This window comes from Taudactylus pleione, unplaced genomic scaffold (assembly GCF_031769625.1).
Source record: "Taudactylus pleione unplaced genomic scaffold, aTauple2 ptg000497l, whole genome shotgun sequence".
Classification (NCBI taxonomy): domain Eukaryota; kingdom Metazoa; phylum Chordata; class Amphibia; order Anura; family Myobatrachidae; genus Taudactylus; species Taudactylus pleione.
In genome coordinates, this window is record NW_028284899.1 from 3,092,922 (window position 1) to 3,214,817 (window position 121,896).

The 121,896-nt window shown below is 50.1% G+C and overlaps 1 protein-coding gene across 1 annotated transcript; it reads left to right on the forward strand.

The window, feature by feature from the left end:
• The first annotated feature begins 28,557 nt into the window (after positions 1–28,557).
• On the forward strand, positions 28,558–121,644 carry LOC148502448 (uncharacterized). The gene is made up of 15 exons (XM_088449886.1): positions 28,558–28,621; positions 64,682–64,781; positions 66,449–66,643; positions 70,433–70,511; positions 71,794–71,891; positions 75,647–75,755; positions 81,108–82,195; positions 100,815–100,900; positions 102,834–103,155; positions 111,387–111,482; positions 111,594–111,782; positions 112,520–112,643; positions 112,723–112,820; positions 112,979–113,120; positions 118,721–121,644. Exons 2-15 carry the CDS (start codon positions 64,704–64,706, stop codon positions 119,845–119,847), a joined length of 3,831 nt encoding a protein of 1,276 aa, XP_088306012.1. The 5' UTR covers positions 28,558–28,621; positions 64,682–64,703; the 3' UTR covers positions 119,848–121,644.
• Positions 121,645–121,896: the final 252 nt, after the last annotated feature.

The following is a 121,896-nucleotide window of genomic DNA, read 5'->3' on the forward strand; positions in this document are numbered from 1 at the left end:
GTGGTGGTTACCGTAGCAGGTAACTTTCAATGTCTTGGTGGTGGGCCAGGACCCTTCTTGGGGGGCAATCCTGCTGCTCTCTTAGCCAATGTAGACACCCATGTGTCCGCGTGTTCCTCACTGTGTGCTGGTGACAGGCTGGGAACGTGATGTTCAGCGTTCCTCTTAGCCCTACCTTCCAGCTCCAGAGGCAGGCGGGTTTGGCTTTCACGTTGTTGGCTCTGGTTTCAGTTGGAGATTGGTGTGCCAAGTAGGTGGGTAGCATCAATGTGTGAAAGTTGGTGTAGCTCAGAGTCGGATTTAGTCCTCATGGGGCCCTAGGGAAGATACAAGTTTTGGGGACCCCCTCCTTCAAACAATCCATAGCACTATATTTTAATTTCTGATTCATGCCCCCTTACAGCACCTAAAGAAAAGCTCTGCTCTGGGCTTGAAACGTAGGCTATGTATGTATGGGTTGGGTACAGGATGCCGGCGCTCAGAATCTCGACACCAGCATCCCAACAAGGTTAGGTTACCGATACCTGCCGGTAAGTATCCTAAGCCTACCCCTCCCTCCCCGCAGTCTAAACCTAACCCTCCCCCTTGCTGCCTAACCCTAACCTTCCACCCTCAGCAGCTTAACCCTAACCCCTCTCAGCACAGACCCTCCCCCCCTCATAGCACAGGCCCTATCTTTCCTCACATCACTGACCCCTCTCCTGTCTCAGCAGAGACCCCCTTCCCTCTCAGCACAGACCCCCTATTTCCACACATCACTGACCCCTCTCAGCACAGACCCCCTATTTCCACACATCACTGACCCCTCTCAGCACAGACCCCCTTCCCTCATAATAGAAAACCCCTCTCCCTTCTCAGCACAGACCCCCATTCCCTCATAATAGAAAACCCCTCTCCCCTCTCAGCACAGACCCCCTATTTTCACACATCACTGACCACTCGCAGCACAGACCCCCTATCTCCGCACATCACTGACCTCTCTCCACTCTCAGCACAGACCCACTATTTCTGCCCATCACTGACCCCTCTCAGCACAGACCCCCTATTTCCACACATCACTGACCCCTTTCCCCTCTCAGCATAGACCACCTGTTTCCGCACATCACTGACCCCTTCCCCCTCTCAGCACAGACCCCCTATTTCCGCACATCACTGACCCCTCTCCCCTCTCAGCACAGACCCCCTATTTCCACACATCACTGACCCCTCTCCCCTTTCAGCACAGACCCCCTATTTCCGCACATCACTGACCCCTCTCAGCAGACCCCATATTTCCTCACATCACTGACCTCTCTCAGCACAGTACCCCCTCCCCTCTCAACACAGACCCCCTGTTTCTTCACATTACTGACCCCTCCCCTCTCAGCACAGACCCCTACCCCACTGGCACTTTTCTCACATCACAGACCCCTCCTCCCCTCTCAGTACAGACCCCCCCTACTCTCACATCAATGACCATTCTCAGCACAGACCCCCTTTTACCTCACATAACTGACCTCTCTCCCCTCAGCACAGACCGCTCCCACCCCTCACAGCACAGACCCCCTTTCCTCACATTACTGACCCCCCCACCCCTAACAGCACAAACATCCTTTTTCCTCACATCACTAACCCCTCTCCCCTCACTACAGACCCCTCTCCTCTCACATCACTGACCCCTCTCAGCACAGACCCCCCCCTCTTTCCTCACATTACTGACCCCTCTCTCCTCTGTCAGCACAGCTCAATCACAGTTCAGACCGCTCTACCCTCCCCTTCCCTCACCTCTCACAGCACATTTCTTCCCTCCCCGCTAGCTCCAGCAAACTTACCTGCTGGCCGGGTCCGGGGACATTTGCACAGCGGACCTGTCCTCGTGCTCTGCTGCCTCCCAGTGAGTATAATTGTGACGTGACTTGTTGACGTCACGTCGCACTGACGGAGCAGTGCTCCTGAATAGAGATAGGTGTGTTGTCAGCCGACCGCATACCCTGCCTAATAGGCCGTCCCTGTCCTGAAACTCCGCCTCCTCTAGCCATACCCTGTCCCCAACTCTTAGGAGAGGAACAGCTAGACGTTTCCTGTCTGCAAACCTCTTATAGTTATGGGAGGTTCGTTTCAACAAACAATGCACCTCCTTCCATAACTCTGAGATTGATTTCATCAAATCAGTAACTGCAGGATCTTCCACACTAGGCAGGTCTAGAAAGTCCGGCACTCGAGGGTGTCTACCATACACCATGAAGAATGGGGTTGAATCTGAAGAGGAATGATATCCAAAATTATGGGCAAACTCTGCCCAAGGCAAAAGGTTGACCCAATCATCCTGTGAGGAGCCTACAAAGAGTCTGATAAATGTCTCTAATTCCTGATTTACCCTTTCCGTCTGGCCGTTAGTCTGAGGATGATAGGCTGACGAAAACTTCAGCTTGATCCCACAGGAAGTACAAAGAGCCCTCCAGAATCTTGCGACGAACTGTACTCCATGGTCAGACACAATTTCCTTCGGCAACCCATGGAGTCTGAAGTTCTGCACAATGAATATTTTAGCCAACTGTGGAGGGGGAAAACCGGTTAGAGGGATGAAGTGGGCCATTTTTGAAAAGCGGTTGACCACCACCTAAACTGTATTATAACCTTTTGAAGATGGCAATTCAGAGATAAAATCCATCGAGATGTGAGTCCAAGGAGCATCAGGCACCAGTAGTGGATGAAGAGGGCAAACAATTTTACTTCTAGTGGACTTATGTTGGGCACATTTAGTACAGGCTACAATGAAGTTATGAATGTCCGCAAGCATGGAAAGCCACCAGTAAGACCGCTGCAGGATCTTATATGTCTTGTGAATGCCGGAATGCCAAGCAAATAAAGAATCGTGGGCCCAAGTCAACAATTTTCTTCTCAAACAAGGATCCACAAAAATTTTGCCTGGTGGAGGAGTTAGTACCTGTGTAGGAGCTAGGACAAGAGGGTTTAAAACTGTTTGTTCCTGTGAGAGCTCTTCCTCAAAGGGAGATAGAAAAGACCGGGATAAAGCATCTGCTTCTTTGTTCAAGATTCCATGCCGGAATTGTAATTTGAAATTGAAGCATGCGAAGAAGAGTGACCAACGTGCCTGCCTGGCATTCAAGCGGTGAGCTGTTTGAAGATAAAGCAGATTTTTGTGGTCCGTGATGACGGTAAATGGGAACCTCGCCCCCTTCAGCAGATTCTAGATCACCAATTGTGTAGTTCTGTTCGGCTGGGCAGAACCTCCGGGAGAAAAATAGACAAGGATGAGACTTCCCATTGTCTCCTGGCTGCGAAAGTACTGCCCCTACTCCAACAGAGGATGCATCTACCTCCAGAACAAAGTGTTTCCCTAGGTGTGGTTGACGGAGAATTGGGGCAGTGGAAAATGTGGAATTTAATTCTTCAAAGGCCGAAAGGGCTGAGGGAGACAAGCGGGAAGGGTTAGAGCCTTTCTTGGTGAGGGCCATGATAGGTGCTACTACTGTGGAGAAATTTAAAATAAACCTTCTGTAGTAGTTTCAGAACCCCAGAAAACCTTGTATGGCCTTCAAAGTGGTTGGTTGAGGCCAGTCTCGAATGGCTTTCAACTTTTTGGGGTCTATTCTTAAAGAGTTGCCAGAAATAATATGTCCCAGGAAGAGCACAGAAGATTGTTCAAAGAGACACATAGAAAGTTTCCCATACAAACAGTGTTTTCGAAGGTGGGCCAGGACTTCCTTGATATGACATTGGTGAGACTGTAAGTCTTGGGAGAATATCAATATATCATCCAAATATACTACAACATATTAATAAAGCACATCTCTGAATACGTCATTAATATAATCTTGGAAGATCGCAGAAGCATTGCATAATCCAAATGGCATTACAAGATACTCAAAGTGTCCATCCCGCGTGTTAAACGCACTCTTCCACTCATCCCCTGGTTTGAAGTGAATTAAGTTGTATGCTCCGCGTAAATCCAACTTGGAATAAACACGGGCCCCCTGCACTCTATCAAATAGTTCTGAAATGAGGGACAACGGTTCTTAACTGTACTTGTATTGAGCCCCCTATAGTCGATGCAAGGTCGAAGTCCTCCGTTTTTTTTCTCTACAAGGAAAAACCTGGCACCAGCAGGAGAAGAAGAAGGTCTTATGAAACGTTTGGCCAGATTTTCCTTGATATATTCTGCCATTGCTGCAGATTCTGGTATGGACAGAGGATAGACACGACCCCTAGGACGCACCATCTCCTGTAGTAGATCAATGTTGCAGTCCCAGGGGTGATGAGGAGGTAGCTTATGGTTCATTAAAAATGTCTGCAAGCTCCTCATAAGCACTCGGCAGGCGTGGGTCAGAAGGCTCTTTACTATGTTGAGACACCTGAGGAGACTGTGTGGAGAGAGAGTGAGTGTGGACTGGTACTACCTGGGAAAGGCACTGATGGCCACAGTTTGACCCCCAAGCTAAAACTTGCACCGTGGACTAATCCAGAGTAGGTTGTGCTTCCTGAACCAGGGTAATCCTAACACCATCTCATATGAAGTCCTAGAGAGAACGAGGAATTCTAGTGTCTCCTTATGAAGGCAGCCCACTTGAATGAGTAATGGAAGAGATGGGATTACCCAAGATTATGCTCCCATCCACACCTGAGAGGTCCAGTTTAGTAGCGAGGGGTGTCACAGGAATACCCAAGGAAAGCGTCAAGGCCTCAGATATAAAATTCCCCGCTGCTCCCGAATCTATCAAAGCCTTCAGGTCCTTCATCTTCTCCTTATAGGAAAGCGTAACATGTAAATAACTATCCATGATATGGGTGGGTTTAGTCAAAACCCCCAACTGGATACACCCAAAGCCAGTTAGGGTCTTGCGTTTCCCGTAAGGAGAGGATAGTTCTTCAAGAAATGTTCTGAAGCAGCACAATATAAGCAGAGCTTGTTTTGAAAGTGACGGGTTCGCTCTGCGGAAGACAATCGAGAGCGGTTAACCTACAAGGGCTCCTCTCTGCTGGAGCCAGGAGTAGGAGAGGAACACACTGTGGAGAGGTGACGAACTTGGGGTACGATCCCATCGACCTCTGCTGGCTGTACGCTCCTGGTGGCATAGATCATTTTGATACAGAGGGAAATTACGTCCGCAAATGACTCTGGTAGGTCCCGGGAGGCAAGCTCATCCTTCATCCTCTCTGATGAAAGTCCATGAAAGAAGGCTGCTTTCAGTGCTTCCTCATTCCATTTTAACTCTGAGGAGATAGTTTGAAACTGGACCTGTTTCTTCACATTACTGACCCCTCCCCTCTCAGTACAGACCCCTACCCCACTGGCACTTTTCTCACATCACAGACCCCTCCTCCCCTCTCAGTACAGACCCCCCCTACTCTCACATCAATGACCATTCTCAGCACAGACCCCCTTTTACCTCACATAACTGACCTCTCTCCCCTCAGCACAGACCGCTCCCACCCCTCACAGCACAGACCCCCTTTCCTCACATTACTGACCCCTCTCAGCACAGACCCCCCCTCCCCTAACAGCACAAACATCCTTTTTCCTCACATCACTAACCCCTCTCCCCTCACTACAGACCCCTCTCCTCTCACATCACTGACCCCTCTCAGCACAGACCCCCCCCTCTTTCCTCACATTACTGACCCCTCTCTCCTCTGTCAGCACAGCTCAATCACAGTTCAGACCGCTCTACCCTCCCCTTCCCTCACCTCTCACAGCACATTTCTTCCCTCCCCGCTAGCTCCAGCAAACTTACCTGCTGGCCGGGTCCGGGGACATTTGCACAGCGGACCTGTCCTCGTGCTCTGCTGCCTCCCAGTGAGTATAATTGTGACGTGACTTGTTGACGTCACGTCGCACTGACGGAGCAGTGCTCCTGAATAGAGATAGGTGTGTTGTCAGCCGACCGCATACCCTGCCTTATAGGCCGTCCCTGTCCTGAAACTCCGCCTCCTCTGGTAGGGGCAGGGCTCTGGACGTGCTGCTGCTGTGTATCCTCTCACCAGACGGTGCCAGCAGCAACCGCTTCAAATGCAGGTTCTCTCCAGGGCCGGATTCCGGGGGGCCCAACTACAGGCCCCTTGGACCCAACGTGTCCTAGGCGTCTGCCTAGGTTTCCTAGCGGTAAATTGGGCCCTGGTGTAGCTTGGTCCCGGTAGGTCTAACGCGTTTCAGCACAGTGTGCCTTTGTCCTTATATAGTCTATACAGATATTGTCGTATAAAGATACCGTTATACGAATTTCTGCTGGAACACTAATGTAAGTGTGATTCCACCAAGTGTGAAGGAAAAAAGAAAACATCCCTAAAACAAAGAGGAAAAGTAGCATCTAGTGCTGGTTACTTTTATTTTTATTGCATTACTATTTATAGAGTGTCAGGTATACTCACACAGGAGTGGGTGCAGCGGCTGGTTTTATGCAAATTGAGGCGCAGAGTTTGACATCCTATTTGTTCCCTTCTGTTACAGTCAAATATTTGAAATTTTTACTCATCAGTCCAGAGCATCTGCTGCTATTTTCTGCACCCCAGTTCCTATGTTTTCGTGCAGTGTTAAGTCGCTTGGCCTTGTTTCCACATCAAAAGTATAGCTTTTTGCCCACAATTCTTCCATGAAGACCACTTCTGGCCAGACTTCTCCGAACAGTAGATGGGTGTACCTAGGTCCCACTGGTTTCTGCCAGTTCTGAGCGGATGGCACTGCTGGACAGCTTCCGATTTTGAAGGGAAGTAAGCATTATGTGTCTCTCATCTGATGCACTAAGTTTCCTTGGCCGACCACTGCGTCTACGGCCCTCAACATTGCTCGTTTCTTTGTGTTTCTTCAAAAGAGCTTGACAAGCATATCTTGAGTCTGCTTTGACATTTTTTCCTGGGAGAGACCTTGATGCAGTATAACTACCTTGTGTCTTGTTTATGTGCTCAGTCTTGCCATGGTGTATCACCTGTGACATGAAACTGTCTTCCACAACCTCACCTTTGTAGCAGAGTTTGACTGTTCCTCACCCAGTTTTAAGCCTCCTACACAGCTGTTTCTGTTTCAGTTAATGACTGTGGGTCAGATTTACTACGGATCGCAATTCTGTTTATACGCATGTACCGCAGCTGCTAATATCAGCGGTGCTAATGAAATGTTTGCATTCACATTGAGATCTGCTTGCTTCAGGATCTAGCTACCATTGTTTACCTCCTTGTGCAGCAGTGCTTCTCCTGGCTCTCGCCCCCAGTTGGGATCCCTGCTAAAGTCCACAACATCAACATCTCCACTGGCTATCCAGTTACCTACAGTCGGTACCCACGTGCCTTTCTGGGTAAACGGCCGTCTGAGGACACTCACTATCTAACGGGCCACTCATGAACAGTACTCCTCTCAAGCTAGCATCCTTCCAGTATCAGAAGACTGTTCTTAAACCCACTCCTGATTCCACTCCGGGTCCAAGTCCACAACCATCTGTGACACAATGGTTGCACCACATGCCGGTATCTAGATACAGGTGACATATTCACGCATCCAAGATCTGGCAAAAAATACAAGATAAGAGTTCCTCTTAAATTTGTTTCTCGCTTTGTGGTATACTAGATCAATTGCCCCAGTGGACAGTTGTACGTGGGTAAGACTTCCAGAATGTTTAAAGAAAGGATGGCCCTTAATCGATCCTCCATAAGACAAGCCCTAGATGAGAGAATTTAGATTTGCCAGTGGCAAGACACTTTAAAGAAAATCGACACAATCTGGCTAGTCTTAAATATAAATGATCGACTGGGTAGCTCCAAACCAGAGGGGCAGCAATAGAGACAAAACCCTGTTACAGAAAGAAGCCTTTTGGATCCATGAGTTAGGTCTTAATGAACAACTGTCACTTGCTTGTTGCCTATAGGAATTATTCCTTTGTCCTTCTTTGACTAACCCTCCAACACTGTTTTCTTTCCTGTTTTTTCCTGTTTTATTTCAACATGTGGTACTGTAGCTTAACATTGATTTTTTTTTTCTATGCTAGCTGTTTTTTTCAGCTTATAGTAGAAGTTTTGGATAGTAAGCCTTGAGCAGTTATAGTTTGTTCATACCTAGTTTACCTGGTCTTAATATATTGTACCGATAGCAGCACTTGCCGGTTTATTGACTAAATATGTACAAATTTATTTTTTGAATATTATATGTTTATGATTCATTATGGTTTTTCCACAGTGATGTAGTTTGTTTACACTTGGACCCCTCCCCTTTTTCTATTGTGATGGTGTACATATTCTTTCAGTTATGCCCCACGGAGGCCGTCTGCTCATGGTGTGCGCCTTGATGATGGCTACGTTTGAATGTACGGTTGTTGCTAGATCCAAGTTGGAGAAAGGACCTCTGGCGTCACAACCACGTGACCGCTATGATAGGAGCAGTCCACTACCAGTGTTATGTTATTATCCACGTGGGCATAGAGTGGGAATATAAACCTGTGGCGAGCAAAATGAACCACCGAGTATGAAGCATGGTGAGCAAAGCGAGCCTGCAAGTGGCCACTTTTATCCCCCCGTTCTGAACCTTGCCCCTCCCCCTTTTGTTGCAGGTCACGTGGTTCTGACTTCAGAGGTCCAGTACACCACCTTGTTCTAGACCTAACCGTGTGTCACAGACTTGGAGGAGGTTTCCCCAGTTGCTGTGGTGAAAGCTGGGGTACCGGGTTGGGGAAAGAACCAGAGGTGTGGGGCCTGTATATAAGACTTCCTCATCCACAAATACCAGACGTTGGTGAGATCAGTACAAAGGTGCGGAGTCTAACCAGCCGGGAGGTGTTCACCAGTGACCCCACCAATCGGGATATGGGTTTAGCTGCACCCAACTGACAGGTTGCTGTGTTTTGCTCTGATACTGTGGGAATGGAGTACAATATATAACGGCCCAAGGAGATATACTTCAAAGAGAAGTATGGCACAGGAGGAGGACAGGAACCCTGGGATGCCGGAATGCCAATAGAAATCCTCGAGGGAGATTCTCCCAGAGAGAGAGTCCTGGATGCTAATTTGCATCAAATGTAGCACTAGGAAGTGAGGGTTGCCAAGGAGGGGTACTGGATACAACCTTGTGACAGGGGACGCTGGGGGGTAAGTGCTCACAGGTTAGATGTTAGGATGCACAATAGCACTGTAGATTGGCACTTGGTGCACACAGGCTTGGTGTTTGGATGCACTGTGGCACTGTAGTAGGTACTCGATGCACACAGGTCAGGTGTTAAGCGCACTGTTGCAGAGTGGGGTGTTACTGCATCTGGCACACAGGTTAGATGGTAAGAACACTATTGCACTGTAGTGGGTACTCGATGCTCACAGGTCTCATGTAAAAACACTGTTGCAGAGTGAGAGTTTGGTATGGACTTGCACACAGGCTAGATGTAGATTGCTCTGTTGCAGAAAAGGTCAGTACTTAGTCACCAGTAACTCAAGGGAACCTGGAACGGGATAGTAGCAAAACACACAGGTAGCGACAACGTTGCACAGGCAAATTCCTGTGGTCCGGAGTCTGGCTTTATCCCTTGCAGTAGCAGATCATTGGTGCACAGTGTCAGCTGACCAGCACCGTGCTACCATTGGGTATGAAGTCGTCAGGTGATGCAAACTGTCATGGCTGCATCCATGCCAGAAACCACAGAAACCAGGCACGGGAGCAAACCAAGGCAGTACACATGGTACTAAGCAGAATAATCAGCGCGTTACCCTCCGCCGCACCTGATATCTGACCACATGGGAGATCAGGGGAAGCCGGCACAGAGGTGAGCAATGGCCGATCCTAGGCCGCAACCTGACAGTACCTCCCCCTTTCAGGGTGGACTCCGGACGCCCAGAAGGCTTCTCAGGGAATCTTCTATGAAAGGCTCGTATCAATTGAGGAGCATGTACGTCAGTTGCCTTGATCCAGGCTCGCTCTTCAGGACCATAACCTCTCCAGCACAACAAAAATAAGCACAACAAAAAATACCTAGCGCTAATCAGGCAGGGGTATCAAACACCAGTGCAGCAGTACTGTCTTGTCAACCTCACTGATATAAACAACACAATAAGAAAAAACTGCGCTCTAATGTAAATGTAGGGACATATGGTACAAACAATAAATGGATGTAGAATAATTGAATAATCTAAAAATAGGACACAAAGCGTATAGCATATAAAGAATACAATAAAAAACACATATAATTGTGAATACATAAACATAAACAAATAGAAAACTATTCTATCATGAATACTGTGTAGAGCATACAGATATAGCATAAAAGTATCAAAGCACATGTGGAGTTGATCAGACTCCTAAAAAATTGTATCCCAATGGCCAGATACAAGCTGCAACATAGAAACTAATTGCAAACACAATACAGCTGTTTAGTATCAAAAATAGAATAGAGGTTTAAAAATATGTAGTTGAAAAAATAGGATTCCTGGGTGAATTAATTCAGGTGACTGTAGTTGATACCAGTATTCTCTGTATATGTATAATATAGTAAGGTGCCCGTCACAATGATGAATAATGCACTGTGAAATAGGTCAAGGACTCAATCAATAGTGCTCCAGCCATAATGATAAAACAGTCCAGTTGTAGTATTAGACATTTATATCTCTTAGGTACATGGCAGTCCTGAAGTAAACTCCAATACGTGCAAAAAATGTATCAAGTATAATGCTGGCTGTCTGTGGGCAATAAAGTCTGAGAATATCCCGACAGTAACCTTGAGTACTGTGTATATATGAATGACACTCACGGTCGGCTTCTGTTTCTTAGCAGCCGATATGGCAGACAATGATGGGAGCAGCCCGGCAATAGACAGCGGCTGGTGGCAGCTCCGTGACAGAAGCTGATCCCCGTCCCCGTGTTGTACCAACAGGATGGCTGGAGACCGTTGATGTGATGCACCACTCTTGCCTCCGTGAGAGGGCCGGCAGAGGGTAACTCACAGGCTGGGATCACATGTGCTCACTCTGTGGGCGGTCTGTCTCAGTCTCAACAGTGAGAGATCCCGGCAATGGAAGAATGCGATCAGCAGCTTAATGTGAAGGGCACCATATAGGTACAGAGATAGTCCCCAGGAAACCTAAACTAGGAAAGCAGCAACGCGTTTCGGCTACACTGTAGCCTTTTTCAAGCTAGAATGCTCTCCTTGAATTTACTGACCATATAAATAGCATCAGCATGAAGGTTATCGGATAATTGAATAATGGCTATTAACCATTACTAATCTGTCTAGGTGCTTTAGAATGACTGTACACATAGTAAATATTTACATAGTGAAATAGTTATCCATAATTCATATAAAAAACCTCATATACATCTTAAAACAATGAATTACTAATAAGTGGCATCAGATAAAGAATAAAACACACACACATATATATATATATATATATATATATGTAAAATATATAACTACATCCAAATATCGTTGTCCAAAGAGGTCCCAACATAAATATAGCAGAATTATAAGACAATACATCATAATTCACATAAACAAATATAGATCTTATCATAAAATTCTAATATTCATAACTAAATCATTTTCATACCATAATTTTAGAATGTATTTCATATATACCTATATCAATCTAGTTAGGTTTTTAAAAAAAAAATATATATATATATATATATATATATGAAAAAATATAGAGATCAATCAATAAGGTACTGAAGAGTATTGCACCGGTGACGGGAATCAAAGATATTCTCTACCTCGAACTCAATTCCCCGATAAGTCTGAACCTGAGGAGTCCTGGGAGGAGACTGCTGGATCTGATTCAGTGCCAACGAGCGTAACAATGATACATGAAAGGTATTAGAAATCCTGACTTGGGGAAGAAGTTCTAGCTTGTATACTACAGGATTGACTACCTTAAAGATACGGTAAGGACTGATAAAGCGGGGTGCCAACTTCATGCTTGGGACTCTCAGATGAATGTTCTTTGAAGGGAATTGGTATGAAATACCGCCAGCCGCATGGCCGGCGGTTCGATTCCCGTCACCGGCAGCCCGACAGGAGCAGAGTGCGACGCAGCGGAAGCCCAACAGCGCTGGAAATCCCGATCGTGGATAGGTAAGTATCCACTAACCTAACCTAACCCCCCTAACCCTAACCCTCCTTAGGGATGCCTAACCCTAACTTCCCCCCCAAGTGCCTAACCCTAATCCCCCCTCTAAGTGCCTAACCCTAACCACCCCCTTCCCCGCTGCCTAAACCTGTGTCCCCCGGGGGGGTGCCTATCCCTAAGTCCCCCCCGGGGGTGCCTAACCCTAACCCTCCCTTCCCCTAGCCTAACCCTAACCCTCCCTTCCCCTAGCCTAACCCTAAGTCCCCCCCAGGAGCCCTAAACCTAACCCTCCCCCATTCCTGCTGTCCGCTCGCGGCACCCGGCATCACTACGATCGTGATGCCGGGCGCCGGTCTCCCGGCGTCGGGGAAATGCGGGCGTCTGCATGTAGACGCCCGGCATTTCACCCTTGCCGGGATAAGACAGTCGGGAAGCCGGCTGCCGGTATTTAGGCAGTCGGCTTCCCAATTGCCTCCCCTTTGAAGATAGCCATACCCTGTCCCCAACTCTTAGGAGAAGAACAGCTAGACGTTTCCTGTCTGCAAACCTCTTATAGTTATGGGAAGTTCGTTTCAACAAACAATGCACCTCCTTCCATAACTCTGAGAATGATTTCATCAAATCAGTAACTGCAGGATCTTCCACACTAGGCAGGTCTAGAAAGTCCGGCACTCGAGGGTGTCTACCATACACCATGAAGAATGGGGTTGAATCTGAAGAGGAATGATATCCAAAATTATGGGCAAACTCTGCCCAAGGCAAAAGGTTGACCCAATCATCCTGTGAGGAGCCTACAAAGAGTCTAATAAATGTCTCTAATTCCTGATTTACCCTTTCCGTCTGGCCGTTAGTCTGAGGATGATAGGCTGACGAAAACTTCAGCTTGATCCCACAGGAAGTACAAAGAGCCCTCCAGAATCTTGCGACGAACTGTACTCCATGGTCAGACACAATTTCCTTCAGCAACCCATGGAGTCTGAAGTTCTGCAGAATGAATATTTTAGCCAACTGTGGAGGGGGAAAACCGGTTAGAGGGATGAAGTGGGCCATTTTTGAAAAGCGGTTGACCACCACCCAAACTGTATTATAACCTTTTGAAGATGGCAATTCAGAGATAAAATCCATCGAGATGTGAGTCCAAGGAGCATCAGGCACCAGTAGTGGATGAAGAGGGCAAACAATTTTACTTCTAGTGGACTTATGTTGGGCACATTTAGTACAGGCTACAATGAAGTTATGAATGTCCCCAAGCATGGAAAGCCACCAGTAAGACCGCTGCAGGATCTTATATGTCTTGTGAATGCCGGAATGCCAAGCAAATAAAGAATCGTGGGCCCAAGTCAACAATTTTCTTCTCAAACAAGGATCCACAAAAATTTTGCCTGGTGGAGGAGTTAGTACCTGTGTAGGAGCTAGGACAAGAGGGTTTAAAACTGTTTGTTCCTGTGAGAGCTCTTCCTCCAAGGGAGATAGAAAAGACCGGGATAAAGCATCTGCTTCTTTGTTCAAGATTCCATGCCGGAATTGTAATTTGAAATTGAAGCATGCGAAGAAGAGTGACCAACGTGCCTGCCTGGCATTCAAGCGGTGAGCTGTTTGAAGATAAAGCAGATTTTTGTGGTCCATGATGACGGTAAATGGGAACCTCGCCCCCTTCGGCAGATTCTAGATCACCAATTGTGTAGTTCTGTTCGGCTGGGCAGAACCTCCGGGAGAAAAATAGACAAGGATGAGACTTCCCATCGTCTCCTGGCTGCGAAAGTACTGCCCCTACTCCAACAGAGGATGCATCTACCTCCAGATCAAAGTGTTTCCCTAGGTGTGGTTGACGGAGAATTGGGGCAGGGAAAATGTGGAATTTAATTCTTCAAAGGCCGAAAGGGCTGAGGGAGACAAGCGGGAAGGGTTAGAGCCTTTCTTGGTGAGGGCCATGATAGGTGCTACTACTGTGGAGAAATTTAAAATAAACCTTCTGTAGTAGTTTCAGAACCCCAGAAAACCTTGTATGGCCTTCAAAGTGGTTGGTTGAGGCCAGTCTCGAATGGCTTTCAACTTTTTGGGGTCCATTCTTAAAGAGTTGCCAGAAATAATATGTCCCAGGAAAAGCACAGAAGATTGTTCAAAGAGACACATAGAAAGTTTCCCATACAAACAGTGTTTTCGAAGGTGGGCCAGGACTTCCTTGATATGACATTGGTGAGACTGTAAGTCTTGGGAGAATATCAATATATCATCCAAGTATACTACAACATATTAATAAAGCACATCTCTGAATACTTCATTAATATAATCTTGGAAGATCGCAGAAGCATTGCATAATCCAAATGGCATTACAAGATACTCAAAGTGTCCATCCCGCATGTTAAACACACTCTTCCACTCATCCCCTGGTTTGAAGTGAATTAAGTTGTATGCTCCGCGTAAATCCAACATGGAATAAACACGTCCCCCCTGCACTCTATCAAATAGTTCTGAAATGAGGGGCAACGGTTCTTAACTGTACTTGTATTGAGCCCCCTATAGTCGATGCAAGGTCGAAGTCCTCCGTTTTTTTTCTCTACAAGGAAAAACCTGGCACCAGCAGGAGAAGAAGAAGGTCTTATGAAACGTTTGGCCAGATTTTCCTTGATATATTCTGCCATTGCTGCAGATTCTGGTATGGACAGAGGATAGACACGACCCCTAGGACGCACCATCTCCTGTAGTAGATCAATGTTGCAGTCCCAGGGGTGATGAGGAGGTAGCTTATGGTTCATTAAAAATGTCTGCAACTCCTCATAAGCACTCGGCAGGCGTGGGTCAGAAGGCTCTTTACTATGTTGAGACACCTGAGGAGACTGTGTGGAGAGAGAGTGAGTGTGGACTGGTACTACCTGGGAAAGGCACTGATGGCCACAGTTTGACCCCCAAGCTAAAACTTGCACCGTGGACCAATCCAGAGTAGGTTGTGCTTCCTGAACCAGGGTAATCCTAACACCATCTCATATGAAGTCCTAGAGAGAATGAGGAATTCTAGTGTCTCCTTATGAAGGCAGCCCACTTGAATGAGTAATGGAAGAGATGGGATTACCCAAGATTATGCTCCCATCCACACCTGAGAGGTCCAGTTTAGTAGCGAGGGGTGTCACAGGAATACCCAAGGAAAGCGTCAAGGCCTCAGATATAAAATTCCCCGCTGCTCCCGAATCTATCAAAGCCTTCAGGTCCTTCATCTTCTCCTTATAGGAAAGCGTAACATGTAAATAACTATCCATGATATGGGTGGGTTTAGTCAAAACCCCCAACTGGATACACCCAAAGCCAGTTAGGGTCTTGCGTTTCCCGTAAGGAGAGGATAGTTCTTCAAGAAATGTTCTGAAGTGGCACAATATAAGCAGAGTTTGTTTTGGAAGTGACGGGTTCGCTCTGCGGAAGACAATCGAGAGCGGTTAACCTACAAGGGCTCCTCTCTGCTGGAGCCAGGAGTAGGAGAGGAACACACTGTGGAGAGGTGACGAACTTGGGGTACGATCTCATCGACCTCTCCTGGCTGTACGCTCCTGGTGGCATAGATCATTTTGATACAGAGGGAAATTACGTCCGCAAATGACTCTGGTAGGTCCCGGGAGGCAAGCTCATCCTTCATCCTCTCTGATGAAAGTCCATGAAAGAAGGACGCTTTCAGTGCTTCCTCATTCCATTTTAACTCTGAGGAGATAGTTTGAAACTGGACCTGTTTCTTCACATTACTGACCCCTCCCCTCTCAGTACAGACCCCCCCTACTCTCACATCAATGACCATTCTCAGCACAGACCCCCTTTTACCTCACATAACTGACCTCTCTCCCCTCAGCACAGACCGCTCCCACCCCTCACAGCACAGACCCCTTTCCTCACATTACTGACCCCTCTCAGCACAGACCCCCCCTCCCCTAACAGCACAAACATCCTTTTTCCTCACATCACTAACCCCTCTCCCGTCACTACAGACCCCTCTCCTCTCACATCACTGACCCCTCTCAGCACAGACCCCCCCTCTTTCCTCACATTACTGACCCCTCTCTCCTCTGTCAGCACAGCTCAATCACAGTTCAGACCGCACTACCCTCCCCTTCCCTCACCTCTCACAGCACATTTCTTCCCTCCCCGCTAGCTCCAGCAAACTTACCTGCTGGCCAGGTCCGGGGACATTTGCACAGCGGACCTGTCCTCGTGCTCTGCTGCCTCCCAGTGAGTATAATTGTGACGTGACTTGTTGACGTCACGTCGCACTGACGGAGCAGTGCTCCTGAATAGAGATAGGTGTGTTGTCAGCCGACCGCATACCCTGCCTAATAGGCCGTCCCTGTCCTGAAACTCCGCCTCCTCTGGTAGGGGCAGGGCTCTGGATGTGCTGCTGCTGTGTATCCTCTCACCAGACGGTGCCAGCAGCAACCGCTCCAAATGCAGGTTCTCTCCAGGGCCGGATTTCGGGGGGCCCAACTACAGGCCCCTTGGACCCAACGTGTCCTAGGCGTCTGCCTAGGTTGCCTAGCGGTAAATCGGGCCCTGGTGTAGCTTGGTCCTGGTAGGTCTAACGCGTTTCAGCACAGTGTGCCTTTGTCCTTATATAGTCTATACAGATATTGTCGTATAAAGATACCGTTATACGAATTTCTGCTGGAACACTAATGTAAGTGTGATTCCACCAAGTGTGAAGGAAAAGAGAAAACATCCCTAAAACAAAGAGGAAAAGTAGCATCTAGTGCTGGTTACTTTTATTTTTATTGCATTACTATTTATAGAGTATCAGGTATACTCACACAGGAGTGGGTGCAGCGGCTGGTTTTATGCAAATTGAGGCGCAGAGTTTGACATCCTATTTGTTCCCTTCTGTTACAGTCAAATATTTGAAATTTTTACTCATCAGTCCAGAGCATCTGCTGCTATTTTCTGCACCCCAGTTCCTATGTTTTCGTGCAGTGTTAAGTCGCTTGGCCTTGTTTCCACGTCAAAAGTATAGCTTTTTGCCCACAATTCTTCCATGAAGACCACTTCTGGCCAGACTTCTCCGAACAGTAGATGGGTGTACCTAGGTCCCACTGGTTTCTGCCAGTTCTGAGCGGATGGCACTGCTGGACAGCTTCCGATTTTGAAGGGAAGTAAGCATTATGTGTCTCTCATCTGATGCACTAAGTTTCCTTGGCCGACCACTGCGTCTACGGCCCTCAACATTGCTCGTTTCTTTGTGTTTCTTCAAAAGAGCTTGACAAGCATATCTTGAGTCTGCTTTGACATTTTTTCCTGGGAGAGACCTTGATGCAGTATAACTACCTTGTGTCTTGTTTATGTGCTCAGTCTTGCCATGGTGTATCACCTGTGACATGAAACTGTCTTCCACAACCTCACCTTTGTAGCAGAGTTTGACTGTTCCTCACCCAGTTTTAAGCCTCCTACACAGCTGTTTCTGTTTCAGTTAATGACTGTGGGTCAGATTTACTACGGATCGCAATTCTGTTTATACGCATGTACCGCAGCTGCTAATATCAGCGGTGCTAATGAAATGTTTGCATTCACATTGAGATCTGCTTGCTTCAGGATCTAGCTACCATTGTTTACCCTCTTGTGCAGCAGTGCTTCTCCTGGCTCTCGCCCCCAGTTGGGATCCCTGCTAAAGTCCACAACATCAACATCTCCACTGGCTATCCAGTTACCTACAGTCGGTACCCACGTGCCTTTCTGGGTAAACGGCCGTCTGAGGACACTCACTATCTAACGGGCCACTCATGAACAGTACTCCTCTCAAGCTAGCATCCTTCCAGTATCAGAAGACTGTTCTTAAACCCACTCCTGATTCCACTCCGGGTCCAAGTCCACAACCATCTGTGACACAATGGTTGCACCACATGCCGGTATCTAGATACAGGTGACATATTCACGCATCCAAGATCTGGCAAAAAATACAAGATAAGAGTTCCTCTTAAATTTGTTTCTCGCTTTGTGGTATACTAGATCAATTGCCCCAGTGGACAGTTGTACGTGGGCAAGACTTCCAGAATGTTTAAAGAAAGGATGGCCCTTAATCGATCCTCCATAAGACAAGCCCTAGATGAGAGAATTTAGATTTGCCAGTGGCAAGACACTTTAAAGAAAATCGACACAATCTGGCTAGTCTTAAATATAAATGATCGACTGGGTAGCTCCAAACCAGAGGGGCAGCAATAGAGACAAAACCCTGTTACAGAAAGAAGCCTTTTGGATCCATGAGTTAGGTCTTAATGAACAACTGTCACTTGCTTGTTGCCTATAGGAATTATTCCTTTGTCCTTCTTTGACTAACCCTCCAACACTGTTTTCTTTCCTGTTTTTTCCTGTTTTATTTCAACATGTGGTACTGTAGCTTAACATTGATTTTTTTTTTCTATGCTAGCTGTTTTTTTCAGCTTATAGTAGAAGTTTTGGATAGTAAGCCTTGAGCAGTTATAGTTTGTTCATACCTAGTTTACCTGGTCTTAATATATTGTACCGATAGCAGCACTTGCCGGTTTATTGACTAAATATGTACAAATTTATTTTTTGAATATTATATGTTTATGATTCATTATGGTTTTTCCACAGTGACGTAGTTTGTTTACACTTGGACCCCTCCTCTTTTTCTATTGTGATGGTGTACATATTCTTTCAGTTATGCCCCACGGAGGCCGTCTGCTCATGGTGTGCGCCTTGATGATGGCTACGTTTGAATGTACGGTTGTTGCTAGATCCAAGTTGGAGAAAGGACCTCTGGCGTCACAACCACGTGACCGCTATGATAGGAGCAGTCCACTACCAGTGTTATGTTATTATCCACGTGGGCATAGAGTGGGAATATAAACCTGTGGCGAGCAAAATGAACCACCGAGTATGAAGCATGGTGAGCAAAGCGAGCCCGCAAGTGGCCACTTTTGTCCCCCCGTTCTGAACCTTGCCCCTCCCCCTTTTGTTGCAGGTCACGTGGTTCTGACTTCAGAGGTCCAGTACACCACCTTGTTCTAGACCTAACCGTGTGTCACAGACTTGGAGGAGGTTTCCCCAGTTGCTGTGGTGAAAGCTGGGGTACCGGGTTGGGGAAAGAACCAGAGGTGTGGGGCCTGTATATAAGACTTCCTCATCCACAAATACCAGACGTTGGTGAGATCAGTACAAAGGTGCGGAGTCTAACCAGCCGGGAGGTGTTCACCAGTGACCCCACCAATCGGGATATGGGTTTAGCTGCACCCAACTGACAGGTTGCGGTGTTTTGCTCTGATACTGTGGGAATGAAGTACAATATATAACGGCCCAAGGAGATATACTTCAAAGAGAAGTATGGCACAGGAGGAGGACAGGAACCCTGGGATGCCGGAATGCCAATAGAAATCCTCGAGGGAGATGCTTCCAGAGAGAGAGTCCTGGACGCTAATTTGCATCAAATGTAGCACTAGGAAGTGAGGGTTGCCAAGGAGGGGTACTGGATACAACCTTGTGTCAGGGGACGCTGGGGGGTAAGTGCTCACAGGTTAGATGTTAGGATGCACAATAGCACTGTAGATTGGCACTTGGTGCACACAGGCTTGGTGTTTGGATGCACTGTGGCACTGTAGTAGGTACTCGATGCACACAGGTCAGGTGTTAAGCGCACTGTTGCAGAGTGGGGTGTTACTGCATCTGGCACACAGGTTAGATGGTAAGAACACTATTGCACTGTAGTGGGTACTCGATGCTCACAGGTCTCATGTAAAAACACTGTTGCAGAGTGAGAGTTTGGTATGGACTTGCACACAGGCTAGATGTAGATTGCTCTGTTGCAGAAAAGGTCAGTACTTAGTCACCAGTAACTCAAGGGAACCTGGAACGGGATAGTAGCAAAACACACAGGTAGCGACAACGTTGCACAGGCAAATTCCTGTGGTCCGGAGTCTGGCTTTATCCCTTGCAGTAGCAGATCATTGGTGCACAGTGTCAGCTGACCAGCACCGTGCTACCATTGGGTATGGAGTCGTCAGGTGATGCAAACTGTCATGGCTGCATCCATGCCAGAAACCACAGAAACCAGGCACGGGAGCAAACCAAGGCAGTACACATGGTACTAAGCAGAATAATCAGCGCGTTACCCTCCGCCGCACCTGATATCTGACCACATGGGAGATCAGGGGAAGCCGGCACAGAGGTGAGCAATGGCCGATCCTAGGCCGCAACCTGACAGTACCTCCCCCTTTCAGGGTGGACTCCGGATGCCCAGAAGGCTTCTCAGGGAATCTTCTATGAAAGGCTCGTATCAATTGAGGAGCATCTACGTCAGTTGCCTTGATCCAGGCTCGCTCTTCAGGACCATAACCTCTCCAGCACAACAAAAAAAAGCACAACAAAAAATACCTAGCGCTAATCAGGCAGGGGTATCAAACACCAGTGCAGCAGTACTGTCTTGTCAACCTCACTGATATAAACAACACAATAAGAAAAAACTGCGCTCTAATGTAAATGTAGGGACATATGGTACAAACAATAAATGGATGTAGAATAATTGAATAATCTAAAAATAGGACACAAAGCGTATAGCATATAAAGAATACAATAAAAAACACATATAATTGTGAATACATAAACATAAACAAATAGAAAACTATTCTATCATGAATACTGTGTAGAGCATACAGATATAGCATAAAAGTATCAAAGCACATGTGGAGTTGATCAGACTCCTAAAAAATTGTATCCCAATGGCCAGATACAAGCTGCAACATAGAAACTAATTGCAAACACAATACAGCTGTTTAGTATCAAAAATAGAATAGAGGTTTAAAAATATGTAGTTGAAAAAATAGGATTCCTGGGTGAATTAATTCAGGTGACTGTAGTTGATACCAGTATTCTCTGTATATGTATAATATAGTAAGGTGCCCGTCACAATGATGAATAATGCACTGTGAAATAGGTCAAGGACTCAATCAATAGTGCTCCAGCCATAATGATAAAACAGTCCAGTTGTAGTATTAGACATTTATATCTCTTAGGTACATGGCAGTCCTGAAGTAAACTCCAATACGTGCAAAAAATGTATCAAGTATAATGCTGGCTGTCTGTGGGCAATAAAGTCTGAGAATATCCCGACAGTAACCTTGAGTACTGTGTATATATGAATGACACTCACGGTCGGCTTCTGTTTCTTAGCAGCCGATATGGCAGACAATGATGGGAGCAGCCCGGCAATAGACAGCGGCTGGTGGCAGCTCCGTGACAGAAGCTGATCCCCGTCCCCGTGTTGTACCAACAGGATGGCTGGAGACCGTTGATGTGATGCACCACTCTTGCCTCCGTGAGAGGGCCGGCAGAGGGTAACTCACAGGCTGGGATCACATGTGCTCACTCTGTGGGCGGTCTGTCTCAGTCTCAACAGTGAGAGATCCTGGCAATGGAAGAATGCGATCAGCAGCTTAATGTGAAGGGCACCATATAGGTACAGAGATAGTCCCCAGGAAACCTAAACTAGGAAAGCAGCAACGCGTTTCGGCTACACTGTAGTCTTTTTCAAGCTAGAATGCTCTCCTTGAATTTACTGACCATATAAATAGCATCAGCATGAAGGTTATCGGATAATTGAATAATGGCTATTAACCATTACTAATCTGTCTAGGTGCTTTAGAATGACTGTACACATAGTAAATATTTACACAGTGAAATAGTTATCCATAATTCATATAAAAAACCTCATATACATCTTAAAACAATGAATTACTAATAAGTGACATCAGATAAAGAATAAAACATATATATATATATATGTGTGTGTAAAATATATAACTACATCCAAATATAGTTGTCCAAAGAGGTCACAACATAAATATAACAGAATTATAAGACAAAACATCATAGTTCACATAAACAAATATAGATATTATCATAAAATTCTAATATTCAAAAAAAAAAAAAATATATATATATATATATATATATATATATGAAAAAATATAGAGATCAATCAATAAGGTACTGAAGAGTATTGCACCGGTAACGGGAATCCAAGATCTTCTCTACCTCGAACTCAATTCCCCGATGAGTCTGAACCTGAGGAGTCCTGGGAGGAGACTGCTGGATCTGATTCAGTACCAACAGGCGTAACAATGATACATGAAATTATTAGAAATCCTGAGTTGGAGAAGAAGTTCTAGCTTGTTCACTACAGGATTGACTACCTTAAAGATATGGTAAGGACCGATAAAGTGGGGTGCCAACTTCATGCTTGGGACTCTCTGAAGATAGCCATACCCTGTCCCCAACTTTTAGGAGAGGAACAGCTAGACGTTTCCTGTCTGCAAACCTCTTATAGTTATGGGAGGTTCGTTTCAATGAACAATGCACCTCCTTCCATAACTCTGAGAATGATTTCATCAAATCAGTAACTGCAGGAACTTCCACACTAGGCAGGTCTAGAAAGTCCGGCACTCGAGGGTGTCTACCATACACCATGAATGGGGTTGAATCCGAAGAGGAATGATATCCGAAATTATGGGCAAACTCTGCCCAAGGCAAAAGGTTGACCCAATCATCCTGTGAGGAGCCTACAAAGAGTCTGATAAATGTCTCTAATTCCTGGTTTACCCTTTCCATCTGGCCGTTAGTCTGAGGATGATAGGCTGACGAAAACTTCAGCTTGATCCCACAGGAAGTACAAAGAGCCCTCCAGAATCTTGCTACGAATTGTACTTCATGGTCAGACACAATTTCCTTCAGCAACCCATGGAGTCTGAAGTTCTGCAGAATGAATATTTTAGCCAACTGTGGAGGGGGAAAACCGGTTAGAGGGATGAAGTGGGCCATTTTTGAAAAGTGGTTGACCACCACCCAAACTGTATTATAACCTTTTGAAGATGGCAATTCAGAGATAAAATCCATTGAGATGTGAGTCCAAGGAGCATCAGGCACCGGTAGTGGACGAAGAGGGCCAACAATTTTACTTCTACTGGACTTATGTTGGGCACATTTAGTACAGGCTACAACGAAGTTATGAATGTCCCCAAGCTTGGAAAGCCACCAGTAAGACCACTGCAGGATCTTATATGACTTGTGAATGCCGGAATGCCCAGCAAATAAAGAATCGTGGGCCCAAGTCAACAATTTTCTTCTCAAACAAGGATCCACAAAAATTTTGCCTCGTAGAGGAGTTAGTACCTGTGTAGGAGCTAGGACAAGAGGGTTTAAAACGGTTTGTTCCTGTGAGAGCTCTTCCTCCAAGGGAGATAGAAAAGACCAGGATAAAGCATCTGCTTTTTTGTTCAAGATTCCAGGCCAGAATTGTAATTTGAAATTGAAGCGTGCGAAGAAGAGTGACCAAAGTGCCAGCCTGGCATTCAAGCGTTGAGCAGTTTGAAGATAAAGCAGATTTTTGTGGTCCGTGATGAAGGTAAATGGGAACCTCGCCCCCTCCAGCAGATGCCTCCACTCTTCTAAAGATAGGCGCATGGCCAGTAATTCTAGATCACCAATTGTGTAGTTCTGTTCGGCTGGGGAGAACCTCCAGGAGAAAAACAGACAAGGATGAGACTTCCCATCGACTCCTGGCTGCGAAAGTACTGCCCCTACTCCAACAGTGGATGCATCGACCTCCAGAACAAAGGGTTTCCCCAGGTGTGGTTGACGGAGAATTGGGGCAGTGGAAAATGTGGAATTTAATTCGTCAAAGGCCGAAAGGGCTGAGGGAGACCAGCGGGAAGGGTTAGAGTCTTTCTTGGTGAGGGGCGTGATAGGTGCTACTACTGTGGAGAAATTTAAAACAAACCTTCTGTAGTAGTTTGAGAACCCCAGAAAACCGTGTATGGCCTTCAAAGTGGTTGGTTGAGGCCAGTCTCGAATGGCTTTCAACTTTTCGGGGTCCATTCTTAAAGAGTTGCCAGAAATAATATGTCCCAGGAAGGGCACAGAAGATTGTTCGAAGAGACACTTAGAAAGTTTCCCATACAAACAGTGTTTTCAAAGGTGGGCCAGGACTTCCTTGATATGACATCGGTGAGACTAAGGACCTCATTCAGAGTCGGTCATTGCGGCCGCACGGTCGTAAGGTAAAAGGGGCCGGATATGCAAATGATGCACTCGCAAGTTGCGTCGTTAAGATGGGATCGTTAGGTGGACGATCAAGGGGAGGATGCGGCCGTAAGACTAAAAAAACACCCCCTGCTCGTTCACATTACACATCATCTCCGGGGTTATAAGGATTAATCGAGACCATCGGAAACCATCGGAGCTGGTCGTAGAGCTTAAGGTTGACCATATCCTCTCTTAAGCACTACAATCATGTCAGTGTAAAAACCTCCCATGTCACGTGTGCTATGACACTACTTTGTTAATTATGCACTCCCATAAAACGCCATTTGCATAGTCAGGCACGCCTGCGTTCGGATCTCCACTCCCTGTTCACAAGCACCTTCCCCTGCTACCACCCACAAACGCCTCATCCTGTCACTCAAACTAACGACCTGGCCAAGTTCAAGGAGAGAGATATTTCCGATCATAACAGCTAGTTTGCGCACGCGCATTGCGAATTTTACGCATGCGCAGTTTAGCGAACATCGGTGGCATACGACCGTGCGGCCGCAATGACCGACTCTGAATGAGGTCCTAAGTCTTGGGAGAATATCAATATATCATCCAAGTATACTACAACAAATTAATAAAGCACATTTCTGAATACTTCATTAATATATCCTTGGAAGATCGCAGGAGCATTGCATAATCCAAATGGCATTACAAGATACTCAAAGTGTCTATCCTGCGTGTTAAATGCGGTCTTCTACTCATCCCCTGGTTTGATGCTAATTAAGTTGTATGCTCCGCGTAAATCCAACTTGGAAAAAACACGGGCCCCTTGCACTCTATCAAATAGTTCTGAAATGAGGGGTATACGGTTCTTAACTGTATCCGCGTTGAGCCCCCTATAGTCGATGCAAGGTCGAAGTCCTCCATCTTTTTTCTCTACAAAGAAAAACCTGGCACCAGCAGGAGAAGAAGAAGGTCTTATTAAACGTTTGGCCAGATTTTCCTTGATATATTCTGCCATTGCTGCAGATTCTGGTACGGACAGAGGATAGACACGACCCCTAGGAGGCACCTTCTCCTGTAGTAGATCAATGTTGCAGTCCCAGGGGCGATGAGGAGGTAGCTTATTGTTCATTAAAAATGTCTGCAAGCTCCTTATAAGCACTCGGCAAGCGTGGGTCAGAAGGCTCTTTACTAGGTTGAGACACCTGAGGAGACTGTGTGGAGAAAGAGTGAGCGTGGACTGGTACTACCTGGGAAAGGCACTGATGGTCACAGTTTGACCCCCAAGCTAAAACTTGCATCGTGGACCAATCCAGAGTAGGATTGTGCTTCCTGAGCCAGGGTAATCCTAACACCATTTTATATGAAGTCCTAGAGAGAACGAGGAATTCTAGTGTCTCCTTATAAAGGCAGCCCACTTGAAGGGTCACAGAATGAGTAATGGAAGAGATGGGATTACCCAAGATTATGCTCCCATCCACATGTGAGAGGTCCAGTTTAGTAGCGAGGGGTGTCACAGGAATACCCAGGGAAAGTGTCAAGGCCTCGGATATAAAATTCCCCGCTGCTTCCGAATCTATCAAAGCCTTCAGGTCCTTCATCTTCTCCTTATAGGAAAGCGTAACATGTAAATAACTATCCATGATATGGGTGTGTTTAGTCAAAACCCCCAACTGGATGCACCCAGAGCCAGTTAGGGTCTTGCGTTTCCCATAAGGAGAGGACAGTTCTGCAAGACATGGTCTGAAGCGGCACAATATAAGAAGAGCTTGTTTTGGAAGCAACGGGTTCGCTCTGCGGAAGACAATCGAGAGCGGTTAACCTGCATGGGCTCCTCTCTGCAGGAGCCAGGAGTAGGAGAGGAACACATTGTGAGAGGTGACGAACTTGGGGTACGATCCCATCGACCTCTGCTGGCTGTACACTCCTGGTGGCGTAGATCAATTTTGATACAGAGGGAAATTACGTCCGCAAATGACTCTGGTAGGTCCCGGGAGGCAAGCTCATCCTTCATCCTCTCTGATAGTCCATGGAAGAAGGCTGCTTTCACTGCTTCCTCATTCCATTTTAACTCTGAGGAGATAGTTTGAAACTGGACTACGTACTGTCCTACCGTACGGGTCCCTTTTCGCACTCGTAATAAATCTGCAGATGCTGAAGCCGTGCGACCAGGTTCATCGAAGATCCTCTTGAAGGTAGTAATGAACAAGTCATAATTGGACACGAGGGGGTCGGACCATTCCCAGAGGGTGGAGACCTTGTCCAAAGCCGACCCGGACAACAAAGAAATAATATAGGCCACTTTAGGCCGAGGTGTAGGAAAATTTTGTGGCAAACATTCGAAGTGTATTTCACAATGGACCCGCGACACCATTGTGGGTTCCCGTCAAACCGTTCTTGTGCGGCCAGCTGGAGATGGGACCTCGGACTACTGGACCCTGTAGATGGAGCTGGAGGATTGGGTGATGGTGCCGTAGCAGAGGACTGGAGGAGTTCTGCCAGAGATGCTTGTATAGACATCAGTTGCCAAGAGAGCTCTTGCAAGTATTGACCTACTCGGCATTGGGACGCCTCCTGGTTATCCATCCGAGTGGTTAAATCCTGTAGCGCACTAGCTGGCTGGGACCCGGAAGCTTCCATTTGGCCTGTGCAAACTGTCTCAAACTTGGAGGAGGTTGCTGGGGTGAAAGCTGGGGCAACCTTGTGTCAGGGGACGCTGCGGGGTAAGTGCTCACAGGCTAGATGTTAGGACGCACAATAGCGCTGTAGATTGGCACTTGGTGCACACAGGCTTGGTGTTTGGACGCACTGTTGCACTGTAGAAGGTACTCGATGCACACAGGTCAAGTGTTAAGCGCACTGTTGCAGAGTGGGGTGTTACTGCGTCTGGCACACAGGTTAGATGGTAAGAACACTGTTGCACTGTAGTGGGTACTCGATGCTCACAGGTCAGATGTAAAAACACTGTTGCAGAGTGAGAGTTTGGCATGGACTTGCACACAGGCTAGATGTAGATTGCTCTTTTGCAGAAAAGGTCAGTACTTAGTCACCAGTAACTCAAGGAAACCTGGAACGGGATAGTAGCAAAACACACAGGTAGCTACAATGTTGCACAGGCAACTTCCTGTGATCCAGAGTCTGGCTTTATCCCCTGCAGTAGCAGATCATTGGTGCACAGTGTCAGCTGACCAGCACCATGCTACCATTGGGTATGGAGTCGTCAGGTGATGAAAACTGTCATGGCTGCATCCATGCCGGCAACCGCAGAAACCAGGCACGGAGCAAGCCAAGGCAGTACACATGGCACTACGCAAAATACTCAGCGCGTTACCCTCCGCCGCACCTGACGTCTGACCACATGGGAGATCAGGGGAAGCCGGCGCAGAGGTGAGCAACGGACGATCCTAGGCCGCAACCTGACACTGTGAATGTACTGCTATAAAAGGTATGTAATGATTGTATTATATTGTTCCTGATTAAATTAAATAAATCATGGAATGTTGAACTCGGTGTCCGAGTTTTCTCTATATGAGTGCCATCCGTCTGTGTTCCTATATAACTTGGAGAGGCACCCAGAGTGAATGGGGATATTTTGCTGGAGTGCCGGCTTTTTTTTTAGATATATTCTTTTTGAGATCTAGTTCCCAAAAAATATGGCACCTACAGATATTTGAAATTTGCATTGCATAATATTTTTGCCTTTTTTTCTCAGGTACTTTCTTTGTACATTTTTTTTGGGTGTCATGTCAACTACTGCACAGTCCATTGAAGCTGACAGATAAAATTGGAGAAGTCGCCCAAAGCAACTAATCAGCTTCTAATTGTCATTTATCTAGCATAGTAATGAAATTACATTTAAAAGATGATTGGTCGCTTTGGGCAATTGCTTTACCTCTCTCCAAGGCTTGATACATCTCCCCTATGATCCATTGCGCCTCCCAAAGGGTTGTCACGATGGGGAAGATAACAAATATATACATATTGGTTCATTTGCACATATTCTATGGCTAGCAAATGTAATTTCCTTATTTTTTTATTATGAATTATCTTATTTTTCTTTTAGCTTTCTTAAATTTTGGAGGTTATGACAATTTCAGTTTGAATTTTCCAGGTACCAATCTGTAAGATGTTGGGTAGCCAATGGAAAGTAGAACCACTTGGCAACTTTATTTCTTTAGAGAATAACTAGTCTCCCACTCCACCAGTATGGCATCTCATATCTCCTTACAGGTGGTATATTACAGTGTAGCATATAGACAATGGTAAACTGAGAAAAAGTGAGACTGCAGCTGTGACTTCTGAATAACTGTATAGTAATAGTGTATATGAAAACAATAGTATTATAATGCCATAGCTTTATCCCTAGCAAACATGGCTGTCAGGTACAACACGTCTAGCTGTTCACACATGCTGTCTACAGCCAACGATTGCAAGTTAAGTCAATGCCATTGTTAAATCATAGAGATTGGTCTCAGACAAAATGGCTGCTATACAAATGATTACAGTTTTAGCTCTAGTGCTTCTCTGTTTAGTGTAGATGCAAAGAAACAGGAAGCTGCTAAATATATGTAACAGCCAGGTATGTTTCATCACCAGTGTAATGTCTTCTTTTCGGTTACTGCAATTTGCAGGAAGTAGTGAAGACAGTGCAGTAGGTCAGATGGGTGTATAAGGAAGGAGTAGTGGGGACAGTGCTGGGAGAGCAGGCAGAGGGGAGTCAGGTGAGAGTGCAGGGAAGGAGTAGTGGGGACAGTGCTGGGTGAGCAGGCAGAGGGGAGTCAGGTGAGAGTGCAGGGAAGGAGTAGTGGGGACAGTGCTAGGAGACCAGGCAGAGGGGTCAGGTGAGAGTGCAGGGAAGGAGTAGTGGGGACAGTGCTGGGAGACCAGGCAGAGGGGAGCCAGCTGACAGTGCAGGGAAGGAGTAGTGGGGACAGTGCTGGGAGACCAGGCAGAGGGGAGTCAGGTGAGAGTGCAGGGAAGGAGTAGTGGGGACAGTGCTGGGAGACCAGGCAGAGGGGAGTCAGGTGAGAGTGCAGGGAAGGAGTAGTGGGGACAGTGCTGGGAGAGCAGGCAGAGGGGAGTCGGGTGACAGTGCAGGGAAGGAGTAGTGGGGGCAGTGCTGGGAGAGCAGGCAGAGGGGAGTCGGGTGAGAGTGCAGGGAAGGAGTAGTGGGGGCAGTGCTGGGAGAGCAGCCAGAGGGGAGTCGGGTGAGAGTGCAGGGAAGGAGTAGTGGGGGCAGTGCTGGGAGAACAGGCAGAGGGGAGTCGGGTGAGAGTGCAGGGAAGGAGTAGTGGGATCAGTGCTGGGAGACCAGGCAGAGGGGAGTCAGGTGAGAGTGCAGGGAAGGAGTAGTGGGGACAGTGCTGGGTGACCAGGCAGAGGGGAGTCAAGTGAGAGTGCAGGGAAGGAGTAGTGGGGACAGTGCTGGGAGAGCAGGCAAAGGGGAGTCAGGTGAGAGTGCAGGGAAGGAGTAGTGGGGACAGTGCTGGGAGACCAGGCAGAGGGGAGTCAGGTGAGAGTGCAGGGAAGGAGTAGTGGGGACAGTGCTGGCATTCCAGGCAGAGGGGAGTCAGGTGACAGTGCAGGGAAGGAGTAGTGGGGACAGTGCTGGGAGAGCAAGCAGAGGGGAGTCAGGTGAGAGTGCAGGAAGGAGTAGTGGGGACAATGCTGGGAGAGCAGGAAGAGGGGAGTCAGGTGAGAGTGCAGGGAAGGAATAGTGGGGGCAGTGCTGGGAGACCAGGCAGAGGAGAGTCCGGTGCGAGTGCAGGGAAGGAGTAGTGGGGACAGTGCTGGGAGAGCAGGCAGAGGGGACTCGGGTGAGAGTGCAGGGAAGGAGTAGTGGGGACAGTGCTGGGAGAGCAGGCAGAGGGGAGTCGGGTGACAGTGCAGGGAAGGGGTAGTGGGGGCAGTGCTGGGAGAGCAGGCAGAGGGGAGTCGGGTGAGAGTGCTGGGAAGGAGTAGTGGGGGCAGTGCTGGGAGAGCAGCCAGAGGGGAGTCGGGTGAGAGTGCAGGGAAGGAGTAGTGGGGGCAGTGCTGGGAGAGCAGGCAGAGGAGAGTCAGGTGAGAGTGCAGGGAAGGAGTAGTGGGGACAGTGCTGGGAGACCAGGCAGAGGGGAGTCAAGTGAGAGTGCAGGGAAGGAGTAGTGGGGACAGTGCTGGGAGAGCAGGCAGAGGGGAGTCAGGTGAGAGTGCAGGGAAGGAGTAGTGGGGACAGTGCTGGGAGAGCAGGCAGAGGGGAGTCAGGTGAGAGTGCAGGGAAGGAGTAGTGGGGACAGTGCTGGGAGACCAGGCAGAGGGGAGTCTGGTGAGAGTGCAGGGAAGGAGTAGTGGGGACAGTGCTGGGAGACCAGGCAGAGGGGAGTCAGGTGAGAGTGCAGGGAAGGAGTAGTGGGGACAGTGCTGGGAGACCAGGCAGAGGGGAGTCAGGTGAGAGTTCAGGGAAGGAGTAGTGGGGACAGTGCTGGGAGACCAGGCAGAGGGGAGTCAAGTGAGAGTGCAGGGAAGGAGTAGTGGGGACAGTGCTGGGAGACCAGGCAGAGGGGAGTCAAGTGAGAGTGCAGGGAAGGAGTAGTGGGGACAGTGCTGGGAGAGCAGGCAAAGGGGAGTCAGGTGAGAGTGCAGGGAAGGAGTAGTGGGGACAGTGCTGGGAGACCAGGCAGAAGGGAGTCAGGTGAGAGTGCAGGGAAGGAGTAGTGGGGACAGTGCTGGGTGCCCAGGCAGAGGGGAGCCAGGTGACAGAGCAGGGAAGGAGTAGTGGGGACAGTGCTGGGAGACCAGGCAGAGGGGAGTCAGGTGAGAGTGCAGGGAAGGAGTAGTGGGGACAGTGCTGGGAGAGCAGGCAGAGGGGAGTCAGGTGACAGTGCAGGGAAGGAGTAGTGGGGACAGTGCTGGGAGAGCAAGCAGAGGGGAGTCAGGTGAGAGTGCAGGAAGGAGTAATGGGGACAATACTGGGAGAGCAGGAAGAGGGGAGTCAGGTGAGAGTGCAGGGAAGGAGTAGTGGGGGCTGTGCTGGGAGACCAGGCAGAGGAGAGTCCGGTGCGAGTGCAGGGAAGGAGTAGTGGGGACAGTGCTGGGAGAGCAGGCAGAGGGGACTCAGGTGAGAGTGCAGGGAAGGAGTAGTGGGGGCAGTGCTGGGAGAGCAGGCAGAGGGGAGTCAGGTGAGGGTGCAGGGAAGGAGTAGTGGGGACAGTGCTGGGAGACCAGGTAGAGGGGAGTCAAATGAGAGTGCAGGGAAGGAGTAGTGGGGACAGTGCTGGGAGAGCAGGCAGAGGGGAGTCAGGTGAGAGTGCAGGGAAGTAGTAGTGGGGACAGTGCTGGGAGAGCAGGCAGAGGAAAGTCAGGTGAGGGTGCAGGGAAGGAGTAGTGGGGACAGTGCTGGGAGAGCAGGCAAAGGGGAGTCAGGTGAGACTGCAGGGAAGGAGTAGTGGGGACAGTGCTGGGAGACCAGGCAGAGGGGAGTCAGGTGAGAGTGCAGGGAAGGAGTAGTAAGGACAGTGCTGGGAGACCAGGCAGAGGGGAGTCAGGTGAGAGTGCAGGGAAGGAGTAGTGGGGACACTGCTGTGAGACCAGGCAGAGGGGAGTCAGGTGAGAGTGCAGGGAAGGAGTAGTGGGGACAGTGCTGGGAGACCAGGCAGAGGGGACTCAGGTGAGAGTGCAGGGAAGGAGTAGTGGGGACAGTGCTGGGAGACCAGGCAGAGGGGAGTCAGGTGAGGGTGCAGGGAAGGAGTAGTGGGGACAGTGCTGGGAGACCAGGCAGAGGGGAGTCAGGTGAGAGTGCAGGGAAGGAGTAGTGGGGACAGTGCTGGGAGACCAGGCAGAGGGGACAGGTGAGAGTGCAAGGAAGGAGTAGTAAGGACAGTGCTGGGAGACCAAGCAGAGAGGACTCAGGTGAGAGTGCAGGGAAGGAGTAGTGGGGACAGTGCTGGGAGACCAGGCAGAGGGGAGTCAGGTGAGAGTGCAGGGAAGGAGTAGTGGGGACAGTGCTGGGAGACCAGGCAGAGGGGACTCAGGTGAGAGTGCAGGGAAGGAGTAGTGGGGACAGTGCTGGGAGACCAGGAAGAAGGGAGTCAGGTGAGGGTGCAGGGAAGGAGTAGTGGGGACAGTGCTGGGAGACCAGGCAGAGGAGAGTCAGGTGAGAGTGCAGGGAAGGAGTAGTGGGGACAGTGCTGGGATAGCAGGCAAAGGGGAGTCAGGTGAGAGTGCAGGGATAGGAGTAGTGTGGACAGTGCTGGGAGACCAGGCAGAGGGGACTCAGGTGAAAGTGCAGGGAAGGAGTAGTGGGGACAGTGCTCGGAGACCAGGCAGAGGGGAGTCAGGTGAGAGTGCAGGGAAGGAGTAGTGGGGACAGTGCTGGGAGACCAGGCAGAGGGGAGTCAGGTGAGGGTGCAGGGAAGGAGTAGTGGAGACAGTGCTGGGAGACCAGGCAGAGGGGAGTCAGGTGAGAGTGCAGGAAGGAGTAGTGGGGACAGTGCTGGGAGAGCAGGCAAAGGGGAGTCAGGTGAGAGTGCAGGGAAGGAGTAGTGGGGACAGTGCTGGGAGACCAGGCAGAGGGGAGTCAGGTGACAGTGCAGGGAAGGAGTAGTGGGGACAGTGCTGGGAGAGCAAGCAGAGGGGAGTCAGGTGAGAGTGCAGGAAGGAGTAGTGGGGACAGTGCTGGGAGACCAGGCAGAGGGGAGTCAGGTGAGAGTGCAGGGAAGGAGTAGTGTGGACAGTGCTGGGAGACCAGGCAGAGGGGAGCCAGGTGACAGTGCAGGGAAGGAGTAGTGGGGACAGTGCTGGGAGACCAGGCAGAGGGGACTCAGGTGAGAGTGCAGGGAAGGAGTAGTGGGGACAGTGCTGGCAGACCAGGCAGAGGAGAGTCAGGTGAGGGTGCAGGGAAGGAGTAGTGGGGACAGTGCTGGGAGACCAGGCAGAGGAGAGTCAGGTGAGGGTGCAGGGAAGGAGTAATGGGGACAGTGCTGGGAGACCAGGTAAAGGGGAGTCAAATGAGAGTGCAGGGAAGGAGTAGTGAGGACAGTGCTGGGAGAGCAGGCAGAGGGGAGTCAGGTGACAGTGCAGGGAAGGAGTAGTGGGGACAGTGCTGGGAGACCTGGCAGAGGGGAGTCAGGTGAGAGTGCTGGGAAGGAGTAGTGGGGACAGTGATGGGAGACCAGGCAGAGGGGAGTCAGGTGAGAGTGCAGGGAAGGAGTAGTGGGGACAGTGCTGGGAGACCAGGCAGAGGGGACTCAGGTGAGAGTGCAAGGAAGGAGTAGTAAGGACAGTGCTGGGAGACCAAGCAGAGAGGACTCAGGTGAGAGTGCAGGGAAGGAGTAGTGGGGACAGTGCTGGGAGACCAGGCAGAGGGGAGTCAGGTGAGAGTGCAGGGAAGGAGTAGTGGGGACAGTGCTGGGAGACCAGGCAGAGGGGACTCAGGTGAGAGTGCAGGGAAGGAGTAGTGGGGACAGTGCTGGGAGACCAGGAAGAAGGGAGTCAGGTGAGGGTGCAGGGAAGGAGTAGTGGGGACAGTGCTGGGAGACCAGGCAGAGGAGAGTCAGGTGAGAGTGCAGGGAAGGAGTAGTGGGGACAGTGCTGGGATAGCAGGCAAAGGGGAGTCAGGTGAGAGTGCAGGGATAGGAGTAGTGGGGACAGTGCTGGGAGACCAGGCAGAGGGGAGTCAGGTGAGAGTGCAGGGAAGGAGTAGTGGGGTCAGTGCTGGGAGACCAGGCAGAGGGGACTCAGGTGAAAGTGCAGGGAAAGAGTAGTGGGGACAGTGCTGGGAGACCAGGCAGAGGGGAGTCAGGTGAGAGTGCAGGGAAGGAGTAGTGGGGAAAGTGCTGGGAGACCAGGCAGAGGGGACTCAGGTGAGAGTGCAGGGAAGGAGTAGTGGGGACAGTGCTGGGAGACCAGGCAGAGGGGAGTCAGGTGAGGGTGCAGGGAAGGAGTAGTGGGGACAGTGCTGGGAGACCAGGCAGAGGGGAGTCAGGTGAGAGTTCAGGGAAGGAGTAGTGGGGACAGTGCTGGGAGAGCAGGCAAAGGGGAGTCAGGTGAGAGTGCAGGGAAGGAGTAGTGGGGACAGTGCTGGGAGACCAGGCAGAGGGGAGTCAGGTGACAGTGCAGGGAAGGAGTAGTGGGGACAGTGCTGGGAGAGCAAGCAGAGGGGAGTCAGGTGAGAGTGCAGGAAGGAGTAGTGGGGACAGTGCTGGGAGACCAGGCAGAGGGGAGTCAGGTGAGAGTGCAGGGAAGGAGTAGTGTGGACAGTGCTGGGAGACCAGGCAGAGGGGACTCAGGTGAGAGTGCAAGGAAGGAGTAGTAAGGACAGTGCTGGGAGACCAAGCAGAGAGGACTCAGGTGAGAGTGCAGGGAAGGAGTAGTGGGGACAGTGCTGGGAGACCAGGCAGAGGGGAGTCAGGTGAGAGTGCAGGGAAGGAGTCGTGGGGACAGTGCTGGGAGACCAGGCAGAGGGGACTCAGGTGAGAGTGCAGGGAAGGAGTAGTGGGGACAGTGCTGGGAGACCAGGAAGAAGGGAGTCAGGTGAGGGTGCAGGGAAGGAGTAGTGGGGACAGTGCTGGGAGACCAGGCAGAGGAGAGTCAGGTGAGAGTGCAGGGAAGGAGTAGTGGGGACAGTGCTGGGATAGCAGGCAAAGGGGAGTCAGGTGAGAGTGCAGGGAAGGAGTAGTGGGGTCAGTGCTGGGAGACCAGGCAGAGGGGACTCAGGTGAAAGTGCAGGGAAGGAGTAGTGGGGACTGTGCTGGGAGACCAGGCAGAGGGGAGTCAGGTGAGAGTGCAGGGAAGGAGTAGTGGGGACAGTGCTGGGAGACCAGGCAGAGGGGAGTCAGGTGACAGTGCAGGGAAGGAGTAGTGGGGACAGTGCTGGGAGAGCAAGCAGAGGGGAGTCAGGTGAGAGTGCATGAAGGAGTAGTGGGGACAGTGCTGGGAGACCAGGCAGAGGGGAGTCAGCTGAGAATGCAGGGAAGGAGTAGTGTGGACAGTGCTGGGAGACCAGGCAGAGGGGAGCCAGGTGACAGTGCAGGGAAGGAGTAGTGGGGACAGTGCTGGGAGACCAGGCAGAGGGGAGTCAGGTGAGACTGCAGGGAAGGAGTAGTGGGGACAGTGCTGGCAGACCAGGCAGAGGAGAGTCAGGTGAGGGTGCAGGGAAGGAGTAGTGGGGACAGTGCTTGGAGACCAGGCAGAGGAGAGCAGGTGAGGGTGCAGGGAAGGAGTAATGGGGACAGTGCTGGGAGACCAGGTAGAGGGGAGTCAAATGAGAGTGCAGGGAAGGAGTAGTGAGGACAGTGCTGGGAGAGCAGGCAGAGGGGAGTCAGGTGACAGTGCAGGGAAGGAGTAGTGGGGACAGTGCTGGGAGACCTGGCAGAGGGGAGTCAGGTGAGAGTGCAGGGAAGGAGTAGTGGGGACAGTGATGGGAGACCAGGCAGAGGGGAGTCAGGTGAGGGTGCAGGGAAGGAGTAGTGGGGACAGTGCTGGGAGAGCAGGCAAAGGGGAGTCAGGTGAGAGTGCAGGGAAGGAGTAGTGGGGACAGTGCTGGGAGACCAGGCAGAGGGGAGTCAGGTGACAGTGCAGGGAAGGAGTAGTGGGGACAGTGCTGGGAGAGCAAGCAGAGGGGAGTCAGGTGAGAGTGCAGGAAGGAGTAGTGGGCACAGTGCTGGAAGACCAGGCAGAGGGGAGTCAGGTGAGAGTGCAGGGAAGGAGTAGTGTGGTCAGTGCTGGGAGACCAGGCAGAGGGGAGCCAGGTGACAGTGCAGGGAAGGAGTAGTGGGGACAGTGCTGGGAGACCAGGCAGAGGGGACTCAGGTGAGAGTGCAGGGAAGGAGTAGTGGGGACAGTGCTGGCAGACCAGGCAGAGGATAGTCAGGTGAGGGTGCAGGGAAGGAGTAGTGGGGACAGTGCTGGGAGACCAGGCAGAGGAGAGTCAGGTGAGGGTGCAGGGAAGGAGTAATGGGGACAGTGCTGGGAGACCAGGTAAAGGGGAGTCAAATGAGAGTGCAGGGAAGGAGTAGTTAGGACAGTGCTGGAAGAGCAGGCAGAGGGGAGTCAGGTGAGAGTGCTGGGAAGGAGTAGTGGGGACAGTGCTGGGAGACCAGGCAGAGGGGACTCAGGTGAGAGTGCAGGGAAGGAGTAGTGGGGACAGTGCTGGGAGACCAGGCAGAGGGGAGTCAGGTGAGAGTGCAGGGAAGGAGTAGTGGGGACAGTGCTGGGAGACCAGGCAGAGGGGACTCAGGTGAGAGTGCAGGGAAGGAGTAGTGGGGACAGTGCTGGGAGACCAGGAAGAAGGGAGTCAGGTGAGGGTGCAGGGAAGGAGTAGTGGGGACAGTGCTGGGAGACCAGGCAGAGGAGAGTCAGGTGAGAGTGCAGGGAAGGAGTAGTGGGGACAGTGCTGGGATAGCAGGCAAAGGGGAGTCAGGTGAGAGTGCAGGGATAGGAGTAGTGGGGACAGTGCTGGGAGACCAGGCAGAGGGGAGTCAGGTGAGAGTGCAGGGAAGGAGTAGTGGGGTCAGTGCTGGGAGACCAGGCAGAGGGGACTCAGGTGAAAGTGCAGGGAAGGAGTAGTGGGGACAGTGCTGGGAGACCAGGCAGAGGGGAGTCAGGTGAGAGTGCAGGGAAGGAGTAGTGGGGAAAGTGCTGGGAGACCAGGCAGAGGGGACTCAGGTGAGAGTGCAGGGAAGGAGTAGTGGGGACAGTGCTGGGAGACCAGGCAGAGGGGAGTCAGGTGAGGGTGCAGGGAAGGAGTAGTGGGGACAGTGCTGGGAGACCAGGCAGAGGGGAGTCAGGTGAGAGTGCAGGGAAGGAGTAGTGGGGACAGTGCTGGGAGAGCAGGCAAAGGGGAGTCAGGTGAGAGTGCAGGGAAGGAGTAGTGGGGACAGTGCTGGGAGACCAGGCAGAGGGGAGTCAGGTGACAGTGCAGGGAAGGAGTAGTGGGGACAGTGCTGGGAGAGCAAGCAGAGGGGAGTCAGGTGAGAGTGCAGGAAGGAGTAGTGGGGACAGTGCTGGGAGACCAGGCAGAGGGGAGTCAGGTGAGAGTGCAGGAAGGAGTAGTGTGGACAGTGCTGGGAGACCAGGCAGAGGGGACTCAGGTGAGAGTGCAAGGAAGGAGTAGTAAGGACAGTGCTGGGAGACCAAGCAGAGAGGACTCAGGTGAGAGTGCAGGGAAGGAGTAGTGGGGACAGTGCTGGGAGACCAGGCAGAGGGGAGTCAGGTGAGAGTGCAGGGAAGGAGTAGTGGGGACAGTGCTGGGAGACCAGGCAGAGGGGACTCAGGTGAGAGTGCAGGGAAGGAGTAGTGGGGACAGTGCTGGGAGACCAGGAAGAAGGGAGTCAGGTGAGGGTGCAGGGAAGGAGTAGTGGGGACAGTGCTGGGAGACCAGGCAGAGGAGAGTCAGGTGAGAGTGCAGGGAAGGAGTAGTGGGGACAGTGCTGGGATAGCAGGCAAAGGGGAGTCAGGTGAGAGTGCAGGGATAGGAGTAGTGGGGACAGTGCTGGGAGACCAGGCAGAGGGGAGTCAGGTGAGAGTGCAGGGAAGGAGTAGTGGGGTCAGTGCTGGGAGACCAGGCAGAGGGGACTCAGGTGAAAGTGCAGGGAAGGAGTAGTGGGGACAGTGCTGGGAGACCAGGCAGAGGGGAGTCAGGTGACAGTGCAGGGAAGGAGTAGTGGGGACAGTGCTGGGAGAGCAAGCAGAGGGGAGTCAGGTGAGAGTGCAGGAAGGAGTAGTGGGGACAGTGCTGGGAGACCAGGCAGAGGGGAGTCAGGTGAGAGTGCAGGGAAGGAGTAGTGTGGACAGTGCTGGGAGACCAGGCAGAGGGGAGCCAGGTGACAGTGCAGGGAAGGAGTAGTGGGGACAGTGCTGGGAGACCAGGCAGAGGGGAGTCAGGTGAGACTGCAGGGAAGGAGTAGTGGGGACAGTGCTGGGAGACCAGGCAGAGGAGAGTCAGGTGAGGGTGCAGGGAAGGAGTAGTGGGGACAGTGCTGGGAGACCAGGCAGAGGAGAGCCAGGTGAGGGTGCAGGGAAGGAGTAATGGGGACAGTGCTGGGAGACCAGGTAGAGGGGAGTCAAATGAGAGTGCAGGGAAGGAGTAGTGAGGACAGTGCTGGGAGAGCAGGCAGAGGGGAGTCAGGTGACAGTGCAGGGAAGGAGTAGTGGGGACAGTGCTGGGAGACCTGGCAGAGGGGAGTCAGGTGAGAGTGCAGGGAAGGAGTAGTGGGGACAGTGATGGGAGACCAGGCAGAGGGGGATCAGGTGAGAGTGCAGGGAAGGAGTAATGGGGACAGTGCTGGAAGAGCAGGCAGAGGGGACTCAGGTGAGAGTGCAGGGAAGGAGTAGTGGGGGCAGTGCTGGGAGACCAGGCAGAGGGGAGTCAGGTGAGGGTACAGGGATGGAGTAGTGGGGACAGTGCTGGGAGACCAGGTAGAGGGGAGTCAAATGAGAGTGCAGGGAAGGAGTAGTGGGGACAGTGCTGGGAGAGCAGGCAGAGGGGAGTCAGGTGAGAGTGCAGGGAAGTAGTAGTGGGGACAGTGCTGGGAGAGCAGGCAGAGGAGAGTCAGTTGAGGGTGCAGGGAAGGAGTAGTGGGGACAGTGCTGAGAGACCAGGCAGAGGAGAGTCAAGTGAGAGTGCAGGGAAGGAGTAATGGGGACAGTGCTGGGAGACCAGGTAAAGGGGAGTCAAATGAGAGTGCAGGGAAGGAGTAGTGAGGACAGTGCTGGGAGAGCAGGCAGAGGGGAGTCAGGTGACAGTGCAGGGAAGGAGTAGTGGGGACAGTGCTGGGAGACCTGGCAGAGGGGAGTCAGGTGAGAGTGCTGGGAAGGAGTAGTGGGGACAGTGATGGGAGACCAGGCAGAGGGGAGTCAGGTGAGAGTGCAGGGAAGGAGTAGTGGGGACAGTGCTGGGAGACCAGGCAGAGGGGACTCAGGTGAGAGTGCAAGGAAGGAGTAGTAAGGACAGTGCTGGGAGACCAAGCAGAGAGGACTCAGGTGAGAGTGCAGGGAAGGAGTAGTGGGGACAGTGCTGGGAGACCAGGCAGAGGGGAGTCAGGTGAGAGTGCAGGGAAGGAGTAGTGGGGACAGTGCTGGGAGACCAGGCAGAGGGGACTCAGGTGAGAGTGCAGGGAAGGAGTAGTGGGGACAGTGCTGGGAGACCAGGAAGAAGGGAGTCAGGTGAGGGTGCAGGGAAGGAGTAGTGGGGACAGTGCTGGGAGACCAGGCAGAGGAGAGTCAGGTGAGAGTGCAGGGAAGGAGTAGTGGGGACAGTGCTGGGATAGCAGGCAAAGGGGAGTCAGGTGAGAGTGCAGGGATAGGAGTAGTGGGGACAGTGCTGGGAGACCAGGCAGAGGGGATTCAGGTGAGAGTGCAGGGAAGGAGTAGTGGGGTCAGTGCTGGGAGACCAGGCAGAGGGGACTCAGGTGAAAGTGCAGGGAAGGAGTAGTGGGGACAGTGCTGGGAGACCAGGCAGAGGGGAGTCAGGTGAGAGTGCAAGGAAGGAGTAGTGCGGAAAGTCCTGGGAGACCAGGCAGAGGGGACTCAGGTGAGAGTGCAGGGAAGGAGTAGTGGGGACAGTGCTGGGAGACCAGGCAGAGGGGAGTCAGGTGAGGGTGCAGGGAAGGAGTAGTGGGGACAGTGCTGGGAGACCAGGCAGAGGGGAGTCAGGTGAGAGTGCAGGGAAGGAGTAGTGGGGACAGTGCTGGGAGAGCAGGCAAAGGGGAGTCAGGTGAGAGTGCAGGGAAGGAGTAGTGGGGACAGTGCTGGGAGACCAGGCAGAGGGGAGTCAGGTGACAGTGCAGGGAAGGAGTAGTGGGGACAGTGCTGGGAGAGCAAGCAGAGGGGAGTCAGTTGAGAGTGCAGGAAGGAGTAGTGGGGACAGTGCTGGGAGACCAGGCAGAGGGGAGTCAGGTGAGAGTGCAGGGAAGGAGTAGTGTGGACAGTGCTGGGAGACCAGGCAGAGGGGACTCAGGTGAGAGTGCAAGGAAGGAGTAGTAAGGACAGTGCTGGGAGACCAAGCAGAGAGGACTCAGGTGAGAGTGCAGGGAAGGAGTAGTGGGGACAGTGCTGGGAGACCAGGCAGAGGGGAGTCAGGTGAGAGTGCAGGGAAGGAGTAGTGGGGACAGTGCTGGGAGACCAGGCAGAGGGGACTCAGGTGAGAGTGCAGGGAAGGAGTAGTGGGGACAGTGCTGGGAGACCAGGAAGAAGGGAGTCAGGTGAGGGTGCAGGGAAGGAGTAGTGGGGACAGTGCTGGGAGACCAGGCAGAGGAGAGTCAGGTGAGAGTGCAGGGAAGGAGTAGTGGGGACAGTGCTGGGATAGCAGGCAAAGGGGAGTCAGGTGAGAGTGCAGGGATAGGAGTAGTGGGGACAGTGCTGGGAGACCAGGCAGAGGGGAGTCAGGTGAGAGTGCAGGGAAGGAGTAGTGGGGTCAGTGCTGGGAGACCAGGCAGAGGGGACTCAGGTGAAAGTGCAGGGAAGGAGTAGTGGGGACTGTGCTGGGAGACCAGGCAGAGGGGAGTCAGGTGAGAGTGCAGGGAAGGAGTAGTGGGGACAGTGCTGGGAGACCAGGCAGAGGGGAGTCAGGTGACAGTGCAGGGAAGGAGTAGTGGGGACAGTGCTGGGAGAGCAAGCAGAGGGGAGTCAGGTGAGAGTGCAGGAAGGAGTAGTGGGGACAGTACTGGGAGACCAGGCAGAGGGGAGTCAGGTGAGAGTGCAGGGAAGGAGTAGTGTGGACAGTGCTGGGAGACCAGGCAGAGGGGAGCCAGGTGACAGTGCAGGGAAGGAGTAGTGGGGACAGTGCTGGGAGACCAGGCAGAGGGGAGTCAGGTGAGACTGCAGGGAAGGAGTAGTGGGGACAGTGCTGGCAGACCAGGCAGAGGAGAGTCAGGTGAGGGTGCAGGGAAGGAGTAGTGGGGACAGTGCTGGGAGACCAGGCAGAGGAGAGCAGGTGAGGGTGCAGGGAAGGAGTAATGGGGACAGTGCTGGGAGACCAGGTAGAGGGGAGTCAAATGAGAGTGCAGGGAAGGAGTAGTGAGGACAGTGCTGGGAGAGCAGGCAGAGGGGAGTCAGGTGACAGTGCAGGGAAAGAGTAGTGGGGACAGTGCTGGGAGACCTGGCAGAGGGGAGTCAGGTGAGAGTGCAGGGAAGGAGTAGTGGGGACAGTGATGGGAGACCAGGCAGAGGGGGGTCAGGTGAGAGTGCAGGGAAGGAGTAGTGGGGAAAGTGCTGGGAGACCAGGCAGAGAGGACTCAGGTGAGAGTGCAGGGAAGGAGTAGTGGGGACAGTGCTGGGAGGCCAGGCAGAGGGGAGTCAGGTGAGGGTGCAGGGAAGGAGTAGTGGGGACAGTGCTGGGAGACCAGGCAGAGGGGAGTCAGGTGAGAGTGCAGGGAAGGAGTAGTGGGGACAGTGCTGGGAGAGCAGGCAAAGGGGAGTCAGGTGAGAGTGCTGGGAAGGAGTAGTGGGGACAGTGCTGGCAGACCAGGCAGAGGAGAGTCAGGTGAGGGTGCAGGGAAGGAGTAGTGGGGACAGTGCTGGGAGACCAGGCAGAGGAGAGTCAGGTGAGGGTGCAGGGAAGGAGTAATGGGGACAGTGCTGGGAGACCAGGTAAAGGGGAGTCAAATGAGAGTGCAGGGAAGGAGTAGTTAGGACAGTGCTGGAAGAGCAGGCAGAGGGGAGTCAAGTGACATAGCAGGGAAGGAGTAGTGGGGACAGTGCTGGGAGACCTGGCAGAGGGGAGTCAGGTGAGAGTGCTGGGAAGGAGTAGTGGGGACAGTGATGGGAGACCAGGCAGAGGGGAGTCAGGTGAGAGTGCAGGGAAGGAGTAGTGGGGACAGTGCTGGGAGACCAGGCAGAGGGGACTCAGGTGAGAGTGCAAGGATGGAGTAGTAAGGACAGTGCTGGGAGACCAAGCAGAGAGGACTCAGGTGAGAGTGCAGGGAAGGAGTAGTGGGGACAGTGCTGGGAGACCAGGCAGAGGGGAGTCAGGTGAGAGTGCAGGGAAGGAGTAGTGGGGACAGTGCTGGGAGACCAGGCAGAGGGGACTCAGGTGAGAGTGCAGGGAAGGAGTAGTGGGGACAGTGCTGGGAGACCAGGAAGAAGGGAGTCAGGTGAGGGTGCAGGGAAGGAGTAGTGGGGACAGTGCTGGGAGACCAGGCAGAGGAGAGTCAGGTGAGAGTGCAGGGAAGGAGTAGTGGGGACAGTGCTGGGATAGCAGGCAAAGGGGAGTCAGGTGAGAGTGCAGGGATAGGAGTAGTGGGGACAGTGCTGGGAGACCAGGCAGAGGGGAGTCAGGTGAGAGTGCAGGGAAGGAGTAGTGGGGTCAGTGCTGGGAGACCAGGCAGAGGGGACTCAGGTGAAAGTGCAGGGAAGGAGTAGTGGGGACAGTGCTGGGAGACCAGGCAGAGGGGAGTCAGGTGAGAGTGCAGGGAAGGAGTAGTGGGGAAAGTGCTGGGAGACCAGGCAGAGGGGACTCAGGTGAGAGTGCAGGGAAGGAGTAGTGGGGACAGTGCTGGGAGACCAGGCAGAGGGGAGTCAGGTGAGGGTGCAGGGAAGGAGTAGTGGGGACAGTGCTGGGAGACCAGGCAGAGGGGAGTCAGGTGAGAGTGCAGGGAAGGAGTAGTGGGGACAGTGCTGGGAGAGCAGGCAAAGGGGAGTCAGGTGAGAGTGCAGGGAAGGAGTAGTGGGGACAGTGCTGGGAGACCAGGCAGAGGGGAGTCAGGTGACAGTGCAGGGAAGGAGTAGTGGGGACAGTGCTGGGAGAGCAAGCAGAGGGGAGTCAGGTGAGAGTGCAGGAAGGAGTAGTGGGGACAGTGCTGGGAGACCAGGCAGAGGGGAGTCAGGTGAGAGTGCAGGAAGGAGTAGTGTGGACAGTGCTGGGAGACCAGGCAGAGGGGACTCAGGTGAGAGTGCAAGGAAGGAGTAGTAAGGACAGTGCTGGGAGACCAAGCAGAGAGGACTCAGGTGAGAGTGCAGGGAAGGAGTAGTGGGGACAGTGCTGGGAGACCAGGCAGAGGGGAGTCAGGTGAGAGTGCAGGGAAGGAGTAGTGGGGACAGTGCTGGGAGACCAGGCAGAGGGGACTCAGGTGAGAGTGCAGGGAAGGAGTAGTGGGGACAGTGCTGGGAGACCAGGAAGAAGGGAGTCAGGTGAGGGTGCAGGGAAGGAGTAGTGGGGACAGTGCTGGGAGACCAGGCAGAGGAGAGTCAGGTGAGAGTGCAGGGAAGGAGTAGTGGGGACAGTGCTGGGATAGCAGGCAAAGGGGAGTCAGGTGAGAGTGCAGGGATAGGAGTAGTGGGGACAGTGCTGGGAGACCAGGCAGAGGGGAGTCAGGTGAGAGTGCAGGGAAGGAGTAGTGGGGTCAGTGCTGGGAGACCAGGCAGAGGGGACTCAGGTGAAAGTGCAGGGAAGGAGTAGTGGGGACTGTGCTGGGAGACCAGGCAGAGGGGAGTCAGGTGAGAGTGCAGGGAAGGAGTAGTGGGGACAGTGCTGGGAGACCAGGCAGAGGGGAGTCAGGTGACAGTGCAGGGAAGGAGTAGTGGGGACAGTGCTGGGAGAGCAAGCAGAGGGGAGTCAGGTGAGAGTGCAGGAAGGAGTAGTGGGGACAGTGCTGGGAGACCAGGCAGAGGGGAGTCAGGTGAGAGTGCAGGGAAGGAGTAGTGTGGACAGTGCTGGGAGACCAGGCAGAGGGGAGCCAGGTGACAGTGCAGGGAAGGAGTAGTGGGGACAGTGCTGGGAGACCAGGCAGAGGGGAGTCAGGTGAGACTGCAGGGAAGGAGTAGTGGGGACAGTGCTGGGAGACCAGGCAGAGGAGAGTCAGGTGAGGGTGCAGGGAAGGAGTAGTGGGGACAGTGCTGGGAGACCAGGCAGAGGAGAGCCAGGTGAGGGTGCAGGGAAGGAGTAATGGGGACAGTGCTGGGAGACCAGGTAGAGGGGAGTCAAATGAGAGTGCAGGGAAGGAGTAGTGAGGACAGTGCTGGGAGAGCAGGCAGAGGGGAGTCAGGTGACAGTGCAGGGAAGGAGTAGTGGGGACAGTGCTGGGAGACCTGGCAGAGGGGAGTCAGGTGAGAGTGCAGGGAAGGAGTAGTGGGGACAGTGATGGGAGACCAGGCAGAGGGGGATCAGGTGAGAGTGCAGGGAAGGAGTAATGGGGACAGTGCTGGAAGAGCAGGCAGAGGGGACTCAGGTGAGAGTGCAGGGAAGGAGTAGTGGGGGCAGTGCTGGGAGACCAGGCAGAGGGGAGTCAGGTGAGGGTACAGGGATGGAGTAGTGGGGACAGTGCTGGGAGACCAGGTAGAGGGGAGTCAAATGAGAGTGCAGGGAAGGAGTAGTGGGGACAGTGCTGGGAGAGCAGGCAGAGGGGAGTCAGGTGAGAGTGCAGGGAAGTAGTAGTGGGGACAGTGCTGGGAGAGCAGGCAGAGGAGAGTCAGTTGAGGGTGCAGGGAAGGAGTAGTGGGGACAGTGCTGAGAGACCAGGCAGAGGAGAGTCAAGTGAGGGTGCAGGGAAGGAGTAGTGGGGACAGTGCTGGGAGACAAGGTAGAGGGGGGTCAAATGAGAGTGCAGGGAAGTAGTGGGGACAGTGCTGGGAGAGCAGGCAGAGGAGAGTCAGGTGAGGGTGCAGGGAAGGAGTAGTGGGGACAGTGCTGGGAGACCAGGCAGAGGAGAGTCAGGTGAGGGTGCAGGGAAGGAGTAATGGGGACAGTGCTGGGAGACCAGGTAAAGGGGAGTCAAATGAGAGTGCAGGGAAGGAGTAGTGAGGACAGTGCTGGGAGAGCAGGCAGAGGGGAGTCAGGTGACAGTGCAGGGAAGGAGTAGTGGGGACAGTGCTGGGAGACCTGGCAGAGGGGAGTCAGGTGAGAGTGCTGGGAAGGAGTAGTGGGGACAGTGATGGGAGACCAGGCAGAGGGGAGTCAGGTGAGAGTGCAGGGAAGGAGTAGTGGGGACAGTGCTGGGAGACCAGGCAGAGGGGACTCAGGTGAGAGTGCAAGGAAGGAGTAGTAAGGACAGTGCTGGGAGACCAAGCAGAGAGGACTCAGGTGAGAGTGCAGGGAAGGAGTAGTGGGGACAGTGCTGGGAGACCAGGCAGAGGGGAGTCAGGTGAGAGTGCAGGGAAGGAGTAGTGGGGACAGTGCTGGGAGACCAGGCAGAGGGGACTCAGGTGAGAGTGCAGGGAAGGAGTAGTGGGGACAGTGCTGGGAGACCAGGAAGAAGGGAGTCAGGTGAGGGTGCAGGGAAGGAGTAGTGGGGACAGTGCTGGGAGACCAGGCAGAGGAGAGTCAGGTGAGAGTGCAGGGAAGGAGTAGTGGGGACAGTGCTGGGATAGCAGGCAAAGGGGAGTCAGGTGAGAGTGCAGGGATAGGAGTAGTGGGGACAGTGCTGGGAGACCAGGCAGAGGCGATTCAGGTGAGAGTGCAGGGAAGGAGTAGTGGGGTCAGTGCTGGGAGACCAGGCAGAGGGGACTCAGGTGAAAGTGCAGGGAAGGAGTAGTGGGGACAGTGCTGGGAGACCAGGCAGAGGGGAGTCAGGTGACAGTGCAAGGAAGGAGTAGTGCGGAAAGTCCTGGGAGACCAGGCAGAGGGGACTCAGGTGAGAGTGCAGGGAAGGAGTAGTGGGGACAGTGCTGGGAGACCAGGCAGAGGGGAGTCAGGTGAGGGTGCAGGGAAGGAGTAGTGGGGACAGTGCTGGGAGACCAGGCAGAGGGGAGTCAGGTGAGAGTGCAGGGAAGGAGTAGTGGGGACAGTGCTGGGAGAGCAGGCAAAGGGGAGTCAGGTGAGAGTGCAGGGAAGGAGTAGTGGGGACAGTGCTGGGAGACCAGGCAGAGGGGAGTCAGGTGACAGTGCAGGGAAGGAGTAGTGGGGACAGTGCTGGGAGAGCAAGCAGAGGGGAGTCAGGTGAGAGTGCAGGAAGGAGTAGTGGGGACAGTGCTGGGAGACCAGGCAGAGGGGAGTCAGGTGAGAGTGCAGGGAAGGAGTAGTGTGGACAGTGCTGGGAGACCAGGCAGAGGGGACTCAGGTGAGAGTGCAAGGAAGGAGTAGTAAGGACAGTGCTGGGAGACCAAGCAGAGAGGACTCAGGTGAGAGTGCAGGGAAGGAGTAGTGGGGACAGTGCTGGGAGACCAGGCAGAGGGGAGTCAGGTGAGAGTGCAGGGAAGGAGTAGTGGGTCAGTGCTGGGAGACCAGGCAGAGGGGACTCAGGTGAGAGTGCAGGGAAGGAGTAGTGGGGACAGTGCTGGGAGACCAGGAAGAAGGGAGTCAGGTGAGGGTGCAGGGAAGGAGTAGTGGGGACAGTGCTGGGAGACCAGGCAGAGGAGAGTCAGGTGAGAGTGCAGGGAAGGAGTAGTGGGGACAGTGCTGGGATAGCAGGCAAAGGGGAGTCAGGTGAGAGTGCAGGGATAGGAGTAGTGGGGACAGTGCTGGGAGACCAGGCAGAGGGGAGTCAGGTGAGAGTGCAGGGAAGGAGTAGTGGGGTCAGTGCTGGGAGACCAGGCAGAGGGGACTCAGGTGAAAGTGCAGGGAAGGAGTAGTGGGGACTGTGCTGGGAGACCAGGCAGAGGGGAGTCAGGTGAGAGTGCAGGGAAGGAGTAGTGGGGACAGTGCTGGGAGACCAGGCAGAGGGGAGTCAGGTGACAGTGCAGGGAAGGAGTAGTGGGGACAGTGCTGGGAGAGCAAGCAGAGGGGAGTCAGGTGAGAGTGCAGGAAGGAGTAGTGGGGACAGTACTGGGAGACCAGGCAGAGGGGAGTCAGGTGAGAGTGCAGGGAAGGAGTAGTGTGGACAGTGCTGGGAGACCAGGCAGAGGGGAGCCAGGTGACAGTGCAGGGAAGGAGTAGTGGGGACAGTGCTGGGAGACCAGGCAGAGGGGAGTCAGGTGAGACTGCAGGGAAGGAGTAGTGGGGACAGTGCTGGCAGACCAGGCAGAGGAGAGTCAGGTGAGGGTGCAGGGAAGGAGTAGTGGGGACAGTGCTGGGAGACCAGGCAGAGGAGAGCAGGTGAGGGTGCAGGGAAGGAGTAATGGGGACAGTGCTGGGAGACCAGGTAGAGGGGAGTCAAATGAGAGTGCAGGGAAGGAGTAGTGAGGACAGTGCTGGGAGAGCAGGCAGAGGGGAGTCAGGTGACAGTGCAGGGAAAGAGTAGTGGGGACAGTGCTGGGAGACCTGGCAGAGGGGAGTCAGGTGAGAGTGCAGGGAAGGAGTAGTGGGGACAGTGATGGGAGACCAGGCAGAGGGGGGTCAGGTGAGAGTGCAGGGAAGGAGTAGTGGGGAAAGTGCTGGGAGACCAGGCAGAGGGGACTCAGGTGAGAGTGCAGGGAAGGAGTAGTGGGGACAGTGCTGGGAGGCCAGGCAGAGGGGAGTCAGGTGAGGGTGCAGGGAAGGAGTAGTGGGGACAGTGCTGGGAGACCAGGCAGAGGGGAGTCAGGTGAGAGTGCAGGGAAGGAGTAGTGGGGACAGTGCTGGGAGAGCAGGCAAAGGGGAGTCAGGTGAGAGTGCAGGGAAGGAGTAGTGGGGACAGTGCTGGGAGACCAGGCAGAGGGGAGTCAGGTGACAGTCTAGGGAAGGAGTAGTGGGGACAGTGCTGGGAGAGCAAGCAGAGGGGAGTCAGGTGAGAGTGCAGGAAGGAGTAGTGGGGACAGTGCTGGAAGACCAGGCAGAGGGGAGTCAGGTGAGAGTGCAGGGAAGGAGTAGTGTGGTCAGTGCTGGGAGACCAGGCAGAGGGGAGCCAGGTGACAGTGCAGGGAAGGAGTAGTGGGGACAGTGCTGGGAGACCAGGCAGAGGGGACTCAGGTGAGAGTGCAGGGAAGGAGTAGTGGGGACAGTGCTGGCAGACCAGGCAGAGGAGAGTCAGGTGAGGGTGCAGGGAAGGAGTAGTGGGGACAGTGCTGGGAGACCAGGCAGAGGAGAGTCAGGTGAGGGTGAAGGGAAGGAGTAATGGGGACAGTGCTGGGAGACCAGGTAAAGGGGAGTCAAATGAGAGTGCAGGGAAGGAGTAGTGAGGACAGTGCTGGGAGAGCAGGCAGAGGGGTCAAGTGACATAGCAGGGAAGGAGTAGTGGGGACAGTGCTGGGAGACCTGGCAGAGGGGAGTCAGGTGAGAGTGCAGGGAAGGAGTAGTGGGGACAGTGCTGGGAGACCAGGCAGAGGGGAGTCAGGTGAGAGTGCAGGGAAGGAGTAGTGGGGACAGTGCTGGGTGACCAGGCAGAGGGGACTCAGGTGAGAGTGCAGGGAAGGAGTAGTGGGGACAGTGCTGGGAGACCAGGAAGAAGGGAGTCAGGTGAGGGTGCAGGGAAGGAGTAGTGGGGACAGTGCTGGGAGACCAGGCAGAGGAGAGTCAGGTGAGAGTGCAGGGAAGGAGTAGTTGGGACAGTGCTGGGATAGCAGGCAAAGGGGAGTCAGGTGAGAGTGCAGGGATAGGAGTAGTGGGGACAGTGCTGGGAGACCAGGCAGAGGGGAGTCAGGTGAGAGTGCAGGGAAGGAGTAGTGGGGTCAGTGCTGGGAGACCAGGCAGAGGGGACAGGTGAAAGTGCAGGGAAGGAGTAGTGGGGACAGTGCTGGGAGACCAGGCAGAGGGGACTCAGGTGAGAGTGCAGGGAAGGAGTAGTGGGGACAGTGCTGGGAGACCAGGCAGAGGGGAGTCAGGTGAGGGTGCAGGGAAGGAGTAGTGGGGACAGTGCTGGGAGACCAGGCAGAGGGGAGTCAGGTGAGGGTGCAGGGAAGGAGTAGTGGGGACAGTGCTGGGAGACCAGGCAGAGGGGAGTCAGGTGAGAGTGCAGGGAAGGAGTAGTGGGGACAGTGCTGGGAGACCAGGCAGAGGGGAGTCAGGTGAGGGTGCAGGGAAGGAGTAGTGGGGACAGTGCTGGGAGGCCAGGCAGAGGGGAGTCAGGTGAGGGTGCAGGGAAGGAGTAGTGGGGACAGTGCTGGGAGACCAGGCAGAGGGGAGTCAGGTGAGAGTGCAGGGAAGGAGTAGTGGGGACAGTGCTGGGAGAGCAGGCAAAGGGGAGTCAGGTGAGAGTGCAGGGAAGGAGTAGTGGGGACAGTGCTGGGAGACCAGGCAGAGGGGAGTCAGGTGACAGTCTAGGGAAGGAGTAGTGGGGACAGTGCTGGGAGAGCAAGCAGAGGGGAGTCAGGTGAGAGTGCAGGAAGGAGTAGTGGGGACAGTGCTGGAAGACCAGGCAGAGGGGAGTCAGGTGAGAGTGCAGGGAAGGAGTAGTGTGGTCAGTGCTGGGAGACCAGGCAGAGGGGAGCCAGGTGACAGTGCAGGGAAGGAGTAGTGGGGACAGTGCTGGGAGACCAGGCAGAGGGGACTCAGGTGAGAGTGCAGGGAAGGAGTAGTGGGGACAGTGCTGGCAGACCAGGCAGAGGAGAGTCAGGTGAGGGTGCAGGGAAGGAGTAGTGGGGACAGTGCTGGGAGACCAGGCAGAGGAGAGTCAGGTGAGGGTGCAGGGAAGGAGTAATGGGGACAGTGCTGGGAGACCAGGTAAAGGGGAGTCAAATGAGAGTGCAGGGAAGGAGTAGTGAGGACACTGCTGGGAGAGCAGGCAGAGGGGTCAAGTGACATAGCAGGGAAGGAGTAGTGGGGACAGTGCTGGGAGACCTGGCAGAGGGGAGTCAGGTGAGAGTGCAGGGAAGGAGTAGTGGGGACAGTGCTGGGAGACCAGGCAGAGGGGAGTCAGGTGAGAGTGCAGGGAAGGAGTAGTGGGGACAGTGCTGGGTGACCAGGCAGAGGGGACTCAGGTGAGAGTGCAGGGAAGGAGTAGTGGGGACAGTGCTGGGAGACCAGGAAGAAGGGAGTCAGGTGAGGGTGCAGGGAAGGAGTAGTGGGGACAGTGCTGGGAGACCAGGCAGAGGAGAGTCAGGTGAGAGTGCAGGGAAGGAGTAGTGGGGACAGTGCTGGGATAGCAGGCAAAGGGGAGTCAGGTGAGAGTGCAGGGATAGGAGTAGTGGGGACAGTGCTGGGAGACCAGGCAGAGGGGAGTCAGGTGAGAGTGCAGGGAAGGAGTAGTGGGGTCAGTGCTGGGAGACCAGGCAGAGGGGACTCAGGTGAAAGTGCAGGGAAGGAGTAGTGGGGACAGTGCTGGGAGACCAGGCAGAGGGGACTCAGGTGAGAGTGCAGGGAAGGAGTAGTGGGGACAGTGCTGGGAGACCAGGCAGAGGGGAGTCAGGTGAGGGTGCAGGGAAGGAGTAGTGGGGACAGTGCTGGGAGACCAGGCAGAGGGGAGTCAGGTGAGGGTGCAGGGAAGGAGTAGTGGGGACAGTGCTGGGAGACCAGGCAGAGGGGAGTCAGGTGAGAGTGCAGGGAAGGAGTAGTGGGGACAGTGCTGGGAGACCAGGCAGAGGGGAGTCAGGTGAGGGTGCAGGGAAGGAGTAGTGGGGACAGTGCTGGGAGACCAGGCAGAGGGGAGTCAGGTGACAGTGCAGGGAAGGAGTAGTGGGGACAGTGCTGGGAGAGCAAGCAGAGGGGAGTCAGGTGAGAGTGCAGGAAGGAGTAATGGGGACAGTGCTGGAAGACCAGGCAGAGGGGAGTCAGGTGAGAGTGCAGGGAAGGAGTAGTGTGGTCAGTGCTGGGAGACCAGGCAGAGGGGAGCCAGGTGACAGTGCAGGGAAGGAGTAGTGGGGACAGTGCTGGGAGACCAGGCAGAGGGGACTCAGGTGAGAGTGCAGGGAAGGAGTAGTGGGGACAGTGCTGGCAGACCAGGCAGAGGAGAGTCAGGTGAGGGTGCAGGGAAGGAGTACTGGGGACAGTGCTGGGAGACCAGGCAGAGGAGAGTCAGGTGAGGGTGCAGGGAAGGAGTAATGGGGACAGTGCTGGGAGACCAGGTAAAGGGGAGTCAAATGAGAGTGCAGGGAAGGAGTAGTGAGGACAGTGCTGGGAGAGCAGGCAGAGGGGAGTCAAGTGACATAGCAGGGAAGGAGTAGTGGGGACAGTGCTGGGAGACCTGGCAGAGGGGAGTCAGGTGAGAGTGCTGGGAAGGAGAAGTGGGGACAGTGATGGGAGACCAGGCAGAGGGGAGTCAGGTGAGAGTGCAGGGAAGGAGTAGTGGGGACAGTGCTGGGAGACCAGGCAGAGGGGACTCAGGTGAGAGTGCAAGGATGGAGTAGTAAGGACAGTGCTGGGAGACCAAGCAGAGAGGACTCAGGTGAGAGTGCAGGGAAGGAGTAGTGGGGACAGTGCTGGGAGACCAGGCAGAGGGGAGTCAGGTGAGAGTGCAGGGAAGGAGTAGTGGGGACAGTGCTGGGAGACCAGGCAGAGGGGACTCAGGTGAGAGTGCAGGGAAGGAGTAGTGGGGACAGTGCTGGGAGACCAGGAAGAAGGGAGTCAGTTGAGGGTGCAGGGAAGGAGTAGTGGGGACAGTGCTGGGAGACCAGGCAGAGGAGAGTCAGGTGAGAGTGCAGGGAAGGAGTAGTGGGGACAGTGCTGGGATAGCAGGCAAAGGGGAGTCAGGTGAGAGTGCAGGGATAGGAGTAGTGGGGACAGTGCTGGGAGACCAGGCAGAGGGGAGTCAGGTGAGAGTGCAGGGAAGGAGTAGTGGGGTCAGTGCTGGGAGACCAGGCAGAGGGGACTCAGGTGAAAGTGCAGGGAAGGAGTAGTGGGGACAGTGCTGGGAGACCAGGCAGAGGGGAGTCAGGTGAGAGTGCAGGGAAGGAGTAGTGGGGAAAGTGCTGGGAGACCAGGCAGAGGGGACTCAGGTGAGAGTGCAGGGAAGGAGTAGTGGGGACAGTGCTGGGAGACCAGGCAGAGGGGAGTCAGGTGAGGGTGCAGGGAAGGAGTAGTGGGGACAGTGCTGGGAGACCAGGCAGAGGGGAGTCAGGTGAGAGTGCAGGGAAGGAGTAGTGGGGACAGTGCTGGGAGAGCAGGCAAAGGGGAGTCAGGTGAGAGTGCAGGGAAGGAGCAGTGGGGACAGTGCTGGGAGACCAGGCAGAGGGGAGTCAGGTGACAGTGCAGGGAAGGAGTAGTGGGGACAGTGCTGGGAGAGCAAGCAGAGGGGAGTCAGGTGAGAGTGCAGGAAGGAGTAGTGGGGACAGTGCTGGGAGACCAGGCAGAGGGGAGTCAGGTGAGAGTGCAGGAAGGAGTAGTGTGGACAGTGCTGGGAGACCAGGCAGAGGGGACTCAGGTGAGAGTGCAAGGAAGGAGTAGTAAGGACAGTGCTGGGAGACCAAGCAGAGAGGACTCAGGAGAGAGTGCAGGGAAGGAGTAGTGGGGACAGTGCTGGGAGACCAGGCAGAGGAGAGTCAGGTGAGAGTGCAGGGAAGGAGTAGTGGGGACAGTGCTGGGATAGCAGGCAAAGGGGAGTCAGGTGAGAGTGCAGGGATAGGAGTAGTGGGGACAGTGCTGGGATAGCAGGCAAAGGGGAGTCAGGTGAGAGTGCAGGGAAGGAGTAGTGGGGTCAGTGCTGGGAGACCAGGCAGAGGGGAGTCAGGTGAAAGTGCAGGGAAGGAGTAGTGGGGACTGTGCTGGGAGACCAGGCAGAGGGGAGTCAGGTGAGAGTGCAGGGAAGGAGTAGTGGGGACAGTGCTGGGAGACCAGGCAGAGGGGAGTCAGGTGACAGTGCAGGGAAGGAGTAGTGGGGACAGTGCTGGGAGAGCAAGCAGAGGGGAGTCAGGTGACAGTGCAGGAAGGAGTAGTGGGGACAGTGCTGGGAGAGCAAGCAGAGGGGAGTCAGGTGAGAGTGCAGGGAAGGAGTAGTGGGGACAGTGCTGGGAGACCAGGCAGAGGGGAGCCAGGTGACAGTGCAGGGAAGGAGTAGTGGGGACAGTGCTGGGAGACCAGGCAGAGGGGAGTCAGGTGAGACTGCAGGGAAGGAGTAGTGGGGACAGTGCTGGCAGACCAGGCAGAGGAGAGTCAGGTGAGGGTGCAGGGAAGGAGTAGTGGGGACAGTGCTGGGAGACCAGGCAGAGGAGAGCCAGGTGAGGGTGCAGGGAAGGAGTAATGGGGACAGTGCTGGGAGACCATTTAGAGGGGAGTCAAATGAGAGTGCAGGGAAGGAGTAGTGAGGACAGTGCTGGGAGAGCAGGCAGAGGGGAGTCAGGTGACAGTGCAGGGAAGGAGTAGTGGGGACAGTGCTGGGAGACCTGGCACAGGGGAGTCAGGTGAGAGTGCAGGGAAGGAGTAGTGGGGACAGTGATGGGAGACCAGGCAGAGGGGGGTCAGGTGAGAGTGCAGGGAAGGAGTAGTGGGGACAGTGCTGGAAGAGCAGGCAGAGGGGACTCAGGTGAGAGTGCAGGGAAGGAGTAGTGGGGGCAGTGCTGGGAGACCAGGCAGAGGGGAGTCAGGTGAGGGTACAGGGAAGGAGTAGTGGGGACAGTTCTGGGAGACCAGGTAGAGGGGAGTCAAATGAGAGTGCAGGGAAGGAGTAGTGGGGACAGTGCTGGGAGAGCAGGCAGAGGGGAGTCAGTTGAGAGTGCAGGGAAGTAGTAGTGGGGACAGTGCTGGGAGAGCAGGCAGAGGAGAGTCAGTTGAGGGTGCAGGGAAGGAGTAGTGGGGACAGTGCTGAGAGACCAGGCAGAGGAGAGTCAAGTGAGGGTGCAGGGAAGGAGTAGTGGGGACAGTGCTGGGAGACCAGGTAGAGGGGGGTCAAATGAGAGTGCAGGGAAGTAGTGGGGACAGTGCTGGGAGAGCAGGCAGAGGAGAGTCAGGTGAGAGTGCAGGGAAGGAGTAGTGGGGACAGTGTTGGGAGACCAGGCAGAGGGGAGTCAGGTGAGGGTGCAGGGAAGTAGTGGGGACAGTGCTTGGAGACCAGGTAGAGGGGAGTCAAATGAGAGTGCAGGGAAGGAGTAGTGGGGACAGTGCTGGGAGAGCAGGCAGAGGGGAGTCAGGTGAGAGTGCAGGGAAGTAGTAGTGGGGACAGTGCTGGGAGTGCAGGCAGAGGAGAGTCAGGTTAGGGTGCAGGGAAGGAATAGTGGGGACAGTGCTGAGAGACCAGGCAGAGGAGAGTCAAGTGAGGGTGCAGGGAAGGAGTAGTGGGGACAGTGCTGGGAGACCAGGTAGAGGGGAGTCAAATGAGAGTGCAGGGAAGGAGTAGTTAGGACAGTGCTGGGAGAGCAGGCAGAGGGGAGTCAGGTGAGAGTGCAGGGAAGGAGTAGTGGGGACAGTGTTGGGAGACCAGGCAGAGGGGAGTCAGGTGAGGGTGCAGGGAAGTAGTGGGGATAGTGCTGGGAGACCAGGTAGAGGGGAGTCAAATGAGAGTGTAGGGAAGGAGTAGTGGGGACAGTGCTGGGAGACCAGGCAGAGGGGAGTCAGGTGAGAGTGCAGGGAAGGAGTAGTGGGGACAGTGCTGGGAGAGCAGGCAGAGGGGAGTCAGGTGAGAGTACAGGGAAGGAGTAGTGGGGACAGTGCTGGGAGACCAGGCAGAGGGGACTCAGGTGAGAGTGCAGGGAAGGAGTAGTGGGGGCAGTGCTGGGAGACCAGGCAGAGGGGAGTCAGGTGAGAGTTCAGGGAAGGAGCAGTGGGGACAGTGCTGGGAGACCAGGCAGAGGGGAGTCAGGTGAGAGTGCAGGGAAGGAGTAGAGGGGACAGTGCTGGGAGACCAGGCAGAGGGGAGTTAGCTGAGAGTACAGGGAAGGAGTAGTGGGGACAGAGCTGGGAGACCAGATAGAGGGGAGTCAGGTGAGAGCGCAGGAAAGGAGTAGTGGGGACAGTGCTGGGAGACCAGGCAGAGGGGAATCAGGTGAGAGTGCCGGGAAGGAGCAGTGAGGACAGTGCTGGGAGACCAGGCAGAGGGGAGTCAGGTGAGAGTGCAGGGAAGGAGTAGTGGGGACAGTGCTGGGAGACCAGGCAGAGGGGAGTCAGGTGAGAGTGCAGGGAAGGAGTAGTGGGGGCAGTGCTGGGAGACCAGGCAGAGGGGAGTCAGGTGAGGGTACAGGGAAGGAGTAGTGGGGACAGTGCTGGGAGACCAGGTAGAGGGGAGTCAAATGAGAGTGCAGGGAAGGAGTAGTGGGGACAGTGCTGGGAGAGCAGGCAGAGGGGAGTCAGGTGAGAGTGCAGGGAAGTAGTAGTGGGGACAGTGCTGGGAGAGCAGGCAGAGGAGAGTCAGTTGAGGGTGCAGGGAAGGAGTAGTGGGGACAGTGCTGAGAGACCAGGCAGAGGAGAGTCAAGTGAGGGTGCAGGGAAGGAGTAGTGGGGACAGTGCTGGGAGACCAGGTAGAGGGGGGTCAAATGAGAGTGCAGGGAAGTAGTGGGGACAGTGCTGGGAGAGCAGGCAGAGGAGAGTCAGGTGAGAGTGCAGGGAAGGAGTAGTGGGGACAGTGTTGGGAGACCAGGCAGAGGGGAGTCAGGTGAGGGTGCAGGGAAGTAGTGGGGACAGTGCTTGGAGACCAGGTAGAGGGGAGTCAAATGAGAGTGCAGGGAAGGAGTAGTGGGGACAGTGCTGGGAGAGCAGGCAGAGGGGAGTCAGGTGAGAGTGCAGGGAAGTAGTAGTGGGGACAGTGCTGGGAGTGCAGGCAGAGGAGAGTCAGGTGAGGGTGCAGGGAAGGAATAGTGGGGACAGTGCTGAGAGACCAGGCAGAGGAGAGTCAAGTGAGGGTGCAGGGAAGGAGTAGTGGGGACAGTGCTGGGAGACCAGGTAGAGGGGAGTCAAATGAGAGTGCAGGGAAGGAGTAGTTAGGACAGTGCTGGGAGACCAGGCAGAGGGGACTCAGGTGAGAGTTCAGGGAAGGAGTAGTGGGGGCAGTGCTGGGAGACCAGGCAGAGGGGAGTCAGGTGAGAGTGCAGGGAAGGAGTAGAGGGGACAGTGCTGGGAGACCAGGCAGAGGGGAGTCAGCTGAGAGTACAGGGAAGGAGTAGTGGGGACAGAGCTGGGAGACCAGATAGAGGGGAGTCAGGTGAGAGCGCAGGAAAGGAGTAGTGGGGACAGTGCTGGGAGACCAGGCAGAGGGGAATCAGGTGAGAGTGCCGGGAAGGAGCAGTGAGGACAGTGCTGGGAGACCAGGCAGAGGGGAGTCAGGTGAGAGTGCAGGGAAGGAGTAGTGGGGACAGTGCTGGGAGACCAGGCAGAGGGGAGTCAGGTGAGAGTGCAGGGAAGGAGTAGTGGGGACAGTGCTGGGAGACCAGGCAGAGGGGACTCAGGTGAGAGTGCAGGGAAGGAGTAGTGGGGACAGTGCTGGGAGACCAGGAAGAAGGGAGTCAGGTGAGGGTGCAGGGAAGGAGTAGTGGGGACAGTGCTGGGAGACCAGGCAGAGGAGAGTCAGGTGAGAGTGCAGGGAAGGAGTAGTGGGGACAGTGCTGGGATAGCAGGCAAAGGGGAGTCAGGTGAGAGTGCAGGGATAGGAGTAGTGGGGACAGTGCTGGGAGACCAGGCAGAGGGGAGTCAGGTGAGAGTGCAGGGAAGGAGTAGTGGGGTCAGTGCTGGGAGACCAGGCAGAGGGGACTCAGGTGAAAGTGCAGGGAAGGAGTAGTGGGGACTGTGCTGGGAGACCAGGCAGAGGGGAGTCAGGTGAGAGTGCAGGGAAGGAGTAGTGGGGACAGTGCTGGGAGACCAGGCAGAGGGGAGTCAGGTGACAGTGCAGGGAAGGAGTAGTGGGGACAGTGCTGGGAGAGCAAGCAGAGGGGAGTCAGGTGAGAGTGCAGGAAGGAGTAGTGGGGACAGTGCTGGGAGACCAGGCAGAGGGGAGTCAGGTGAGAGTGCAGGGAAGGAGTAGTGTGGACAGTGCTGGGAGACCAGGCAGTTGGGAGCCAGGTGACAGTGCAGGGATGGAGTAGTGGGGACAGTGCTGGGAGACCAGGCAGAGGGGAGTCAGGTGAGAGTGCAGGGAAGGAGTAGTGGGGACAGTGCTGGCAGACCAGGCAGAGGAGAGTCAGGTGAGGGTGCAGGGAAGGAGTAGTGGGGACAGTGCTGGGAGACCAGGCAGAGGAGAGCCAGGTGAGGGTGCAGGGAAGGAGTAATGGGGACAGTGCTGGGAGACCAGGTAGAGGGGAGTCAAATGAGAGTGCAGGGAAGGAGTAGTGAGGACAGTGCTGGGAGAGCAGGCAGAGGGGAGTCAGGTGACAGTGCAGGGAAGGAGTAGTGGGGACAGTGCTGGGAGACCAGGCAGAGGGGAATCAGGTGAGAGTGCCGGGAAGGAGCAGTGAGGACAGTGCTGGGAGACCAGGCAGAGGGGAGTCAGGTGAGAGTGCCGGGAAGGAGCAGTGAGGACAGTGCTGGGAGACCAGGCAGAGGGGAGTCAGGTGAGAGTGCAGGGAAGGAGTAGTGGGGACAGTGCTGGGAGACCAGGCAGAGGGGAGTCAGGTGAGAGTGCAGGGAAGGAGTAGTGGGGACAGTGCTGGGAGACCAGGCAGAGGGGACTCAGGTGAGTTTGCAGGGAAGGAGTAGTGGGGGCAGTGCTGGGAGACCAGGCAGAGGGGAGTCAGGTGAGAGTTCAGGGAAGGAGCAGTGGGGACAGTGCTGGGAGACCAGGCAGAGGGGAGTCAGGTGAGAGTGCAGGGAAGGAGTAGAGGGGACAGTGCTGGGAGACCAGGCAGAGGGGAGTCAGCTGAGAGTACAGGGAAGGAGTAGTGGGGACAGAGCTGGGAGACCAGATAGAGGGGAGTCAGGTGAGAGCGCAGGAAAGGAGTAGTGGGGACAGTGCTGGGAGACCAGGCAGAGGGGAATCAGGTGAGAGTGCCGGGAAGGAGCAGTGAGGACAGTGCTGGGAGACCAGGCAGAGGGGAGTCAGGTGAGAGTGCAGGGAAGGAGTAGTGGGGACAGTGCTGGGAGACCAGGCAGAGGGGAGTCAGGTGAGAGTGCAGGGAAGGAGTAGTGGGGACAGTGCTGGGAGACCAGGCAGAGGGGACTCAGGTGAGAGTGCAGGGAAGGAGTAGTGGGGACAGTGCTGGGAGACCAGGAAGAAGGGAGTCAGGTGAGGGTGCAGGGAAGGAGTAGTGGGGACAGTGCTGGGAGACCAGGCAGAGGAGAGTCAGGTGAGAGTGCAGGGAAGGAGTAGTGGGGACAGTGCTGGGATAGCAGGCAAAGGGGAGTCAGGTGAGAGTGCAGGGATAGGAGTAGTGGGGACAGTGCTGGGAGACCAGGCAGAGGGGAGTCAGGTGAGAGTGCAGGGAAGGAGTAGTGGGGTCAGTGCTGGGAGACCAGGCAGAGGGGAGTCAGGTGACAGTGCAGGGAAGGAGTAGTGGGGACAGTGCTGGGAGAGCAAGCAGAGGGGAGTCAGGTGAGAGTGCAGGAAGGAGTAGTGGGGACAGTGCTGGGAGACCAGGCAGAGGGGAGTCAGGTGATAGTGCAGGGAAGGAGTAGTGTGGACAGTGCTGGGAGACCAGGCAGTGGGGAGCCAGGTGACAGTGCAGGGATGGAGTAGTGGGGACAGTGCTGGGAGACCAGGCAGAGGGGAGTCAGGTGAGAGTGCAGCGAAGGAGTAGTGGGCACAGTGCTGGCAGACCAGGCAGAGGAGAGTCAGGTGAGGGTGCAGGGAAGGAGTAGTGGGGACAGTGCTGGGAGACCAGGCAGAGGAGAGCCAGGTGAGGGTGCAGGGAAGGAGTAATGGGGACAGTGCTGGGAGACCAGGTAGAGGGGAGTCAAATGAGAGTGCAGGGAAGGAGTAGTGAGGACAGTGCTGGGAGAGCAGGCAGAGGGGAGTCAGGTGACAGTGCAGGGAAGGAGTAGTGGGGACAGTGCTGGGAGACCTGGCAGAGGGGAGTCAGGTGAGAGTGCAGGGAAGGAGTAGTGGGGACAGTGATGGGAGACCAGGCAGAGGGGGGTCAGGTGAGAGTGCAGGGAAGGAGTAGTGGGGACAGTGCTGGAAGAGCAGGCAGAGGGGACTCAGGTGAGAGTGCAGGGAAGGAGTAGTGGGGGCAGTGCTGGGAGACCAGGCAGAGGGGAGTCAGGTGAGGGTACAGGGAAGGAGTAGTGGGGACAGTGCTGGGAGACCAGGTAGAGGGGAGTCAAATGAGAGTGCAGGGAAGGAGTAGTGGGGACAGTGCTGGGAGATCAGGCAGAGGGGAGTCAGGTGAGAGTGCAGGGAAGTAGTATTGGGGACAGTGCTGGGAGAGCAGGCAGAGGAGAGTCAGTTGAGGGTGCAGGGAAGGAGTAGTGGGGACAGTGCTGAGAGACCAGGCAGAGGAGAGTCAAGTGAGGGTGCAGGGAAGGAGTAGTGGGGACAGTGCTGGGAGACCAGGTAGAGGGGGGTCAAATGAGAGTGCAGGGAAGTAGTGGGGACAGTGCTGGGAGAGCAGGCAGAGGAGAGTCAGGTGAGAGTGCAGGGAAGGAGTAGTGGGGACAGTGTTGGGAGACCAGGCAGAGAGGAGTCAGGTGAGGGTGCAGGGAAGTAGTGGGGACAGTGCTTGGAGACCAGGTAGAGGGGAGTCAAATGAGAGTGCAGGGAAGGAGTAGTGGGGACAGTGCTGGGAGAGCAGGCAGAGGGGAGTCAGGTGAGAGTGCAGGGAAGTAGTAGTGGGGACAGTGCTGGGAGTGCAGGCAGAGGAGAGTCAGGTGAGGGTGCAGGGAAGGAGTAGTGGGGACAGTGCTGAGAGACCAGGCAGAGGAGAGTCAAGTGAGGGTGCAGGGAAGGAGTAGTGGGGACAGTGCTGGGAGACCAGGTAGAGGGGAGTCAAATGAGAGTGCAGGGAAGGAGTAGTTAGGACAGTGCTGGGAGAGCAGGCAGAGGGGAGTCAGGTGAGAGTGCAGGGAAGGAGTAGTGCGGACAGTGTTGGGAGACCAGGCAGAGGGGAGTCAGGTGAGGGTGCAGGGAAGTAGTGGGGATAGTGCTGGGAGACCAGGTAGAGGGGAGTCAAATGAGAGTGTAGGGAAGGAGTAGTGGGGACAGTGCTGGGAGACCAGGCAGAGGGGAGTCAGGTGAGAGTGCAGGGAAGGAGTAGTGGGGACAGTGCTGGGAGAGCAGGCAGAGGAAAGTCAGGTGAGAGTGCAGGGAAGGAGCAGTGGGGACAGTGCTGGGAGACCAGGCAGAGGGGAGTCAGGTGAGAGTGCAGGGAAGGAGTAGAGGGGACAGTGCTGGGAGACCAGGCAGAGGGGAGTCAGCTGAGAGTACAGGGAAGGAGTAGTGGGGACAGAGCTGGGAGACCAGATAGAGGGGAGTCAGGTGAGAGCGCAGGGAAGGAGTAGTGGGGACAGTGCTGGGAGACCAGGCAGAGGGGAATCAGGTGAGAGTGCAGGGAATGAGCAGTGAGGACAGTGCTGGGAGACCAGGCAGAGGGGAGTCAGGTGAGAGTGCAGGGAAGGAGTAGAGGGGACAGTGCTGGGAGACCAGGCAGAGGGGAGTCAGTTGAGAGTACAGGGAAGGAGTAGTGGGGACAGAGCTGGGAGACCAGATAGAGGGGAGTCAGGTGAGAGCGCAGGGAAGGAGTAGTGGGGACAGTGATGGGAGACCAGGCAGAGGGGAATCAGGTGAGAGTGCAGGGAAGGGGTAGTGGTGACAGTGCTGGTAGGGTTCGGTATAGACTATACAGCGCTGATGGACTTGTGACATCAAACCCACGTGACCCGGCCTGAAAGGGGGAGGGGCGGGGAATCTAACGGGGTACCAAAAGTGTCCCCTCGCGGGCTCGCTACGCTCGCCACGCTTCTGGCACAGTGGCTAGCTGCGCTCGCCACAAATATTTATACCCCCTCTATGCCCACGTGGATGGTAAAGCAGGAGCGGTCACGTGGTGGATACGCCACAGAGGTCCTTTAGCCACATAAGATATAGCAGCAACCGTGCTGGGAGACCAGGCAGAGGGGAGTCAGGTGAGAGTGCAGGGAAGGAGTAGTGGGGATGGTGCTGGGAGAGCAGGTAGAGGGGAGTCAGGTGAGAGTGCAGGGAAGGAGTAGTGGGGACAGTACTGGGAGATCAGGCAGAGGGGTGTCAGGTGAGAGTACAGGGAAGGAGTAGTGGAGACAGTGACGGGAGACCAGGCAGAGGGGAGTCAGGTGAGAGTGCAGGGAAGGAGTAGTGGGGACAGTGCTGGGAGACCAGGCAGAGGGGAGTCGGGTGAGAGTGCATTGAAGGAGTAGTGGGGACAGTGCTGGGAGACCAGGCAGATGGGAGTCAGGTGATAGTGTAGGGAAGGAGTAGTGAGGACAGTGCTGGCAGAGCAGGCAGAGGGTAATCAAATGAGAGTGCAGGGAAGGAGTAGTGAGTACAGTGCAGTAGGTCAGATGGGTGTATAAGGAAGGAGTAGTGAGGACAGAGCTGGGAGACCAGGTAGATGGGAATTAGATGAGAGTACAGCAGTGTAGTAGTGGAGACTATTATTATTTAAAACTGCATTTTCATAGATCTGATCTTTTATTGTTATAACTTATTTTTTCAATGTTTTCTTAAACTGCATACAGTTAAGAATTCCATACTGAAAAAGAGAGGCATAAAAGGCTCTGTAATCATAAAATGAAACAGGATGTTGTCATAATACCGACGGTCGGGGTGTCGGCGCTTAGAATGCCAGCACCGGAATCCTGCCACCTGTCAGAATCCCGGCGCCGGCATTCTGATGGTAAGTACTGGGGTTAGGAGGAGGGTTGGTGTTAGGCACTTGGGATGAGATTAGGTTTAGGCAGCGAAGGGGGGAAGGGTTGGATAGTGACTGACAGGTGTCGACAGGGATAGGATACCGTCTACGGGATTCTGACCACTGGCATTCCGTACCCATTCCGTTCAGCAATGGCTGAAATGTTCCGCATTCTCACATGGGCAAACGCAGTCTCCCAGCCATCTCCGTAGTGTTCATCCTGGGGATTCTCAATTGGGAAGCGGATTTCCTCTGCCATCACGACGTGCATGTAGGAGAATGGTCTGTACATCCAGAAGTCTTTCAGCTTCTAGTGGACAAATGGGAAGTGGATCTCATGGCCTCAAGACACAACAGCAAACTTCCAATATATGGAGCCAGAACAAAGGACTCTGACGCGGCCTTCAAAGACGCATTGGCGGTGAAATGGAACTTCGATTTAGCATATGACATATCTTCCCTAAAATATTCCTACTTCCATGAGTGCTTCAAAAGTTCAGACAGGAGGGGAGCACAGTCCTGTTCATATCTCCTGCTTGGCCCAGACATTATTTGTACTCCGATCTTCAAAGGCTCTCCATAGACATTCCTCTTTAAGTTCCTCTATGAGTAGACTTGTTGTCTCAGGGTCCATGTCTACATCCAGTCAGAGACCGTCTGTCTTTAATGGCTTGGCTCTTGAGACATCCCTCCTAACGGCTAAGGGTTTCTCCAGCTCTGTGGTCCAGACCATGCTCACCGCACATAAACCGGCCTCAGCCAGGATTTACCACAGAATATGGCACACATATTTCCATTGGCATACTCCAAGAAACTATGACTCACAAGTCTTTAAAGTTTCTCGAATTCTTGCCTTTCTTCAGGCTGGACTGGATCTAGGCCTCCACCATCTCTGATAGTGCTTGTCTCTGCTTTGTCTATCTGGTTTCAGCGCAGAATTGCTACTATACCGGATGTTCACAGCTTCATGCAAGGTGTTCTACGTATACAATCTCCCTTTGTCCCTCCTGTGGCTCCATGGGATTTGGCAGTGGTGCTCCAAGCACTTCAGGAACCTCCATTCGAACCCCTGGAATCAGTGGATGTCAAGTGGCTCAATGCGAAGACTCTGTTTCTTCTGGCTATAGCATCTGCCCGTTGGGTTTTCGGATTTAGGGGCGCTTTTATGTCTCTCCCCCTTTTTAATATTTCATCAGGACAGGGCTGTTCTTCGTACATGCCCAGGTTCCTTCCAAGGTGGTTAATCACTTCCACCTGAATGAGGAAATTGTGGTTCCGGCATTTAATTCACCAGACCTCACAGAAGGTGAGGCCTCGTTGGATGTCCATGCTCTGAAGATCTATGTGGACCACACTACTTCCATCAGGAAATTACTCCCTCTTTGTCCTATATGAATTCCACAAGACGGGATGGCCAGCTAACAAACAGACTAAGGCCAGATGGATTCGCATGACTATCTCACAGGCTTAAGGTGCCCATCCACTTGCCATTAAATACTGAGCGATTGCACGATTAGGACATCGTAATCATGCAATCACTCAGGTATCGGCTGCAAATCGGGCATTTAAATGTCTGAAACGAACAGCGAGTCTGCTGGTCGTTTCCGACATCAATCATCACCCGAACAAGACGGTCAACCTGACGACTGTCATCACGTTGCCCATGTTCGTGGATGATTGATGTGCATACACTGAACGTCTGAACGTTCAGTTTATGCACTTCACCCCGCGGAAGACGAGGGCGTGATTACGATGTCGTAATCTTGCAGTCGTCCCTGCATCTACAAGTGGATGGGCATCTTTACACGCAGACTGGCCTTCCTGTATCGGCTTCAGTATCTGCTCATTCTACTCACTCTGTGGGTCTCTCGTGGGCAGCCCAGCGTGGCGCCTTAGCTGAACAGCTATGCAAGGTGGCCACCTGATCTTCTGTCCACACCTTTCTTAGGTTATATGCCTTTGATACATTTGCCCATCAGGATGCTTCCTGGCGGGCATAGGGTTCTCATATCAGTTCAGTAGCATTCCTGTCCTTGAACAACTGCTTTTGGACATCCTCAGTGTCTCCTTCTGGAACCCTATGGACCCTGAAGAAGAAAAGGACAGTTATGGTAAATTCACTCTCTTTCTTAGAAGTCCATAGTGTTCACAGGGCATCTGCCCTGACGCTCCTAGCTTCTATGGGTTTCTTCTCCTGGTCACTTATTTCCTTCTCTGTGTGAGTGTGATTCCTCAGTGTACCAGTCTTCCTTCTATCCTATCCTGCTCCTGCCTTGGGCTTGTTAACAAAACTGAAGTGCCCTCAGGCTGTGGGTCGGTTATAGGGGGAAGGACCGGAGCATCCTGGGATTGAAAAGCTTTGCTGTTGGTGTCCGGTCCTTTAGGTCCCACCTATACCCCAATGTCTCACTGTGGACCTATGGACTTCAAAGAAAGAGAGTTAACGAGTTTTACCATACCTCTCGTTTTATCGAACACCTTCTAGAAGATAATAGCTAGAATCTGGTTGCTATGGGCAACAACTCCACTTCTGAAAACCCACACTTTAGTAAAAATACACCTAGGAGTCTTTCTGTTCTTGCTGGAGTTAGGAAATAAGCCTCAAAGCCACTACTTGGCATCCTTTTAAGTTGGTTTAGCCAGTGACAATTTAGAGCATGAAAGGAATTCTATATGGCATAGATGCTTCTTAGCCAATATCCACAGTCCCTGGGGCGGAGCATCTATTCAGAAGCATGGTGGCTCCTATCATTTTCTACCTTTTTGTCTCCTTTTTGGAATGGTAATTATAGATGGTACCCTGGTACTCCTTTCGGCTTGTGTGCAAACTTTCAGACCATGCTTTTGTTACCGTACATGCTTTTACTATATATGCTTATTTATATCGGTTGGAGCATAATATCTTTTTACAGCCTACTTATTTTTTCCCTTTCCCCTCTGTGTGATCCAAGTGGCAGGTGTGGGCGGTGGGACTGTTTGCATAATCGCGCATTTTACTAGGGTGTCCATGTATGATCTTTAGTCCTTCTTGGAAGTTAAACGTTAATTGCAGTGTAACTTTAGTTGAGGATGCCTCATTCTTGTGACTGTATTGTACAAATGGTGCGTATGTGACGCGTTTCGGGGTCAGTTATTTCTAGGATAGAAATCTACTAATTCTAGTGACTAGGCTCCTTATCTTTGGAAAAGTTATCTAAACACTATAAAATACTTTAACACAGCAGTTTTCAGCTACAGACTTCACCTCAAGATTGTCTTTTCCACCAGGACCAAAACCTTATTCTTGAGGATGGACAAGAACGAGAGTCGCTTGACCGACACCATACTAAATCTCACCCTGGAGATCATCTACCTGCTGACCGGAGAGGTGAGGAGTTCTGAGAATGGCATCATACTGGTTTATATATTGCACCAACATAGGGCCATATTCAATAAGCATTGGCAAAAATTTTGTGGCAAAATAACTTCAACATTTTCGCCAAAAATCAAGCGAAAGCGGCAACTGGCGGAAAAAACTAGGTTTCTCCATCCCAGACCAGGAGAAAAGAAAATGCAAAATCCCTATTTTTGGCTAAAAATGTGGAGATTTCTTTCAGAACCCTTTGAAACACCCCCCACCCCCCCTAATGATAAATTACCGGAAAAAAAACGTAAGTTGTGTACTTTTGGCGAAAGACGCACGTGAAAATTTTGGGCCAAAAAGATAAATAAAACATTTGAAAATGTCAAGCATTGGGTCCGATTTTTCGGGGGGCGATATGAATGTGTCAAGTGGCGTTTTTTTAATGGTTTTAAAATTGCTTTTTTAAAACACGAAAATATACTTGTACCCATTTTAACTTACCCCCAATTTACGTGGAACAGCAATTTCATGGGAAAAAAATTGCTTTCTATCTTTTTGAACAATTTGTGGTTTTTTTCGACCAAATTTGAATGGTCGTTTTTTCGCAACTACGATTTTATTTTTTTCCGGTAATTTATCGTTAGGGGGTGTCTAAAGGGTTCTGAAAGAAATCCCCACATTTTTAGCCAAAAATAGGGATTTTGCAGATTTTCTTTGTCCTGGTCTGGGCTGCAGTTCCTCTTTGCTGCCTGGGTGACTTTCTCTGCTCTGGTGCTTCTAGCACACTCTAGTCTGTATCTCAGCGGTTGTTCCATCATGTGAGTGTGCTAGAAGCACCAGAGCAGAGAGCAACACCACAGGCAGAAAAGAGGAAATCTATGGGCTGTGACAGGTGCAGGGTGCTAGAATGAAAACTACCAACATATTACTAGGTACTTCAAACTGAATGTTTTAATTATTCGCATCAGTCCCTGTACCAGTGCTCCATTAGTGTCAATTTACCTGCTGGTGAATGTTTGGACTGTGTTAACAACGAGAGCGCCATAAACAAATCATGTGAACATATGGACACAGAACCTTCACAACTGAATCCATTCCATGGTCCCAGCATTTAGGGAGCCCCTTTAATAAGTAAAGCTGCACTATGCAGGGTCACAATGCCAGCAATGGTTCATTCTCTCAACAGACACCAGGATGAGCAGGTGTCGATGTCCCTTCCCTATAGGCTTCCATTTCACGTCTAAATTAGATTTGTGGTATTTTATAGAGCCCCTCCCCCAATACAGTTATTTCGTGTTTTTAAGTACAGCTTACTTCTTATAAATCTCTATGCAGGCATATGTTCTGTTGTATTTCTCTGGGAGCGATACATAAGGTTGACAATGATTTGGTCAACATCAGAATGTCGACATGATAAAAGTTTAAAAACAGTACAAAAGTTTTGACAGGTTCAAATATTCGACACAGAAATGGTCAACACATTTATTTTTTCTCTAACCCTAATCTTCACCCTAAACCATCTAACCCTCCCCCTGGTGCACCTAACCGTTCCTTTCGTAGCCTAACTCTGACCCTACAAAAAAAAAAAAAAAGTGTCAACCAATTCCACTTTGATCTTTTGTACCTGTCACCCTTCTGGTTTCGACCAAATCATTGCCGACCTTTTGTATGGAACCCATTTCTCTATACAGCATTACATAGTTGTGAAGAAGGAGCCATGCAAGACTGTGACAGCCAGCAGCAGACGTCTCTGTGTGTCAGGAGGATGGAGCAGGACCCAGAGCCCCATCGCAGAGCCCCCACTTCACCCAGTGATAAATGAGAGAGACAATGAGCAGAAGATCCTGGGACTCACCAACAAGATCATTCAGCTGCTGACTGTAGAGGTGACTGCTGGGAATGGGACATTATACAGTAACACCAGGGGCTGTGTCTGGGTGATGACTGGGGAGGTGACTGCTGGGAATGGGACATTATACAGTAACACCAGGGGATGTGTCTGGGTGATGACTGGAGAGGTGACTGCTGGGAATGGGACATTATACAGTAACACCAGGGGATGTGTCTGGGTGATGACTGGGGAGGTGACTGCTGGGAATGGGACATTATACAGTAACACCAGGGGATGTGTCTGGGTGATGACTGGAGAGGTGACTGCTGGGAATGGGACATTATACAGTAACACCAGGGGATGTGTCTGGGTGATGACTGGGGAGGTGACTGCTGGGAATGGGACATTATACAGTAACACCAGGGGATGTGTCTGGGTGATGACTGGAGAGGTGACTGCTGGGAATGGTGCATTATACAGTAACACCAGGGGATGTGTCTGGGTGATGACTGGGGAGGTGACTGCTGGGAATGGGACATTATACAGTAACACCAGGGGATGTGTCTGGGTGATGACTGGAGAGGTGACTGCTGGGAATGGGACATTATACAGTAACACCAGGGGATGTGTCTGGGTGATGACTGGGGAGGTGACTGCTGGGAATGGGACATTATACAGTAACACCAGGGGATGTGTCTGGGCGATGACAGGAGAGGTGACTGCTGGGAGTGGGACATTATACAGTAACACCAGGGGCTGTGTCTGGGTCATGACTGGAGAGGTGACTGCTGGGAATGGGACATTATACAGTAACGCCAGGGGATGTGTCTGGATGATGACTGGAGAGGTGACTGCTGGGAATGGGACATTATACAGTAACACCAGGGGATGTGTCTGGGTGATGACTGGAGCATGCATGCCAACATTTAGCCCCCTCCTTCCGGGAGGGAGCTGTCGGACTTACAGGGCTGGGGGCGTGATGCGGCCAAAGGGGGCGGGGCCCGGCACGTGACGCGGCGTTGGGGGCGGAGCATGGGGGCGTGGCCGCATGAACGCGTCATCGTGGTTCCGCCCCCTCTTCACAATGCCGTGATTAATGGCATTGTGCAGCCGGGGGCGGAGCCACGATGACGCGATTCAGCGCGAATCGCGTCACCGGCCCCCCTGCTGCCGGGGTTTCTACTTAAAAGCGTGGGGGGGTCCGGACACATCGCCGGGGCCGGGAGGATTGCCTGCCTTCCCGGGAGGCCGGGAGCGGCACCCGATTTTCGGGGGGGCTCCCGACCAAATCGGGAGGGTAGGCAAGTATGGACTGGAGAGGTGACTGCTGGGAATGGGACATTATACAGTAACACCGGGGGATGTGTCTGGGGGATGACTGGAGAGGTGACTGCTGGGAATGGGACATTATACAGTAACACCAGAGGATGTGTCTGGGTGATGACTGGAGAGGTGACTGCTGGGAATGGGACATTATACAGTAGCACCAGGGGATGTGTCTGGGGGATGACTGGAGAGGTGACTGCTGGGAATGGGACATTATACAATACCACCAGGGGATGTGTCTGGGTGATGACTGGAGAGGTGACTGCTGGGAGTGGGACATTATACAGTAACACCAGGGGCTGTGTCTGGATGATGACTGGAGAGGTGACTGCTGGGAATGGGACATTATACAGTAGCACCAGGGGATGTGTCTGGGTGATGACTGGAGAGGTGACTGCTGGGAATGGGACATTATACAGTAACACCAGGGGATGTGTCTGGGGGATGACTGGAGAGGTGACTGCTGGGAATGGGACATTATACAGTAGCACCAGGGGATGTGTCTGGGGGATGACTGGAGAGGTGACTGCTGGGAATGGGACATTATACAGTAGCACCAGGGGATGTGTCTGGGGGATGACTGGAGAGGTGACTGCTGGGAATGGGACATTATACAGTACCACCAGGGGATGTGTCTGGGTGATGACTGGAGAGGTGACTGCTGGGAATGGGACATTATACAGTAACACCAGAGGATGTGTCTGGGTGATGACTGGAGAGGTGACTGCTGGGAATGGGACATTATACAGTAGCACCAGGGGATGTGTCTGGGGGATGACTGGAGAGGTGTCTGCTGGGAGTGGGACATTATACAGTACCACCAGGGGATGTGTCTGGGTGATGACTGGAGAGGTGACTGCTGGGAATGGGACATTATACAGTAACACCAGAGGATGTGTCTGGGTGATGACTGGAGAGGTGACTGCTGGGAATGGGACATTATACAGTAGCACCAGGGGATGTGTCTGGGGGATGACTGGAGAGGTGACTGCTGGGAATGGGACATTATACAGTACCACCAGGGGATGTGTCTGGGTGATGACTGGAGAGGTGACTGCTGGGAGTGGGACATTATACAGTAACACCAGGGGCTGTGTCTGGATGATGACTGGAGAGGTGACTGCTGGGAATGGGACATTATACAGTAGCACCAGGGGTTGTGTCTGGGTGATGACTGGAGAGGTGACTGCTGGGAATGGGACATTCTACAGTAACACCAGGGGATGTGTCTGGGGGATGACTGGAGAGGTGACTGCTGGGAATGGGACATTATACAGTAGCACCAGGGGATGTGTCTGGGGGATGACTGGAGAGGTGACTGCTGGGAATGGGACATTATACAGTACCACCAGGGGATGTGTCTGGGTGATGACTGGAGAGGTGTCTGCTGGGAGTGGGACATTATACAGTAACACCAGGGGCTGTGTCTGGATGATGACTGGAGAGGTGACTGCTGGGAATGGGACATTATACAGTAACACCAGGGGATGTGTCTGGCTGATGACTGGATAGGTGACTGCTGGGAATGGGACATTATACAGTAACACCAGGGGATGTGTCTGGGTGATGACTGGAGAGGTGACTGCTGGGAATGGGACATTATACAGTAACACCAGGGGATGTGTCTGGGTGATGACTGGAGAGGTGACTGCTGGGATTTGGACATTATACAGTAGCACCATGCGTGCTTCCCGATCCTTGATCAGTCTGTGGGTAACTATGTGACTTTACTGATCCAGTGGGAACTGCGTATTGTGCAAAGTGCGAAACATCACTTCAATGTCTTAGCACCACCTCCATTCATTTAATCTCTTCAGTTTCTCTCCTAAAATACTAAATGCGGAGTGTGAGGGTCCATTAAATTTGACTTTATTACGTTTGTCACATCTAGCATTTATATTTTTTATGACGTTGGCCAAAGTGTGTCTAGAAATGCAATTTTTATATTGGCAAGGTCTGATTAAGAGATGTAAGCTAATGCAATTGCAGCTGTGATTTCACACGGAACGCAGCTGCAAAAATATGCGAATGTCTTCTGAAGCAGAGAGCATAGGCACGCCCACCGCTGCCTTCTCATATGTGTCTGACATCACGCACCAGTGTAACATCGGTAAAAGTGACGCAGATCGGGCAGCCACGCAGCATATGTCTCATACACTGCCGCTCTCCTGACACGCTGAGAGCTCTCGTGCTGTGAAGGAGATGACAATGGTTAATTTATGCACGCCCAAGAAATGGCGTTTACACTGTCAGACAAGCCTGCGTTTCCTTAGCCACCCCCCCATTACCTCCCCTAAATGATGACCAACTGTCACTCACTTTATGAATGTATCCTCTGCAAGCGTAATCACAAACCAACCGATGTGCGTGCGCAGTACGGCTTTCATGCATGCGCAATGGGAAACAATCGCTCGATCCGGGTAAATATCGGCATGATACACATCTCTGAATCAGGCCTAGAGAACGTAGTGGAACTATCGTGTCCTTTTGGAATGATCCGTCCTTTGTGTGTATGTAGGGCCAGGAATATGTAGCAGGAAACTATAAACTCAGCAAGGACGTTACAATGAAGAATCACCGGCCCCTCACATCATTGGGTAAGAGGAGCCCGACCTTACTTCTAGCCCCTTCGCTGCTATGTGGGGCTCATCCTCAGGACTACAGGCATTCAAATGTGGGGGAGGGGGAGCTGGGTATTGGGAGGAAGGAGGGGTTGATGATATTGTTGTGTTGGGGGGGAGTGTAATCAGTGCCAGATTATAAGGGGGGCGACATGGGCGGTTGTCCCGGGGCCCCACACAGCAGCAGCAGCTGCACAAGAGCAGGCACTGTTATTAAGCACTGCCCACCTCACAGCAAAATGCCACGATTCGCGGGTCCATCGGCTGAAGGCGGGGCCAGTATGATGCATTTCCATTACAATTGTCATTTGGCTGCGCCCCTTTTCGATTGACCCACGAATCGCGGCCAAAGCCGTGAGGGGGCGGAGCTTAATAACATGGTGCCTTCCTGCCAGGTCCCCTCCCCATCCACATCATACAGTGCAGATGGTGCAAGATAAGTGTGTGTGTGTGCGTGTGTGTGAAATGTTTGTGTGTGTGCATGTTTGTGTGTAATGTACAGTATGTTTGACACATGCATGTGTGGTTTATATATGTGTTTTCTGTGTGAATGTATGTATGTGTGTGTAAGTATATAAATGTATGTGTACAGGGGCCCCCACAAAGTTGTTGCCCCAGGTCCCCCTCAAACCTTAATCCGGCCCTGAGTGTAATGATCTAATTGTTGCCAGAAAATACGTGAGCATTAGAAATGCTCTATCTCCCACATTCTGGCACCTACAGATTTGATGCTACCCAGGTTTGAGAGAAGATATTATGTGACCCCTTAGTGGTTATTCACTTTTGATCCCAGACAATATCAGCCCTGGAAATTTTTAAAAAGGAATGTCAGTTCTCTCAAGCAATGTGTCCCTTTCATAGTTATTTCTAGTAATCACCGTACAATGGGAAGCAGTCATAATACCGACCGCGGTGGATTCCGGCACTCAGAATGCCGGAGTCGGAATCCTGACACCTGTTAGCATCCCGGTGCCGGCATCTAGAAGGGGGAAAAAAAACGGTTTAATTTGTGTGGGTACCGCATAAAAAATCTGATCAGTACTAACCTCAGGAAATGGCTTCAGCACAAGGAGAAATAAACCCTCAGCAGTGAAGGGGTTAAATAATTACCGATAACGTTTATAGCCCAAAAAGTGTCAAAACAGGCCCAGCAGCAAAGGAGTTAAAGGACTAAGCTGCTTTGAGGGCCCAGCTACATACAAAACTCATATAATACATCCTATATAATCAATATATTCGGTCTCTGCGTCTCCTACAGATGGATCCAGTAGCAGAAATGTCCCAGAGAGATGTGTCGGCCCTCTTTATTCACAGGATGGTACAGAGGAAGATCACCATATCCCACAAGATGATAAGGTAGATGGGATTGTGGGTATTAATATCCAATCAGAAATATACATGTTACAGTACAGTATAAAGAAGTACATGGGTCTTATTACTAAAATCTATCACAATCCTTTTTCCACCCAGGCTAGTAAAGCTACAGGGCCACTTTGTTAGGTTTGTTCTGGCTAAGCTAAGGCATGGTCTGATTGGGGCATGCAGGGGAAGGTGTATAAACACAGAAGCAAGAACTACAATGCATTTCTTGGTGGTAGTTACTATAGTAGTCTTAAGGAGCATACACACTAGACGATATGCTCCCTGAGCAATATCGTCTAGTGTGTCCCCGGCAGGGTGTGCTCAATGTCGTTCATGACATTGAGCACACCCGCTGAACGATATCATTAACGATATCATTCAGAGTCGGGCTCTCTCCCCCATTCCCCAACATGCAGCAACCTGACAATATCGTCAGGTTGGCCTGCATGTTTGCCCGATGAACGATAAAGACGAACGACCTGCGGGAACGCACATCGTTCGTCGTTCATCGTCATCGTTCATCATTTAGGTAAAAAATTGGACGATAAAGTGAACAATAACGATATCGTTCAGTCGTCCACTTTAATCGCCCAGTGTGTACGCACCTTTCCACTGCAGAGAGATTCCTAATATGACCAATCCACACTCCATTCTGTGACATACTGTTGCATTCTGTGACAGGACAGGTTGAGATGGTTCTTTTTGTGGGGTGGATGATCGCAACACAGAAGAAAGTGCCCGACCAGCATTACTGAACTTGATTCCAAATCTGTTGGTCTCTATCCCCGTGGCGGTCTTTGAAATATGGGAAACATTAGAGCTTTACCATTGACTTTCAGACAGTAGTAACGACCAGGACAGTGTAGCAGACATTTATTGTATGTATTCCCCTGTATGTTAGCTTGTGTAGTTCAGTGTTAAATATTCTTAATAGAGTTATACGCACTTTTGTGAGTTGTTTCTTCTTCAGGGTCCATAGGGTTCCACAGGGAGACCTTGGGGTGTAGGAGGTAGTTGAGGACCGGGCACCACGCAGTAAAAGCTTTCAGCTCCCAGGATGCATCAGTCCATCCCCCTATACCCCGCCCCCGAGCCAGAGGCACCTCAGTTTCGTCGGTGCCCAGCCAGAGTCGGGTTACCATTTTGCAGTGGGCTGCTAAGGCATAATTACTTGGGTGGAGGCACTGACATTGGGGATGTACACCACTTAGAGGAATGCTAAGGGTGGGTACATTAGGAGTAACAAAGGTGAAGGTAACCCAGTATCCCTTTTAGAGAGTAAAGGGGGGTTACAGTGTCCTTGTAAAAGTGGTGAAGAATGGCATTAAGCAGTATTTTTGGAGAAAATAGGTAGTCCTGTCAAATTTGGGGCACTTGAAAATGGGTGCAAACATATGTTAAAGTCTCTAAAGTGAAGTTTTAACAAACGTGTAAAACGTACCTGTTGCATGCACCTGCAACCAAAAAAACACCTGACCCATCCTTGCAGACAACCAAGAAGTCTATTTTGCTAGTTTGTATCCTTGTCCCCCCACTTTGTACTTTTTCACCCCCAAAATGAAAGTACTTTTTCAGGGTGTTCTTAAGTTTTTGTTTTTTTTAGGGATTTTTTTACACAGTTGTCCTTTGGGGGGCTGTCCCAAAGGTTCGGAGTGGTTTCCCCACATTTGCACCCCAAAATGGCTATTTTGCACTTGTTTTCTCCTGCTATTCAGAGGCAAATCTTTTTCGCCTATTACATTTCTGTGTAGGCGAAAACCAGCTGGAATTGAATTTGGAGATAAGTTCTGACCACGCGAAAAGCTGTGATTAGCGATACTTTTTCACGGGAAACGTCTTTTCGCATCTAATTGAATACGGCCCACAGTTGGTTATAGAACTGTGCCATATTTGTGCTGTGCGCTCCTGCATCTTGCCCAAGCCTAAGACAGGATCAGTATATTGCATTCCTACTTGTGTCCTACATACCCAGTGGTTGCATTATACCCAGTGCCATATTGTGTGCTATACTACTCTACAGCTATGTCTAGCAAAGGCAAGAGTAGCAAACAAGCATCTGCACCCATACTGCTATCATGCAAATTATGTGCTGCAGGCTTAAGTGGAAGGGATGGCCAGCCAACAAACAGACATTGGCTAGATGGCTTCGCATGACTTCTTCACATTACGACTTCACAGGTTTACACGCAAGCAGGCCTTCCTGTACCGGCTACAGTTACTGCTCATTCTACTCGCTCTATGGGCAGCTCGCCATGGCGCCTCAGCTGAACAGCTTTGTAAGGCGGTCCATAACTTTCTGAGGTTCTATGCCTTCGATAGATTTGGCTCTCAGTATGCTTCCTTTGGACGCCGGATTCTCCTCTCAGTGCGGGAGCGTCCCCACCCTAGAATAACTGTTTTGGGACATTCCCAATGTCTCCCTGTGGAGCCCTTTGAACCACGAAGAAGAAAATGATAGTTATGGTAAAACTTACTCTTGTTAACTCTCTTTCTTCGAAGTCCACAGGGCACCCGCCCTGACGCACCTGGCTCCTTATGAGCTCTGTTTCTAGTCACTGGTTTCCCTTCTTCTACGTGAGAGTGTGGTTATTCTGTGTACCAGTCTTCCTGCTCTCTTGTCCTCCTCCGGCCTTTGGCTTGTCACGAACTGCGGTACCTCTGGCTCGGGGGCAGGGTATAGGGGGATAGACCAATGCATCCTGGGAGCTGAAAGCTTTAACTGCGTGGTGCCCGGTCCTCAACCACCATCTACACCCCAAGATCTCCCTGTGGACCCTATGGACTTCGAAGAAAGAGAGTTAACAGGTAAGTTTTACCAGAACACTCATTTCTTAAAGAAACCCTTGTTCCTGATCTAAATATATGAGTGTGCAGTTTGTACCCACATTTGCGGTACTGTAAGATGAAGGAAAGGTCACAGAATAAGTCCAGTGGTATCGATTTGTTGCTGGAATCACTACTACTTGTCCGAACTCCAAGGCCTGATTAAAGGTTCTCTGTGCCCTAGTCCAATGCATTAGTTGCACCTTTCCCCGAAACACCAGTGTCTATGGAACGGTTTCCACTTCATGCCACCAGAGTGGGAATGACATTATGCAAATGGCGTGGCTATCATTTTTGACAGTGCTTAACATCCTATTGGTTAGCACTATACAAAACAGAGTGCATTATATACATACAATACAATACAGAGTGCATTATATACATACAATACAATACAGAGTGCATTTTACCGCTGCCCCAGCTTCTCTATGGAGGAGGGGCTGCCTGGACTATTTGTAGTCGGTCAGCGGTCACCAGCATGGGAGGGGGAAGTGAACATGTATGGCGGGGTACAGGGGAGACATACAGTATCAGCCAGGTTAATACACAATACAAATTAGAAGGTAGCTGGTCCCTTCAAAGGAGTAGCCAAAAGTTATCAGAGTCCAATCCTCCCCTGGTGGTGCCTCCCAAGTTCTGGCACCCTAAGCTGCATCCTTTTTAGCCTCATGGTTGATCAGGTACTGTAGACCAGGCATTCCAAAGCCATCTAGTTAGTTACACAAAACTGATGCTTGAGAATCTCTGTCCATGATAGACAGGGATACGTATAAGGCGTTTACCTAGGATATGTGTCTGGGACCCCTGTTTAATCACAGTCCCAAATGAAGGAGAATTAGTTCTTATATAATATCTGGTGCTCACCTTTATTGCACTAAATCACTAGTTTATTGATTTGCTTTTTCTAATGTGTTTTTGCATTTTAGGGTGAAAATCTAATTCAAATTAAAGTTGAAGAGCTAAGTGGAGAAGAGATGTATATGACAGACTATCAGCAGTGTAAGGAGGAACAAGTCCCTACGGGTATCAGTACAGGTGAGTAATAATCACCAAATACATCAATATTAATGGAGCTCTGGCTCAGCCCAGTCTGGAAGTGAAAAATTAATTTTCAAATTGGTTCAATTCGATCAAAATTTGTCTAATTCGTGACATTCCTCTGAGAACATTGGAAAGGATGGAGGAATATAGCAATTTACAGTTCCCCTGGTCCCTTATTCTTTCAGAATTGTGCTAAAGGAAAGCGGGATGCCGACGGTCTAAATGCCGACCGTCAGCATCCCGACTGTCTAATCCCGGCAAGTTTCTACTGACTCGCGTCCAAATCCTGACGCCTGTCACTTTACCTATGCCGGGAGCCCGACGCCCGGCATCCCGATCGAAGGTAAGCCGGGCACGGTAAGCCGCGGGGTGGGGAGGGTTAGGTTAGGGGCTCCCAGAGGGGACTTAGGGTTAGGCACCTCCCTGGGAGGGTTAGGTTTAGGCAGCGGGGAAGGGGGGGTTAGGTTTAGGCACTTGGGAGGGAGGTTAGGGTTAGGCACGCCTAAAGGAGGGTTGGGGAAGGGGGGAGGTTAGGTTAGTTAGTACTTACCTTTAGCGCAGTCGGGATCTTCACTGTATTATCTATAACCTGATTACAATATATTTGACTCTATAATATCTTCCACATCTTATAAGGAAAAAGCAAAGCTAGAACCAGTTTTAATGAAATAAATAAAAGATGTGCTGATGTTTTCTCGTTCATCTGGTTTTAGAACTTCAGAAAGTGTCATGTTGGCAAACATCTCAGTCTTGGCAATACAAATCAGATTACGCTTGCCGATTATGGTGAGATTAACAAAATAAACTCACATTAGACAACCTGTGTGTTCAGAAATCGCTTGTGAAGTTGTATTAAACCACCTTTAGATCATCCTGGAACACTTTTAATATCCATTATACATATGTCGTCTCAAATGTTGGAAGTAAAAATTGTTATATATATATATATATATATATATATATATATATATATATATAGCAAATAGGCGGCACTCCAAGTCTTTAGATGATAGAATAAGAAGTGTCTTTATTGCATCGACGTTTCGGGGACTGCTACCCCGTCTTCAGGACAGACATAAGTGAATGCAGTGTTACATACACTCTTAAATACTCACAGTGCAGAATGCTAACCAATCTCCGGTCAGATGCTGTCCCTCAGCTGTAATCAGTAAAATTAACTAGAAACACTCAGGCACAAAGCATCTAAACCAGGGGCTGCATCTGAGCAAAGATTAGAAGACACGCAGTAGTAGTCAAGGGCAACAGTAAATAAACTGTAACCATATACAAATACAAACGTGTATCATAACCAACATATAAGCGTAACCATTATGTGAACTCATTATGCTGCTAAATCTCACACAAAATATCACTACCAACATAAAACATATAAATATGTTAATACATATACAAATATAAATCAGTGCAACACTGTATTACGTAAATCAGATGCCGTCCCTCCGCTGTAATGAACAGCAGTAACTAGAAAGAGCTGAGTTCAAAGCATATAAACCAGGGACTGCATCTGAGCTGGGATTATGAGCCACACAGCAGTAGTCAATGGCAACAGTAGATAAACTGTGACCATAACAAGTACAAACAAGTGAATCATAACCAACATATGAGCGTGACCATTATGTGAATTTATTATGCTGCTTAATCTCAAACAAATATCATTACCACCATATAACTTGTAAATATGATAATAAATACACAAATATAAGTCAGTGCAACACTATATTGGATAGTGAATATAACCTAATCTAAAACCATAATCATTCTGAAAGACTACATAAAAAAACATAATATAAAGTACAGATACACACATGCTAAATTAATAAAAAAATTAATATCTTATATATAATGTGAAAACATGTAAACATCCATGGACCAGCTCTAACAATACTAGCCAGGTGTACTAATCACATCAGAGTAGCATGAATTACAAATATCTATTGATAAACAAATGGCACAAATGACAACATAGCTATGTAAGAAGAATCATAGAATAAAGCGCAATAATGATGCAACAAGATGCGTCCAAGAAAAAGTTACAAAAAACAGCGTAAACTCAGAGCTATCGATGATATCATGCTGATGTGGAGTGGTGATGAGGAGTTGATTGATACCATCACGCAGCACAATCACTCCCTTTGTCCTGCTAAACTAACTAGCACTAGTGAAATTAATTTTCTTGATGTCACTATAGCTAAGTCTGACGGGTGTATTACTACCAAGCTATTTGTAAAACCTAGAGACAGGAATACGATCCTGAGATACAATAGCTTTCATCCTAAAGCAATAATCAATAGTCTAGCATATTCCCAAATGCTGCGTGTTTGTCCTATTTCGAGTGATGCAGCAGAGCGACAATCACAATTGCATTTAATGGTTAATAAATTTGTTGACAGGGGTTATCCTGTTGACAATGTACTTAAAGCTAGGGACAAAGCAGAAGCATTTAGTAGACAAGACTTGTTAGTAGAAAAAACTCCTAACAAGATTAGTGAAGTGATTCCCTGGGTCAATTCGTATTGACATCTAGCAAATATACAAAATAAACAGCTCGTGATTTATGGCCCATTGTGACCAATGATCCAGAACTGCATGCTTTTAAAAAATGCAAACTCATGGCCTGTTACAGGTGAGGCCGCAGTATTAGAGATGCAGTGGTCAAAATAGACATCACTGGTATGAATATCCACAGCCAGCCTAATTTTCTGAGTAGAAAAGGTGGCAATCACAGATGTTTGGGGTGTACTTCCTGCAATTATCTTATCCCTGGTGACAAGTTTACACACCCGTTTTCAGGTAGAGTTTATACCATCAAGAGAGCGCTCACCTGTACTTCCAAATATGTGGTCTACCTTCTGTCTTGCCCATGTGGTCTTCACTATGTGGGCAAGACAGAAAGGCAATTTAAAGAGCGTATTGCCCTACATAGGGCAGCAATTAGAGCAGCCCTTTTGTCTGGTAAAAGCAACCAAGCGGTTGCTAGACACTTTGCACATGCTAAGCATAATATGGCGATGTTACGTTACAGGATGATTGATCAGGTGCCATTTAGAATGAGACGAGGAGACAGATCCAAACAGTTGTTGCAAATAGAGGCCAAGTGGATCTATACACTTGATATAGTCAGTCCTAAAGGATTAAATGAAGCTCTGAGTTTAAGCTGTTTTTTGTAACTTTTTTTGTATTAAACTAAACTAATACGCGTGTCTTTCTATCACACTTAAGTCACTTAAACTCTGGCCAGTAACCCTTTTCATTGGTGCACATTAGAAGTCGATTCTCCTCTCTTATTTTGACACAGTGAGGAACTGACTGCCTTAGTCTAGGTTCGTACTGACATCCTATGCAACTTATTAAACTTGTCTTGGTACTTGGATGGTGCAAGCCCGGGCCTGAAGTTGTATCCAGAAGTTGTATCCTGCAGCTATTTATATTTCTATGTAGACAGGGAGTGCAACCCTCTTTTCTTCAAATCTCTGCGTGACACTGAATAAACTTTATACTCTCTTTTACTATCAAGTTGCTCTGTCTAGATGCTGATCGGAGTTATAGATTAATCCTGTAGGATTTTTCAGTTCCTCAATTATGCTGTGAAGCTCCTAGCTGCACTGTTTTAATTGACCTGTCTGCCTGTTGCTGCAGAACACTGTGTGGTGCAAAGATATTGTACAGTTGATAGATCTGCTCTCCTTACATTCAGTATCCCAACTGTCACTTATCATTAAACTGTGTTGCAGGACTGTGATGAGTGCTTTACTACAGACCTCTTCTTGCTGTAAGCGGCTCCCCTAGATGCACGTGCCCCTCCTAGCTGTCACTCACTGCCTGCTAGGTACTGACCGGGACCTGCCTTGCTTCCAGAGGAGAAGTCCGCCTTGCGCCGCCTCCGGCCCACCTAGTTCACCCACTGTAGATGGAGAGGTAGGGACCACCAAGTGGTTGGCTGTATTTCACCTTCGTTCTAGGGACCTGGACGTGACGTGAGTGAGGGTGGAAGTGCAGTTCCTGCCCATGACAGCCAGGTAAAGAAGTAGTTTGTCCCCACTTAAACAAGTTTCTTGTCCCATCGCGGGCTCGCTGCGCTCGCCACATGGTTATATTCCCCCTCTATGCCCACTTGGATGGCAGGGAATGACGCTGGACACTGGCTGATGACGTCAGGGTCCACTCCGTGAAGGGCATTTAGACATTACCACCGCCAAGTCCGTTGCAGATCCTGCCGCCAACGTCACTCCTGGCCAGGACACACCACCGCATCTGGTATGTGGATCAATGCTGACACTGGCACTCTCTTCCGCAGCCTCTCTGACAGGCACTCTCTTCCGCAGCCTCTCTGACAGGCCCTCCAGCCGACGTGCTCTAAGAGAAGAGCTTCTTCTCACCGGTACTCCCGCGGGACAGCGGCTCCTCTTCACCGCGCCGTCTGGTAAGTCCCGCTCTCCGCACATAAGGGGCAGCTCTCTCTCTCCTTCTGGCAAGCGCAGCAACAGCCAGCGGTCCCGTCATCCATGCTTACCTCAGACGGCTCTTGCGGGTGTCCCTTAAGTAACAGCGGTTGCGAGCCGGGCTCCTTATTGCCGGCCGCAAGCACCGCTCTCCCTCTCCACAACTTGTCTCTCAATGAGACCAGAGGTTTTCCCCCTTTCTGCGGCTGCATAACAATGTCCCATGTCGCGTGCCCGCAAGTCCTGAACGGGTGGCCTGCTCCAATGTTCCCCGGGGAGGGGGGTTAACATACATATATTACTTCATCAGCCTAGCTATTTTGACTATTCAAGACAGAATGAATACATAGATCACTCATGAATTGTCAGTCCATACATATATTTATACAACATTGAACACTTTAGGTGTATCGCATATGTAACACTGCATTCACTTATGTCTGTCCTGATGACGGGGTAGCAGTCCCCGAAACGTAGATGCAATAAAGACACTTCTTATTCTATCATCTCAAGACTTGGAGTGCCGCCTATTTGCTTGATTTATTTGGAGGGTTTCCTTGCCCATTTGGAGGGCACCCAAGCGGTTTTACCAAAGGCTTACAGCAGCCTCAGAGTGCCGGATACTGCATGATAGATATAGATATATAATATATATGATGATATATTGCTTTGAGCCTAAAAGGGGGGTGGGAGCAGGTAGACTAGTGCCTCTCCCAGTTGGCATTCATGGCACCCACTAAACTGGAGAAGGGTGCCACTGGGGCAGCTACAATGTAACCCCCTAAGCCTTGCGCCCAGGGTAGCACCAGTCACACATCCCTCTTTACAGACCTGAAAGCCATACATACCTCATTCAGTTGCACACCTTTTACTTTATTGCCAACAGGTGGACACAGCAGCAAGGACACTGTCCCATATGAGCTCCACATTGTGAAACAGGAATTTAATGACTTCACAGAAGACCCTGGGGAGGAAAACCTAATTTCCCCAAAGATGCATTCAATTCACCATAGTACCAACGTATCACCTGACCACCATAAATATAGGGGAAGTTACCCTGATATTGTTGCACATAATACAGTTCATGGAGATGAGGAAAGGTTTGCAGGTTCTGAATATCAGAAACGTGTTACCCAGAATGCAAAAACTCACACATGTCCTGATTGCGGGAAATGTTTTACTCAAAAGGGAAACCTTGTTCAGCATCAGCGAATTCACACAGGTGAGAGGCCATTTGCATGTCCTGTGTGTGAGAAGTGTTTCACACAGAAAGCAAGTCTTATTGAGCACCAGAGAATTCACACTGGGGAGAAACCATTTTCATGCTCACATTGCGGGAAATGTTTTACACACAAATCACAATTTAATAGGCACCAAAGAATCCACACCGGTGAGAAGCCATTCCTTTGTTCTGAATGCGGAAAATGTTTTACACAGAGTACACATCTTGTTGAGCACCAGAAAATACACACAGGTGTGAAGCAATATCCGTGTACTGAGTGTGGAAAACGTTTCACACACAGATCTGTTCTCGTTAAACACCAGAGAATTCACACGGGTGAGAAGCCATTTTCTTGTACAGAATGTGGGGAATGTTTTGCACAAAAGTTGCAGTTTGTTAGTCACCAGAGAATTCATACAGGAGAGAAGCCATTCACGTGTTCTGAGTGCGGCAAATGTTTTACACAGAAGTCGTACGTTGCTGAACATCAAAAAATTCACTCTGCTGAAAAATCATTCCTGTGTTTTGAGTGTGGCAAATCCTTTACACATAAAACAAACTTAGTTGTACATCAGCGAGGACACACAGGGGAGAAACCCTTTCCATGTTCTGAATGTGGGAAGCGATTTACACATAAATCTAACCTTGTAGTACACGAGAGAGCACATAGAGGGGAAAAGCCATTTCAGTGTCCTGAGTGTGAGAAATGTTTCGCACACAAATCACGTTTGGTTAAACATCAAAAAAGTCATGTACCTTAAATGAATCCACTGACCCAAGTCTGTGGGGGACCTGGTATTTAGGTAATGTTTATGCAAGGGAACTTGAACTGCCAGTTTGTAGGCTTCAGGAGGAGCTGGTGTGTTAGCTTGTAAAAACTAGATGGAAGGACAGCTCCAGCCTGGTCATGGTTAGGACATGAGGTAAAGGAACAATATGGAAAACGTTCTGAGGGGAGAACAACACGTTGGCAGGTGTGGTCTACAAACGGAACTCCATCAATGCCAGGCAAAACTATGGCAGAGTAAGTTTGTAGAGAAACTGTGGTTATGTTTCCCAATGTTTATATATCTGGAGAGGGATGAAAAATGTTCTCATAGGACTAAGGGCCTGGTTCAGCTAGTGCACTGCTGATTGCAGATTATCAGGAATCTGTGCATGCACAGGACTGGTTTGCGCATGTGCAGAATGGGTCCTGCAAAATCGCACGCAGGCCCCTGTATGCGTCTGCCTGATTGACTGGCAGAGGCAGCGCAGGGGCGGGGACAGCCTGAAGGGTGGGGACGGCCTACCCTTTGTACCAGCATGCTCTAACAGTAAACCTGTGGCAGGGCATGCTGGAATATGTAGTTCCATGTTGCCTACCCCATCTCTATAACTTTTTCCGCTAGTCCCCTGCTCCATGGCAGCAAATCTCAGTGGTGTAGAGCACTGACATCTCGGTGGCTCTGGAGATCTGCATGCCAGTCATGGTCCCTGGGGGAATATATTACCTTAGTCTGCACGCTCCTGCGTGTCCAGGGATGGCTATAGCTTTTGAATAGTTTGTACTTTAAACAAGAGTAGCTGCCAAATAATAGATACCAGATCGTATTTAGCTTTACATATGCCAGAAGTCTGTTACAGAACCGTGAAGAGTGTAGCAATATATTGCTTTAACAGTGTGTCAATGTGTATTATTTTCCATGTATGTCCTACTTGATTATTGTACTGACATTGTTGCATATATGTTTAATAAAACAAACATTTAAAATAAAACCAGTTACATAGGAAACATGTTTTTCTTCTTCAGGGTCCGTAGGGTTCCACAGGGAGACAAAGGGGTGTTGGTGGGACCTGTAGGACCAGACACCAACAGCAAAGCTTTTATCAACCCCAGGATGCTTTGGTTCCCCTATACCCCGCCCACAGCCTGAGGGCAACCCAGTTTTGTTGGTGTCCGGCAGGAGGTGGACCACCATTTTAACTGTGGGGCTGCATCAAGCATCCCAAGCTTATTTTTATGATTTATTTTTATTTCTAGTGTTTTGACTACTGAGCAGCATCCTTTGGACGTCTGCACTGCTGCTCCGTCACCCCTCTGCGGCGCCGTGACACAAAGCCCCGGCTAGGTACTGCCGGCGGGGCTCTGAGGGGGACTAGCTAGCAGGCTCCCCGTACCCAAAACTGCAGACTGTCCAGCTTATATCTTTCCCTTTATTCTAATATACACTGACATACTAAATTATAGGGGGTTCATTGTGCCTCACATCTCCTATATATTTGTGAGGGCTATCACATACTATATAGCGTGGTTGCATATTATACTGTGCCATATTACACATACTGCAGGGTGTAATACTGTACTGTATCATACTGTGTATTTTATTATTCTTTCCTCTGCAGGACAAAGCCACAAGAATAACAAGTAGCCTGATGCTGCTGCTCCTACTCTGGTGTCTTGTAAGTCCTGCCCAGAGAGCTTAGCCCCAGAGGACCTCATTCAGTATGGTCTTTGTACTAATTGTTACACAGCCTCAGGCCCCTCAGCCACAGTTTCTCCTCCTCATTGACCCATCCTAGGCTGCCTTTTCACAGGTGCTGGCAAAGATTGCCGACCACTTAGCAGTCCCCGTGGTAGCCCCCCCTGTGGGATGGCCACAGCAGGTACTCCCTGCAAATCCTTTGCCTCCCCCATGGGTAGACATACTGTCTACCACAGTACAGAGTTTGACTAATACCTCTACAGTTTTTCAGCAAATGCTACAACGGGAAAAGCCTTTACCTACTAAACCTACTAATCGTGCTCTGTTATCTTCCCAGTCGATCCAGCTATCTGATTCTGATATGTCATCTGGGGAGGCAGAAGACACAGACCTCTCACACTCTGACCGGAGAAGAGGAGCCACCCTCTAAACTAAATATACCTGCTCTTGTGAGAGCTGTAAAATCTATTTTACAAATAGAAGAGGAAGAACCTGCTCCTAAGAAGAAAAAAAACTACTTTTTAAATGACAAAAGGTAGTTTTACCAGAGTTTCCTCACTCTGACCAGCTATCTGATCACATGAGCGAAGCATGGAAAATCCCCGGTAAAGGTTTAAAATTCCAAAACTTTTAAGTTCCTTTTACCCTCTTCCAGCTACTGATTGTACTAAATGGGAAGTTACCCCAGCAGTAAATTCTCATGTAACACTTCTGGTTAAGAATGCCACCTTACCCATTCATACTGCAACCTCGTTGACGGAGACTACAGATAGGTGTACAGAAGCTTGTCACACATCTATATACTCACAGGAGCTATAGCTCTGGAGTCCCTTCCTTAATCTGGAGATATCTTATTTGGTCCAGAATCAGATAAAATTGTGACTACTTTAGCAGCTTCCAAGACTGCGTTCCTGCCCTTTGCATATAATACATACCCTCAGATGTCATGCTTTTGCCCTCAAGGAAAAGCTAAAGGTCAGTCCTTTCCACAGCAGCAGGCATCAGCCAAAGCCTCCAAGCCTAGGGCCAAACAAACCTGGGCTACTAGACGTCCACCTGCCAAGTCTGAGGACAAGCCTACAGCCTGACGGGGTGGGCCTCTCCCTGGGGGCTCCCAAGGTGGGAGGCCGACTACTTAAATTGGCCAATTTATGGCGCCAGACCACATCAGACACCTGGATAAGAGAAGTGGTCTCCCACATTTATGCCCTATCCTTCCTAAGGTGACTGCCCCCAGCAATTCTTTTGCATAGGACCTCCATCGGACCCAAGCAAGGCCTAGCTGCTCCAAAAAGCCATTCAGTCCTTACTGAATTCAGCAGTAATAATTCCGGTCCCTCACTCACAACCAGGCAAGGGCTATTCTACCCTTTTCCTGGTTCAGAAGCTCAACGGGTCTCATCGGCCAATCCTCAACCTTAAATCTCTGAACAAGTTTATCAGGGTGCCCAGGTTTTGTATGGAAACCCTCCGCTCTATTATCCTAAATATGGAGCCTGGGGATTTTATGGGGTCTCTGGACATTCAGGATACTTACCTACATGTACCTATAGCGCTTTCTCATCAACAATTTCTCTAGTTTGCTATCCTGCAGCAGCATTACCAATTTCAGGCTCTAAAGTTTGGCCTCTCAATGACCTCCTCGGGTCTTTACCAAAATCATGGAAGTTATGGTGACCTACCTTCGTCATCAAGGGAGCAGACTACTAGTGTACTTAGACGACCCCTTGCTGTTTGGCCAGCTCCCCAGATATTCTTCACCACCATCTGCAGGTAACAATTGCCTACCTACAAATGCATGGGTCGCTGATCAACTGGAAAAAGTCTTCCCTGACACCTTCTCAAAGAATTGTACATTTGGGAGCCCTCTAGGAGTTTCAGGTTCAGAGAATCTTCCTTACAGACAAGATTTCATTAATACAACACCAAGTGCGCAGACTGCTACGCAGTCTTAATTCATACTGGAATGCAGACATTGGGATCAATGGTGTCCACCTTAGACATGGTGGAGTTTGCTCAGTTTTACTCCAGACCCCTACAACACCTGCTCTTCTCCAAGTGGAACGGGCTACCCTCATCTACTTCGATCCCAGACAATGGGCCTCCCCCCTGGGTTCGCCTGTCCCTAGCCTGGTTGCTACAGACATTCCATTTAGACCAGGGTCGTCCCTTTTGGATCCCGGACTGGGCTCTCCTCACCATGGACGCAAGCCTCCGAAGGTGGGGCGCAGTGCCCGTCCAGCACTCTTTCCAGGGCCGCTGGACCCCAGTTGAGGCAGTGTTACCAATCAATGTCTTGGTACTTCCAGCAATCTACAGAGCTCTCACTCGGGTTTAGGATATTCTTCAGGGCAGACCAGTACAAGTCCTGTCCAACAATGCAATGGCAGTGGCCTACCTCAATCACCAAGGAGGTGCTCTAAGTCGGGCACCAATGGTATTCTCACATGGACCGAACGCCATCTCCCAGCAATCTCTGCGGTATTATTGGAGTTTTCGATTGGTAAGCAGATTTTCTCAGCCGTTACGACGTGCATGCAGGAGAGTGGTCTCTACATTGAGAAGTCTTTCAGCTCCTGGTGGACAAATGGGGTCTGCCGGATGTGTATCTCATGGCCTCAAGACATGACAACAAACTTCCAGTATATGGAACCACGAAAAGGGACCCCGAAGCAGCTATCAGGGATGCATTGTCAGTGAAATGGACCTTCCATTTGGCATATCTCTTTCCCCCAATATCCTACTTCCTCGAGTTCTTCAAAAGTTCAATCAGGAAGGGGGCACAGTAGCTCCGGCTTGGCCCAGAAGCCATTGGTACTCCGATCTTCAAAGTCTCTCAATAGACGTTCCTCTTCAACTTCCTCTACAAGTAGACCTGTTGTCTCAGGCTCCATGTCTACATCTGGACCTAGCCCGTCAGTCTTTAATGGCTTGGCTCTTGAGACATCCCTCCTAACGGCTAAGGGATCTGGTTCCAGCGCAGACTGGTTCCTATACCGGATGTTCACACCTTCCTGCAAGGTGTTCTACGTATACAGCCTCCCTTTGTCCCTCCTGTGGCTCCATGAAATTTGTCAGTGGTGCTCCAAGCACTTAAGGAACCACTATTCGAACCCATGGAATCGGTGGATGTCAAGTGGCTCACTGCGAAGACTCTGTTTCTTCTGACTATAGCATCTACCCGTAGGTCAGATTTAGGGGAGCTTTCTTGACTGTCCCCCTTTTTAATATTTCATCAGGAACACGTCTGGGCTTCCTTCCCAAGGTGGTTTCTCTTTTCCACCTAAATGAGGAAATTGTGATTCCGGCCTTTCAATCACCAGACTTCTCTGCAGGTGAGGCCTATTTGGCTGTGATCTGTTCTCTGAAGGTCTACATGGACCGTATTACTTACATCAAGAAATCAGACTCCCTCTTTGTCCTATATGGATTTCACAAGAAGGGATGGCCAGCTAACAAACAGACTCTGGCCAGATGGATTCGCATAACTATCTCACAGGATTACACGCAGTCTGGCCTTCCTGTTCCAGCTACAGCATCTGCTCATTCTGCTCGCTCTGTGGGTCCCTCGTGGGCAGCCCGGCATGGCGCCTCAGATTAACAGCTAGGCAGGATGGCTGCCTGGTCTTCTGTCCACACCTTTCTTAGGTTTTATGCCTTTAATACATTTGCCTCTCAGGAGGCTTCCTTGGGGCATAGGGTTCTCCTATCATCTTGGGAGCGTTCCCACCCTTGAATAACTGCTTTTGGACATCCCCATTGTCAAGAAAAGGAGTTATGGTAAAACTTACCTTTGTACCCGCCCTGACGCACCTGGCTTCCATGGGTTTTTTCTCTTGGTCACTTGTTTCCTTCTCTGTGTGAGAGTGTGTTTTTTCAGTGTACCAGTCTTCCTTCTCTCCTATCCTGCTCCTGCCTTGAACTTGTTAACAAAACTGAAGTGCCCTCAAGCTGTGAGTTGGGTATAGGGAGAAGGACCAAAGCATCCTGGGATTGCAAAGCTTTGCTGTTGGTGTCCGGTCCTCCAGGTCTCACCTACACCCCTTTGTCTCCCTGTGGACCCTATGGACTTCGAAGAAAGAGCATTAACAAAGGCAACTTTTACCATAACTCTTTTTTTTTAATTATCAAATGGAAATACAAGAGGACCACTGAATAAATGTATATAACAGCATTTAGCTGGTCTTACTCTCACCGCAGGAAGGGGATTGCTTCCTTTGGCCAGATGTTCCTGGTGTCATCACCCATACACCTTCATCACGATTACCTCCAATAAATGAAATGCTTAAAGAAAGTCCCCTATTATTGAATCGTTGCATTGGACGTCTATTGTACATAGACAGAACATTTTCCATTTAAAGAGTATCTCCACCTAAAAACTTTATTTTATCTTTACTGTGGAGGCAGTGGTGCAAAAGAAAAAACACCCACCTGTGATTCCTGACACCTGCTGCATCCATTCTCCTCCTTTGCTACAGTGAGCCTGTCATGGCTGACAGACAATCTGGCTTCTATGCAGTAGCTGTGAGTAGAATTCTGAGATGCGTGAGGATGGTGTCTGTCACCCATGATGGGCTCATTATGGCAAAGAGAAAGTGGGGAGGAGGGGCAGACAGTACAGTTGGAGGTTAACTTAATTTTTCTTTACATAGCTTGCACCCCATTTATTAAATAATAATAAAATATATATTGGCTGGAGACACCCTGTATTGAGAAGAAGGAGACAGTCATGGAGCTCAGGGTTTCTCAAACTTGATCCCCAAAGCAACCTAACAGTCCAGGTTTTAAGGATATCACAGATGGTTAAATCAAACTGACTGAGGTACTAGTTGAGTCACCTGTGCTTGTGCACGGATATCCTTAAAACCTGGACTGTAATGGCGTAGTTTGGCAACCCCTGAGTTCATAACCTTCCTTAAGGTTATTTGCCTACCTCAATTTTCTGCTTCCTCCCGTTTGCCAGCTGGAGATTGTTTTGCAGTTGGGCGAATTCTAGGTCGGAAGATTGCCGAAACAGAATAATTTCCTCTAGCTTTTTCTCAAGCCAATCAAGTTGGTTATCAATATTAATGATTTGTGGTTCTAGCTTCAGCATCAAGCCACCTTTCAAGCACAGCAGAAATATGGATTCTGCACACAGGTTTTCATAATATAATGTGCAAATAATCATGCATTGTTTTTTATTTTTACACGTTTCAATGTGTAGGAATACTATGGCAACCAAACAAGGCATACCATTTGAAAAAATAGACAACCTACTGTGTCAAATAATGGGTACCATATGGTTATTGTGTCCAGTATGTCATTAGAACCCCCTATCTCTGGGCTTCTTAAAACTTTTTGTAATGTATGGTGTTTTTGTCTGGTGATATTAAAGGGGCACAGTGTTTGAAAGATGGGTCTCCTTCAGACAACCATGTGCTCAAGTATGTAGATGCCAAGTTGAAGGAGATCCTGCACACTAAGGGATATATTAGAAGTGGAGATGTTTCCCATGGCAACCAATCAGATTCTGGTTATTATCTACCAGAAGGTGCTAGACAAATAAGTAGCATCTGACAGGTTGCTATGGCTGACATCTCCACTTCTAAAAACCCACACTTTAGTAAATTTACCCCTACGTGCCTTATGTGTGCTGCTTGCGATTTTGTTTTCTCTTTCTCTTTCTACATTTTTTATTTCTTAGTGTTTTTATGTGTCAGATCCCAATGCATACTTACTAACTCTCCCGAAAGGCCTGGGAGAGTCACAAATTTGAGGTGGCTCTCCCAGCATCTAGACAGAATTGTCCAGTCTACCCAGTAACACCCAATTCCCAACTGAAGTGGGCGCTGGGAGGTTGGAGGACCTGATTAATTTTTTTAAAATACAACCAATTGCAGTTTTGAACGGCAGGAGTGGGGCAACGATGATGTGTAGCCCCGCCCCTCGCTGTAGAAAGCCACAAATCGCGGCTTTAAATAGCGGGGCAGGGCCATGAGGATGAGAATGCCGGCCATGCTCCCCCCCCCCCTTAACTGACAAATATGTACTAATGACAAAATATTAGTTTATTATAATTTAGATACAGTAAGTTTATTTTTATTGCTAACCCTAAAAGGATATATCATCTTTTGCCTGTTGTATAAAGAACATTTTAGATAAGCACAGCTTTGAAATAATTATATCCACTGATGGAATCCTGAGCTTAACCACGTGATTGTATTTTTTTTATTTTCTTTTTAATGCTCCAAAATTGTCGTTTTAAATTCAATTAAGTTTATGTTGGGCCATATAATAGGTATAAGTTCAGTTTGCCGGCGGACGGAATGACGACCGCCGGCTTCCAGACACTGTTATCCCAACTAGGGACGAATGACAGGCGTCTAAATCTAGACGCCTGTCATTTGACCGACGTCGGGAGACCGGTGCCCAGCATCCCGATCGGGCGCCGCAGCGGACAGCCGCGGGGGGGGAGGGTTAGGTTTAGGGCTCCCGGGGGGACTTAGGGTTAGGCACCCCCTCGGGAGGGTTAGGTTTAGGCTAGTGGAAGGGGGGGTTAGGGTTAGGCCCTACCAGGGGGGAGGTTAGGGTTAGGCATCCCCCGGGGGACTTAGGTTTAGGCAGCGGGGAAGGGGGTGGTTAGTTTTAGGCGCTTAGAGGTTAGATTTAGGCTAGGGGAAGGTGGGATTAGGGTTAGGCACTGGGGGGGAAGGTTAGGGTTAGGCACCCTAAAGGAGGGTTAGGGGGTAGATTAGGTTAGTCAGTACTTACCTAGGGATGATCGGGATTTCTTCCTCTGTCGGCCATGCTGTCGGGATTTGAACCACCGGCAAGGGGTCCAGCGGTAATTCATACTGATTCCCATATAATAGGTTGAAAATAAAAGGAACTACTTTTGAGGACACCTGCTGGAGCCTGATATACACAGACAGGAGTGCTGGGAACAATTGGCAGATATCTTTGTGCTTCTTGGCAGGAAGGACAAGCAGACTGTTATCACGGCTCACTAGTGCTTTAACCCGTGAATTTACTTGGCTCTCTGGTACAGGATTGCCATTGTTTTGGGACTATGGGGCTAATTCAGAGTTGAATGCACAACATCCATAATTGCACCTGTGTGCACAGAACTAAGGGTCTGATTTAGATGTGGACAGTATAGAACGGCCGCAAGGAAGATGCTGTGCAATACCATCCAACTAATCTGCTAATGCAGCAGGAGAGTGTCCGTAGGAAAGACACCTCCTGCATGCATCTGTGATCAGAGTGCAGGATCCGTAGACGCTGCCTTGGATCACCATCGTGACCATCGCTGATTTGGCAAGGCTGCGTAAGTGCCTGGCTGGCTTCTGGCCTCTTGTTTCCTACAACGCAGACCCTGGCCTCAGCACTCTCAGGAAACTGAGGCGATGCACTCCGTTTCTATGAATCCATCCCAAATGGCCGCAGCCTGTCAATCTGGCTGCAGCTCGGGGGCACTGTGACTGTGATCACAGGACCCGTTCTGCACATGCGCAGATGCCCTGCCATTGATTATTTAAGTAAACCATTGGCTTTTACATACATATCTGAATCAGGTCCTAAATGCGTATATTTGGCTATATGCAGTGTTGTACTCCATTGAGAGTGGAATGCCCATGTACTACATACACTTGGTTTCATAGGCATCACTTCACACTTACACCAACTCAATCCTTGGTGCAAAAGATCTGCCTGAAAGGAGGCGCATTTACACTTCGGCCAACTTGGCATAGCGAACAATTCCCTTGCCAAATGCCCTCACAGAACTTTGCCTATCTGATAATGCCCAGTTACGCACCTTCAGTTGCAAGTGGAGATGCAGGCATCGCCCATTCATCGTTCTAGAGCTCACGCAATGCAGAGTGAGCCAATATTAAGTGTGAAGGATGTGGCCTGTTGGCTGCATGCATTTATTGGAGGAAGAGGGAAGTCGGATCTCAGAATTTTTCAACACAGGGAAGAGACACGTTACAGGCGGCTAGGGTGAGGGAGATTTTGTGACCTGGCCAGAGTGTGATAGCCAGTAGAAGAGCTAGAACAGGAGGAGACCCCTGATGGTGCTGTAGAAGTGTGGCTATATTAAGGGTCTGCCCCAGAGGAAACCTGCAATGTGAAAAAAACAGACTTCAGTCCATAAAATAGAGAGCCTACCCTAATCTAGAGAGAGGATGAGATCCAGTAGAGAGCTTTTGTACCTATAGGCAGATTTAGGGGTCCGATTGCCCCTTCCCCAATACAAATTGTGTTGCTGAGCGCTCGCAAGCGGGTCGATGTTGGTCAAGTGCACATGCGCACGACGGAGGCGGCTCCGTCGTGCGCATGCGCGAGACCGGATTAACGACGGCCAAGCCCCCAAAGGGGGCGTGCTGTCGATGGTGAGTGACAGCACGCCCCCTTTGGTGGGCATGCCGGGGGGTGGCTGCCCAGACGGAGGCTTTCCCATGGGAACGCCTACCGTCTGGGGCCGGCCCCACTGACATCACAAGTGATGTCAGTGGGAGTGCTTTTGGCTGTGATAGAGCCAAAAGCAACCCAGGGCTTGCGGCAACGAGACCCTACCGCAAGGGTCTCGTCGCAAGCCCGATGGTCGCGATGGTCTTGACCATCGCGACCATCATTTTGGCCGCTCGCTATAGCTGTGGGTGGTTACCCACAGCTATGCGAGCGTCCAGGAGGCTGCTCTTAAATTCAGAAGGCCGGCCCTGATTCAGAGCGAGCGCTCTGTCATAGCGTCTGGCTCTGAATCAAGGCCTCTATTCCCAAGTCTGAATCAGGCCCATAGATTCATGCTTCAGCATCTCTGCTGACCAAAGTCTTCACTTGCAACGCCCATGCCAGCTCCGCAGACAATGCTGTTCAGCATAGCTGCAGAGCCACCCAGCAGTGACAGGCATCATCAGGCTGCTCTGCCTCTGCCTGTCACAACATCACAATCGTGCCACTGCCGGCAGTGGCACAATTGTGATGTTGTAACAGGCAGAGGCAGAGCAGCCTGATGATGCCTGTCACTGCTGGGCGGCTCTGCTGACCCAACCTCACCCCACTTCCCACAAATCTCCATGCGCAGTGCTAAATAAAAAAGGCTAGCTGTCCTGATGCCTCCTGAGAAATCCACTACCGTATGTACTAGAGGTAGCCGAGAGAAGAGATCACTTGGGAGCAGTCGAATTTAATCAAATTCTGCATGATGAGCCACCTAACACTGGCATTGTACTAGCATTGATTTGGACGCTTGTTCACAGTTGAGCGATTATCGTCCGGCAGCGCATGCATCTTAGCCACAATGCGATTGAATTGCAATCAAATGCAACTGCTGTTGTAGTGAGGATTTATTTGTGCGAAGTAACAGGTAGTGATGGCAAAACCGCGGGCGTGTTGTGACCTTTTTCTGCTTACATCTGTCATCCTGTACGTAGTAAATATGGCGCCAGTATCTCAGTTCCCTTGCCCATTCTGTGTAATCATAAGTTTACGCGGGTCAATTATAGGAGGATCTGCAACCATCGCTGCATATTCTTACGCAGTTGCTTGGATCTGCCAGTCTGTGGAAATCTCAATACATTTCCAGGAGGCTGTAGCATTAGCAGATTTTCACACGGCAGCTGCATACGGGATTGCAGCTACGATTGCATTAGCGTCCACATCAGGCTCACTGTGCATCACCGCTTATTGCAGCAATGCTGATATCTTGAAATGCACTAGAGCACAGGTTCTCAAACTCGGTCCTCAGGATCCCAAACAGTGCATGTTTTCCAGGTCTCCTCAAAGAATCACAAGTGGAATAATTAGCTCCACCTGTGGATCTTTTAAAATGTGTCAGTGAAAACGTTACCTGTGTGGGGTCCTGAGGACCGAGTTTGAGAACCACTTCACTAGAGAACCACTGGAGAGGTGTTACAATAAGTCGCCACGATGACGATCCCTGCCCTGCCTGTATAGCGTCGGCCTAGTGTTGATGCGATAAGGAATGGGTGCATGCGGGCACAGATCTCATTGTGGACCAAAGACGTTGGGAGAAGGGACTGTTCAGTAACATAGGGGGAGATGTACTAAGCTCTGGAAAGTGATAAACTACCAGCCACTCAGCTCCTAACAGTCATGTTACAAGCTGTGTTTGAAAAATTAGGAGATGATTGGTTAGTTTATCACACTCCAATGTATCACTTTCCACAGCTTAGTCTGCCCCTTAGTGCCGCCCTCAGGTGGTGCTATGTGATACTGGACAAGCAACGAAAAGCTTAGCTTTGCGTTGTTTAGTAAATAGCCATAATGCTTCCAGTTATGAAGGCGGCATTACTGAGGCAAGATGAAAGTGGCGTTGTTAAGACAAGATGAAGATTTCTCCATGAGTTGCTTTGTAAATATGGTAATAACCCCTTTTTTAGGTAAAAATGCTAAAAAAGGAGAGCTATGGTAAATTTACCCTTGTTAACGCTCTTTCTTTGAAGTCCACAGGGGAGACAATGGGGCGTAGGTGGGACTTGAAGGACTGGACCCCAACAACAAAGCTTTTCAATCCTAGGATGCTCCGGTCCTTCCCCGTACGCCCCGCCCACAGCCTGAGGGAAACTCCGTTTTGTTAACAAGCCCAAGGTAGGAGTAGGGTAGAAGAGAAGGAAGACCGGTACACTGAAGAATCACACTCTCACTCAGAGATGGAAACAAGTGACCAAGAGAAGAAATCCATAGAAGTCAGGAGCAGATGCCCTGTGGACCCTATGGACTTTGAAGAAAGAGTTAACAAATGTAAGTTTTACCATAACTCTCCTTTTCTTCTTCAGGGTCCATAGGGTTCCACAGGGAGAAAATGGCGATTTCCCAAAGCAGTAGTTTAAGGGGTGGGACACTCCTGAGCTGAGAGGAGAATCCTGCGACCGAAGGAAGCACCCTGAGAGACAAATGTAACAAAGACAAAAAACCTAAGAAAGGTGTGGACAGACCAGGTGGCCGCCCTGCCTAGCTGTTCAGCTGAGGCGCCACGCTGGGCTGCCCAAGAGGGACCCACAGAGCAAGTAGATACTGTAGCCAGAACAGGAAGGCCTGACTGCGTGTAATCCTGTGATATAGTCATGCGAATCCATCTGGACAGAGTCTGTTTGTTAGCTGGCCATCCCTTCTTGTGGAATCCATATAAGCTGAAGAGGGAGTCCGATTTCCTGATGGAACTAGTACAGTCCACGTAGATCTTCAGAGCATGGACCACTTCCAAAGAGGCCTCACCTGCCGAGAGGTCTGGTGACTGAAAGGCCAGACCCACAATTTCCTCATTAGGGTGGAAATGAGAAACCACCTTGTGGAGGAAGCATAGGCGCTTTCTAAGAACAGCCCTGTCCCGATGAAGGATTAAAAAGATTCCAGGGGTTCGAGTGGAAGTCCCTGAAGTGCGTGGAGAACCACTGACATCCCACGGAGTCACAGGAGGGACAAAGGGAGGTTGTATACATAGAACACCTTGTAGGAAGGTGTGTACAACTGGTAGAGGAGTAATTCTGCACTTTAACCAGATGGACAGAGCAGAGACGTGCACTTTCAGAGATGCTAGGCAGAGTCCAAGATCCAATCCAGCCTGAAGAAAGGTAAGTATTCTAAAAAACTTGGGGGTCATCGTTTCTAGGAGTACACCACTGAAAATATGTACGCCATATCTGGTGATAAATTCTGTCCGAGGCCAGTTTATGTGCTCTGAGCATGGTCTGGACCATAGAGTTAGAAAAACCCTTAGCCCATAGGAGGAATGTTTCAATAGCCAGGCTGTCAAAGACAGGCTGGCCAGGTCCGGATGTAGACAGGGACCCTGAGACAATAGGTCTGGTCGAGGAGGAAGTTGAAGAGGAAGATCTAGGGAGGGACTTTGAAGATCAAAGTATCGATGGCGTCTGGGCCAAGCGGGAGCAACCAACAGGACTGTGACCCCTTCCTGTTTGAACTTCCGAAGAACCTGAGGAACTAGGAATATTGGAGGGAAGAGGTACGCCAAATGGAAGATCCACCTCACAGATAATGCGTCCACGAAGGCCACGTTGGAGGCCCTTGTCCTGGCTCCATACACCGGAAGTTTGTGGTTCTATCTTGAGGCCATGAGGTCCACATCCGGTAGACCCCATTTGTCCACAAGGAGCTGCATGTCATGACGGCTGAGGAAATCCACTTCCCAATTGAGAATCCCTGGGATGAACACTGTGGAGATGGCGTTCAGCCCATGTGAGAATGCCGGATACTTCTGCCATTGCTGTCCGACTTCGAGTGCCTCCTTGGTGATTGTGCTAGGCCACTGCCGTGGCGTTGTCAGACTTTACTTGTACTGGCCTGCCCTGAAGGATATCCTGAGCCAGCGTTAGAGCTCTGTAGATGGCTCGGAGTTCCAGGGCGTTGATTGCTAATACTGCCTCGGCTGGAGTCCAGCGGCCTTGAAAGGAGTGCTGTTCGGTCACTGTGCCCCACCCGCAGAGGCTTGCGTCCATGGTGAGGAGTGCCCAGTCTGGGATCCAAAAGGGGCGTCCCCTAAGTGGGATGTCTCTAGCCACCAGGCTAGGGACAGGCGAACCTCCGGGGAGAGGCCCATTATCTGGGATCTGAGCAGATGGGGCAGCCTGTTCCACCTGGAGAGGATTAGGTGTTGTAGGTGCCTGGAGTGAAACTGAGCGAAATCTGCCATGTCGAAGGTGGACACCATGGATACTCGGTGACTGTGTAGTTGTCTGCACACCCGGTGCTGTAATACCAAGATTGAGTCTGCTGTTAGAAAGATTCTCTGAACCTGAGAGTCCAGGAGGGCTCCCAGATGTACCATTCTTTGAGAAGTTGTCAAGGGAGACTTTTTCCAGTTGATTAGCCAACCGTGTGTTTGTAGAAAGGCAATGGTTAACTGTAGATGGCGGTGAAGAATTTCTGGGGAGCTGTCCAACAGCAAGAGATCGTCTAAGTATGGGAGCAGTGTGATCCCTTGACGACAAAGATAGGCTGCCATGATCTTGGTAAAGACCGAGGAGCCATTGAAAGGCCAAAAGGCAGAGCCTGAAATTGGCAATGTTGCTGTAGTATAACAAACTGGAAATATTGTTGATGAGAAGGCACTATAGGTACATGTAGGTAAGTGTCCTGAATGTCCAAAGACAAGGTAAAGTCCCCAGGCTCCATAGCCAGGATAATAGAGTGGAGGTTTTCCATAAGAAACTTAGGCACCCTGATAAACTTGTTCAAAGACTTGAGGTTGAGGATAGGCCAATGAGACCCTTTGGGATTCTGAACTAAGAAAAGGGTAGAATAATAGCCGTTCCCTCGCTTTGAGGAGGGGACCAGAATTATTACTCCTGAGAGTAGTAAGGACTGAATGGCCTTTTGAAGCAGCAGGGCCTTATTTGGGTCCGATGGAGGTGATGTGCAAAAGAACTGCTAAGGGGGTCTCCTAAGGAAGGACAGGGCATATCCATGGGAAACAACTTCTCTTAACCAGTCATCTTATGTGGTCTGATGCCAGAACTGGCCAAATTGAAGAAGTCAGCCTCCCACCCTGGGAGAGGCCCGCACCGTCAGGCTGAAGGCTTATCCTCAGATTTGGTAGGTGGATGTTTCATACCCCAGGTCTGTTTGGTCCTAGGCTTGGAGGCCCTAGTTGATGTCTTGGAAAGGACTGACCTTTAGCTTTTCCTTGAGGATGAAAGGATGACATCTGAGGCTTTGCATTATATCCAGAGGGCAGGAACGCCGTCTTGGAAGCGACCAAGGGAGTCACAATTTTGGGCGAAACAGAATATCCCCAGAATAAGGCAGATACTCCAAAGCTTTTTTAGAGCCCTCCTCTGCTTTACATGAGCAGAGCCAAACAATACGGCGGGCTACTACAGAAGTGGCAGATGCCTTGGAGGCTAGGAGAGCAGTATCCAATTAGGGGGCTGCATCTCTAATGTGAGAAATGTACGACAGTTCTCTCAAAGCATCAGAGGGAAATCTCTCATCTAGGGCTTCTGCCCAACTCTCAATGGTTTTGCAACCCAGGCTGTAGCCCTGGCAGAACGAGTAATAGCTCCTGTAAGAGAGTATATAGATGACAAGCTTCTCCGTAGTCTCCTTCAAGGAGGTTGCAGTATAGATAGGTAAGGTAGCACTCTTGACTAGACGTGTCACGTGGGAATCCACTGGTGGGGGAACTTCCCATTCAGTGCAAACAGTAGCGGGAAGAGGGTAAAAGGAACTTAAACATTTAGGCAGCTGAAATCTTTTACTGGGCATATTCCAAACTCTGGTAACTTTTGTCATTTAAAGAGTGTCTGTTTTGCCTTAGGAGCAGGTTATGTCTCTTCTATTTGAAGAATAGGTTTTACAGTTCTCACAAGTGCAGGTATATTCAATTTAGAGGGGTGTGAGAGAGGTCTGCATCTTCTGCCTCCCCGGATGGTAAATCAGAATCTGAGAGCTGGGTGGACTGGGAAGATAACACAGCACGCTTAGTAGGTTTACTAGGTAAGGGTCTCTCCTTTTGCAGCATTTGTTTAAGGGCTGTAGAGGTATCCGCTAGACTCTGCAGGTAGAAAGTACAGTACGTCTACCCATGGGGAGGCAAAGGATTTGCGGGGAGTACCTGCTGTGGCCATCTCATAGGGGAAGCTACCACGGGGACCATTTTTGCCAGCACCTGGAATGGCGCCCTGAGCCAGGGGAGGGGCCAAAGGGAGAGCGCATTTTCCCCTATGCTGTGCCAGTGCTTGTAATGCTGTGGTGGTCTAGTGCTAATCTGGACGAACCGCTGTCCACATCAGCGCCTCCAGTCTGTCTCCTGAGACCGGAGGCAAGACTGCGCATAGACACGGGTGCCAGCCATCGGGATCTGCCTTACCTGTCCCTTTGAGTCCCGGCTGGGGACCGGGGAGCATTGCTAGCTGGGTCCCCCTCAGAGCCCCACCTGGAATACCTAGACGAGGGCTGGTGTTACGGCGGCGCGGAGGGGTGATGGAGCTGCATTGCAGACGTCCAAAGGACTGTCTCATGCTGCTGCTCAGTTGTAAAATAATTGAAAATAAAATGTAATCATGAAAATAAGCTGTTAAAACGGTGAACCAGCTCCTGCCAAACACCACCTAAACTGGGCGGGGTATTGAGGGGAAGGACCGGAGCATCCTGAGATTGAAAAGCTTTGCTGTTGGTGTCCGTTCCTCCAAGTCCCACCTACACCCCATTGTCTCCCCTATAGACCCTGAAGAAGAAAAGGGGGTTTTAACAGCTTCATGCATTTGCCCCAATGTTAGGTAATTTAACCCAGAGAGGTACAGAGCTGAATTATTCCCTGTGTGTCTGCATGCTACTGAGAGTTTGTGTAACAACTGCATACAGAAGAGCTTGTTTTGGATCTGTAAGAACAGTTGACATCTACATAGACATGCTACATATTCAGAGCCCAGGGGCACAACTAGGAGGGGGCTGGAGGTGCAGCGCTGCACCCACCGCCAGTGTCCTCCAGCCTGGTGCCGTATTGGGGCTTCAAGCCGGACGCCCGCTGAGATTTTATTACCAGCGGGCGCCCGGCTCCTTCCCTGCAGTGCCGCAGTACCCGGAGCCTGGAGTTTTCCCCTGAACTCCAGCTTCCGGCTCTCCCAACGGGCACTATGGGAGAGACGTCACGATATCTCTCCCATAATTCCGAGGAGCAGCCGGGCGGACCGACGCAGGAGTGGGGTTTAAGGTATGTTTTTTTGTGTAAGCAGCATTACTATAGGAGCATTACCATATGGGCACTACTACAGGGGCATTACTATATGGACTCTACTACAGGGATATTACCATAAGGGCACTACTACAGGGGCATTACTATATGGACTCTACTACAGGGATATTACCATAAGGGCACTACTACAGGGGCATTACTATATGGACTCTACTACAGGGATATTACCATAAGGGCACTACTACAGGGGCATTACTATATGGGCACTACTACAGGGGCATTACTATATGGACACTACTATAAGTGCATTATAATGGGGGCACTGCTGCAGGGGGCATTACTATGGGGGAGTTACCAAGGGGGGTGCCAAATTACTGTCTTGCCCCGGGTGACAAAAATACTAGTTTCGGCCCTGCAGAGCCCCATGGAATACGAGGACGCAAATTTGCTGAGAATATTTGGAACAATGACACCCAGAAAAACCAGCTATCTTGTGTTACTGTTCTATCAACAACCGTCTGTAAACTAGAGAGGGCCAGTGACGAGCCTGGCCAACATTACTGTGCAGGGGAGATAGATGTAAAGAACTGTGAGCAAGCCATAGGACTATAAATAAAGTTCTACTATTGGCAAATTATTGGTTGGCTAGAGCCCATTTTTACTGTCACATCAGTTTGCACTACGCCATTACCACCTTCCAGGTCCCACTGGCCTTCCCAGCGATATGCATGCCCCAGGGGCCTGATAGCAGCCCACTGAGCGCCTATAACACAACAGCACACACCTTACCGATACCACAGTGTTGTAGCATTACAAAAAAATATTGGCAAGGAAAAAATCAGGTTGTGACAGAGAATTCTGCAAAGTGGAGTCACTGCTCCCACAAGAACATTTACAAAGTAGGCACCTAACGGCACATAGGGAGGCAGGATGCAGCTATAGCCGTCTGGCGAGCGTGAGTGACTGTTCCTGCAGAGCAGCATAACCAGCAGTACCCTGTTGCACATTCCCTATCAGGGAACACATTTGCCATGACCTGTTCCCTTAGTAAACATGGCGCCCAGGACACCACGGATAGGTCACATGTTACCGGGTGGCTGCCCATTATGTAAGGCGCATTAATATTTGACTGTGCCTCCGCTCCCCATGTCCTCTCTATAGCAACATGTCCATCACAGAGGGCACTCTCTGTATTGTATTGTTAGTGTATGACATGTTAGACACAGGTTTAGATTGTGATTATCACGTGGTAAACACATGACCCATCCTCTTCACGAACATCCGGGGAGGATCCCTGTACTGACGTCATCAGTTGTATTCCTCCTAACAGACAGGTATGTAATATCAGTGTCATGGCTGTCTATATGGTAACTGTAGGTGCAGGGAAGGAGTAGTGGGGACAGTGCTGGGAGACCAGGCAGAGGGGAGTCAGGTGTGAATGCAGGGAAGGAGTAGTGGGGACAGTGCTGGGAGACCAGGCAGAGGGGGGGAATCAGGTGAGAGTGCAGGGAAGGAGTAGTAGGGACAGTGCTGGGAGACCAGGCAGAGGGGAGTCAGGTGAGAGTGCAGGGAAGGAGTAGTGGGGACAGTGCTGGGAGACCAGGCAGAGGGGAGACAGGTGACAGTGCAGGGAAGGAGTAATGGGGACAGTGCTGGGAGACCAGGCAGAGGGGAGTCAGGTGTGAATGCAGGGAAGGAGTAGTGGGGACAGTGCTGGGAGACCAGGCAGAGGGGGGGAATCAGGTGAGAGTGCAGGGAAGGAGTAGTAGGGACAGTGCTGGGAGACCAGGCAGAGGGGAGTCAGGTGAGAGTGCAGGGAAGGAGTAATGGGGACAGTGCTGGGAGACCAGGCAGAGGGGAGTCAGGTGAGAGTGCAGGGAAGGAGTAGTGGGGACAGTGCTGGGAGACCAGGCAGAGGGGGGGAATCAGGTGAGAGTGCAGGGAAGGAGTAGTAGGGACAGTGCTGGGAGACCAGGCAGAGGGGAGTCAGGTGAGAGTGCAGGGAAGGAGTAGTGGGGACAGTGCTGGGAGACCAGGCAGAGGGGAGACAGGTGACAGTGCAGGGAAGGAGTAATGGGGACAGTGCTGGGAGACCAGGCAGAGGGGAGTCAGGTGTGAATGCAGGGAAGGAGTAGTGGGGACAGTGCTGGGAGACCAGGCAGAGGGGGGGAATCAGGTGAGAGTGCAGGGAAGGAGTAGTAGGGACAGTGCTGGGAGACCAGGCAGAGGGGAGTCAGGTGAGAGTGCAGGGAAGGAGTAATGGGGACAGTGCTGGGAGACCAGGCAGAGGGGAGTCAGGTGAGAGTGCAGGGAAGGAGTAGTGGGGACAGTGCTGGGAGACCAGGCAGAGGGGAGTCAGGTGAGAGTGCAGGGAAGGAGTAGTGAGGACAGTGCTGGGAGACCAGGCAGAGGGGAGACAGGTGACAGTGCAGGGAAGGAGTAATGGGGACAGTGCTGGGAGACCAGGCAGAGGGGAGTCAGGTGAGAGTGCAGGGAAGGAGTAGTGGGGACAGTGCTGGGAGACCAGGCAGAAGGGTCAGGTGAGAGTGCAGGGAAGGAGTAGTGAGGACAGTGCTGGGAGACCAGGCAGAGGGGAGACAGGTGACAGTGCAGGGAAGGAGTAGTGGCGACAGTGCTGGGAGAGCAGTAGGAGGGGAGTCAGGGGACAGTGCTGGGATATTAGACAGAGAGGTGTCAGGTGAGAGTGCACTGTGCAGGGAAGGATTACTAGTTAAAGTACTGGGAGAGGCAAAGGGAAGTCATATGGTTATACTTATCTTGCACACTAATTTTCTGTAACTTGACACACAACCTACTTTTTCAACTATAGCACATATTTTATATTATAAGCATTTGTAAGTCTGACAATCTACATACTATACTGTAATAAAGATCAAGTAGCATCATAGACACAGTATATGCAGAACTAGTAATCAGTACTGCATGAATGATTAAACATTACAAACAGTGATGTAAATAAACAATTACTCCTTACCTGATACTGTATATTCTCTTACTGCATATATGTGATCCTGGATTTTCTTAGGATCTTTAAACCAGTTCTAGTATTAGATAAAGGGATCCTGACTACAATAAGTCTTTCTTGTTTCACTTATTTAATTAGTAAAGTCATCCATTAGCAACTCGTACTATATGAAAACATAATTGTTCTCTAGTTTTATCAACCCAAAGGAATAAATAGCTGATAAAAGACAGCAGCCAGCCATCACTAATATAAACCTCACTTATTTTGACCCTTACCACCAGAGTCAACTTGCCAGCTCAAAGATTCAGCAAGCTCATTATGCCGCGATCAAAGGATATTCCTCAAGAGGTCAGAAAAAAGATTGTTGATATCTATCAGTCTGGAAAGGGTTACAAAGCCATTTCTAAGGCTCTGGGACTCGCCCGAACCACAGTGAGAGCCATAATCTCCAAATGGAGAAAAATGGGAACAGTAATAAACCTTCCAAGAAGTGGGCGGCCTACCAAATTTTCTCCAAGAGCGCGGCATAAAATCATCCAGGAGGTCTCATGGGATCCTATAAACACATCCAAAGAACTGCAGGCTTCTATTTCCTCAGCTAAGGTCAGTGCTACTGTGTTCAGAATCGGAACCAGATTGGGCCAAAAAGGGCTTCGTGGTAGAGTAGCAGAGTGGCCAGCACTGCTTTTTCCGAGAAGCATCAGCATGATACATAAGCCTTTTTCGCCGAATGTTCTCAGGGCAGTTGAGTCAAAAGTGGAATATACATGCTCTGTACAACCCTTATAGAAGATAAATAAATACATCTATATATATAAAGGCTAGGGACAATTCAAGCGTGTTGCTCGCCGGCGGCCACTAGATGGCGCCCGAAGGAACAATTCAATTGTTGCCCTGTTCAGGTGCGTACAGCCGCCACCGCTGACATTTCTACTCGCAGCCCCCCAAGCTGCCAAGCAGAAATTACCGAAAAGTGACCCGTTTGAATGCTTAAACTTGACTCTTCGCGGGCGTGACAATGTCCCGTCATTTTGACGGGCTGCTAACTAGTATAGCATATTTCCCGACATTGTGAATTTTCAACATTGGGACAAAATAAGGTCATATCGATCCACCAACCCCTGCCTAATTTGGCCAACTGCGCCCACACCTGCATGAGTTCACATCCACGGTCTGATAAGCCCATACTCTTTGTTGTTCAAAGCCATAAAGAAGGGATGTCCTATGAAAGAGAAGGCATGGAAATTTGAGCTAAATTAAATATTGTATTTCCTAGCACTTCATATCCATTGTAGTATTATTGGCTATTCTCACGTGAGTCTGTAAAAATTGGGTGTGGTTTAGTGAATGTAGTGTTCATTCTAGCACCCTGCACCTGTCACAACCCGTGCAGTTCCTCTTACCTGTCGCTCTCTGCTCTGGTGCTTCTAGCACACTTTGGTCTGTATCTCAGCAGTTTGTTGTGCAGGGAAGGAGTAGTGGTTTGCTAGAAGCACCAGAGCAGAAAGCGACACTCCAGGAAGGAAAGAGGAACTGCACGGGCTGTGACAGGTGCAGGGTGCCAGAATGAGCACTATTGATGCCACATTACGTTATATTAGAATAAATGTCATAGAATACACAATCCTTTATGGCGTCTGGTACAGAAGGAAGAGCTAATGCTATTAATTAGTAAACAGACAACAGACACAATACTGGTAGCTAGTATACAACACAGTGGATTGATGTATGATAGCGGCACGTTAAGTGCCGCTATAACGCTTCCTGCTTCGCCTCTTTACCGAGGCGAAGCAGGAAGCAATACCGATGAGATGTAAGAACATCTCATCGGCCGGAGAGGGGGAGCGTTAACTGTCCCCTCCGGCGCTACCCGCTAGAGACAGCAGCGCATCAGCCTAGTGCTGATGCGCTGTGTCTCTGTCCCGGCCGGCTCCACTGAGCATGGGCGGGATCTCGCAAGTATCGCAAGATCCCCGCGTGGAACCCTGGAGCCGGCAACCGCCGCAGTAGGGACAGCGCTGTCCCTGCTGTAGGGATACCGACAGCTACAGCCGGCCGAACGGTCATGCGGTATGACCGTTCGTACATGGCCCTGCCGCTCGGCGCTGCTATCTTGTAGATAGCAGCACCGATAATGACAGGGGTGCATAGCGCCCCTGTCATTTACCGCCCAGAACCCCGATCATACATCGGGGAGAAGCGGTATCAGCGCACATAACATGCGCTGATACCGCTTCTGGGCTTCATACATCTACCCCAGTGTTTATTCTAGTTGCTAGTGTACTGTATAATTAGCTGATAGCACTCTGGTGTGTCTATTATGCAGCATTCTTGAAATACATAGCAGCTATGCTTTTCTCTGGAACTGATTTACAACTATGCCTGGTCTAAGTTGTAATCTACAGATAAAAAGAATGATTCAGTTTATCGGCGACACAGCACAACCAACTTCAGTTACAACCATCAAAAACGGAAGTCTGATAGTACAGGGCAGGCCTGTCCTTATTTATTGTTATTATTGTTCTCCTTTATTTATATGGTGCCACAAGGGGTCTGCAGTGCCTTATAGAGTACATAACAAGGAGCAAACCAAGAATACAGTGACTTACAGAACAGGACATGGCAGGACAAGAACATGGTTCATAAACATTGATGCATCAGCAGTCATAATATTCAAGTAAGCAGCAGTGTGGTATAAACCAAGCGTAAGGTGCTGGTGCGGAGGAGAAGATTGTATAATTAAGCGAAGAACAAGCACATAAGGGAAGAGGGCCCTGCTCGTGAGACCTTACATTCTAAAATGTACATCTACATCCAGGGTCTTCGTAACGCCTTAGGGAATGGATCTCCTCCTTAGCAGTGCCCCCCGCATCTAACATTACTCTGGGCTGGCAAATATGTCTCTTCCTCCTCCGCGGTGCCATCTTGCCTGTGATATTCAAGAAGATGGCGCATGCGCACTAGAGATCTAAGGTTCTGGCACAGTGCCGGAGTCTTCGAGGAGACCCACTTGCCGGAGCAAGGTAAGTATACACTGAGTGCAGGGTGTGCGGTGAGGGCCCCCCAAGACCCAGGGGCCCATGTGTAGTGCACACCCATTATAAATACACCTATGACTACATCCTTAAATGTACTCGTCACATGATTCTAAAGTCATTTTTATCTGTTCGAAAAGTCCTTTCTTTCATTGTATGTGACAAGTGCAGGCAGCCTGATATCATTGGTCACACTATTATCTCCAAAGAGTTCTATTTACAAGCTTTTAAAGAATTATGCATGACTTGCTCAAGTTCTTAGTAACCTTGCAATATTTTATGGTGCCTAGCTCTGTTGATCGTCCTTCAACTGGCTGTTTGTTCTTCACATTACACTATCGTAAGTGATAGTGTTCATTCTAGCACCCTGCACCTGTCACAACCCGTTCAGTTCCTCTTTCCTGTGTGTGGTGTCTCTCTGCTCTGGTGCTTCTAGCACACTCTGCTGATGCAACAAACTTCTGATGCACAGACCAGTGTATGCTAGAAGCACCAGAGCAGAGAGCAACACCCCAGGCAGGAAAGAGGTGGTGCAGGGTGCTAGAATGAAGACTAAAGTGTCCAGGTTTGTCTTTCACAAACAACTGTTTTTAACATGTGTCCTTGCTTTTTTACATAATACACATACAAATGATCCTGTAGCTTTCCACATACTGTTGACTGTATGGAGTCATTATGTCGACATTCAGAATGTTGACACGGACGTGTAATGTGGTAATGTTCTGTCTAAAAATGGGATGCGGTCAAAATCCTGATGCCGGCATCCCGACAAAGTTAGGACACTGACACCTGTTGGTAGGTATCCTAACCCACCCCCTCTCCCTACTTAACCCTCCCTCCCCGGTGCCTGAACCTAACCTCCCGCCCCTAGTGCCTAAACCTAACCTCCCCCTCCCTGCACCCTAAACTTAACCCTCTCTCCCTAGTGCCTAACCCTCCCCCTTGTGCCTAACCCTCCCGCCAACCCCGTTACTTCCTTCGGGATGCCGGCGCCTGGATTCTGACAGGTGTCCGGATTCCGGCGCCAGTATTCTAAGTGCCGGCATTCCCTGATACTGAATGTATATCCTAAAAACAAGTTGCTACTCCTTTCACCTTTGTAGAACATACTGTTATTAAATTGCTCTATAAAAACACAAAGTAAAACATTTTTACCGGAAAAATGTACCAATTTCAACCACAAGCACATTTTACAGTTACTTTAATATATAAATATATATATATATATATATATATATATATATAATATAGTGTTCTCCCCAGGCTGTTTTCTGCGGGCGCATTGCCCGGCACTTACCCCCACCGCATTCCCGGTCACCCTCCGCCTCCTGGTGTGGAACGCTGGCCTCTGAGGCTACAGAAGCCTCCGGTCGCTTCATAGGCCAGCTTTCCCAGTGATGCATTGCACGGGTGATGTCATGACGTCATGCGCGATGTGAAGAGCTTACTCTGCGCGCCTGCTAGATCCAGTCACAGCGAGGCAGCGGGAGTGGGAGCGCCGACGACGACCAGACTGGTCCCAGCTGGGGCTGGGATCAGTCTGGGGGCACTGCATATAGGTCCAGTCTGGGGGCACTGCATAAGGGGCCAGTCTGGGGACACTGGTTAAGTCATTATAGCAGGGTTTACAACATTTTATTATTGCGACGGAGGGACCTGCCTGGGAGGGACCTGCCTGGGAGAGCTAGCTTACTTTCTATAGGGAGAGGTAGTGGTGAGGAGACAAAGTGGGTAAGGCAGTAGGGCTTACATGGTGGTCTGGTAGGCTTGAGTGAATATGTAAGTTTTAAGGGAGCATTTGATGGAATGACTTCTGGGGGACAGTCCGATTGAGCCTTCCATAGATTAGGGGTAGTTCAGGAGGCGCTTTGGGGGCGGGAATGGGAGGTGGTGATCAGTGAGGTGGGAAGGCCGCTAAGGGAGACTGGTTGAATATGTAGGTGGGAGAGCAGAGGGTGAAGGCTTTGTAGGTAAGGCTGAGGAATTAAAATTCTGAAAGGGCAAGGGTTTGGCAGAGTAGGCATAAGCAGAGCAGTGTGAAAGAAAGAGCAATCTAGCAGCAGCATTAATTAGATATTAAAAAGAAGAGTCACAGACAAGAGGATAAGCAGAATGAAGAAGGTTGCAGTAGTCTAGGTGAGAAATGATTAAGGAGTGCACTAGTGTTTGGTAGCATCACGGAATAGGAAAGGTATAATCCTGACGATGATCCAGAGGTGAAGACAACAATATGGGGGAAGATGTATCAAACCTAAAGATGACAAGTGTGGCAGTTGCCCCTTATCAACCATTCAGGTGCTACCTATCAATTTTATAGAATGTACTCGGTAATAGCTGGAAGCTGACTGGTTGCTATAGGCATCTTCTCCACTTGTCCTCTTAGCAGGTTTGATACATCTTTCCCCGGGTGAGCTACTGGATGTGGGGAGTGAATGAGAGGGAGCAGCCAAAGGTAGACCTGAGGCAGCGGACTGAAGAGATGGGTAATTATTGTTACCGGTGAGGGAAAGGAGGGGACTGGAGATTTGAGAAGAGTGGAAGACAATGAGTTCAGTCTTGGTCATATTACGCTTGAGTAAGGGTTGAGGCATCCAAGAAGAGATAGCGGAAACGGAAGCTGTATGAAATACCGCCGGCCGCATGGCCGGCAGTTCGAATCCCGGCAGCGGCAGGCAGACAAATGAAGAGATCCCGGCAGCGGCAGGCCGACAGCGCTGGAAATCCCGATCGTCCGTAGGTGAGTACTTACTAACCTAACCCCCCAAACCCCAATCCTCCTTAGGGGTACCTAACCCTAATCTTCCCCCCCTGTGCCTAACCCTAATCCCCCCTCTAAGTGCCTAAATCCCCCCCCTACCCCGCTGCCTAAACCTAAGTCCCCTGGGGTGGTGCCTAACCTCCCCCTGGGGGTGCCTAACCCTCCCTCCCCCTAGCCTAACCCTAAGTCCCCCCCGGGAGCCCTGAACCTAACCCCCCCCCCCCTTCGATCGGGGCGCCGGTCTCCTGGCGTCGGAAAAATGACAGGCGTCTAGATTTAGACGCCTATCATTTAACCCTCGCCGGGATAAAGCAGTCGGGAAGCTTTCTGTCGGGCTTACGTCAGCCGGCTTCCCGATTGCATCCCAGCGGAAACACTGTCAGAAATATGAGGGAGGAGGGATGGGGAAAGGTCAGTTTATTATTATTACCAGTTATTTATATAGCGCACACATTTTCCGCAGTGCTTTACAGAGAATATTTGGCAATTCACATCAGTCCCTGCCCCAGTGGAGCTTACAATCTATATTCCCTATCACATGCTCACACACATACACACTAGGGGTAATTTTGTGGGGAGCCAATTAACCTACCAGTATATTTTTGGAGTGTGGGAGGAAACTAGAGTACCAGGAGGAATGCCAAGCAGGCACAGGGAGAATATACAAACTCCACACAGTTGGGGCCGTAGCTGGAATCGAACACCCGACCTTAGCGCTGTAAGGCAGTAATGCTAACCATTACACCATCTGTGCTGTCCGTATTCCGCTGTTTAATTACAGTGCTTTTGTCCCTCCTTTTACTCTGTCCACCCTTCTACCCTACAGTTCTTCTCTTCTGTCCATCCTCTCCCCTGACCAGTGATGGGTGACCCTAGGTAACATGCTGATTTGGGCCCTCTTCCCACCTCTGTCAAAAAAAAAACAAATCGTCCATATGGGATAACATAATCTGGGCTCTCAGTGCTCAGGAGAGCCTAGGTTGGATAACGGATTATTTGGCCATATCTTTTTCCGAATATTTATGCCCAACCTCTTCCCTGTCAAATCCTTCCTAACTTCTTTTAGTTTATCGCCTTTCCGGATGTCACTGTTTCCTTAGTTCAGTTATTTTCGCTCCATGTTTTATCTTCTATTTGAATATTCGCAATCCTCTCCTTTTTTTTTTTTTACAAGGAAGGAAAGAAAATTGGCAGATGGCAATCTAATTGGATAAAATAGAAAATTAAAATATATTTATTATTTTTCCCAGTATATAGGCCAATATTTGACTTTAGTAGCAAAACAAAGCCTCATCTATCGAAAACAGACAATATAATCTGTTAGTGGCTTCTCGGCATTTTCTTTGAAGTAATGAGTGAACAGGATTTGGATTGTAGTTTCAGGTAAGTAATGAGACACAGGGTTACTGCTGTCCCTTTAATACGAAGCCAGCGGGGGCTGTACTAGCACCTTTTACTAGGTAATAATGCAGCATAAGAAAAAAATCAGCTCTGTATAGGTGTTGGAGCTGACCTTCCATTCTTTATAAATTAGTATGACATAGACTTTTGTATGTGGACTAGAATAGATAGTGATAGAAAGTACACAAATGAATGCAGGGAGAGCAGTGCGCAATATACAGGCTGCACATACTGTACATCTGATCTGTGGATGATACACGGACCACATGAACACACTGCTTCCTGTACATCACACACATACGTTATTCATAGTCTGATATGGAGTATAAGCCCCAAAAAATGTATAAGAATAATACAATGTCTAACAGTGGATTTCCACCTTATTTTATCAACACGTAAATGTACACTCTTATTACGTTGTCTTTTATTGACCAGTTCCTTCTATAACATTGCACAGTCTGCTTGTAATCTACACACACGCCCCACAAACGTCAGCAGAACTCTAACTCGCCCAAAGAACAGGTCCGCAACACAAGAACCCCCATCAAAACATCTAGCGTCTTTACACATGTAATCTATATAATAAGCGAGAAAGCATGTCTGTCTGTCCATCTTTTTGTCCTTTATACATGGCCAGAGTTTTGGACCTAGCGCCACCAAATTTGGCATAGTGGTGTAGTTTGACCAGGATTAGGTTTTTGCCTAGGTTTGAACCTTTCAGGGCCACACACTGTCATACAATTAATAAAAATGGGTACACTCTTAAATTACCCAGTTTCCAGGGCTGGCTCCAGTGAAAATTGGCAGTCTGACAAAAACCTGTGTGACAGCTACAAAAGTTTCAGTCTAAGCAAACTTGATGACTCATGCATGCTCATATTAAATCCAGAGCCTCTGTGTTTGCATGCGAGGAGCGAGGGCATAATTACAACTTTGTGGGCCACATAGCAAGATCTTAAAAAGATGGGGAAAATTATCACATACATATGCCACACATGCCATGTTATGCCACAGACCAAATTCAGATTATGGCACACAAACCCCATTCAGGTAATGCCCCTTACATATTATACCACACAGTAATGCCCTTTACAGATTATGCCATATAGTAGTAGTGCACCATATAACACATCATGCCACACAACAGTAGTGCCCCTTACACATTATGCCTCCCCAGCAACTCACCTCCCTATGTCCCTTCAGCAGCCTCTCGAGTTCCCCTTTTTGTCATCAGCACAGATGACCCCTGCCATACAAGATGAAGACTAATCATTGAAGCCAATCAATACCATGCGGATGGGCTTAAACTTGAAATTGACTTTAGCACTATTCATACTTGGTTAGGATAGGATGTTATATTAATCAAATTTAGCCATTGCTCTTCAAACACTTTTACCCCCTGAATGGATCATATACCATTACATACTCCACATTTAAATCTAATGACCCTGACACTTCCAATTCCTAATAGTTACACTCCCAGGGAGGGATCATCAGTCATTTTCTGTGGGGGACAACCGATAAAATAATGTTAGGAGCATTACATCTGTATGATTTGTGCCTCTACCTAATTTACAGTACCCTACAAACAATGTAAGAAAATTAGGGCCATAATTAAGGGTTTATTTTCTTTTTATAAGATTCTTAAAGTCATCAGGATGGACAAGGCTAGGAGTCACATGACTGAGAGGATTTTAAACCTCACATTGGAGATCATCTACCTGCTGACCGGAGAGGTGAGGGGGCTTCTGGGAGTGTCACAGTGATTTCACTTGGTCCCATAGTGACTATGGAATAGTGAGCAATGCCATTGTATGATGTTTCTTACAGTGTGTCTCATTACTTAGGAATATGTATCCGTGAAGAAGTTCTGTGAGTGTGCAGCACTCAAAAGACATAACCAGGTGTCAGGAGGATGGAGCAGGACCCAGATCCCCATCACGGTGCCTCCTCCTCACTCACTGATCCATGAGAGGAACAATGACCAGAAGATCCTGGAACTCACCAACAAGATCATTCAGCTGCTGACTGGAGAGGTGACTGCTGGGAATGAGACATTATACAGTAACACCAGGGGATGTGTCTGGGTGATGACTGGAGAGGTGACTGCTGGAAATGGGACATTATACAGTAACACCAGGGGATGTGTCTGGGTGATGACTGGAGAGGTGACTGCTGGGTATGGGACATTATACAGTAACACCAGGGGATGTGTCTGGGTGATGACTGGAGGGGTGACTGCTGGGAATGGGACATTATACAGTAACACCAGGGGATGTGTCTGGGTGATGACTGGAGAGGTGATTGCTGGGAATGGGACATTATACAGTAACACCAGGGGATGTGTCTGGGTGATGACTGGAGAGGTGATTGCTGGGAATGGGACATTATACAGTAACACCAGGGGATGTGTCTGGGTGATGACTGGAGAGGTGACTGCTGGGAATGGGACATTATACAGTAACACCAGGGGATGTGTCTGGGTAATGACTGGAGAGGTGACTGCTGGGAATGGGACATTATACAGTAACACCAGGGGATGTGTCTGGGTGATGACTGGAGAGGTGACTGCTGGGAACGGGACATTATACAGTAACACCAGGGGCTGTGTCTGGGTGATGACTGGAGAGGTGACTGCTGGGAATGAGACATTATACAGTAACACCAGGGGATGTGTCTGGGTGATGACTGGAGAGGTGACTGCTGGGAATGGGACATTATACAGTAACACCAGGGGATGTGTCTGGGCGATGACTATCATTGTGCGTGTCAGGTTCCTATAAGGTGTCAAGATGTCACTGTCTATCTCTCCATGGAGGAGTGGGAGTATATAGAGGAACACAAGGATCTGTACAAGGACATCATGGCGGAGAATCACCGGCCCCTCACGTCATTGGGTGAGAGACCTAATAATATAGAGACATTCTCTGATAAATCCTATATATGCAATGTATCCAGTCACTGTGTTTCCTGTAGATGGATCCAGTAAGAAAAATACACCAGAAGTATATTCCAGTCCTGGTTACTCACACGATTGTGCAGAGGATGATCACACTACCCCACAGGTTTATCAGGTAGATGGATCTGAGGGTCTTAATTCTAGTGCTAAAATATACCCTTTACTCTACTATCCTGTATATGCAAGTGTTAAAATTAAAATCTGTATAGACTAAACTAGGTAATCAGATATTAGTTGTTAATTGTTATTTTTATTGTGTTTTGTGCTCTTTAGGGAGAAAACATGAATGATGTTAAAGTTGATTATGTAGGGAGAGGCGAAGACATGTATCTGATGGCTGACCAGTTGTGTACAGAGGAGGATATTATATGTGTGAATATTAAGGAGGAGAAAATCCCTACAAATATCAGCACAAGTGAGTTATAATCACTAAAACCAGACATGTTCTCCTTGTTCTGTTACAACATCTTATTCTTCATCTTGCTCTGTCAGTACAAACTATTGTATCTGTCCAGTGGGGGAGTCAGAAGTCAGCAGAACCTATTGGACTCTGTGTCTCCTCCTCACATCATGTCACTGTGCGTTACCAGCCCAGAGATCTGACCAGTCTCCTCCCCACATTCTCTGGTGTATCTCATACATCAGGAGCCATCAGCCCCTATTATACTCCTGCTCTCCTCCTCACATCATGTCACTGTGTGTTACCAGCCCAGAGATCTGACCAGTCTCCTCCCCACATTCTCTGGTGTATCTCATACATCAGGAGCCATCAGCCCCATTATACTCCTGCTCTCCCCCTCACATCATGTCACTGTGTGTTACCAGCCCAGAGATCTGACCAGTCTCCTCCCACACTCTCTGGTGTATCTCATACATCAGGAGCCATCAGCCCCTATTATACCCCAGAATTCGCGGGAGGCTCCCGATTTTTTGGGTAACCCCCGGAAGGGTAGGCACTGCTCCCGCAATGGGGAGAATTTCCGCCGTGACGGGGACGGGGCTTAATGAGGCGATATTTCATGATTTGCGTCATTTGGCCCCGCCCCTATTTAAATTTGAGCCAATTGCGGCACGTTGCAGAGAGGGGGTGGGGCTTAATGAAGAGAAACATCAGGCTTCTCCTGGGAAGGGGAAAAAAAAAAGTATGATATATAGAACCAAATTACCGGCACTCAGTTAAGGTGAGCTTTTATCTGTAGCTTGCCTGGGTACTCACGCTGGGGTCCTAGCCCCCTCCACACAGCCAAAAGAAAAACAAGCGGCACTCTAGGACTGCATAGGCAAAGAAACATACGGTGTTAAATGCAACGTTTCGGGGTTACATCCCCGTCATCAGGACACACAGTGTCACTTTATCGCTGTGTGTCCTGATGACAGGGATGTAACCCTTAGCCGGTGCTCTAATGCAACGTTTAATAGAATAAATTAATTTTTGTCCTCAAAATTCTTCACACAATACCCCATAATGACAACGTCTAAAAAGTTTTTTTTTTAGATTTTTACAAATTTAATTTAAAAGAAACCACTAAGAAATCACATGTACATAAGTATTCACGGCCATTGAGCTCAGGTGCATCCTGTTTCCACTGATCATCCTTGAGATGTTCCTACAGCTTAATTAGAGTCCACCTGTGGTAACTTCAGTTGATTGGACATGATTTTGAAAGGCATACACCTGTCTATATAAGGTCCCACACTTGACGGTGAATGTCAGAGCCCAAATCAAGCATGAAGTCCAAGGAATTGTCTGTAGACCTCCGAGACAGGTTTGTCTCGAGGCACAAATCTGGGGAAGGGTACAGAAAAATATCTGCTGCTTTGAAGGTCTCAATGAGCACAGTGGCCTCCATTATCTGTAAATGGAAGAAGTTCGGAACCACCAGGACTCTTCCGAGAGTTGGCCGGCTGTCTAAACTGAGTGATCGGGGGAGAAGGGCCCTAGTCGGAGAGGTGACCAAGAACCCGATGGTCACTCTGTCATAGCTACAGTATTCCTCTGTGGAGACAGGAGAACCTTCCACAAGAACAACCATCTCTGCAGCAATCCACCAATCAAGCCTGTTTATTAGAGTGGCCAGACGGAAGCCACTCCTTAGTTAAAAGCACATGGCAGCCAACCTGGAGTTTGCCAAAATGCACCTGAAGGACACTCTGGTCTGATGAGACAAAGATTGAACTCTTTGGCGTGAATGCCAGGCATTATGTTTGGAGAAAACCAGGCACCGCTCATCACCAGGCCAATACCATCCCTACAGTGAAGCATGGTGGTGGCAGCATCATGCTATGGGGATGTTTTTCAGCGGGAGGAACTGGGACACTTGTCAGGATAGAGGGAAATATGAATGCAGCAATGAGACATCGACCCTAAGCACACAGCCAAGATATCAAAGGAGTGGCTTCAGTACAACTCTGTGAATGTCCTTGAGTGGCCCAGCCAGAGCCCAGACTTGAATCCAATTGAACGTCTCTGGAGAGATCTGAAAATGGCTGTGCACCGACGCTTCCCATCCAACCTGATGGAGCTTGAGAGGTGCTGCAAAGTGGAATAGGCAAAACTGGCCAAATATAGGAGTGCCAAGCTTGTGGCATCATATTCAAAAAGACTTGAGGCTGTAATTGCTGCCAGAGGTGCATCAACAAAGGTTGTAAATACTTATATACATGTGGTTTCTGTTTTTTCTTTTTTTTTTTATTAAATTTGCAAAAATCTCAAAAAAAAACTTTTTACAAGTTGTCATTATGGAGCATTGTGTGTAGAATTTTGCGGACAAAAAAAATGTATTCCATTTTGGAACAAGGCTGTAACATAACAAAATGTGGAAAAAGTGAAGCGTTGTGAATACTTTTCGGATGCACAGTATATATGTATGTACATATATATATATATATATAATATGAGGTCTGTCTAAAAAGTTCGGTGATATATCTGTATGCAACGCTTGCAACTAGGTCGCTCAGGAGCGCTGACATGCATGGACATGTCTGGACCTGCCCCCAGTCGGGGTTTGCCCGAGGCCACCACCGCACTGCCATTGCATTAATTTCAACAGAGTGTCCCGAGCAGTGTGCGTCGAACAGCAATTTAGCTTGTCTTCCACCGATTCCTTGCCACTGCGAAAGCGTGCCAACCATCCGTACACACATTTTCTACTCACAGCATCCTGCCCGTACACTTTCACCAACATTTTGTACGTCTCCATCACCGATTTCCCCAATTTTAAGTAGAACTTAATGTTGTGTCGTTGCTCCATTGCTGTTCAACACACACTGCTCGTTACACTCTGTTGAAATGAATGCAATGGCAGTCCGGTGGCGGCCACGGACAAACCCCTACTGGTGGCAGGTCCAGACATGTCCATGCATGTCGGCGCGCATGAGCGACCTTGATGCAAGCGTTGCATATATATCAGACCATTCACCAAACTTTTTAGACAGGTTATTAAAAACACCCCCGATGAAGTCAAAAGAAAGCTGTATTAATATTAATATAGCAAAGTTTTAAACGGGACAATATTTATAATAAGTGCTCCCATGTACCTTGTATGTATGTGAGTGTGATATATATATATATATATATATATAGCTTTGCACTGGGAGAGAGCAACAGCTTCCTGATGGTGAGAGTTTGATGACATCAGACTGAGTTCTCGTCAGATGTAAGGATTTTTATTCTACTGTATTTTAAATGGATTGGTTACATCAATCATCTAGAACCATATACCCCTGATGAAGTCCATTTGGACGAAACGCGTAGGATTGAGTAATGAAACCATGTGTCACCTGTGTGGAAACCTGCTAAATGATCAGAAACCCTGAAAGGTTATCAGCAGGATCAAATAATTTTTTCCCTGATTGGGACAGTGGAAAGTTGAATAACATTTGATGTAAGCATTTGATTGCATATGTATATATTGTCAATGTGTTTTTTAATAAAAAAAAAGTATTTATTTTTGTTGTTTGTCTAATAATTGGCCTTTGGGCCGTCTTTTGGGATGTTTTCTGGTGAGGCGGTCCTCTTTTATTAGAATTACGGATTATTCCAGTACAGTGGGAGGAGCATTAAAGCAATTAAGAAGATCTTCATATTGAGACCACTATTGAAGTTACATAAGGATACTCTTATGGACATTGGACACTTGGTTTATTAAGGTTTCTGCCAAATAAGGCTTATTATTAGTTCTGAACTTAGGTGCATTTATACGGACATTGAACACCTGCCTTAAAGTATTGAGACTCTTTCTCCCAACTTGAGTTACATTTGTTAAAGTGTGTTACATTTTTGAGCCCTCTAAGTGTTTTTGTGTGTGGGTGTATATATATATATATATATGTGTGTGTATATATATATATATATATATATATATATATATATATATATGTGTGTATATATATACAGTCAGGTGCATAAATATTGGGACATTGAGAGAATTTTCATATTTTGGCCTCTATTCACCACCACAATGGCTTTCAGATTTAATTTGAGGGTAATTACATCCAAATCAGGTGAACAGTGTAGGAATTACAACGGTTTCTATATGTGCCTCCCACTTTTTAAGGGGCCATATACAATTCTGAAGTGTTTCGGGCAATATTATTTGCTCATATTCAGTCAAATGCTTCAGAACTCATTGGACGGCGCTACACAGTGCAGATGGACAATGACCCGAAACATACTGCAAAAGCAACCAAAGAGTTTTTTAAGGCTAAAAAGTGGAATGTTATGCAATGGCCAAGTCAATCCCCTGACCTGAATCCAATTGAGCATGCATTTCACTTGATGAAGACAAAACTGAAGGGAAAATGCCCCAAGAACTGAAGACATTTGCAGTAGAGGCCTGGCAGAGCATCACCAGGGATGAAACCCAGCGTCTGGTGATGTCTATGCGTTCCAGACTTCAGGCTGTAATTGCCTGCAAAGGATTTGCAACAAAGTATTAAAAAGTGAAAGTTAGATTTAGGATTGTTTAGTTTGTCCCATTACTTTTGGCCCCTTAAAAAGTGGGAGGCACATATAGAAACCGTTGTAATTCCTACACCGTTCACCTGATTTGGATGTAATTACCCTCAAATTAAATCTGAAAGTCTGCAGTTAAAGCACATCTTGTTTGTTTAATTTCAAAGCCATTGTGGTGATGAATAGAGGCCAAAATATGAAAATTCTGTCAATGTCCAAATATTTATGCACCTGACAGTATATATATATATATATATATAATGTGTGTGTACATGTATGTATGTATATATATATATATATATATATATATGTGTATATATATATATATATATATATATATATATATATATATATATATACTTTTTGTGAACCCCGGCAAATGTCTTGGTAGGTGTCTTGCTCGGTGCCTTCCTAGAGGGATAGCGCCCCTAATCAATAGATGCAAACAGATCTACAGTTTAAACCCCCTCCCGGGGTGTGTTTAATTCAACGTTTCGGGGATCTAATTCCTTCCTCAGGAAAACAAACATGTTCCCCGAACCGTTGAATTAAACACAACCTGGGAAGGGGTTTAAACTGTTTGTATGCAGTCTCCGAGTGACGCCTCTGTTTGGATATATATAACAAAGAACAGGCGGCACTCAGAGTCTTAGAAAATTCAATACCCTCACCAGAGGGGTTTAATGGTCGACGTTTCGAGGTGAATCCACCCCTTCCTCAGGTTATGTTGTCCTGAGGAAGGGTTGGATTCACCTCGAAACGTCGACCATTAAACCCCTCTGGTGAGGGTATTGAATTCTCTAAGACTCTGAGTGCCGCCGGATCTTTGTTATTTATACAGTTTTGGGGTGCTGTCCCCCTTGGAGGGCACCAGAGCAAATATTGGGCTATATGCCCCATGACACGGAGTGTGGGAGTGCCGGTGCACCGCATTGTGTGTGTGTGTGTGTGTGTGTATATATATATATATATATATATATATAATCTTATGACATTGAAGATCTTATATGATAAATGAAGACAAAATATTTATTACTTCTTATTTACTTAATTGTCAACAGGTGAACACAGCATCGAGGACATTGTCCCATTAGATCTCCACATTGTGAAACTGGAAATTAATGACCTCACGGAAGACCCTGGAGAGGAGAAACTAATATCCCCAAAGATGCATTCAATTCACCACACTGCCGATGTATTACCTGATCACCATAAACCTAGGGGATGTTACCCTGATAACTCACATATTGTTGCACATAATACAGTTCATGGAGATGAGGAAAGGTTTGCAGGTTCTGAATATCAGAAACGTGTTACCCAGAATGCAAAAACTCACACATGTCCTGATTGCGGGAAATGTTTTACTCAAAAAGGAAACCTTGTTCAGCATCAGCGAATTCACACAGGTGAGAGGCCATTTGCATGTCCTGTGTGTGAGAAGTGTTTCACACAGAAAGCAAGTCTTATTGAGCACCAGAGAATTCACACTGGGGAGAAACCATTTTCGTGCTCACATTGCGGGAAATGTTTTACACACAAATCACAATTTAATAGGCACCAAAGAATCCACACCGGTGAGAAGCCATTCCTTTGTTCTGAATGCGGAAAATGTTTTACACAGAATTCACATCTGGTTGAGCACCAGAAAATTCACACCGGCGTGAAGCAATATCCGTGTGGTGAGTGTGGAAAGCGTTTTATACACAGATCTGTTTTCGTTAAACACCAGAGAACTCACACGGGTGAGAAGCCATTTTCATGCGTTGAATGCGGCAGATGTTTTAACCAGAAATCCTATCTTGCTGAACATCAGAAAATTCATGCTGCCGAGAAGCCTTTTGTCTGTTCTGAGTGTGGAAAATCTTTTACACATAAATCAAACCTTGTTGTACATCAGCGAGGACACAGAGGGGAAAAGCCATTTTCCTGTTCTGTGTGCGGCAAATGTTTTACGCAGAAATCCTACCTTGTTGAACATCAGAAAATTCATGCTGTTGAAAAGCGATTTCACTGCTCAGAGTGTGGGAAATCTTTTACACATAAATCCAATCTTGTCGTACATCAGCGAGGGCATAGAGGTGAGAAGCCATTTCCGTGTTCTGAGTGTGGGAAACGGTTTACACATAAATCAAATCTTGTTGTACATCAGAAAGCTCATGTAGGCGAAAAAATAATTAAATGTTCTTAAATAGGGTTTTCATGCAAAGCATTTCACACATTAACAGACCTTGATGGAATTTGTGAATCCTCACAACAACTTCTAACCAGAGAACCTCATAGGTGGCAGAGTTAAAGGTGGACCTGCTCCCTATTGCAATAGAATTTGTAATTCCAGGTCCTGGTCACTGAAAGCTCGTTTGTTAAGTATAAAAGGTCTTGGCAGTACATCTGCAGACTGGTCCATGTCATGGCAAAGAGTAAGACAGTAATGGGAAACCTGTCGGGCTTATAGAAACATGAACACAACAGGGAGGTGAATTAATGCGGGGGGTAAATTTAATGAAGGTTGGATTTGGGCTTTTGGTCGGTTTGCCGTCGATTTTTCAAAACAACCATTTACTAAAGGCAAAACTGTAGGCAAAATGAACCAAACTTTAGAACAACGGATCGATTAGCAGTGTTTTTACTTAGGCCATTATAGAACCCATAGATTTACTAATGGTCATTTTTAAAACCGACCATGACAGAAAACCCGCCAAACAATAAACCTGCCTGAGGTGGGCAAGTTTGTGAGAAGCACTGCACAGATCACTATGATCTGTGCAGGCTTTGTTATGTTGAAAAGTTGAAAGAGTTTTAAAAATGTAAAAAAAATGCGTTGGATCCCCCTTCCCAAATCCATGATCTGACCTCTCAGCCTGGGCTCGTATGGGAAAATGGCATGGGGTTCCCCCTATTTTCCCATAACCAGCACCAGACTGAACCAGCTGGGGGGAATAATGCCTTATCAGGAAAACACACAGCATGGGGTCTCCATGCCATCACATTAACAGTACTGGACAAAATGGGGTTTCCCTTCCAGATCATCAACCATTCCTGAGTGGGCTGAATATTCCTCGCACCTCTGGTGGCGGTGGGTGCTTGGTTAATATTGTAAAGAATAGATAATAATGGTCTTTACAGGCGGACTACAGGTGCCAGCAAGCTTACACTGGCATGCTGGCACTTGTGGAACAACACTGTCATAGGATTGAATGGGACACATAATGATGGACTCGTACGCGTTTGAAAATCTGTTCGTAGATTTGTAAGCGTGGAAGTGCTGAATCCAAAGAACAGATCTCATTGGAGGTCCAGTAAAAGAAATAATTTTTATTCAAACCTCCATTAGGAGTGATGTTCCCCATGCCTCTGTTCTCCAGTTGTACACAGAAATACATGAAGCTGCAAGACTCCATCACACTGCAGAGTGGCGGCACTTTGTCTTTAGGCCAGAATAGTTCGGAAAAAGCCAAATAAGGGATGGTTGATTTGTTGACAAAGTTTATCCTGCACAGCGGGTGAGTAAAGGTAAGTAGGTCCGTATTAGTATGAAGGAAGTGCAGTTATCAGGCATTCCCACGCCCATATTTATACACCACTGACACTAGCCAACTCCTGCTCTCTAACAGGTCTGTACATGATTTACGTTAAACATGGCAGATGTTGGTTCCTGGACCAATGCGTTCCCACAGATTACATTATCCTGTAACGAGTCAGTCTGCATTGGATTTCATGTATGTCCTGTTGGATCACTAGCTGTGTCATTTTCTTTGTCATCTGTCTCTACAGTACAGTATGTCTCACAGCCTTTGGTGTAAAGATGTTTGAAATAAAAATAGAATCAAGAGTTTCACATGTAACTGGTTTTTAACAATTGCGTATTGTAGAAGCTTGTAGAATAGCAAATGCCTATAAATTATCATCTAATCTGATTTAACTGTGCTGCCAGGAGCGTGCTTCTATATTTACATTATCCTTATTCACTGACTGAATACACTGACCTGCTAGATAAGACTTTGTCTTAATTGCCACATATGCTGGAAGGAAATCTATTAAGGAATAGGTCAAATGGTTTCTCAGTTTTGGCAGGTGGAAAATACATTTTGGCTGGCATTATTAGTGGGATGTAGTCGAAATGTTGACAGTTTTATGATGTTGACATTGTTAAAATTTTAGGCTTGGTTCTGCTGAGCAGAATAACGTTCATCACCACAAAGGAGGATCCGAAGCTTAAAATATAACCAATAAATAGCCC

What these genes read in the sequence shown, in the direction of transcription:
- LOC148502448 (XM_088449886.1), top strand. Translation starts at nt 64,704, where the DNA reads ATGGACAAGAACGAGAGTCGCTTGACCGACACCATACTAAATCTCACC. An exon ending in CCCTACGGGTATCAGTACAG is followed by an intron (nt 75,756 to 81,107) that starts GTGAGTAATAAT and finishes TATTGCCAACAG; the next exon opens with GTGGACACAGCAGCAAGGAC. An exon ending in CCCTACAAATATCAGCACAA is followed by an intron (nt 113,121 to 118,720) that starts GTGAGTTATAAT and finishes AATTGTCAACAG; the next exon opens with GTGAACACAGCATCGAGGAC.